The sequence below is a fragment of the Vanellus vanellus genome (assembly GCF_965231255.1).
Source record: "Vanellus vanellus genome assembly, chromosome: 3".
Lineage (NCBI taxonomy): Eukaryota > Metazoa > Chordata > Aves > Charadriiformes > Charadriidae > Vanellus > Vanellus vanellus.
The window spans coordinates 122,818,483-122,927,273 of NC_138907.1; the positions used below are offsets into that span (position 1 = coordinate 122,818,483).

The 108,791-nt window shown below is 45.5% G+C and overlaps 2 protein-coding genes across 2 annotated transcripts; one reads left to right on the forward strand and one right to left on the reverse strand.

The window, feature by feature from the left end:
- The first annotated feature begins 27,792 nt into the window (after window positions 1-27,792).
- ADGRF5 (adhesion G protein-coupled receptor F5) lies at window positions 27,793-84,189 on the forward strand. The gene is made up of 21 exons (XM_082480761.1): window positions 27,793-27,967; window positions 46,215-46,345; window positions 48,566-48,626; window positions 49,804-49,974; window positions 51,302-51,481; window positions 53,989-54,101; window positions 54,569-54,627; window positions 55,296-55,438; window positions 56,229-56,429; window positions 57,623-57,856; window positions 62,507-62,671; window positions 62,807-63,025; window positions 63,836-64,054; window positions 65,216-65,368; window positions 68,670-68,866; window positions 69,848-70,027; window positions 71,497-72,861; window positions 73,815-73,856; window positions 73,954-74,013; window positions 81,614-81,698; window positions 82,804-84,189. Exons 2-21 carry the CDS (start codon window positions 46,241-46,243, stop codon window positions 82,881-82,883), a joined length of 4,032 nt encoding a protein of 1,343 aa, XP_082336887.1. The 5' UTR covers window positions 27,793-27,967; window positions 46,215-46,240; the 3' UTR covers window positions 82,884-84,189.
- Window positions 84,190-92,327: 8,138 nt separating this feature from the next.
- On the reverse strand, window positions 92,328-106,660 carry MEP1A (meprin A subunit alpha; the record flags this gene model as incomplete). Its single annotated transcript, XM_082480762.1, has 14 exons — window positions 92,328-92,475; window positions 92,835-93,042; window positions 93,634-93,807; window positions 94,982-95,440; window positions 96,337-96,552; window positions 99,330-99,479; window positions 100,443-100,664; window positions 102,341-102,516; window positions 104,152-104,269; window positions 104,601-104,679; window positions 104,790-104,830; window positions 105,649-105,699; window positions 105,799-105,823; window positions 106,553-106,660. The coding sequence occupies 14 exons, from the start codon at window positions 106,658-106,660 to the stop codon at window positions 92,328-92,330; spliced, it is 2,175 nt and encodes a 724-aa protein (XP_082336888.1).
- Window positions 106,661-108,791: the final 2,131 nt, after the last annotated feature.

A 108,791-nucleotide genomic window follows, 5' to 3' on the forward strand; every position in this document is an offset into this window, starting at 1 on the left:
GCTGGGGGGATGTTTTCCTGCGTCCACCTCCAAGGTGATGCACTCCTGTACATGATCCCTGTGGATGAATAATGCCAACGGGCTTTGCTGCCACAGATGGCCATGCGGGGCTCGATCTGAGCCTGACATCCCGAGCCACAGGTGCTCTGGCCCATTTGAGACCCCTCTGGAGGAACCAAACTGGGACGGCATGCCAGATTTTAAATTAATACATGTGTATCTGTGGAAGAGTGATACAGCATCTGGCTTGCATCCTGAACTGGCGTTCAGCTTCACTGGTTTTGGCACACTTGCCCCAATGTACAGGAGCCACGGGGGACTCGCCCCTCCAGTTTGGGGTTTGGGTGTTTGAAGGGGTGAAAAATCTTCCCCTGAGGGCAGCAAACCTTTCCTTTGGGATTAACGCCTCTAATGCTTGCCCTGGGGACTGATGATGGTACATCAAAGGGCTACAAAGATGATCAGGGGACTGGAGCATCTTTCTTATGAGGAAAGGCTGAGGCACTTGGGTCTTTTTTCAGTGGTTCCCACTGACAGGACAAGAGGTAACGGGCACAAACTTGAATATAGGAAGTTCCATCTAAACATGAGCAGGATCTTCTTTCCTGTGAGGGTGGCAGAGCACTGGCACAGGCTGCCCAGAGAGGTGGGGGAGTCTCCCACTCTGGAGACATTCCAAACCCGCCTGGACGCTGTCCTGTGCAACTGCTGTAGGTGCCCCTGCTCTGGAAGGGGTGGGTTAGGCTGGATGATCTCCAGAGGTCCCTTCCAACCCCAACCATTCTGTGGTTCTGTGATGCCCCAGGGCTGGGCCTGAGTCCCCGTGCCAGGTCCCAGCTCCTTTCTCAAGTGTCACCCACTGAGGTCTCAGTATGAAGCCCACAGGACTGTATTTCAAACTCTATGTGTGTTTCCCAATCAGACTAATTGGATAGTCTCTTCAAAGAAACAAAGCTGCCATTACAGGGCAAACCTGTGCTCAGCGGGGATGGATGGACCCGGAGAAACTGCGTGACAGACAAGTCACCCGAAATAACCCCATTTGTCTGGAGTCCCAGCAGCTCCTGCAAAACGAGCTGCGAGATTAATACTGCGGCACCAATGCACGCTGACGCAGCACTGCTAATTATAGAGCTGAGGCTCAAGCAAGCTCCGCACAATTAGCATTTCTTGGATGAGGATGCAAGAGGTGTGAGTGCTGCTCGGTGGCCCCAAACCTCCTCCAGGCTGAAGGTGACAGCATGATGCCCACCAAGAGCTGCCCCACCACGGTGGTAGTCCCACAGTGAGCGGCACGGATTTACGCCCCGCTGCTCAGAGGGTGATGGTAGGGCTCACAGTCCAGCCTTTGCTATCGGAGCAATAAATTGCACGTGTTTTTTGGAGGCAGGCCAGGTGCTCCCCACTGGTAGCTCCAGCAGGAGGGAGGGAAGTGGCCGGAGTGGGACATTAAAGCTTGCAGTACCCGTTCTCTGCGTCATTCATTCTCATCGTTCCCCAAGTCTCTGTTTAAAAGCACAAGGTGTAATTTTCGGTGCTGAAATGTTGGCGTCTTACCACCGCCCACCTCTAAATATGCAGCCATTTCCTTCCAGAGGAGACATTTTTCTGAAGATAAAAAGAAATGCATATTTTGACCAGAGTAAGCAGTGATTTCCCTGTGCTTGCTGTTTTTTGGAGCCTTTGGCAAGCTGACGTTACCACACTGAAATCCTGTTTAACATAATCCTCACTGCAGCGTGCCATAGACCACCCATCCTCGAGCTCTGGGAAACCTTCATGACGGGCACCACTAAAGCACGTGAAATTTGTCATTATAGATCAGTGATGGTCCTTGTGCCCCAATATGTGATGCCCAACACTGCCATGACTGGTGCCAGCCTGGGCATCAATTTCAGGCTGGAGTTTGAGGAAATTATGTGGCCCTTTTTAGCAGGGCCTGTTGAGATAGGACAAGGGGTAATGGCTTTAAACTAAAAGAGGGTAGATTTAGACTAGATATAAGGAAGAAATTTTTTACAATGAAGGTGGTGAAACACTGGCACGTGTTGCCCAGAGAGGTGGTAGATGCCCCATCCCTGGAAACATTCCAGGTCAGGTTGGATGGGGCTCTGAGCAACCTGATCTAGTTGAAGATGTCCCTGTCCATTGCAGAGGGGTTGGACTAGATGGCCTTTAAAGGTCCCTTCCAATCCAAAACATTCTATGATTCTGTAATTTCTGATCAAAGGGTTGAGCAGGACTTGTAGGATCTCGTTGTGGGATGTAGGTGCTCAAGTCCCATGCCAAGGACCTGCACTTGCTATCAGCTGGGAAGTACCATCAAGCACCATGTGGCTCTCCTGGGACACGCGGTGCTTTAGAGGTCACCTGTCCCCATTGCCGCAGCGAGCAGGCTCTCCACCAGCCCCCAGCTTGCAGACCGGGGTCCTCACAGGGTTTTACTGGGTGTTTTGGATGAGCTCAGTGCCCAGCACATCTCTGCATCACATTCCACAACTGCGCAATTTTTCCACTCCTTCCACCCCAGCGGCTCTCAGCAGCGTTGGAGCTGGTTAATCAGTTTGGCTGAGGAGTTTGATATTTAACTCATTTCCGTGGCCAGGAGGAGGCAGGAGAGGTGACCCAACAAGGTCTCGCCCTATTTCAGCCAGGAAAATCACGTCCTGTTCTTTCGGCAGGAAAGAAACTTGGCCACAAACGCATTGAATCTTGTGCACTGGAGGCATCTGCTCCTCACCTGGACTGGTGTCACCTCTTCTGACCCCTTTTATGGTGGGCTAAAAACTGGCACAAACCCACCAGCACAGCATCATATTGATGCACGTAACTGCTCGGGCCGTTGCAATTTTAAAGGGTGGCCCACATGATGCTCATAACTTTAAAACAACCCTCCTTGTGCCTGGGATTGGGCTTGCTCCATCTCACCCCAGCAACGGTTTTGGGTTTGTGCCTGCCTGCGTGTGCGATTGCACATCCCCATCACAACTGGTTTCATGAATCTGAGCAAACGAGTACAAAAACATCGAGCCGTACCGATTTTATGTCACTGCCAGATTTTGCACTCAGCTTGGGTAGTGGGAACCAGGGAGGTAAAATACAGCTCATTTTGTTGATGTCAATGAGGTTTAAAATTCAAGACAAATTAATTGCATCTGTATTTTTTTGATCGGTGAAGGCAATTTTGTGAAGCATTTGTTAAAGATGCCACTTAAGGAGGCATTTCCTAACTGCAGAAGTTAATAACTTTAAAACTGCTACTCAGGCTCCCTGCAAATGGGGCTTTGTGCTGCAAATCTCTTTGAGACTCATAATTCAATCCTATTTAGAAGCAAATTTCTTAGATTTAGAGCAATGAATATTTAAATACTACCAGTTGAAACATTTTCAATTTTGAGATCATTTCAAAGCCAGGCGAGTTTATAGCGTTTGGCTACTCTGCAATCCTTCAGCGTCTGACTTGATCTGAACTGTAGCTGAATCTTAAGCAGCTTAAATAGCTATAAAGAGTTAGAGTAGTTTAAAGGGTTGGGGCAGTTTAAGCAGAATATCGTGTTTTCAGGGCTTTGGTTAAAGAAACGGGAGTTCACAGGCTGTCAAGCCGAGCAGCTCCAGATGAAGGACCTGACAAGCATCATTAGAAAAACTCTCTGAAGCACTCGGCGTGTTCTCTGCTTTCAAACCTTGTCGTCTGCTTTATTTTTTTCTAAGAAAAGAAAAATAAAAAGTAAAAGAAATGAGAAGCTCGAACATTCACACAAAATGCAGAATAAAGGCAAAACATTTGGGAAATCCTGTGAAGGTGGCTCTGCTCTGACAGTGGGCTTGTTGCCGCTCCCTGTATTTGACACTCATTTTTCTTCAGTACAAACCACTTCAAAACATGGTAACACTCTGAAAAGTGTCAACGGAAAAAAACACACGAGCTTTGCGGTGCTCATGTTTCGCCCCATGTCAGATAGGTGAAAATTGAAAATTGAAAGATGGAGCTCTTAAAAATTCTTTTGCGAGCCCAAGCCAGTTCTGCACAGGCATTTGGGCAGGATGATTATTTTGGATGGCAAAGAAGATAAGGGGAGAAGGAGGTCTTTTTTTTTTTTTTTTGGAAGATATACTTATGCCTGTCCTAGCCATAGTATACCATTATAATTTATTCCTCTTGACTAAAAGCCATGCGTATTCCAGTATAGTTGCTCCATCTGTGCTGTTCATGCTGGACTGTGCAAAAAACAATACAGGATTTATTGGCTACAAGAGGCAGCTGAGGCAGAGGGAAGGCTGCTTAGCTTGGTATAACGCAGATGGACGAAGGCGGGAGAGCTGTTTCCAGGTGTTTCTCCAACTGGACTGGCATAAGGAGAGCATCTGTGCTGGCACAAGCCACCCACGCCTGCGCTGCGAAAGCAAGATGACAAATAGTGCACCCGAGGTGAGCCTGCGACGCCTCTGCCCAGGGCCGCCTCTGCCGCAGCTTCTTACCATCCATCGCAGGGGTTATAAGAATGGGACAGGACTGCTGTACCGGGTCACCCCCCCGCATGTCCCTGTCACCCACTGTCCTCTCCCTGGAACTCACCAGAAGCAGATGTCTGGGAAAGGCGTAATAACAGGTAATGACATTTCCTCCACCAACCCTCCTGTCTCTGACCATTTGGGGGGATTGGACTAGATGATCTTTTGAGGTCCCTTCCAATCCCTAGCGTACTGTGATACTGTGATTTGTGGCTGGGCAGTGCCTGCAGCAGCGGGGGTCTCCACGTGCTGGGTGACCCCCCAGGGGTGTCTCTCCCGTCACCACCCAGGCTCCTCCGGAGAGAGCAGGACCAGCCTTTGCCACCCAAACCTTCCTTGCCACACTTAGTACCAAACACCTGCAGATTTGTCTCTTTTAAGCCTGGCAACCTCACCTGATGCCATTATTTAATTAATTTTAATTTTACTTTTCACTGGATGAAGCCGTGAAGAGCCTGTCCTCTCCCAATTTCATAAGCCTCACCGTGCTTCCCCTCCAGCCATCTCTTCTCAAAGACAAGAAGCCCTCACCTCACATTGCAGGAGCTGTTTGATCTTCCCCGTGTCCCTTCTCCGAACTTCTCTCTTGCTGTCCGTGGTGAGCTGTGATGCCAGACGAGGCAGGACCACATCCACACCAGGATTATACCCCGACAGCATTATTGCTGCAGAAGAAAGTGCCAGCCTTGACCAAATGTCCCTTTTGAGGCTATTTCCAGGGATTTCATCAGGGATGGGCTGTCTAGCATCGCCACAGTAGAATCCAGGCAATCCCTCAAGCAGAAAAATAGCTCAGGTGCCATATAATGAGATCTGACAGAAACATAGCAGTAAATGATTTAATTACCCACCTTATTTCAGGGATGGTGCCAGGATGGACACAGAAGTGCCGGGTCCCTCTAGCCTGACGGCAGCATCCTCCTGCAGCCCGGCAGCGAGCCTGGGGTGAGCCTCTGGCCTCCCATCTCACCATAAATACACTATAGAATTGAATTGTACTATACAGAGGGAGTATACTAATAGTATAGCTGGTATGTATGTATATATACACTGAAATATTCCGTACTGAGGCCCCCAGCAGTCTCATTTCTCCTTCAGTCACTTTTCTCAGCCATGTTTCCCATCTCCTCACCCCCAAACTGCTCCTATCTCCTTCCATCTTGTCTCCATACCCTCTTAAAACACTTTTTCTTCAGCTGGCAGCCAGCAATGTCTTCTCTGTCCATGAGTATGATATTCCCACCAGTTCTTACTTCTCCCATTCCTTTGGAGACACATGCAAAGGACCTGTTTTTTCAGAGCAGACACTCAGCATTTCCCAGGAACTGGGTCTCTTTGACATGTGGTGATGTATGTGTTGTCCTCAAGAGCATCCAGCCCTTGTTTTAAGACTGGCTGTCCTGGGACCCATTTCTCCATCACTTTGGGCACTGGGTTCGGGTTAGAGCAACGGGGTGCTCCAGTCTGGCAGGACTTTCTGCCCCCTTTGAAGCTGGCATGTGGCAGATCCCCTTCTTTCCTAAAGCACTTTGTAAAGGAATTGCTTGTATATCGTGTGGAAAAGGAGCATTATGTCGGCATTGATGGCATTAGGACTTTCCTGCAGGAATTCTGGCTTGTGAACCAGCTCCCGGGCCAAGCCACTGAAAAAATTCCCACCTGATGTAAAGCACCAGCCGATTTCATCATCCCAAAAGCTTTCCAGGAAGCTCCGAGTCAGGAGTTCGTGTTCCCCTTCTCTCACCCAGCCCATCGCCCTGACGTCCGCAGCAGCGGTCATGCTTGAAGCCCAGAGACGTCATCACAAAAACGGGCTGGAAAACACACGACTGGGGGGGGGGGGAGGAATTCCTTATCACGGGTATTTCTGCTGCGGTTTTGCAAGCAGATCACCTCCAGCTTAGCTGGAGCTCTCCCCAGCGTCTTTTTGAAGGGTTTTCGCCCTCTGGAGGCTAAAATTAGGAAAGCAAATGCAAGAGAAGAAAAAAGAAAAATGGCTCATATCCTACATTCGTGGAAATGCAGCCCCCGTGAGAATAAACCTGCAAAGAGCTGGTGGGCTTCAAAGTGCTTCTCCTGAAAAGCTGATCATGGGCAAGGACAACCCTTGCGTGGCATTGAAAGCCTCAGTGGGACCCAGAGGTGTTGAGCTCAGCCTCAGTCCTCCCATTCCTGCTGTGACAGCACCAAAAAATGTCCAGACAATGTTGAATCATCCTACCTTGACAATTCCAGATGAGACTTTCTGATCTTGCTCATTTTACAATTATTTTATTCCCCCCTTTTTTTTTTCTCCACCCATCTTTGTCATAAGTTGTGCATCATAAAGGACTACACAGAGGCTGAAATGCACATGACGTTTCTACATTTTCAAAATTAAACGTTTGGATAGCCTTTGAAATTCCTATAGTTTGTCCTCATCAGATGCAGCTCTGTACATTTGCCTGCAATTAGAACCAGGGGAGAAAAGCAGTAGTTTTTTTCCTTGATTAATAAATATTGGGGAGGAAAATGTGACACTGAAAGTGTAGGCTCAGGTTTGGTTTGCACAGGGCTTGGTCCAGCAGCATCTACATATCTGTTTGATTTTATTTCCCTGTGTATTGCTGTCATGACTCGGTCCCAGTTCCCTGGAGACCCTGATAACCTGTGAGGTCCTCCTGTTCTTCTGCATTTTTCTTGCCAGCCTCTAGTACATCCTCTGTCAAGTGAACACACAGCTCTGCCTCATAAGTCTCAGCAAGAACACCGAAAGTGCTGTGCATGGAGGCACGATGCCAAGAACATGCCCGATGAAGGCCGTTTTCCAGGCGTGGGTGATGTGATTCAGTGAGCTGGAGGCAGAGATGCAGAATATCCCCTCCCGACCGATGCTCCCACGCAGGACACCATGTGTTTTGTGTTTGTGCTCTTCCAGCCAGGCCAGGTCCTGCCAAACAACAGCTGGGAGCCAGATGTATGAAAGACCTGCAGGCACCCAGCTCCTGCTGGTGGCATAAACACCCACGGGTGCTGACACAGGTCAGGAGCCTATACAGGAATGATTCTCATAAACATCTTTGTGGACCTGGATCTTGTTTCCAAAACACAAAGTACATAACAGATGTGAGTGGCAGTAAAGAATTTCCATAGCCTCAGATTTCCATAGCCTCAGGAGCTTTCACCCTCTGCTTATTACACTTACTGTGCCTTCATCTGTAAGAAGGAGTTGCCCACCTATAACTACCTTAAGAGCTCAAAAATTTCCCATATTCTGCCAACATGTCACAGGTCTATATCACCACTCATGGTTGGAAAAGAAGAAGTGCAACTCCATGAAGCAGCCAAGTGCCCCATTTTTACCCTGTCCAGCTTCATACCCAATCTCGACAAGGTGCCCTTCTCCACCTCCGCAACTTTCAACACTTCTGCATGGGGTCAGCTGCATCCCACAGGGCTGCCAAAGGGAAAGGCACAAGCCTTTTCCAAGGGGAAAACCAGATATTGTGGGAAAACAAAGTCCAGACAGGAGAAGGATGATAAGGAAAACCTAGATGGGATTGGCCAGATTCTTGGTCCTTGACCCAGAGAAGTGACGAATGTTTACCCAGTGCCACCTGTCCAGTCCTATAGACTAGACTAGCTAAAGTACCCTTTAGCTTCTCTGTGGGTCCAATTTGACTTCCCATCCCTGAGCTTGTCAAGGTCCCTCTCTGCTGCCGGTACAGGGTCCACAGGTCACCCAGTCACCCTCAGGCTGCTCTGGGTCAATAGCTCATCAGCTGTCCAGGGCCACCACCAGCCACTATGGTTCCTCGGTGCCAACATCAGCAAGTCTGTGCAGGGCTCAGCTCAACTTTGCTGTTTCTTGGTCTGTCAGCACCTGAACCCCCAGCCCTGAGTTCAGCACACTGGATCTTCATACAGGACTTAAGGACATGTCTGTTTACCTCAGAGAGTGACACTTCCCATACTTGGATAGGTCTGAATTTGGGAAAAAGCCTTCTACAAAGCTAACCAAAAGGAAAAGAACTCAATTCACTAGCAGCTCCTTCTATCTCAATAAAAAAGGGAGACTGTTTCCTACTGTGTGCTCTTGGGGAACCATGTGCATTCCATAAGATTTCAGGGGAACTCACAGCCATTGTAGCAAGGTGGTGGTGACAAGTAGCTCCTCCGTAAGATCTCTTTTAGTATGGAAGCGACTATTTGGTGTGAGGAAGCATGCTACTTAGTTGTATTTGCTCTCAGCAATTCCCAGTACAAGAGCTGTGGGAAGACACATGGGGGTGTGAACCTGGAGGTGGAAGCAGGTTGCTCAGCCCTGATTCCCATTTTAGGGGGTTTGCAGGAGATTTTGACACGACAGCTCTCTGGGTGCGGCACTGGTCATAGCTGAGGGCTGAGAAGAGATTTCCCCCGTTTTTTCAGGGATGTTATGCAGTGTCAATGAACCAAGTTACATTTTAGCAAAAGATCTCACCAATTTTCATGCTCCTGGACATCTGACCAGATACCAGTCACCACACAGCAGGGGAACAAAGCTGGGACAGGAGACACTTGTCACAAAACCCTCAGCAGTTCCAGGTACCTGTAGAATAGGGAGCAGGACAACAGCCGTTAAACCTAACTGTCGCAATACCTGTGCAGCCCAGTGCCTCCTAACGTGAGCAATACCATCCCCAACCCCCGTAGGCAGTAAATTACTTCATAATTTAATACCGTGCTCTACAGCAGAGGTAAATACATTTTGGTGGAGGAGTGGAGGTAAATGCATTTCCGTGGTGGGGTACATCTGATGTGCACTGCTGTTATTAAGTCGAAGCAGAAGGCAGAAGGGCACTTTTGTAGCATGTGGTTAGAGGGGCACAGTCACAGGGATGTGATCATTACTGCAGATTTGGGGTCGGCTTTTCCAGTGCTTTATAGGGAAGGCGCCAGCGATGTTTTGAATTCTGTCTGCAGGGCTGAGATTTGTACAGCTGAACAAGTTTTAATGTGATGTTTTCCGAGGCAATAGACGTGGAAGCCCAAAGTGCCACGATTACAAAACTCCAGTCCAAGCAGAGGCACATTTTAAATAAGCAATAAAGATCCAAGAGCAAGTCAGTACCAAATAGCAATTCCACTGAAAGATCACAAAGCCATGACCAGGCACAACCCAATTTTTTATGCGTGTTAAAGTAATTGGAAACTCGCTTTGTACCTGTTCCTCATCTTATTAAAAGATCTACTGCTGCGAGGACACATGGAGTCATTTTTCATTGTTGCTAGCACTCTGCACAATTTCTTGGCTGGGTTTCCCAGTGTGCCAGTAAACAGTTACCTGCTTGTTTACTGGAAAAGCAAGGGTTTCAGACCTTCTTTAGAGATGATTTAATCCTTTTACACATCATTTTGCACTTGGATAAGCAGGTCAGCAACCAAAGCTTGAACTGACAGTAAGGTCTACCTTCCGCCTTGGCCAGCACTGGTATGCAGGAACAAGGAAACCAAGGAGTGCACACACATGGCTGAGTCTCTGCAGCTTTTGTGTGTTTCCTCATGCCTGATGTGCACATGCCATATTAGCAAAATGCGAAAATTTGACTCAGCTTTGCCTACGCTGAAGATGAGTCGGAGCCCTAGCAAGTAAACAAACCCATAAGTCATTCTCCAGCCGAGCTGCCAAGAGGGTCTTCAAATACCTGGGCAGAATTCAATGGGTGCCACGCTGCCAGGCTGCGTCCGTAGCCCACCGCTAATACGGAAAAATCATTGCAGTTGAGCTTTCCTTTGGTTCACCTCAGGGTACACGGAGAGCTAATCCTGCAGTCTAATTCTCAGCTGGCCTCAGCCGCAGGAGGAAGAAAGGGAAGGTCCTTTCAGAAAACGCAGCCCAACTTTGCCTTGCGCAGCCTGGGGTCACTCACGAGGCAGAATTGCACCATCTCACCGTGACCCCAACGAGCAGCCCCAGAGACACAGACGTGTCATGCGATGTCCAACACATTTCAGGAAGCAGCTGGTACTTCCACTTAGTCCCCAAAACCTACTTTTGCCATGCTCGCGCTAAGCACTGTGTTGTGCCTGGTGGAGTCATCACCTGCTGGGTAAGCATATAGGTATCTCTGATGTCAACAATTGCTTGTGAGTAACTCAAAACCGGGCAGCTCTTTGCTTGTGAGAGAACAAGAGGAATCAGGTCCATGTAAGAAGTGAAATCCAAAACTAGGAGGGTGAAATGATGCTTTTCCCCATTTCTAAGCTGGCTCTGAACCATCACCATCTTCTGGCTCAGTCCCTACCTGTCCGCTGTGAAAGCTGAGTGAAGGCAGCTGCCGTGGCCTCTGCTGGGGCATCATGGCTAACCTGGCTGCCGTCACTCCTTGGCTGGGAGCTGCAAGACTCAATACAGCTGAGCAAATGGGGTTTTTGGGGAATATTTTACCCATATCTGCCATCCTGCATAGCACCTGCACATCACACATGCGCTGTTTGCCCGGCTCGTGAATGGGGCATGTGTGGTACATAACACTGCTTGCAGCAAGAACAGGGACAGGAGGGAAAGAAAGGCAGAAATGCTGACAGTGAAGAAAATAAAAATATGAAAGAGACTATGACAGACAGGAGAAACAAAAGAGAACTTCTGTAGAAAGCTACAGCATAGCTCAGCAAGATGATGGCATGTCTCCCCCTGGGTTCATTAACCACTAATAGGATTTATGAGAAGAATTTGTCACACACTTAGGAGCATTGAGAAAAAATGAAAAAATAATCTGGAAAGAATCTTACACCCTATAAACATCTATCCTGTCTAATGAACACTTTATGCTTGTTAAGAATGGTGGAAGTAAAAGGAACCGAGTGGAAGTCAAGCAGGGTCCAGTTTGAGATGAACCCACTGAGGTGTGTCAGGACCTGAAGTCCTTGGCTCACATAGGTATTTAAAGCTGTATGAGGTGCCCTGAGCATCTGGCCTGGCTTCCAGCCACCACTCAGTGGCTGTTGATGTCCCACGTGTTGCACCTGGAGCCCATATCTATGTCTCCCATGCCCACGAGCACCTCAATGATGCTTGGGGACTTCAGTGATGCAAAACAGTGGAGCTTCCATGGGCAAAAAAGGTATGGGTGCTGCAAATTATGGGCCAGGCTCAAGGGAAAGAAAGGTCACATCCAGTTGCAGAGGGATACCTCAACCTGAATGGACCAAAATCTTCCACTGTAGAAGGGACAGTCCCAAATAGCTGCTGGGGTCCCGGGAGACGCTTGCCCTTGCTTGGAGAGAGAAACAGCAAGCAATGACCTACCTGAAAGAAACTGTGCTACCAAAGCCAGGACTGGGAACACTTAGGCGATTTCTCTTGTGTTCCTGACTCCCCCACAGAGCTGAGCTTCTCGAGGTCTGCTTCATTTCTTCTGGGTTTTAGGAGTCCTAAATGCAAACCAATAAGTGATGCCTGAGACATTTTCAACGCCCTGAGCAAAACCACCCGGATAATCCTTAGCTTTCAACACAAGGTGGCAGGCTGTCCCCAAGATGGGGAGCAGCCACGTTCTTTGAAGTGACCAGAAATGGCCTTTTTTCACCACAGAAAGGAAAATGTTGCTCATTTTTGTCACCTCTTAGAGGAGGGAGGAAGGGCACAAGGTTTCTGTAGGACTTGTGGTGACTTAGGGAGAGCTGTATGTGGTGAATGAAGACTTGGTGCTGTGAAAGGCTTCCTCTGAGCCTGAGCTCTTGTCCAAAACAACCTACCAGCTTGGGAGGAAGGTGACTGAGGAGTCCCTGCAGTCCAGTTGTGTTGACAGTGGGATGCTGCTATGGGTTCATCTCTCCTGCCTGGAAGTTAGGTACTGGCAGCACCCTCATCACATCCCCTTTAGTGGTTTGGCTACCAGGACTTGGGGCCGGACTGGAGATGGCGCAGCTGAGGGATGTTTCCCATCGTTTGGACCTGCCTTGCCCGTATGGACTTGTCTGGTGATGACCAGGCTGTGTTTAAGCCTGGTTACCTCACTAGGCCTGATCCTGACCCTGACCCCGACCTGTAGGCTGACTTTACATCTTGACCTTGGACCTGCCTCATCACCTCAGCTTGCCTGAGGACCTGAACTCCTGATAGATCCTAGCCACCACCACCTCTGGACATGCAGCAAACCTGCACCAGCCATTTTGATAGGGGAGAGATGAGAGCTAGGGAGTTGCCTTTGAAGGCCTCTGGCCAGCATAGATGTAGCCCTGGCCCAGACGCCCAGCATTACTCCAGGGGTTCACATCCCTATGGGTGTGGGGCACTGGGGGGAACATCTCCCTGCTCCCCACCATCCACTGATGGAGTAACGCAGCACCCACATTGAGCACAGATCTCCCTGTGGAGCAGAAGCTTCCCATGGCTCATGGGGCTCCTTGCCCTGAAGTTTATTCAGTGAGCAATTTAGATTATGTTGCAAAGAACGATTAAGCATGGTGGGACCGTGGAAAGAACAGTATAATCCACCGAGTCTCACATCTACAGTAGCTGCCAGCACTAGGTGACTGTCATGTTACCTTTGACACTGGTGTTGGAGCCTGAATACACGGCACTAATGGCTTGATGCTCTGCCTTCCCCTCGCCCAGCATCCCCAGTTCATTAAGCCAATTTGCATACAGCTATATATGAAGTCATTAAAAAGTGCTAAATGCAAGAGCGAAACTGGATGAAAGCTTCACCGGTGGGAACAATCAAAGGAAATCCCAGTGCTCGAGCTCCAGTTTGCTCAACAGAGGGGAATTCAATTAAGGGCTGATTTGATTTGTGCAGCTCAGAGAAAAGCCAGCTGACTGGGTGTTGGACATATTTTTGGCTCTGAATCAACCATAAATACCAAGGATTGTTTTAAGCAGACTGGAACAAACATGCTGGACCAAGCCCATCTCCGCCTGCCAGCTGGGGAGCTAGGGTGGGCAACAGAGGAGGCAGAATTGCCCCTCACCAATGGAGAGCTGATGTGTAACTGCTCACAGGGGTTGTCTTCTCCATGAATCCCTCTCTAGGAGGAGACCCTTCAGATTTCGGCTGTGCTGGATTTGTCCTTCCCTCCTGTGCAGCTTGCTCATGCCTCCCAGACACCGCATGCCACTACATCGTTAGTCCTCAGAGACCTGAACAGTTCATTGCACTAGAAATGCACCTTCTTATTTCAAGAGCTTTTGATCTTGCAATTGCCTCCCTGGGGACACCGAGATAAGGACAGTAACCAGTTATGATCAAGCGTTGCAGAAGTGATTAGGTATCCTGTGTTACTTATTATCTTCCTGTTATCGTTTTCTTTTCTTCCTTTGAAAAACTGCTGTTTGTTAAATCAACCGATTCATCCTTTGCCAATGCACCGGATGAACAGTGCCCAGTTTGGTTTCCTTCTTCCAGGTTTCTGTCTGGGAGGACTCAAGATGGGTGGTTTCTTGGTAATTCCCCACATCTAAGCCCACCTCTGGTGGGTACCTATTAAATCCTATGAACTGTTGACTAACCTACAGCCTGGAGGAACTCGCCCTCCCTGCGAGTGCACAGTTCCTGCTCACGTTGGGAGCAGAAAAGCTGTGCTGAGCTGCCTACAGACCCCCAGGAGCTGCATCCATGGAGCAGGATGAGGCCTGGAGGCACAGCCAGAGCTGCTGCTTGATCGCTGCAAATGGAGCAGCCCTGGGTAGCAGGGAGCAAGCACAACTCAAAAGACTAGTGCATACAAGATGTTCATTAATCCCCTTAATACTTCACGTGTGCCCAGGGAGTTAGAGGGTCCTTCTTGAAGGAAAATTCATTTGCATTACAAAGCAATCCCTTGGTTTGACAACACGGAGTGTTTTTTTATTTGTTAAGGGAGCAAAAGGGAATTTTGCTCCAAAAGGGAGCAATGAACTGATTTAAAAGGACTTGTCCTTCACATCTGAAGAAAGTCATTGGTGCTGTGCCTGTGGTCACATGAGAAGTGTCTATGCAAACCTCTTGCTGGTCTGCATAAAACAAGGACTTCTTGGTAGGACTGTGCAAAATTCCTGTCTAAATAAAATATTTAAGAGTGAAGGATACAAAATTTCTGCTGAAACCACTAAAACAGGAAAATTCCTATGGGTCAAGTGACCTAAAAAAGTCACTTGACTTTTTTTTCCTCTCGTCTATGTGACACATGAGGGCTTGAACAGAGCTGACCAGCTTTTCCCCTCACCATGTCCCCTCCTTGTCCCCTGCCCTGTGGCATCTCAAGTGCTCAACCAATTCCTCCATCTGCTGCTTCGCTTCATCCCGCTACGCTGGTTGCAAACCAGCCCAGCAAACATCCGCCAGGTATCCTGCCAGCTCGGTGCGCTGAATCAGCTGCCCCAGAAGGGCATCCCCCAGGAATCAGGGAAGGGGAGGAGGAAGGCAGCAAGAGCAGCCGTGCTCGCCTACAGCAGGGGCAAGCTGCTAGGACAGCTCGGCTACAGCACGGCATGTAGTCCTCCTGGAGCTTTTTGCCAGCTAAAAGTTATACTTAAAAATGGGGACCTGGGGTGCCAGAAGCACCCGGCAGTGATTGTGATATTGGGAAGGGTCCCCCAAAGACTTTTTGAATATTGCTGGTAGCTTGGTGCTCCATGTCTTAGTTCCCCCAGTTAGAAAGGATGCCAAAGGCTGGCTGGAGTTGCCTGGGCAAATTTTGAGTCTGGTACAAAACTCTCAGGATTTCTGTAGTAATTCTAACACAAAAGTGGACAGACAGTCTATGGCTAGCCAACAACAGCAAAAGCTAAACCTATCTCTTTCAACACTTGGCAAAGACTGCATTTAATACTAAGTAAATACTGCATTCTTGGAACCATTTCCCTTTAAAATGAGCAGGCTGGATGAAAGGCTTCCCCGGCTCTCCCAACCGCATAAAAAGGCAAGATTTATTTTCTTGCTCAGCTGAGCAATGCTGGTGGACAGCCATACCTCCTTCCTGCTTCTATCATGTCTGCTTATCAGAAAGTATCACCTGTTTACTCAAGTCAAGACAAACAGAGTTTGCTCATCTGAGGCCTCTTAGAGACATCCTACGAGCATCCTTTGTAGTCCCAACCGGACAACCTGCAACCGACAGCCCCATGAGCACACAGCTCAGGCTGGTCAGATTTGCCGGTGTTTTGAGTTAGATCAATGTGTGTTTTTGAGCAGAACCAATGCGAAAGCTGGGCTGTGCTCCACAGCGAGCATCTGACCAACTCTAAGCTTTGAAACAGAAGGAGAAAGCAACAGTTTCTCTTCTCAGAAAGCAGTGGCACCTGTTGCACCTGACCTTGATTTTTGGCCATGGGAATTGTGGCCATGTGTACACAGATCAGTGTTGTCCCATGAGAAGGACCTGGGTGTGCTGATTGACGAGAAGCTCAACATGAGCCAGCAGTGTGCGATCGCAGCCCAGAAGGCCAACCGTATCCTGGGCTGCATCAGAAGTGTGGCCAGCAGGGCGAGGGAGGTGATTCTGCCCCTCTACTCCACTCTCATGAGACCCCACCTGGAGTACTGCGTCCAGCTCTGGAGTCCCCAACAGAAGAAGGACATGGACCTGCTGGAGCGTGTTCAGAGGAGAGCCACGAGGATGATCTGAGGGCTGGAGCATCTCTCCTATGAGGAGAGGCTGAAAGAGATGCGGCTGTTCAGCCTGGAGAAGAGAAGGCTCCGGGGAGATCTTATTGCGGCCTTCCAGTCCGTAAAGGGGGCCTACAGGAGAGCTGGGGAAGGACTTTTTACTTGGGCATGTAGCGATAGGATGAGAGGGAATGGCTTCAAACTAGAAGAGGGCAGGTTCTGATTGAACATTAGGAAGAAGTTTTTCACTTTGAGGGTGGTGAGGCACTGGCACAGGTTGCCCAGAGAGGTTGTTGAGTCCCCATCCCTGGGGGTGTTTAAGGCCAGGCTGGACGTGGCCTTGGGCAACCTGGTCTGGTGGGAAGTGTCCCTGCCTATGGCAGGGGGGTTGGAACTCAATGATCTTCAGGGTCCTTTCCAACCTAAACCATTCTATGGCCCCTTGCAGCTGGACATGAATAAAAGGCTAAGCATGGGTTGGTAGCAGCATGCAGTCCTTGGCAGCACTAAAACCCACCAGCAGCGAGTCGCTCTGGACTGTGCTGGCTAGTGGGAGGACAAATGACGCATTTCCTTTGGGACGCATCCTTCAACAGACAACATCAGTGGAGAGAGGTCCCGCAGTGACCACAGCCCACCCCAGGAGTACAAGCCCCCTGCAATCAGTAGGGCCAGCGCCATGTGTTTAATTAAGTCTGTGCTCGAGGCACTTGCCCACACAGCTCCTGAGGTTGTGCCTACACACCAGCAGCCATCGTCATGTTTATCAGCAGCACCATGTCATGTTGTCCCCTGCCTGATGGTGCTGGGACCATGAAGATGGTGGATTTGGATGAGCCGGCAGTGTGCTGAGCCAACTACTGTATAGGCATTTGGGGGAAAGGAGAGAAAACAGGGGATGTGCTACATCCCTCCAACAATGTCCCCCTCCACTGGTCTCTTTCACCTGCTGCCAGAAGCACTGTCCCACCCCCTGGGAGACCCCTCTGAGGTGTGTCAGGTGACAACATGTGTCCCGCCACATTCCTTGCTAGGGTTAGGACAGGGCCAGTGCTTTCAAGTGTAGACTAGTCCCATGAAATTTATCTTGCCAGCTTCCCTTTCGCAACAGGAAGGATAGCGGGCAAACAATAATTGCAGGAAATGTACAATTGACCCAGGCAAAGGTAGAAGGTTTACTCTTGTGTGCAGATGGGAACAAGGAGAAAAGCCAGTGCTGAAACCCTGTGGGTCTTCCTAGACTTTTTTTTTTTTTATCTGAGAAACACTATTTTTCCACAAATGAAGTTTTGTGTAAATGTGTCTGACTCCACAAAACTGTGGATGAAACACTTGCAGGGTTATGTGTGCTAGAAGCCAGCCTGCTTTCTCACTGCCTGTGAGCCCTAGCCACCATCAGTGGTGCCTCCAGGAAAACTGCCCAGCAGAGCTCTCCCATGCTGAGGGTCCTGGGGTGTCTCTCTGTCTCCCCTGTTAGGGAGCCAAGGCAACTTACACACCTGGGATCCATCTCTTGGACGCCTGGGGTACTCAACAAGCCAGAAGAACTACTTCTGGGCTTGGTGGAAGGCTCTCAACACCTTGGCCCAGGGCAATTTTCTCCTAGCGCTCAAGTTCTGTAAAACTTGACTGTTCACTGATGTGGCTGACAGCTAGAAAAGATGAGAGAAAACATCAACACCCATGGATAAGCTTCTGTGTCAATCCCAATATCATTTACCAGATAATTGAAATTAAGCATTTTCTTTATTTCAAAATATTTTTTCCTATATTTCCTTCTCCTAGAGGCCCTATTAGAGATTCTTGTTCAAAGTCCAAGAGCAGGATATATATTTTACAGTATGTGATGAATTTCAGCTGGAGGGAAAGTCCAGCTTTCATCCACCTCTAATCTCAGTTATATCTTCAGCCTCCATTCCCCAGCCCCTCGGACAGACTGCACACTCCAAAAATTGGACTAGGGGAGAGTCTGCGATGCATCAACCCTTCTGTAAGGATCAGCATGTTCAGTGATTTGGGACTTGAAGAGGAACAGTCCCAGAGAAGGGGCTCCACCTGCCAGTCCACAGGTCTGGTCCTCCTTTCCAACCACCCTTGCAAAAGGAGGATTTACACTGGTGCTGATGAAATGATGTTGGCGCAAAAATGGTGTGAGAGGAAATTCAAGCTGAGTATTTGCTGTCCTTTCTGTTCAGCTGGGACCAGCGAGAAGGTCAAACCCGTGCCCAACATCAGCTGAGCTTGCTGGATGCACACCATAACCTAAGGTCAGGGTTTATTTTCATGTATACAGTCCACTGTTGATATTTCTTCTCCATTTTTGTGCTAACCATTAAGAAAGAGCCACCTTTGTGCTGCATTAATAAAAGGGCCAGGTGTGCTGGTTAATAAACAAACAAACTTTTTTAATCCACAAATGGCATTTTCAGGATGCATTAACCTGATAGTTTGGTATTGCCCTGTCCTGTGTTCCCCTTTCTCTCTTGAAGGATTTTGGGATGTGCAGCAAGAGTTTTCTCTGCAGATCTGTTCTATGGGTGATATGTCTGTACTGGGCCACAACACCACAGGCTTTCCAGAGATTTCTAGGGATGAGATCTGAAAGGCTATTGGGCGTAAACACGTTTGGAATAAATGATAAAATACACACGCAGCCCAAGATCTTTGGCGTGGCCAGGGACAGCATGTAATCCTCCCTATGTGGATGATGTCTGGACCTGGTCCAGGCCGAGCTCCTCAGGAAAGGACTCCCAGAAACCTGCAAAGCTGAACACGGATCAACCCAAATAAGTACTGGGCAGGCAGAGGTATCTACAGGCTTAGGCAATGGCTAATTGGGACTTTCAGAGTATTTAAGAGGGGTATTGATAATGGACACAGAATTTGGCGCCTGAAGTGGCAATTAAGTACTCACACCCATATGGGATCTTCGTTTTGTTTAGGGAGTATTCTACCTAGAAAAGCACAGGGACTTTCATAGAATCATAGAATCATTCAGAATCATAGAATGGTTTAGGTTGGAAAGGACCTTGAAGATCATCAAGTTCCAATCCCCCTGCCATAGGCAGGGACACCTCCCAATAGACCAGGTTGCCCAAGGCCACCTCCAGCCTGGCCTTGAACACCTCCAGGGATGGGGCCTCAACAACCTCTCTGGGCAACCTGTGCCAGTGCCTCACCACCCTCACAGTGAAAAACTTCTTCCTAATGTTCAATTTGAACCTGCCCTCTTCCACTTTAAAGCCATTCCCCCTCGTCCTATCACTACATGCCCCAGTAAAAAGCCCTTCCCCAGCTCTCCTGTAGGCCCCCTTTAGGGACTGGAAGGCCGCAATAAGATCTCCCTGGAGCCTTCTATCCAGCAAAAACTGCTGTTAGACAGAGCACCTCACACCCATACCTGTTTTACTTCAGAAATACCAATACGATGCCATCTCAGCACATCTAAGAGATATGAATGAGGCCATGCCACCATGCTTATCTCGCCCAAAGCCTTTCAGGTTCAGTTTGCAGTTGCTCAGCAACACCTGCATCAGCTCTGCATGGGTGGCAAACAAGCCAAGCTTAGCCTAAGGGACCAGACCAGTAGGACTGCATACCACAGAGGCATTTTTGGTGTTGGCAAATGGGAGAGCTCAGGGGCCAAATAAAAACCAAACTTTGATCTCATATCTGGGGAACTGAATTGTAAATCAAGGTTGTGTCTGGCACTTGACCCCTTTGGCATCTACCCCTTTAGTCTCTAACACTGAGGTGAGTCTTTTCCTTGTTAAGAGACTTCTTTTTTTGGCCGCTCAGATCTGTCTTCCTCTATTAGTCTGTCTCTTTTTTCAACTTTCTTTTCCAACACAGAAAACACAGCACACTGAAGCCATTAGCGCAACCAAGGCCCCCAACCAGGTGAAAAGCCTCTAAGTGAGGCTGCTGAGAGAAAGATCCCTTATCTAGCAAGGAACAAGAGACCTGATACTCAAATACCACTCCATTCTCCTGCATTTCACTCTTGCTTCAGCTGGATCTCAGCCCCAAGGCAACCAGTCCTCCTTGTGTGTAATGGCAAACCTGGACACCGAACCGAGGGCAGAGTATTATGGTAGGAGCAGATGTTCCTACCATGCCAAGTGAGGTATTGCCTCTTCGTGTTGAGTCTAGGCATCTTTGAGTTCTGTAAGATAACTGCATCTCTACTCACTGAAATACTCCCAGTAATCATCCCCTATGGATTCAGGTGTCTAAGGGCAAGTGTCATGGCACTGACAGGGTTTGCAAGCTCTTTCATGTCTGAGGTTTGCTTGCGTCTACCCAAGGTCAGGTCCGCAAGAGTGCAGCTGCGTAACCACGGATCAGACTGCTGGGAAGACCGCTAAGGTGTGAGAACAAGCTGGGAGACGTCTCACTGGAGACCCCACCTTGGCTCAGGAGCTACATTTAAGTTTTGGCCTTGGTCCTTGGCCAAGCCACGGTGTGTGTCTGTGTGGGCCCAGCCTTGTACCTTGCTAATCCCAACACTGATTTGCTGACGTGACCTTCTGGCTTCACCTTGGACCTGTACCTTTGCTATGTTTGGGGATGGGACTATGGCTGAACTTGGTCACTGTCACCAGACCTGCTCTGCTTTCCTTGTTCAGGTGCCACAGCACTGTACCCATCAGTGAGGGCTCGGCTTTGCCAGCCTTGCCACTGGCAAAGCTCCCAGCTTCTGCCATACAGAGCAGCCAGCTGCTTCTTCTCACTGACACTGCATCTCTCCTTCCCCTGTGGGTTAAGCATCCACCCAGGCAGTTGTAGGCCAAGTCCTAGGTTCCTCAGCAGGTGCATTTCCATTGGTTTTCCTGGGAATTTGTGACCCCTTGGAAACATACTATTGCAAGTCAACCAGCAGCTGTGCTGGAGACTTCCATGCCAATGGAAAGCACTTGAGCTTCAGAGTAATGTGTTATCCAGCATTTGGGATATCTGCTGGTGGTTCCAATCTGCAAAAGAATTCAGTTCCTTATGGCCCATCTGTCTTGAGTAAAAAGCAACTAATGGACTGATGAACATAACGGATCGGGCACAAAGCAGACACTTGGGGGAAGTTTAACCAACCACCACAAGAATGTGACAGTGCAAAACTTCTACCAGATGGTAGACGAGAGGGGGATGCTCGCGGGAGGGGTAGAGACAGCATTTGTCAGCATTCCCCTGATAAGCAACTAAGTTGTGCCAGATTCCTTCCACTCTACCAGGAAAACAAACTGCACCCTTCCTTAATGCTGTTATGGGGCAGAGTTTCCCCGTTTCACAAGGCCATAAGCAAACAAGAAAGTCTCTGTTAGAAGACAGGAACTCAGATGAACCACCTCTCCCCTTCCAGTAACACTGATAAAAAACTGCTTAAATGCTTCTCCACCGGAGCCAGGGTGCCTTTCTCCCCTGCTCTGGCTCCAGCCTCATCGCTGTGCCTCACACCCAGGACACTGGTCTGGGCTTCTCTCTCCAGAGTCCTTAGAGTGCAGGAACACTTGGGACTCTTCAGCAACCTTCCACCTGCTTAGCATAGAACTGTAAAAAATAAAGCTGTCTTATGAACCATAGAAGTAATTATTTTTTTCCCTATCTTTATTTCCAACACCTTCTACTGCAATATCATGGAGTCCCAGCATATTCCCTATAATACCTACCATAACACTACTCAAGGCACCACACCTGCCCTACACCCTACTGTAGTCCTTCTGTGTCCTCTCACGCCTCCGTTCCCAGGTCTCTCCTGTATTTCCAACAGACCTATCTGCTACCTCCCCATAGTGCCCCTGATTCATTTCTATTCTCTCCCTCCGTTCCTAATACCATCACTCCACTCGCATGTCTCCTGCCGGGTTCAGCCTGGCGGGTGGCCTGACAAAAGTCTTCCCTATAGTGTTGGCAACCACTTAACGGGTGTTTGACTAGCTGGACATCTTTTCCAGCTGCCGAGCAGCCAAACAAAACATACTTGTCCTTTAAGTATTTGTACTTTAGCCCAGCCTGTGACAGTAAACATGTAGGTATTTATTATCATTGAGATTACAAGAAATGGCAATATCTCCATCCTTCAGAGAAACTGTGCGAACAGTCTAAAAGGTGTCAGGGAAGGAATTAACAAACATTGCAATACACAAAGCATACTCATGGATAAAAAAATCCCTTCTTCAAATTAGTTTACTTCTGGAAATTCACACCGTGTTGTCTCTTTTTGGTGACATTAAAAGTGCCATGGATATCTGGCCAGGGTGCTTTTGTGGCAACATTGTCTTCTTTTCGACAGCAGAAAGAGTGCTTCTTGTCCCAGAGCAAAGAAGGACAGCAAAGAAGAATTTGATTTAATAAAAATAGGTCTGGGAGCTGAACCTATGGGTCAGAGGGAACATATGATGGTGAAGATATCTCATTCATGTCTGCAAAGGAGAAAAAGGATCAGATTCACACAGGAAAAGTGCCTCTCTCAGGGAATGGTGCCACACACAAAGGTTTCTGTATGGCCAAAAGTTTCTGTTTTGCCTAGTCATTTTCTATGCAAAAGAGGAAATGGCTTGCTGAATGAATGGGGGATATAGATATGTATACAGAGTCTTTGCAAACTGGAATTCGTAAATCCTTTTTGTATCTGCCTTTCTTTGGGCTTGATTACTTCTAGTCATCCATGTGGTGACTCCATAGCTCTCATGGAGAGATCTGACCTTTGCTGTCTCATGCCCTCTTGGAATTTGTAGTGAGCTGACGGACATTTAGGGCAGAATGCTGACTGGGAAGCAGCTGTATGACCAGAGTGCTCCTTACCAGTAACCCACATGATGCATAAACAGGTTCTGACCGGGTTGAAAGGTCTTTTTTCACTGGAAAGAATATGCAAATCCATGAGCTAAATACACAACCCACTGACACCTACTTCAGCCAGCGCACATTAAATGCGAATCAGTAGTGGTTGTACAGCCCATATTCTTTCGCCTTGGAGCCTCTCACAGATAGCTGATCCCTTCTTCACCTTCATAAGCAAGGAAAACACTTTGGAGGACCTGCCCAAGGTATTGTACTGTAATATCACATATGACATTTGCTGTCACCGCAAGGATTTTAAATCCACATGTTCCTAGGCAAGTTTATTATCCTAACGCCTATGTCCATAAAGTTTCCTCTCTCTTGTAAATAAATCGAGTACTAAGTAAATAGAGTACTAAGTGAAAGGAGCATGAGAACATGAGAAAAGGCAGGACACATATAGTCTATCTATCTCCCCGCTTTTGTGGCTGTCATGGGGACAAGATTAGAAGAAAAGCTCCTGGAGCTCTTTCTCTACACCCTTCCCTTTGCCCCAGAAGAAGAATACAATTTTTTGATCATAATCTAACAACACATCAACTTCCCCACCATGTTGGACTATATGCCACATTGACCAGACTTTCAAAAGAAAGGTCTTGGCCCTGAAAACACTCCCAGCTGGGTTCTTCGTGTGAGTGAGGTCACTCCCATGCCAAAATCGGTATACCACTGGAGCTTTAACTCTTCAAAAGCTCCCATTTGCACCCTGCCTAAATCCTGCAGATTCTGCTTGACTGCAGCTCCAGGACATATCCTCTTCCCTCCATCTTCATCTGGGTTCTGGCCATCTCACTGGTTTCACCACCCAGATGATGACAACATTCTTCCATCTCCTCCTGGTGGTGCCTACTCTTGCATACATCATGTCTAGCCTGAGCATTGTCCTAGCTTCTCCCTTTGATGTGCCAGGTCCAGGACCATTCCCTGTGTCCCTGTCCTGTCCCATCTGTGTATCTGCAGCTACTACTTGTCCTGATCTTCAGAGCAGGAGCTCTGGGTTTGTACACCTTCAACACAAAGGTATCCTCCTCACTGCTGGGCTTCTCTATGTTGTTACTTTTACTTCTGTTAATAACTTTTATGTGCAAATAATTGCAATAATAAGTGGGAATTCCACAGCACATTGTGTTGTATGGAGTCCTCAAACCCCATGTTATGTAGGATACAGCTTTGCAGAGCTCTGCACACCCAAATCCCTCAGGTGCACTTCTGTTTGGTAATACATCATTAAAAAGCATTTTCTTCATTGTCCATTGTAAGAAGGAAGGACAGGCAAAATAGGCCATTGCCTGGAGCCATCCATTTTAAACAGGGCCCAGCTAACCCAAAGAAAGCTGCTTGAAGTTTCAGAAAGGGATGGGTGGGTTGCGCTTTGTGGGTAGGGACTCAAAAATCCCTGGAGGAATTACTGCATGTTTTCTGCTAGGGGAAATCCAACAATCGCATGAACACAAAGGCTACCAGTTACAGGCGTTTTCCACTTCCTTTATTGGTTTTCACAAGAGCTCAATGAGTTCTCCATCATTTTGTAGAAGTTCCTACTTTGGCCTGTGTCTCTGCACTGGGATTTCCTATCCACTATGAAGGCCCAATGGCTGCCTATTGTCAATGCTGCTCTTAGCACATGAAGCTTTATATAACCCCAGACAAAACATGTTGTTAAAAGCGCAATCCATTAAAGCACCCAGATCCTTAATTTAATAATAAAAGATCTCCACTAAGTCTAAAGGCTGAAAGAGCAGGTCCCGTATTAGGGACGTCAAATAGCTGTATCTCTATGCTAAGCCCAATAATGAAGAAAAATGAAGCACCTCATGTAGGAAAGCAGCCAGCTGGGATATAAATGTGTCAAGTAGTAGTGAATCACATGGAAGTTTGCATGCATGGTTGATTTCTGGGGTTATTAAAAATGTGGACCTTTGGTTTTAAATTAAAGTTGTCCAGCTTCAGTTTCCCACATTTGCTCTTTCTGCGCTTTGCTCTAAAAGATTAAATAGCCAGTTAGCATTTTGTGCCTTCTCAACACAATCATTACACTGCACATTATTGTAGTCGTCATTCTGCTGTGATGAAATTCATACAAATGTGGTAATCAGCCTAAAAAAAACACATTATAAATGCAAGTCATGTAAACCTAAACCAAACCAATAAAGCTGGGCAATGGAAATGTTCAACTGAACTACTCCAAATACCCACATTAATTGATCTATCGCTCCAATGAATTCCTGGTGCTTCAGGGAAAAAAGTAATCTTCAGGGACATTATTCTTGCAGATAAGTAGTTTCAGTTGCCCACTGGCTGCAGTGAGATAGTCCAGGGCATGTCGCTCCTTTTGGTATAAAACCGTGCAGCCTTCAGCACTACCGTCAGTTCTAAATATATAACTCAAGTCAGATGTATAATGAGACATTTCATTACTTCCTTCCTTCTCAGCACATTAGAGCAAAGTGAGTTCAGGATTTGCTGTCTTCGGTACGAGCAAAGGTTAATTGTTCACTCTCCGCCAGGATCACCAGGACAACTGAAATATCCCTTTGCTGTCCATGTGCACATTCGAGAATTGCAACTCACTTGTGGCCATGACACTCCTTGATGAAAAGACAGGCTTGTGAGATACCTGCGATACTTTCCTTCTAGCAATCCCTGGCATTTAATGATTTATATTGGATACAGTTGTACTGAGATGCCCCAGCCACCTTCAGAGCCCCATAGTGCTCGATGCTGTGCAAACTGATTAAGCTTTGCCACGCAAAGACACAGCACAGGATATAGAAAAAAAGATGATAGGATGCTCCTGAGGTCCTGCAAGCCTTTCCTCATATACAAACCAGATTAATCCAAACCATGGCTTAGCTTGCATTTACTTATGCCTGCTTAAATACCAAGAGCTCAGGCTTTCCTTGTTCCCTTCAAAATGTGTATGTTCAGCCTAAGCACCAGTCTGCGCTCTGGCAAATTGAATTGTTGGTGGATAATGCTGTTCCTGAACCATGCCTGCCAGCTCTTATCTTGAAGTCCAAAGGACCATTCCATTTTGCATACCACAACGACACATTGATTTCAGCAAGGTCTTTCCACAAAGAGTACTGTTCATCTCACTGCACTGGAAATGCCAGCAATGTAGATGCCTGCTCCTGAGCTCGTCTCCAAGGCTCCCATTAGTCAACAGAGAGAATAAGCATCTCCAGTCTGAGCCAATTTAGATGCTTTCTTCTGAGCTCTTTTTGATATTTACTTAACCATCTCTCTCCAGCTGCCAGATGTGACAGTAAAATCTGCCCCAGGCTTTCTTGAAGATTTTAAACTTATCTCGTTATTGAACAGGAACAGTTCTGAAACCTTGGAAATTACCAGGGAGGTGGAAACCATCTTCCATCCACCTCCATACCCACCAACAAACCACAGTATAGATGGGAATAAAAGTCAGGAAAACAAGACTGAGCAATAAACATACAATGAGTGCTTTCTATATACTTTCAAAAATAATCACTCAGGTGCTCTATTTTAAATAAATAACCATTCTGTCACTCTAGTTGAAGTATCTCTACAGCATTTTCTTTCTTAGACCTCCTAAGCATCTTATTTTTCACATCCCAAACAGCACAAGGAGATAAATGGGAATAAAACCTCCAGCTCTAGCCAGACAAAAGGAAATGAAACTGAAAAGCCTGCTGAAATGAAGTAACTGCTGTTAGAAAGCGTGTCCAGAGGAGAGCCATGAGGATGATCCGAGGGCTGGAGCACCTCTCCTATGAGGAGAGGCTGAAAGAGATGCGGCTGTTCAGTCTGGAGAAGAGAAGGCTCCGGGGAGATCTTATTGCGGCCTCCCAGTCCCTAAAGGGGGCCTACAGGAGAGCTGGGGAAGGACTTTTTACTCGGACATGTAGTGATAGGACGAGGGGGAATGGCTTCAAACTAGAAGAGGGCAGGATCAGATTAAACATTAGGAAGAAGTTTTTCACTTTGAGGGTGGTGAGGCACTGGCACAGGTTGCCCAGAGAGGTTGTTGAGGCCCCATCCCTGGAGGTGTTCAAGGCCAGGTTGGATGGGGCTTTGAGCAACCTGGTCTATTGGGAGGTGTCCCTGCCTATGGCAGGGGGGGTGGAACTCAATGATCTTCAAGATCCCTTCCAACCTAAACCATTCTATGATTGCATGATTCTATGCTTCTGGACGCATGAGCCTGACCAGATTTCTTCTGGACCTTGACAGAGAGCCCTTGTGCCACAGCGGCATTGCTGGGGTATTGCCAAACACGAGTTCTATGTGGAAAGGCTCTCCTGTATTAAATTGCAGAGTATCTCAGCACCTCTTAGCATGAAAGGCACCGTAGCTGAAAGTCTGAGAAGCACCTATGCAACTTAGGCTCCAGATCACTGTCTATAGTGACAACTGAGGCTTTAAGAACAGTTTATCCTAGGAAAAAAAAAGTAATTTTATTTACTTCCACAACCCTGATGACCAAAAAAGTGTTTTCCTCATCTTGAAACTGCACTCTGTGTGCACCCCCACCCAAGTGTCGTTTACATCCACTTCGCCCCCAACAGCAGGAAATCACTTAGAAAATATTTCCCAGGTTCCTTCCTGGTCAGAGGTCATCTCTGTGTTTCAGACCAGCAGGAATCACCGTGTTCCCTGACATAACAAACGGAGAAGGAAGATCTGCCCTGCCCATCCAGCATAGCGCTTTCAGGCTTGGGTTTTTTAGCTGCGACTCCACCCCATGCTGGTGGAGAAGGGATGGGTTCCCATTGGTCGCAGGAAAGGGAGGTCACGGGGTTTGCTTGATTAAATCACCACAAGCCAAAAGGTTCTCTCTCTCTTGCTTACTGACAACTGCTCACAGGCTGTTTCATTTGTTCCAAAAAGAAAAGCAAAACAAAAAAATAAACCCCCTGAGCCCAACAACCAACAGCACGCACGGAAAAGCAGGTGTGTCTCCAGCTCTTGGGACGGCAAAGGGCAGAGACTGGGGCAGGAGTTGACACCTGGATGGGAAGTTTCCTTCCCAGCACGGGAGGACAAGTTTGGAAGAGACTCTGACACGACCAGCACTTGTCCTAGAGGTACGGATGATGCACGTGAAATGTAGCATTGGTCTTGTGCAGTTTAACAGTTCGGGGTGGGTGAAGGTGGCTTGAAGGAATTTTCAAGACCAGGTTCTGATATTGCGGTGCAAGCTTTGCATGACCTGTAAACCCGCTGCAGGTTTCTACTGGGAAAACTGCGATCGGTGCACGTTTCATTTTTGTGGTGATTAGCTGGCAGTTTTCTATAGGATGCTTTTGGCTTTTCAGGGTATTAGTATTAAGCCATGTAAGCTTCTGACAAAGTGCTACTCTCTGTTAGCTTGGCTAGAGGCTGTGTCTAATCTACTTTAAACTCGGGGCTGCAGAGGTAGAGAGGGATGTGCACAGAAATACTGTGCTAATCTGGACTGTATTTATTACCTCCTAAGGCATGGTACATAGTTTCAGAAAAAAAAAAAAAAAAAAAAACCAAAAAAAAAAAACAGATCAACCACAATAGCATTTCAATTTTTTCACTTTGTTTTATGCTTGCAGCGGTTGGGATTTGCAATGCAGATAAAAGGCACGATATTTTTGTCAGGTGTATAAAATGACGGCGTTTGTTTCTTTTAATAGCAGTCTCTCGCATCCCCCTTCAGTTCCGTATTAGGTGACCCTTGCTGACAGGGGAGAGGGACTTGGGGCACCCATGGCCACAAGATAAGACACTGCTGTGTACTGTCCCTGAGTGTCACATTTATCTTGTTTCCATTCTTTTCTACCTGTGTTTTGAGCTGCCCGTTTTATGGTGTCGTGCTGGAGTGCTGTTGGCAGTGCTCGGTGCCGGGGGGGATGCAGGGATACTTTCTGATGCTTTCGCCTACATTGGATGTCTGTAAGCCAAAAGTCCAGCTCCATCCAAACATCTCTGGTGCAGCAGTACCCACTGGTACTGACTGGGACTCAGAAAAAATACAGCTGTGGTGTGACCTTGTACAACCCTGTTTCTCTCTCCCCATCAGTGGGAAAGTGATGCTCACCTACATGCACGAGGAAATTTCAGATTTAGGGGAGAAAGGTGTAATTGTTTGAATGCTGTAACTCGCGCTTCCAGTGATAGTTTTATGGGAGGCAATGAGCTTGTAACAGGCGAGGGAATGACAAGGGAAAGGATGTTGGGAATTTGGAAGCCTGAGGCTCTGTTTCTCCTTGCTCCATCACTTGGTGCTGCATGGAGAAAATGGCATTTCTCAACCCATAGGTCTTCCCCTCACCCAGAAAGTTCCTCATCTCTTTCTTTCACTTAATCTGTCTTGCTATGTCTGGCAACATTGCAGAATGAAGTGACACATAAGAAAAATTCAGGGCAAACCTTTAACATCTGCATAGCAGTGACACTTGACTGAATTCAGTAATGGCTCGGCCAGCTCAGCAGGAACCTGGTGTATTTGGCTTTTGTCATTATTTAACTTCCCTAGATTCCTCTGAGTTTGCCTCCGGTGATCCAGGTTTAAAAAACAAACAAACAGAACATGCGTAGGCTTGGGGAAGATATCTTTGTCCTAATCTCCTTGATTATTTTTATTTTTTTAACACCTCTTAGACAGGCTTAATAAAGCAGTTTTCCGAAGTCTGAATTGGAGACGTGGGAAATTCCTCAAACTAGGCAGAGCTTCCTCTCATTGTTAAAACACAAAAGACCAGCGCAGCCTTTACTAGAGTTCCTTTTTTAACCCATTCACCTTGATCAAGAAAGCCTCCCTGCTGCTGCCACCGTTCATGGCTGTGATTCACGGTTTGCCAGAAGAAACAAGGGCTTACATTCGGCAAGCATGGATGTGAATTGCATCATCCATCAGGGCATCGTTAGTTGGGGCTATATTTGCACATTACAAAGCAAATCTACTTGCACTCGAAACTGAAATGATTTGCTGACGGAATTAATCATGCAATCATAGAACGGTTTAGGTTGGAAGGGACCTTGAAGATCATTGGATTCCAACCCCCCTGCCATGGGCAGGGACACCTCCCACTAGACCAGGTTGCTCAAAGCCCCATCCAACATGGCCTTGAACACCTCCAGGGATGGGGCATCCACAGCTTCTCTGGGCCTTCCTAGCCTGGTGTAAGAATCATGGCTTTTAAATACTAAGTGGGATAAACATACAATAAACCCAAACTCCTTTCAGAAGACCATTTTCCAGTTTTCCATGAAACAGTTTCTTAGGATTGTCATCTCAAAGAGGGGTCCAACTGCGATTTGTGAGCTGAGTCACTGTAGCTGCATGGTTATGCAGAGTTTTTTTCTCAAATGGTCTTGTGTGCTGCTCAGCATGCCTACGGGCAGTTACCACCCATCAGCTAATGTGATCCAGTCCCTGCTGTGTGTGGTAAGGAAGCAGCAGCTTGTCCCCCTTATCTGCACTCGGCAGCATCCTGCATGAGGACCGAGCCAGCACGGGGTGAGGGCAGAAACTGGGGGGCTGTGATGGTGGCCCTGCAGCGGGCTTGTATTAGGTGTGTGAGTGAGACGGAAGGCACAAGGTGGGTGTGGAGGACCAGGGAGCATGGGAAAGAACTGGGAAAGATGATTTGCAATGGCTTGTTTCTCTCTGATGGAGGAAGGATCCGCTGCACGTTTTCTGCAGGAAAAAGCAGTTCCTGCAGAGCAGCTAACTCACTGTGGCAGGTTGTCTAGTAATTACAGTACTATATTTGCATGTTATAATGCTGCACCAGTGGACTTTGTTATGGAATTTTTGACCATGTTTGCAGCCTATTCTAAGGGCTTTTATGCTTCCGGTGGTGGCCTGTAAGGGAGGTTTCGCTCTCACAACCATCCTATGACTTGGCATGGATGTTGTAACCTTAATCCATCATTTTTGCACCCAGCCCCTATCTTCCTTCCAAACTGCAGTTTATCCCTGTAGAAGCCTGTAATGATTCTGCCCCAACGCCCTCCCCCTCTCCATCATAACTCCCATCTGAGAGAGCCAAACAAGATGGTGTACTGGGTATAGCTGGGATGGAATTAACTCTCTTTATAACAGCCCATAAGGTGCTGTGTTTTGGATTTGTGGCTAAAACAGTGTTGATAACACACCAACGTTTTGGCCGTTGCTGAGCAGTGCTTGCACAAACATGAAGGCTTTCTCTATTTCCCACTCTGCCTCTCTAGTGTGTAGGCTGGGGGCCGGGAGGGGTTACAGCTGGGAAAGCTGACCGGAGTTCACAAAAGGGATATTTCAAACACTTTAGCGTCACGTTCAGCATTAAAAAACAGGGACAGGGGGCAGGGTTGTCTTCCAAGGTGGCCATTGCTTTGGGGACTTGCTGGACATTGGTCTGCCTGTGGGACGTAGTGCGTGACTGCCTCCACATCACTTCTTTCTTCTTTCCTCTTTCCTTATTAACCTGTACTTATCTCAACCCACTAGTTTTCACACTTTTACTCTTCCTATTCTCTCACCTGTCCCACTGGTGGGTGGGGAATAAGTGAGTGGCTGTGTGGGAGCTTAGCTTCAGGCCAAGGTCAACCCACCACTACAGGATATCTAGTGCATCTTTTAGCCACCTTCTAATGGATCACTTTTGAATAAGAAGGGTTTTCACAGCCCAGTGAAAAAAAAAAACCAAACCATTACCTCCCCTATGTCATCTCAATCAGCTGATTTACACAAAGTCATATTTGTTTTAGGAAGAAGTCAAAGGTCACCTAAAATTGACCACTCCGGGCATTGAAATTCTTCCTTCTGGCTGAAAGGGGAGCTGTGTCTATTTTGCCTTCTAGGTATTTCCACAGCTCTCGCTTTATCAGGCTGTTAGGGTGAGCACCTATGGGTTATTCCTGCCCCAGGTTCTCTCTAAACACCCTGTGAAGCAGAGACATCTAATACCATTTTTGGCAGCAGAACACAGAAGCACAGAGATAGCGAGTGTCTGCTTATGTGGTTGGCTGCTGTCGATCCAGGCTCTGCTTAAACCCACCTCAACAGGAGAGAAAATGCTGTGGCAGGCCAGGTTTGAGGATGCCTGTGAGTAGCAGAGCTGTATGTATTCCCCATTTAAATTTTAATACGAAACATTAATTTCCAAATGCCTTCCCCAAAACCATAATAGAGCTGTGATCTAGTATGTAATTTACTGTCCTCGGAAATTCCTCAAAACAGCAGAGCTTCCCCCAATTGTTCACGCACAGAGGAAAAGCTCTACTAGAGTTCCTGCTTCGGCTCGCTCCTGTGACCACAGGCTTGCCCCTCGACAACCATCAGGTGGAGTGTGTAAAACCCATCTTCATTCCAAAGCTGTCCCTACGTGCCTTATGACAGGCTGTTCGCAGCATGCCCCTTGCTCCTGAAACTGTTTTACTCTTCCTTCTTGAGGGAAAAATTCTTTAAATTACTGCATGGGTGTCCCTAAAATACGGGTTACGGGTCAATCGATGGTATGGCTGAGATCCCGGATGAGCCTGTGCATGCCTCAAGTGTCTCCGGCTGTAAAACAGGACTGATGGCACTTCCTTCCTTCCTCTCACTATCCGTCCTGTTTCAAGCCTACGGCTTAAAAAGTCCAATTGCTGTGAATAACCACTGGCCCTTATTTCAGTAAGGACACGCCCTGTCCAACCTGGCCTCGAACACCTCCAGGGATGAGGCATCCACAACTTCTCTGGGCTACCTGTGCCAGTGCCTCACCACCCTCAGAGTAAAACATTTATTCCTGGTTTCTACTCAAAGTCTCCCCTCTTTCAGTTTAGAATCATTACCCCTCATCCTATCACTACACTCTCTGATAAAGAGTCCCTCCCCAGCTTTCCTGTAGGCCCTCATTAAGTACTGGAAGGGGCTATAAGGTCTCCCCCGAGCCTTCTCCTTCTCCAGGCTGAACAACCCCAACTCTCTCAGCCTGTCCTTATGGGGGAAGTGTTCTGTGCTATTAATGAAAATCTGTCTCAAAAGCTGCCTGCTCTTTTCCTAATTGCCTTATTTCTGGACAGCCTTGCAGGGGTGACTCCAGCACTGTTTCAGCATCATAGTACCAAACTCGGCGAAGACTTAATCCATCTGACAGCACTTAAAGAAGGCTTCCCCTATGCCTAATGTAGGTGCAGATGCTTTTGAGGGTGTTGAAGCAGAGGAGATTCCTACTGAAGTAAAACTTAGATTGCAGTGAGCGGAGAGAAACACAAGTGCCTCTGAATATTTGCCAGAGAAGAGGTGGCACCAAAGTTAAGCACCAGCCTCATCCCATTAAGGGATGCAGAGGTGCTGAAGAATGTTCCTGATCTTGAAATGTGCATTTTACCTTAGGCCGTGCTAGGATTAGGAGAAACACGTGCAACAGCAACAGTGCAGCATGAGAGGCGGGAGTTGTTCCCTAACCCTGAGGCCATCCGTCAGGGCACAACTCACCTCCAGGTGCCTGAACTCTCCTTTTCCCTACAAAACAAGGCAGCCTAGGCTGTGCTGCTGACTGTTCTTTGAATCATTTCTGTGAATTTGGCATTGGCATTGGCTGAGACAGGGATCAAGCTAACTATTGACTAGGTCTTCTGGAAAAAACAGGGCAGAAAGAGACCTCAACAGGTCATCTATTCTGGCCCTACATCTTGTGGCAGGTGTTTGTTTAAGCTCCCTGAAGGCACCCTGTGGCCTGAGAAATACCACTCCTCTACCCAGCTTGGTGTTGGATCTCATGAGCAAAACTGCCATCAGGTGCAAGTTGTCTTTGCGTTGCCAAGCTTTTAATGCCATGTGAGCCCACTATGCACCATAGGGGTTCAAAACACTGGAACTAAATCTGAAGTGTGATGTTACTTTGAACCAGGCCAAGCATCTATCTGAAGTCTAATATTCCTTAAAGTCTTCTGAACATTAGTAAAACAAACTAGTCCCATCTGTGTTGATGATATTCTCTCTTGGTCTCACACCCCATGCCAATGATAAAGATGCAAGAGCTGTGATGATTTTGAAAACATTACAGACAAGTGTAGCCTTCAAAGAAGTTAAACACTATCACTAGTTAACATTTTTGAGTTATCCTGTGCGCTGGAAGACAAACCAGTAGAAAAATAGTAAGGCTGGAAGTGAGCTTAGTGGAACAAAATATAAACAAATATTTCTTCTCTCTGGCTTGATCATTACAGAAAGGAATTAGGAGATACGGACAACAGAGACCTACCTTCACTGATCTAGGGGATTTCCCTCCATTTATATGATTCTTTATGCAAAAGGTGGATGCTATTTTGTACTTCTAAATTTTTCTTGCTAGGTGTGACAGGCCAGGCCCTCAGGCAGGAAACTCCTGCTGTCCAGAGTGGGATCATACGAACTCCAAATGGCTGACACCTACACAACTTGCAGTAGCTTCCTATACAGCCAGCTGCAATTGCAGCAATAACAGGAAAAAAATCAAGAGGTTAATAAAATGAAACGAGCAGGAAGCGTGCAGTCATCAGACTTTCTAGTACTTCAGTCTATAGAAGTAACCCGTGGCTGGCCTGACTTAGGGACCTAATCCAAAACTCATTGAAGCCCATGGAAATTCCACTTCAACGGATGTTGTTAGACCTCGCTTTTCACTATATCAATATGGGAGTACATGGAGAGTTCCACCTTCCCTGTACTCACACAGTGCAGAGCTCCAAATCTCTCTCTTCGTTACTGCCAGGTGTGAGATAGGCCTGCCATTAATGACTGCAGATGCTCCAAAAAGGATGAGGAGAAGAAGGGAAAGTTCATAGCTACATCCCTTCTCCCATTCCCGCCATCAGAGGGGAGCAAATGTATGCTGGGGTGTGCTTTTGCGCAGCCTTTCAAAACATAAGGTACTCAGCTACGTGCGAAGAGTTGGAATAGCAGAGTGGAACTCATTGTTTTGTGTTTTCTTTTTTGTTTTTTTTTTTTCTTTGTTCCGTCTAAAAAACTCAAATGCAAAGGTCAAGTAGGAGCCTTTAGACGGAATTGTGAAAAACCTCCTAAGCAGAAGGGAGGAAGAAATGCCAGGAAGAGGGCAAGAATTGGTCAGAGCTTTCTTTTTCCAAGGATTTAAATGCCTTTTTCACTTCAGTTTCAGCTACTACTATTTTCAGCCTGGCTTATTAATGTGGCATGGAGAGCATTCATCCCTTCACTTGCGAGTGCCATGGCATCCGTTTGCACGCAACTAACTCACAAAAAGCAAAAATTGCCCTCCCGAAGCCTAAACCTCTGCTCCAGTCCTGCAGATCCCTCAGCACAGCAGCTAGCTCAGCCCCCTGCGCCATGCTAGGCTCAAAGCTGGAGTAACACAGTTCCTCAGACATCACCGAGAAAGTATCTCACAGCCTGTTTGTTGCCTGTTTGAATCCTTATCATCAAGCAGTTCGATTTGGAGTCCTTGACTAATTTGTGTTTATTTTATTTTTGTTCGCATTGAGATGTGTTATCTAAGGTCAGTGCAACTTCCCCTGCCCCCCCTTTCCCTTTTAGCCAACTCTCCCATGAAATATTGTTGTGCCTGGGTGTGTGTTTCTTAAAGTCATTGTGTGTTTTATGTCTGAAACAAACACTGTCTGATCATCCAACTTATTACGCACTACCCAAAGGTCATGTTTTATGCACAGAAGAGAAAGCTCTTCTGTTGTTTCTGAGGAAGAACTAACTGGACGGTCACTGAAAACAAGGGCTTTCGCCCCAGAGATCGAGCGTCTGAAAAAATGCTCAGTGGCTGTTTGAAAAGGATAAAACAGGGCTCAGCTGCTATAAGCTCCACAGGCAGCCACGGAGCTAAACTGTCCTGTGCCAGCCACCTATCTGCTCCCTTCACACCTTCTAATATTTAGCAGCTCCTGGTTCCTCTCTCCATGTGTCCTTCACCTCCACACACACCTCATGGCACCATATGCCTTTCATCCAAATGCCTAAAGGCAGGCAGAGCTATTTAAGCCACAGGAAAATGCTGGCATGGGGACAACTGAGCTTAATTAAGTTCAAAAAAAGATACGGCCCGATTGGAAAGATGCAGAGCAGAACAAGTGTCAAAGAGGCGGGATGACTGCTGTGCTAGAATGACATAGGACTCTTCAGCCTAGACAGCTGACAGGGAATGTAAAAGTGATGTATGCTGCTATGTGGCCATGGAGAAAATACACCATCCAATTTGATAATTAAGGACCAAAACAGACCCTAATGAGTGGCAGATTCAAAGCAAGCAAAGGAGATATAGGCCTCCTTGCTCCTGGATGTTGTGTATGTTTAACGCTTTCCTAAGTTTTGTTGTAGTTTTCTCTGATTACCAGCAGTGGAAAGAACATTCTGAAGATGTGCTGCTACAGGCTTGCTTTGCTTTTGTGAAACTCTTCCCTCGGGCCTCTGCTGTAGCCCATGTTGGACAAAAAGCAACTGGGCTGGAGGATCCTTGGATCCAACCAAGTGCAAATCTGCTTATGGCATTGAGCAACCACCACCCATTAGAAAGGTTGGACAATGGTCTCTCAGTGTGAACAAAGGAGAAAAAATGCACAATTAACTGCTTTTGCAATGAGACTTGACAAATCTCCTAAAGCAGAATGTAGGAGGCTGTCCACACGGGGTGGTCATAGTCTCAGTTGCCCCGGACGTGTCTTACAGCCCTAGGAGAGGGCCAAGAGCTGAGGGTGAGGACTAATATTCACCTTGCAAAGAACTGTGCTGGTTGAAGACGTTGCACCTGCAGAGTTGTTTGTTATCCTCTTCCCACTGATGTCAAAGGTGTGTTCATCTCTACTTCTGCACAAGAGAGGCCACATTCCCAGACACAGCATATAGAAAACTCAGTAGGAATAAAATACCTCTACATGGAGTGGCTATGTGAGGACGGACAACTCTGTATTTTAACAAATAAATGCTTGTTTCAACTTACACTTCTGCATTCATAATCCCTCACCAAAGAAGCCACTCCAGGTTGGGTGCTTCATTATTTCCCCCAATCAGTTATTTATAGTCATTGACATGATGCCCCGTGCCTTTCCTTTTCCAGGCTAAATGGTCCTAGCTCTGTCAGCCTCTCGTGGTATAACAGATGCTCCAGACCCTTAATCATCTTTATGGCCCTTTGCTGGACTCATTCCAGTATGTCTGTGTCTCTCTCATACTGGGGAGCCTGGGAACTGGACACTGTGTTTCAGACGCACCCAGAACCAGGAAATCTTCTCATCATTAACTTGGTATCAAATGAGAAATGTTGTCCCAAAGACTCTAGAAAGAAGAAATGCCTGGGCAGGTTAAGAGAGGTTACCGAACGTGTCTGCCTGTAAGAGAGAAGAAAGAGGAAATCTGGGAGTCAGACAGAAGGATAGGTGGAATAAGCCAGGTCCCGCTGAGTCAACAGAGATTACCTGAGCTGGGGAAACCAAGTCACAGGGCTGTGAGAGTCTTTAGAAGTAGTCTCGCCACCAGGCATGAGCTACCAAACCCTGCTGCAAGGGATAATACAGCATATCATCAATATATTACTTCTGGCTCTGGTACAACCCAGGCATCTCTGCATGATGCTACGCTGGAAAGGCCAGAGAAACCATGAGCTTTGTGGGCACCATCTCCTTGCCAAAGATGGAGGTATGTACTCTGAAGAAAAGTTAGTTCTCAGCAGGTCTTTCCTATCCCAACACAGTGAAATGCCTGTAAGTGCTGGTGAACTTTGTTACCTAGCACCATGAGAGAGGCAGGCCAGAGGTCTAGTGTTAGTATGGTGACTTCCCAAACAGGTCAACGGTACAGCTAGCCAGCAACCGGGACAGTGCTAATGTCTTGTCAAATGTGGCAGACACTTTCACACTTTCCTCCTTCTCTAAGTTAATGCTTAGCCAATAACTGTTGCAGTTAATGCTTATTCATGTCAGAATACCGTCACTGATCCAGCAGATTGCTGTTCTCCACTGATAAGCAGTATGTCCAACTGTGAACTGTTGTGGGAGGGGGAGGATGACATACTGTCCAGACTATGTTGAAGTGCTCCTGGAAAGTTCTGTCGGTTGCACTCAGAGCATTAGAACTGCTTGAAGGATGTGATAATTTGGCCATACAGCTGGGCAGTATTTTCTGTGCTCTCAATTATCTGGCTGAGTGGTTCCCATTCCAGCTACTGCCCCTTGCAAACATTAGGCTTGCAGAGTTATTTTTGCAGGAAGTCCTGCTTGGTCATGGTATGATTTCTGCCTGATCTGAAGATAGCTGGGACTAAATTATTTTAATTTTCCATGTAGACTATTTGAGTATGTAAAAAGGTCATCACCAGTTCATGGAAAGGCTTACAGAGGAATAGAGCAACTTAAAGTCATAGGTCAAGAAGAAAATGTATATGCTTTGTAAACAAGGATGGAAAATGTGAATTGATGTAGAAGAAGGTTTGAACCAGAGCCCTTCTCTGGAAATATCATTTCAGGAAGACCTTTGACAAGGCTGTAGATAGAGTTCAGCTCCTCTGTGCTTAAACCAGTGGGAATGTTGTGCTGGAGTGGTCCAGAAAGGAATGCTGGAACTTGTCTGAGGCGGGTACAGCAGAGTCCAAACACAGCTCTGAGTACGCAGATTGGTAGTCTTGCATGTCTTCTCTGAAGCTCTTTGAACTCATTCATTGCACAGAAACTGAAGCAGTGTAGAGAAACAGAAAGAGGTAATTGGAGGACGTCAATAAACAATCTACCTGGCGCCCCATTGACACAAACTCACATAGAGGCAGAGTCAAGGGCACTCTTCCATCTCAGCGATTTTATTGTCTGTTCTTAAAAACCTCCACTGAAGGGAACTTTGCAGCTGCCCTGAGTAGCCTAATTCAGGGCTTCTAAGCTTTGCAGTTATGCATTTTCCATAGTCACCAACATATTTATCTTTGCTTCAGGTTGTGTGATTTCACATCATCCTTCACATCATCACAGCTGTCTCTGTGAACATTTATGTCAGTCCTTTACCAAGTGAAAGACTGTTATTGTGTCCTTACCTGATTCTTGTCCTATCTAAACTGAACAACCATCAACCTGTTCACAAGGTCATGCTCAGCTCATGTCTTAGCATTCACGTTGCTCTCCTTTGGATGCTCTCCAGTACAGCGACATCCGGACACAGCACTCCAGCCAAGGCATCAACAGCATCAAGTAGAGCACTTTTGTAACATTCCAGGTCTGAAATTAAAAATCCATGTTAATAAACTTCGGAATGAGATCAGCCTTATTTTCAACATCGTCATGCTGAGTGGATTTAGGTAACATTTTGTTAGGACTCCCTGCAGGTTCTTTTCTGCAATACAGAGGTGGGCAAATCTATATAACGTCATGCGAGATAGATAATAAATGAAGCCCCAGGCATTGCCAGATTCACTTCAAAACCTTTTATCTCAAAGTAATCTGCCTATTAGTTCCTGTATGTTTGGGGTTCACTCTGTCCTTCCATTTCTAAAACACATGTCTCTGAGAGGCTGGCCATGCAAAATTTAGTCTCAAAAATAGTAAGAACAGCAAGTGGTGTAAGAACCTGCAGTGTTGCATCCAGCTCCTGAGAGGTTTTGCCATCTTTTTCTGAGTTTGGGATACACGTGGCAATGGGATTTGATTACACAAATTGCTGAGGTTAGATTCTAGAGATGAGACTGAAGTGTTGACATCCAGGACTGGAATGAAGATGGGTGAGTCAAGAGGGCTGTACCTTGTTAACATCATTTCTAAGTTGTTTCCACATTTACATTTGCTGTGAACAGTGTCTCTCAGGTTGCCCTATGTGGGAACATTACCCTGGTCTGTTTTGTTCATGCCAGATGAAATGTGTTCACAGGCTTTTGTAACGGCACATTTCCAATGAGTTACAGGATCAGCGTAGCTCTTGCCTTGTTTTGGATGAGTGCTCCTCGTTCAGAGCAGATATCCTCTAACACACCGTTTGCTGGTGTTCTTGAGCCTGTGATGGCTCTCTAAGTGCAGTCTCAAATGTTTAAACTAAAAGTGTTCTGGGGTTGAAACTTTATTATCCAGGAAGTTCACAGTTTCTGGTGACATGACAGTACATGACGAATGCATACAGGAAAAAACAGCAGAATGATCAGGACATCCCCCTGTGCTCACATACCAAGTTGATGACATACCTAATGCTCTGACATTGTGCAATTTTCATGTTCTCCTGAAAAATGAACCAAGATTTCTCATACTTTTAGGCTACAGGTTGATGATACAGTGTCTTAGGCAGAAACCCGCTTTTAAGGAACCCTCTCACCTTGCTGACATTCTCTCCCATTCCCCCACCTCAAGGTGAACAGAGTGCTCTTGTCTAAGGAGGTTGGCCAAGCAGTCCTGCTTTAGCTGCCAGAGCTTCATTCTGCTGAACATGGTACTCCTGAAATCTCATGGAGATCCTTTGTGCCATTTTTAAATACTTCTGTAGGCAGTGGACTGAGCAAGTCACCTCTCTGGTTTAACCTCTCTGCTACTGAAATCCTTCATGCAATCCAGGAAGCAGTTTTCTGTAAGTTTACCGTATGTTCCGAGAAATTCTTTGAACTGTTTGATCTGATCAGATTCAGATATTTGTCCAGCCATGTTCTACAGCCTGTGATTCACTCACCAATTTGACTGCTTTTGGTGCCATTGGTTAAAATTTTTGAAAAGCTATAGCAACAACAAAAAAAAGGAGGGGGGTGGGGTGGGGTGGAAGAGGTTTGAAATCAGATCAGTTTTCCAGCCATGGGCTGGCAATGTGAAAGGTGTGGATCCACCACAGGTAACTCAGTCTAAGCCAAGGCTGCCCGCCCTCCTCTTCACCCCATCCTCTGCGTTGGCACTGCTGCGTGTCTCAACCTGCAAGGAGACAGCCAAGGGAGCAACACTGCGTGAAAACAACGCAAGTGTTTCTGTAGGGATAGACTGTGGATTCATGCTGATCTGCTTGCCAGAGCAGAAAAGAAGAGGTCCTCCTTCTCCTTACTCTCCTGCCTGTCCTGCCCAGCTCTGGTCCTTCCCTCTTCCCTGCTTGGGGCCACAAATCTGCTCCTCTCCTTGCTCTGGCCCTGGCACTCACTGGGCTCTTCTCTGCACTGATTAAACTCGCTCAGATGAAAGCAAGCTAGATGCCTTGTTGCTGGTTTAGTTTTCTGCAGGGACAGTGAGTTAAATTGGCTCAGAGAGGGGTCTGGAAAGCACCAGCACAAGGCCAGCAGTGAAACCTGACTGCAGAGAGAGAGGTGGTTGCATTTAGCGCTGTAGATGTAGCCTCAGTTTTCTGCTTGTTCAGATTCCTGAACCAGCTTGGGTGGGCAATAAACCAGACCGATGCCACTGCAACAGTGGGGATAAGATCGAAGGGCAACGAGGGCCTCAATCATGCCAATTAATCACATTGAAACTGCTTCAGAACGACAGGCTGAGGGCTGACTCACCTCGTCGTGGGGAGCAGGGGGTGGCCAGGTTTGCCGAAGAGGGAGTAGGAGTCGGCTGTATTGCTGCCAAGGACACTGCCCCCTCAAGTTGGATCATGGAAGAGACGTTTACAGTCACATACTGCGATATCCTCAGTATCCTTAGTAAATGCTGGCACCTGCAAAGGCTGCAGGGCAAACTTGTGAAACACACGTTTTGCTTTCCATGACTCAGACCCAGCAAGAGGCAAAATGCTGTGACGTGTCTTGGGGCTGTTTGTTAGAAATGGAGCAACCAGCACACGCACCACAGACGGTTGATAGAGGATTGAAGACCTGGTCCAAGCTCACTGTGACACACTGTGACTGCTACTACTCTAGACCAAGGGCACAACCTAAGCTATGCCCAATGCTGCCGTGGCAGCCATCCCTCCTCTTCCTCCCAAAACAGCCAATGTCAACTGGCAACATGGCCCTATTGTAGCTGTTGGACCAGCCCCAACATCACAGCCCCTTAATTTGAGAAGTAGTGTCTAAGTGGGAAAAGCATGTCACTATATCAGGCACCTTATTGACTTTTTTGCTTCCGTTTTCCTTCTGCGGTGTGACAATGAGTGACATTTACAGCTTGGCTCAGTTTTCTACCTTGGAGATGTGTACCCTTTTGGGACGCCCTCGTGTGTCCCACCTGGCCTTCAGCTCCTGCACAGTGGCCATGGAGATCCTGAGGCACATCTGCCTACCCCATGAGGCTATCGCCTCCCCATGAACTTTTTATGAGAAGCCAGGATCTCCACAGGGACCATTTCCAGTCTTTGAGGGACCAGGAGCTCTTTCCATAGACCTGTCTGCTGAATTAATGACTGTTTAAAAAATCCCCCACAACATCAGTTTAATCCCAGGCTTTTCCACAGAAATTGCACGAGCCCAGTGAGTCACTGCCTCACAGACATTGCTGTGGAAACAAACTCCATTGATAAACTGGCTGTGGTTGAACACTATAGAGACAAAGGCCCCAGTGTTATCTGGACAGATGTCCTCTGTTTGTGCAGTGGGTTCCTGGCTCCAGATTTTGTTCAAAGTAGAAACATACATAAAACATCAGAGTTTCCCCTGGTTTCTGGGAATTTCCTGCTCTTCCCCACCTTCCACCGTGGCCATCAGAGCCACAGGTCTGCATCTCTGTGCAGCTTCTCCGAGGGCACCATCGCCAGCTCCAGCCCACAGCGAGCATGCTGCCAGCTCAGGTGGAAAAACTTCAGGGTTTTTCTCCCCTGTTATCTAAATCAAAGCCCATAAACATTTTGCCATAGCTTCAAAACATGATTTTACTGGTTTCAGTCCTCAACACCCTCTTTTGTTAGAACAAAGCAGGTGAGTAACAGCAGCGGAACAAGTTAGTCCACTTGATAAAGTAATCTGCAGATAAGACGCTGAAGGACTTGGATCAGTGCAGGGGGAAATGACCAGTACTACCTGATGAATGGTATCAGGAAATATCTCCTCGTGAAATGCTTTGTGGGTTTTCTGCAGTGGCATCTCTGGTCAGCCTCACACTTGAAAATTGAGTGCAGGCTCTAGAGGCAACCTGTTTTCTGGGCAGTTATAACATGTTCAGTTAATTATACAAGTTCTCACGTCTTGGTTTCCCTTTGAGAGAGCAGCCTGGGCTGTAGTAGAAAGCAGAGGATGTTTAAGATGGATCTAATTAGAAGATCACAGAATCACGGAGTTTCAGAGTTGGAAGGGACCTCTAGAGACCATCTAGTCCCACTCCCCCGCTAAAGCAGGATTGCCCAGAGCACATCACTCAGGGCTGCATCCAGGCGGGTCTTGAAAATCTCCAGAGAAGGGGACTCCACAACCTCCCTGGGCAGCCTGTGCCAGTGCTCTGTCACCCTCACCATAAAGAAGTGTTTCCGTGTATTTGAACGGAACTTCCTATGTTCTAACTTGTGCCCATTGCCCCTCGTCCTGTCACTGGGAACCACTGAAAAGAGCCTGGCTCCATCCTCCTTCAGCCCACCCTTTAGATACTTGTACGCCATAATAAGGTCTCCCCTCAGCCTTCTCTTCTCCAGGCTAAAGAGTCCCAGCTCTCTCAGCCTTTCCTCATAAGGCAGATGCTCCAATCCCTTAATCATCTTAGTTGCCCTTCGCTGGACTCGCTCCAGCAGTCCCTCTTGAACTGGGGAGCCCAAAACTGGACACAGTATTCCAGTTGTGGCCTCCCCAGTGCAGAGTAGAGGGGGAGAATGACCTCCCTCGACCTACTGGCCACACTCTTCCCTATGCAGCCCAGGATTCCATTGGCCTTTTTGGCAACAAGGGCACATTGCTGGGTCATGGATAATTTACTGTCTAGATCTTCTCTTTGAATCACCTGAGAAGGTAAACCTTATTATATCTCCAGGTGTCTTCTTTCTTTTCTAAAACATAGGAGACGGCAACTCTTTTGTTGGGTGGATTTGCAAGAGAGGGTGCAATTATTTTGCAATATTTATGGAAAAGAGAAACTTACAGAAAAGGAAAAAAGAAGGTCATGTAAATCACCTATGTCCTGTGTTAAAGTGAGACTTTGCTATTTACCTCTAGGAATTTCTAGAGTTAATTTGAAACAACATTTTTCAGCCTGAATGCTGTGGAAAAGAGATTTTGTAGCAAACCTGGGCTTCCATAGCTCTCTGGGGCTTTATATATCAAAGATACTTATTGCCTCCTGGGAGAGTTTGTATGAGAAATGATGAATATGCCACATATCTCCCATTTTACCAGCTGAAGGTAGATAGATACTTGAGAAATTGCTCACTGAAAAATTTACAGCAATTCTTTTTTAAATGAAAGATTAAATGACAAGGGGAACAGCCACGTTACTCGAGAACAACATTAATATTTTTCCCCATTTGCTATTTAATATTACTTTGCTAGTGTTCTGATTTTCTAGATATTAGTGTGGGATTTTTGGACTTCTAACTAGCCATTAAAGCCTGAGTAGCAGCATGGGCCTCGTTTGCATGAGCTGTCCTCTATATGTTTTCTTATGTATATATTAACAGAGCATTTGGTTTCAACTACACGGTTGCACAAAGGGTGTATTTGAAAATAGAGGCTTACCCACAGCATTTGAATATGGATTCTACTTCGTGACCAGTGTGAAAGATACGTGCAAAACTGTAGCAGATGCTGTTTAACCTCATCATAAACTTTGTTTAATGACCTTTTTTCCTTTCTATTATCTGTTTTGTCATCTTTTTATCAATGAAATAGGAGTTCTTTGTACAGATTAAGCATTATATCCTGTGCTGTGAGCATATGATGCAAATGCAAAACTATCAGAAATCTATTAATAAGTCATGTCACTATCTCAAGGACTTGTGTCACATCTTATAACTTGGCAGTATTTCTGTCTTGATCCATTTTGATCCATCATGGTCTTGGGATCAGCCAGATCCATGGAAGCCTTGAGGTGTTCACAAGTGGATGATGTCTTCAAAACAGCAAAATAGTCTCTTCTGTAGAATGCTGGATATACTGATGGACATGCTTCAGAAACTGAGGAGATACTTCTTTCTTCTTGCTTCTCCTCCCCCCTCCCCCAAATCTACCAGACATTTATCCATTGGATTAAAAAAGCCTGTAACAGTCTTTTTCAAAATGGATTTTGGGGTGTGGTGAGAAGATATTCTGAATCAGTGAGATGTCATGCTTTCTAGCTATTCCTGTGTAGAAGCATAAGAGCAGCTATACTGGGTCAGCTCAAATGTCTAGATGCACAGTTTTCTGGTTTGGTGTTTTTTTTCCTCTGTTACCCTAGAATATCTTAAAATTCCAGACCTGTTGGACTAGAATATTCTACGCAATAGAATTTCTTCTATTCTGTTCTTCTAAGAGTTGGGGCTGTTCAGCCTGGAGGAGACTCCGGGGAGATCTCATTGCGGACTTCCAGTCCCTAAAGGGGGCCTACAGGAGAGCTGGGGAAGGACTTTTTACTCAGGCATGTAGCGATAGGACGAGGGGGAATGGCTTTAAACTGGAAGAGAGCAGGTTCAGACTGAACATTAGGAAGAAGTTTTTCACTTTGAGGGTGGTGAGGCACTGGCACAGGTTGCCCAGAGAGGTTGTTGAGGCCCCATCCCTGGAGGTGTTCAAGGCCAGGCTGGATGTGGCCTTGGGCAACCTGGTCTGGTGGGAGGTGTCCCTGCCCATGGCAGGGGGGTTGGAACTCGATGATCTTCAAGGTCCTTTCCAACCTAAACCATTCTATGATTCTATGATTATATTCCGATGTGTCGTGTTCTTGTGTTCTAGGTTATGTACTTGTTAACATCTGTGCAATTAATGAAGATACATACTAAAACCTCAAAATTACAAGTTGTTTTTTTTTTTTTTTTTCCAGAGGATATCCCTCTTCATTGTTTCCCTTGTTAGCCAAGGGGTAACAAACATAGAGAAATCTCCAGCTGAGCCCTCTCCAGAGCAGGACATGGCTGGTGGCAGAGCTCTCTCTGCTGCAACAGGGCAGGCCCTCACTTACAGCAACACTTCTAACTATTCCCTCATGTTCCAGCTCTGCATTTGCCAAGTACCCCTGTAAGGAATATTTGAAGATCGAAAGTCAACTTTTCTCATGGCAGATGAATTTCTTGTACCTCCCTTGTCCCTGCTGGGAATCTGCTTGGGACACCGCTTTCTCCAACCCATTCCTTTCTCCCTCCTTTTTGAGTAGGTACCACTGACGTGAAAAAAAAGGAGATATGAGGGAAACAGTCTGGCGACAGTAGCAGAGGGATATTTACAAACCTTGTTCCATGCTTTGTCTTGGATGGAGTGAACGGGCAGAGTGTGCTGAAAAAGTCTGCACACACTGTTTTTGTAGAATGTGCTGGTATTTCCTACTTTGTGAGTCAGCTGAAAATTCCCTCATCCTTTTGCTTCTTTTTCCTCTCAGGCTGTACAGCAAGGTCACTGGGCAAAATGCCGTCCACGATTACTGCAGGTCTCCACTGCCTATTTCTACTGATCACAGCATGTTGCCAGACATCACAGGAGTCAAACTTTGCTCCATTCATCCAATACGTAGTGAGTATCCTTTCCCAGATCCATTGGTTTTCATTTTGCTTGTAAGCACCCAGCTGCGGATGTTCTCCTTTACATCCATAAAACCAGTCAGTATAAGATCAGGTGGGGAAACTGAACCCAGAGTCTCCTCGGTGTGTAAAAGAGGTGGAGAAATCCAGGAACTGGGCTCTTCTTGCTTCCCAGTCTTAAAGCCTTTGCAGAAAGAACTGAGCAAAACTTCTGGTTTCTCGTTAGTGTTAGTTTGCAAGGGATTTAAATTGCTGTGCCTGGAGCTAAGCCTCGGTTACAGTTATGTGGGCACTGTTCCTGGATGGGATTTGCCCATCCTATGAGAGAGAGAAACCAAATAAGTCAACAAAAGCAGCTCAGACACGGAGGTGCTTACAGGTAGGCGACAGGAGTCTCACCACTGTCTTGACCACAGGCTGTGAGTACACATGAGCAAAACGTCTCTCCTGGGTGACTTGTGTTTAGATGTTGCACTCGGACTCAGACTTTACTTCCATTTCCCACTTTTTTAATAACACTTACATACCTTTTTTGCTTCATCAGTAGCGTGAATTATAGAAATCTGTTTTGTGCTTCATCCTGTGTATGGGTTTGGTAACAGACAGCTTCTGCACAAATAGTCCCTAACTTGAAACGACAAAAGAGGAACAGACAAACAAAGGGACTTTGCTAGGAAGTTAATGTAGTCTGGTAAAGAAAACTAGTCTACAAATCTACCAACTCTTGGTCTATCACGATTATTATTAGACCAGAAAATACTTCTTTTGTTTTCTATATTATGAAGCCTCTCAAGCCCAAGCAGATTCTAACATCTGTATTCATCCCCTAGCACCACAGGGGCCTTAGTTCCGATGGACTAACCAGAACACAATGTGCTCTTTTGAGCAGGTTGAAAAAAGACAAGGGGAGGTTAAGAGTGGGAACTCCTTAAGCTGTTTCTACCACCATCCCCTGTCCTGGCAAACCAATATATAACTGGTTCCAGCAGCCCCGTCTGCCCTTTGGCAGTTGTCTCATAGTGACAGAGTATCTTGTTTGCTCTGTTTTTTTTTTTTAAACTGTCTCTAATGCAGCACTTAGGCATTTTTAAGAAAAGAGTAACTGTTTTTGAGCACCATTGATACACAGTTGATCCTGCAAAAAGGAGTTATCACTTAATGGTGTGAAATATGTGCAGTATTTAATGGCATAGCAGTACCCTGTGGTTGTTTGGGAGAATAATTAAAAAAGAAAACCGTTGAGACCAAACGCGGGGGAAGAAGTGGATCATAGTGGGCTTTCTGGAACTTTTGCATCTAACTAAGGTGAAAGGTAGTACCCCCAGCAGTGCAAAAATGCCAATGCACCTTGGGTTCTTCACTGCCAGCGCAGCTGCCATACGAAGCCCAGCTCTAATCACACACCAGATGGTTCCTTTATGTAAAGAGATGACTTAAGAGTTGCCAAGCTATTCACCCTTTCTGTAAATAAAGATTTCAGTAGGACTCAAGAAACTGGCAAAGCCGCAAATTTCCTGCCTGCATCTTTGCTTGTTCCTTAGCCTTTCTCACTAACTGCGGTGCCAATGTATTTTTAGGGCATGATTAAAAAAATAAGACGGTCTGCATGTGTTTGGCTGCACTCTGCATGAACCCAGTCATACTGAAATTGTGCCACCGTTGCCCTGGTCAAATGTGTGCTACTGATAGCCCACAAAGTAGCTGAGCTGACACCTGAGCTGGAGCCAAGACATTTCAATCGCCTTTCTGCTCCTGCTCAGGCTGGCTTGGCTGCTGCAGAGCTGGAAGCTCCGAGCCAAGAGGGGAGCAAAGGGTGCTGCGAGTCCACTTTGTGGATTCGAAGGCTGAGCGGCCAAGTCGCCCAAGCAGTTCGCAAGGCTGGCCCGGGTCCGAGGGCGCTGCATCAGCCCCGTAGCTGGGTCACAGCTCAGACACAGAACTGCCGCTAAGCTGAGACAACTGCCTCGCAGAGATATGCGAACAGACACCTGCAAATTCAGTACCTCGCTCAGCTGGTGTTTCACATTTCCTTGCTTGGAAGACATAAATATTCTATTTAAAAAGGAAAAGGGGGGTGGGGAGGGGCAAAGATTGGTGGAGGGAAAAAAAATATCTATGCCATTATTTTCTTCACTGATCCTTTCATGCCAACAACAGCAGCTAAAGCGTCACTTTGGGTTTTTTCACAGTTTCACTGTCTTTTTTTTCACAGATTGACACGGCGCTAGGAGAGGAAAGCTTCCAGTCAGAGATGCAAAGGCAGAAGCGAAACAGTACGTACACGAATGTATGGTAACAGAGCAGGTTTCTAGTAAGCCAAGGGTGAAATCACCACTGGGAACAGCATCTCTTGAGGTATTGAACTGTGATCATCAAGGGGGAGTAGCTGTTGTGGTTTAACCCCAGCCAGCGGCTAACCACCACCCAGCCGCTTGCTTGCTCCCCCCCAGTGATGCGGGACAGAATCAGAAGGGTAGATGTGAGAAAACTCGTGGGTTGAGATAACGACAGTTTAATTGGGAAAGCAAAACAAGGAATTTGTTCACTGGTTCCCATCGGCAGGCCAGTGTTCATCCCTCTCCAGGAAAGCAGGGCTCCATCACCTGTAGCAGTTGCTTGGGAAGACAAATGCCACAACTCTGAACGTCCTCCCCTTCCTTCTTGCCCAAGCTTTTATTGCTGAGTGTGACGTCATATGGTGTGGAAGTCAAGCTCCAGGTCACATGGTGTGTGACATCATATTGGTCAGTTGGGATCAGCTGTCCTGGCTGTGTCCCTTTCCAGCTTCTTGTGCAGCCCCAGCCTACCTACTGGGAGGAGAGAGTGGGAAAAAGACAAAGCCTTGATGCTGTGTAAGCACTGTTCAGCAATAACTAAAACATTGTGTTATCAATACTGCTTTCATCGCAAATCCAAAACATAGCCCCATACAAGCTACTATGAAGAAATTTACCTCTGCCCCAGACAAAGCCAGTACGGTAGTAAAGGCACAAACAAAAGAGGTGGAAACTTCTCTCTGGTGAGAGACTGACATGTAGGAGCACAGTGTCTATGCAAGATGAAATACATGGTGTAGAAAAACCCCCGAGCCTCTTAGCAGGACAGGGGCCAAAAGATTATCCTGTCTGGCTTCAGGCACTGGTTGACAACCCATCCACTTGCTGAGTCAAAGGAGAGAAAGGATGAGACAGCTTTTCTCTGTATATGTTACGCCATTTATATCAGCTTCCTATTGCTCTGAGACCAGGGACATCTGGCTTTTGTCAGACAAGCAGCAGATAAAGCACGTGCACAACATCTGCTGAGTAGGAATCAAGAAGATTTCCTAAGCAGAAAGTGACACTTAGCTACTGTTAAACAGTAACACAGCCCAAATGCCGAAATGGAAGCCACGCATTTATGATTCACCCTCACACACAGCTTTGCAGTCTCATGCTTTTTCTCTTTCAGTGCTTGTTTTTGACCTTCCCCCTATGGAGTACACCGTTGACATTGAAGTAAGCCTTATGGATTCATCTTTCCTGGAGCCAATGAAAGAGTATTTCAAAAACCTTAATCTTCCGGTTTTAACAAATATTTCAAATGCAGAAATGAGAATTTCAAACATCAGTGTCACAACAGGTGGGTTGGTTATTTATTTTTATATTCTGGGTGACATGCTTTTTTTTGCCAGTATTTGATCTCTCTCAGTTTTACCATCCATCCCGCTTAGAAATCAGCAGAACTGAACTGGTCTCTGCTGCCTACTGCAAGACTCAACAAGACTGAAGCTGTAGCACACAACAGCACGTTTTGTTATCTGCATCCCACCACTCCTCTGTGTATAATGTTGGCATTAGGAATAGCTCTGAATGCTTTTCTTTTCCTAAGGAAGGGACAGAGCCAGAGGAAGCCTGAGCCAAAGGATTTTGCTCCAGTTTTACTAACAAGCACCCTGAGTTACTTTCAAGTTTCAGGAAGCTGTGACAGCAGTTATCAGACTGTTTACTTCCCTCCACTTGGATTTGGAATGTAAATGGCTGTAAGAGGCTGTACTCTGACCCTGACAGAGACAGGCTGCGTGAGATGCAGTCTTTTCCTGATTTAACTCACCGAAACGTATTCTTACAGGGCAAGATGTCAGACAGGTTTTATTACCCGAGTTGTGGTTTTGCAACATCACATCCAAGTAACTAATACTGCGGAGGATATAGAAACACACCGAGCATTTACAACAGTGGAGGAGGAGATTTGGTACCTTCTTATCGCTGGCCCATAAAGCAGTGAAAGGAAATGTTCATCTGTTCTCAAAACAACATGCAAATGGATCTTTTAAAGGCCTTCAGGGTCGCATGCAATGTGTGAAAATCACTTTGTTAACATCTTACTTTGTCAAGGGCATATTAAGAGCAGAAAAACTTACCATGAAGTGTTTTGGGTTTTTTTTTATTAGTGAGAATGTATGTCTTCAAAGCAGTTTGTGATAATATCACCTTCTCTCGTGCAGTGTCTGTCAGGATGCGGTCAGCCTAACACAGCACCTCACTAGCCACCGGGACTTTGAATGACCATTACATGCTCTTACAATCTTTAAAAGCCTCTATGTTTGCTTTCAGCCTAGACAATATAGAAAGATCCATTCTGAAAACTATCACAGGACCCTGGCCAATATGCCACGTAAATTTTTAGGATCAGGCTTCGCATTTCCATTCAGTTACTTTGAAGTAATTGATCACACTTATTCCTGTACCAGTCCGGTTCCTATTTCTGGTTAGTCATTTATGATTAATATAGTAAGATTTGCAAGGTGTCAGACCATCGTGTTTGCATCGTTCAAGTGAATTCACAAGGAGGGCAACATTTAATTGAGATCACTGACATAAAGGTACAGCAGGGTAAATACATATCATGCAATACGTTATGTCCCGTTTACCATTCTCATAGTATTTCTCTGTCTGTCTGGCACTAGTCTGTATGCCTAGTGGTGAGAACACCAGCTGTTGTTCTTGCGAAAATGGATATGCCTGGCCAAGCGAGGTGTGCAGTGACTTGATAATCTGCCCTTCTGCCAGCCTAGCACCCAGCCTGTCCTGCAGCTACACGAGGGGAATGCCTTTTGACAAGCCTTACTGTAAGCCTGAGATTGAAGGTAAGGAGAAAGTGCTAAACTTCGTCATTGTACAACTCATATACTGGTTAGAAGACGGAACAGTGTTAAAGGTGTGATAAAGCAGCACGTCAGGACTGAGCTGGCTAACACATTGCCTGTGAATATAGAAAGTCTGTAGAGATGGTCTAGAGCTCTTCTCTTGGTGATGTGGGTCCACCTTGACCCAAGTACTTGCAGATATTTAGCGCCATGCTGGAGCCCCAGCTCCTGGAATCACTGATAAATCTCTTTGAGACTTTCAGCTTTTGCTAAGCAAAGAAAGTTTTGTCTCATCATATTTTCAACAGAGGAACTTACAAATGTGACCAAAGTGTGACATAGTGCTCAAGAGAAGAGAAGGAACAGAAAACCCCAGCATGTATCTTTTGTTTGGTTTTATTTCATGACTCTTGTGACAAAGTGCCTATGAGTCAGGAACCTGACTGATGACTGGAAACGTAGGCTTGGCAGCACTGGGGTGTAGCACTACCTGTTGTCTCTGCAATCCAAGACAAACCCCCATGAGGCTCTACCTCTGATTTGTGACGGAGCAACATGCAGAGATACCCAGAGGCAGCCCAAGAGCTGGAAGCAGAGATGTCAGCATGCCCGTTTTAATCACCTCTGCTTGGAGGCAATGCTTTTCTCACAGGACAGTGCCATATCAACACTGCTATACTATTTCCAGGACTAGAGCTTGTATCTCTCCCATATGGAAGTCCCACACCTCTTAGAAGTCCAGGGCCTTGGGTACAATGCTCCTCCACTGCATGTTATGGACATGTCCTTAAATGGACCCAGCTTAGAAAATTCCAGTATCTCTCTAAGCATTTTATATTCTTTTGTGGTCATTGATGAGTCTTCATTCAGAATATTACCCTCCCAAAGTCATTGAGGATTTTTCCATTCACTTTGGTGAAACATAGGTGGAGATTCATCCTGTGTAACTTTCACTATGTAAAAGTTAAGTATCTGATCAAAGTTATTCATCCAAACTCTCTACAACTGGAGCAACGTAGCAATTTAACCATTGTAGGAAAGCTGTCTATCACCTTTTGAAGGTGTCCCCAGCTTCGCATCAACTGGACTGGAGTCTAGGTATCTAGCAGATGCCAGGCATCTAAATTAGTTACAGAAAATTAGGACAATCCCAACTTTCCTATTATGCAGATGAATCTTGACAAGTTGTAAGATTTTGGGTTAGGATTAGGGTGGCATCACCAAGGGCAAATTGTGCCTGACTACTCTAGTGGTCTTATAGGATGGAGTGACTGCATCAGTAGACAAGGGAAGAGCTACAGCTATCATCTACCTAGATTTCTGTAAGGCCTTTGATACAATCCCCCATAACATTCTTGCTGCTAAATTGGAGAGATATGGGTTTGACAGATGGACTATTAGATAGATAAAGAACTGATTGGATGGCTACATCCAGAGTTATAGTCAATGGCTCAAATGCCCAAGTGGAAGCCAGTAACAAATGATGTCCTTAAGGATCTGTACTATTTAATATCTTCATCAATGACATATAGACAGTGGAATTGAGCACACCCTCAGCAAGTTTGCAGATGACACCAAGCTGAATGGTGCAGTTGATTCACTAGATGGAAGGGATGTCATCCAGAGGGACCACTTGAGGAGTGGGACTGTGTGAATCTCATTAATTTCAACGAGGCCAAGTGCAAGGTCCTGCACCTGGGTCAGGGCAATCCTCAATATCAATACAGGCTGGGAGGTGAAGTGATTGACAGCAGCCCTGTCCAGAGGACTTGGAAATACTGACAGATGAAAACTGGACATGACGCAACAATGTGCATTCACAGCCTAGAAAGCCAACTGTATCCTGGGCTGCATAACAAAAAGCATGGCCAGCAGGTCAAGGGAGGTGATTCTGCCCCTCTACTCTTCTCTGGTGAGACCCCACCTGGAGTACTGAGTCCAGCTCTGGAGTCCTCAGCACAAGAACGACACGGACCTGTTGGAGCAGGTCCAGAGGAGGGCCACAAAGATGATCAGAGGGCTGGAGCACCTCTCCTATGAGCACAGACTAAGAGAGTTGGGGCTGTTCAGTCTGGAGAAGACAAGGCTCTGAGGGAACTTTATTGCGGCCTTTCAGTACTTAAAGGAGGCTTATAAGAAAGACAGAGAAAGACTTTTTTACCAGAGTCTGTAGAGACAGGACAAGGCGCAACAGTTTTAAACTGAAAGAGGGGAGATTTGGATTAGACATAAGGAAGAAATTCTTTACTGTGAGGGTAGTGAGAGACTGGCACAGGTTGCCCAGAGAAGTTGTGGATGCTCCATCATTGGAAGTGTTCAAGGTCAGGTTGGATGTCCCTGCCCATGGCAGAGGGGTTGGACTGGATGCTCTTTAAATGTCCTTTCCAACCCAAACCATTACATGATTCTATGATTCTACAATTAACTTAGAAGAAAAAGCTAAGAAACCAGTTCGTAAGCATTGCTTTTGATTATTTTTACATTTATTTTTATGTTTTTCCTTACAGATTCACGTATTGTAATGGATATGTCAGTCAGACTTGACACAGACTTTCTGGATGATCTCAGTAATTCTTCTTCTGAACTATACAAAAAATACAAAGCTGACCTTGAAACAGCGGTAATGATTTTATTTTTCCAGCTCTGAAGATAGAAAGCCCTCTAAGAAATATGGTATTTGCCCTAAGTGTCTGGGGAAATAGGGTAAACTGTCAGTCTCTGTAGGGAGCTGTGAAATACACAGCAGTGGTAGCTGCAAAGTGGGCCAAAGCTGATCTCCATTGAAAGGGAATGGCAATATTCCCATTCATTTTAATATGCTGGCTGACAGGGAAGTGTTTAGGAATCTTTTGCATCAAAAGCATGAAAGAAAATTGCATTATTGGTCTCAGCTTAAATCCACATGAGAACGCATAGAATGAAACCATCAACACAAATTTATCCCATGACAGTGGGGAGAGCACCAGCCCCATTCTGTCAGCTATGCTACATGCCCTTATATCAGTGCTGAATTGAGAGTTTCCTATCTTAAGCACACTAGAGTAATATACAGAGGACTTACATTATGTACTATGTCTCTATTTACAGTTTAATGCTAGCTACAGATGTTTACCGGGCTTTGTATCGGCAACAGTAACTGGTTTCAGGTAAGTAAACAAATTCACTTTTTCCTGGAAGACACAAATCTTTCTGTCCGGTCTCAAGGAGACACAGGTCAGCAAAAACTGCATTCCCTCTGCCTAGAACCCACGCCCAGCATATACATACTGAATAACAGCATAATAGCTGCAAAGGAAAGCCCAACTATTAGCATGGAAAGAGGACTGCGGGCAAAATTCACTACTGTGCAAAAGTCCATGAAACAATCATTCTCCATCTGGATCCAAGCCTTTTGTGGGAAAGACTGAATTCCACCCAAAAGGGGAAAAGGATGCGAGTAAACCTAACGTCATCTCCCAGGTCATCAGGAAGATGAATTAGTACATTGACTGTGGACGCAACATTGTGTCTGGATAAAAGAGACATTGCTTAAGTCCACACACATTTAAATGCAGCTGTATTTTAGGTTTTCTAAGGGAAGTTTACTAGAAATAGACAGCAGATGAAGGAGATGTCACATGAAGGTGATCTTACTTAGGGAAGAGCTGTAGCACAGCCTTTTTTACCAGAGCAAGTCAAGTCACAACAGAAGCCTTCACAGGTGAGCCCTGTGAAGCCTTCTGAGCCATACAAGATGGGTGATCACAACGTTAAAATCCACTAGTGTGCAAGGATATTTAATTCCAGTGCTTCTCTTGTTCTTGTATCTGTTTAGGTCTGGAAGTGTTGTTGTGAACTACGAAGTAAAAGCAGGAGCAGCAAACTTCGATCAGATAGCAAGTTCCAACAGAATGGTACCACAATTTCTAAATCCATTGTACCAGCTAAACCAATCTACCTTCACAACAAAAATAGCTAGTAAGTTTAAGGCTTTCTCATTATTTTCCTTCAACCTTTACTTTAGTATTTCTAGCCTGAACCATGTAGCTGCTTTATACTGTTGATTATTTGGTACCGGGCCTTCAAAAAACATTTATTTCTCTGGCTGGTTCATTTCATCCTGTGCCATCAAAGCTTAGAACTTACATGAGATGTCCATGCATGCAGTACCTCCCACAGAAAACCAAATCCTTCCGGCTGCTCCACTGACCCCTGATGATGCAGTCTCTCCATGGGACAGAGATTAAATACCCTTGAGTTCACCTCCAGAACTGAGACAGTTCTTAGCATTATAGGCTGCCAGCACTTCCCACTTCTTCAAACAAAACCATAAACCTCTTGCAGTTTACACGAGAACAGGTTCCCTCTGGCTTCCTTGGCATATTTTCCGAGCTGCTGCTGGACAGTGTGTCACAATTCGGTTGCCTGATCAAGTGCCCCAGAGGTGATGTACTCTGAGCACTGGACTGTCTGTCTCAGAGGATTACTTTAACCTGGTTGGTTCTCCTCCCAGTTTATCTAATTAGAAAGCAGAGGTAGTGCTAATATTTCTGGCGCTCTGCATAAAACCTTCTGGGATCTTTGGTGGACAGAGATGGTAGAATATGTTACGGGAAAATTGCATAGCTTTTGTCAGAGGTGGTGCACTGCAACTGATGCTGAGTGCGTATTAATTGCGAAGCACCTGGGATTCCCATGAGATGAAAGGCACCATATAGACATGAGCTGAAATTACAATAATGCAGAACGTTCCTCTTTGTCTTCCCAGATCAGACAAACTTCACTGTGAGCCCTGACGACATTTTTGAAGGAGATACAGTAAGACTGATTTGTGAGATAAATTCAACATCTGAGAATGTGACCTGGTATCACTTAGGTCAGATCATCTCAACAAACTCCCTACATTTCGTGGACGGCAAAACCTCAGTGTCGACTCTTGAAGTTGCCAACGTAACGATGAAGGATTCTGGTATGATTTTCTATTGTTAAATCAGCAGATGTAAATCTCTACTGTGGCTAGTTCTATAAAAAGCAGAGAGGAGTGCAGTGACTGCATTTTCCTAGAGTAAATGTGAAAAATACACTGACCCCCATAGTTTTCCTGTTTGATTTGGGTTTTTTTTCGTTCAATGAACTACATACTGACTGTCATTGCCAGTAAGATGTGAACTGACTGAAGTGACTACACAGGCCAGGGTATTCTCAGTGCCAGGCTTCACTGCCATATCACAGGAGACTGCAGTGACTACATGACCGTGAGGCCTTCCCACCCTTTTGGTGTCATAACTTGAGGCTGTGGTTGAATTTGTCCTTGACGTCCCTTGCCCCCTTTGCAAACATAACCTACCTAATCAGAGCTGAGAGTTACAGTTTTTTGTGTGTTCATGTTTAGGGCTTATTAAAAGTCAGAAACAGGTAAATTGGTGGCATTTTGCTGGGAGGAGTTATCAGGGGAGTTATCATGTATTATCAGAGCTTTGACTCAAGCCCACACTCAGTTCCTCTCTTGGGACCATGAATTTTACATTCAACTTCAAAAAGGGTAGCCTGTGACAAGGTGTTTGGGCACGTTTATGGGAGGCAGGAGTTGTGGGTCTTTGGCCTAAGGGTGCCCTGAACCTTGGTGTCTCCACTCCAATGAAAGTGGCCTACCCACTTGGCAATCCTAACGGGGAAGGGGAACCCCACTTACCTGAAATATGAGGTAAGTTTGGAGCTCTGATTACCAGTTTCAAAAGGAAGCTTGGCTGCATCCAGGGGACAAGTGCCTGAGAAAGTGGTTGACAAATACTCCACTGTCTTTGGCAATACATTCTCAGCAGCGTATGTGCCTACACTCAGAGTGCCATCTCTTGTGGAGTCCACCCTGAGCACCTCTCTCTCACCCATTCCCTGTAGGAACCTTTTGCACAGTCAGTCTACATTCTTACCATGACTTATTGCTGCCGCCTGAACTATGGGCAACACACAGCTCTCCAACACACCAACTCAGACAGATTTTAAGTATGAGGGTATATTTTGATTAACAAGTATCAAAGCCGCTGCAGAGCAGGGAGATGTGAAAACTAGGTGTGGAAGTAGCTCCCAGCTCCTAACTCCACATGTAGAGGAAAAAACAGTAAAATATGTTCTCAATGCTAAGATATTACCTATGCTTTACAGGTTCCTATACGTGCAGTTTCACAAAGAGCAATCAGTTTCACACGCTGATATACAATGCCACGAAAACAGTAGCAGTCTCTCCGCTATACATCACTCCAAACGTAGACAACATCAGTGTTATATGCAACAGTCCTGAAATGCAGACAAACGGACTTCTGCTATCCTGTTGTATTGACAAATACTTACCATCACTCACTGGTGACTGGAAAGTAAATGGAGCAATCAATATTACAGGTAAGATTAACAAAAGATTGTCTTTCACCTGCTAGGTTTGTTTGTTCTTCAAAGATCTCCTCCTAATTGGCTCCCCCAAAGGCCAAGTCCTAGGATGAATACAGGGTATGCTCTAAAGGGGGGTGTGGGGTGGGAAGGGCGATGGATGGACAGTGTGGTACAGACTCCATACATGTTGTGCAGGTGCCAGTGAGATTCTGGGCACCTCCATCCACTGTGCAGACATTGATGCTTAAAACTGTGCCATCCTGGATGGAAACAGCTGCCTGGACCAGCATCATACCAACGTTTTCCATAAAGCTTATTTCTGCATTCTCTAGGATGAGCAAGGATGCTCTCTAGAGCAAGGATGAGTGTATTAGTTTCTACTGCTACCTCCAGAATCAGCCCTGGGGTACGAAAACCTTCTGTGTACCACATACCGAGATTTGGCAACCGAGAGAGGCAGGTGGTACACACTGAAACAGCTGCAGCATAGCTAAATACTGACTGCACAGTTTCCCTCTCCACCTGTATTTGTGATACATCACATGCCAGTTGAGTCAGTGGCATTCCACAAGGCTTTACTTCTAATATGAATACAAAGAGTTAATAAAGCACCAACTAAAAGTGTTCTAAAGACTTACAAAATAACGTCAACAGAAAGCTCATAAATGTCTATGAACCATAGTCATAAACAGCCTATTTCCCTCTTAATATTTTAAGGGTATGGATGAGCTGTTTATTGTTAACCATTTGTTATTAATGAAATTGAGCAGAAAGCAAGACAGCAAAATGAAAGAAAAACTTCAAAGCTCATGTGCGCAGTCATTTCCTCAGGGGGCAGGTACGGGTATGCAGTGGTGGCTGCAGAGAGAGGGGTGATCCTGCCCTACTGTAATGAGCTGCTTTGGCCTTGATTCCCTGTGGCTGAGCTTTCATAGAATCATAGAATCATAGAATCATAGAATGGTTTAGGTTGGAAAGGACCTTGAAGATCATCGAGTTCCAACCCCCCTGCCATAGGCAGGGACACCTCCCACTAGACCAGGTTGCCCAAGGCCACGTCCAGCCTGGCCTTGAACACCTCCAGGGATGGGGCCTCAACAACCTCTCTGGGCAACCTGTGCCAGTGCCTCACCACCCTCAAAGTGAAAACTTCTTCCTAATGTTCAATCAGAACCTGCCCTCTTCCAGTTTAAAGCCATTCCCCCTCGTCCTATCGCTACATGCCCGAGTAAAAAGTCCTTCCCCAGCTCTCCTGTAGGCCCCCTTTAGGGACTGGAAGGCCACAATAAGATCTCCCCGGAGCCTTCTTTTCTGCAGGCTCAACAGTCCCAACTCTCTCAGCCTCTCCTCATAGGAGAGATGCTCCAGCCCTCGGATCATCCTCGTGGCTCTCCTCTGGACACGCTCCAGCAGGTCCATGTCCTTCTTCTGTTGTGGACTCCAGAGATGGATGCAGTACTCCAGGTGGGGTCTCACGAGAGTGGAGTAGAGGGGCAGAATCACCTCCCTCGCCCTGCTGGCCACACTTCTTCTGATGCAGCCCAGGATACGATTGGCCTTCTGGGCTGCAATCACACATTTCTGGCTCATGTTGAGCTTCTCATCAATCAGCACCCCCAGGTCCTTCTCCTCAGGGCTGCTCTCCAGCCATTCCTCCCCCAGCCTGTATTTGTGCTTGGGATTGCCCCGACCCAGATGTAGGACCTTGCACTTTGCCTTGTTGAACTGCATGAGTTTGGCTTGGGCCCACCTCTGCATCCTGTCCAGGTCCCTCTGGATGGCATCCCTCCCCTCCAGCATGTCTACCTTGCCAAACAGCTTGGTATCATCGGCAAACTTGCTGAGGGTGCACTCGACCTCACTGTCCATGTCTCTGACAAAGATGTTGAAGAGTACAGGGCCCAGTACTGACCCCTGAGGAACGCCACTCGTCACTGCTCTCCACTTGGACATCGAGCCGTTGACCGCAACTTTTGAGTGCGACCGTCCAGCCAGTTCTTTATCCACAGAGTGGTCCATTTGTTGAATCCATGTCTCTTCAACTTAGAGACCAGGATATTGTGTGGCACTGTGTCAAACACTTTGCACAAGTCCAAGTAGATGACATCAGTTGATCTTTCAATATCCACTGCTGCTCTAACCCCTTCATAGAAGGCCACCAAATTTGTCAGGCATGACCTGCCCTTGGTGAAGCCGTGCTGGCTGTCACCAATCACCTCCTTGTTTTCTATGTGCCTCAGCAGAGTTTCCAGGAGGATCTGCTGCATGATCTTGCCAGGCACAGAGGTGAGACTGACTGGTCTGTAGTTCCCTGGGTCTTCCTTATTTCCCTATTTGAAAATTGGGGTTATGTTTCCCCTTTTCCAGTCGGCAGGAACCTCACCACACCTCCACGACTTCTCAAATATGATGGCTAGTGGCTTAGCGACTTCATCTGCCAGTTCCCCCAGGATCCGCGGATGTATCTCATTAGGTCCCATGGACTTGTGCACCTTCAGGTTCCTCAGGTGGTCTCGCACTTGATCTTCACCTACAGTGTGCGGTTCTCCATTTTCCCTATCCTCACCTTCGCATTCTGTGTCCTGGGCAGTGCAGCTGCGGTCCTTGCCAGTGAAGACTGAGGCAAAAAAGTCATTGCGTACCTCAGCTCTGTCTTTGTCCCGGGTAACCAGTTCTTGTGTTTCCTTCCGGAGAGGCGCCACATTTTCCCTAGTCTTTCTTTTCTCGCTGACATACTTAAAGAAGGATTTTTGTTTATTTTGATGTCCCTGGCCAGATTTAGTTCTATCTGGGCTTTAGCTTGTCTAACACGATCCCTGGCTGCTTGAACGATTCCTCTGTATACTTCCCAGGCTACCCACTCCTGTTTCCACTCCCTATAGGCCTCCTTTTTCCTTTTGGTCATGTCCAGGAGCTCCTTGTTCATCCATGCAGGCCTCCTGGCTTTTCTGCCTGCCTTCCTCTTTGTAGGGATGCGTTGCTCCTGAGTTTGGAGGAGGTGGTCTTTAAATATTAACCAACATTCTTGGACCCGTCTTCCCTCCAGTGCTTCATCCCATGGCACCATACCAAGCAGGATCTTCTGCTCCTTTCCCCAGGAAAGCTCTGCTGTCATGCCAAATGCACTTCCAGCTACAGACTAGGACAGCTTTAGTGGGGTTTTCCCCTTATAGCTATACAAGCACTTTATAGCTAAAACAACACGTTTAAAGTTGAATGGCTGTCTCCAAATGTTTATTTCAAACTGAGACAACATTAATATCTACAGTATTTACTCCTGTTTTACTTATCTTACTCATCCTAAGTTTTGGAGATAATGAGGTTAAACTAAACCAGAATATTCTACATTTTGACTTATCCTGAGGTATCCAAGCAAAGTTGTTCTCAGACTGGTTTTGGCGGTAGGTGCTCAGCACTGTGCTGAGAGCCACCTTCAGGAAGACCACTGTGAGTGTTGCCTGAGTCAAAGATGTGAATGAACTTCAGCAATGACAAGTTAAAAGTGCCATCCTGTCAAAGGTTACATACAAACTCACAAGGTTTTCCTTAGCTGAAGTGATTGCTTGTGGGTTGCAGAGCCCAGCTGTGTTTGGACATCCATTGTTGTGATCAGCGGCACAGAGTCTAGTTGGAGGCCTGTAACCAGTGGTGTCCCCCAGGGGTCAATACTCGGTCCTATTTTGTTTAATATATTCATTAATGACCTGGATGAGGGGACAGAGTGTATCCTCAGCAAGTTTGCTGATGATACCAAACTGGGTGGGGTGGCTGACACCCCAGAGGGCTGTGCTGCCATCCAGCGTGACCTGGACAGGCTGGAGAGCTGGGCAGAGAAGAACCTAATGAGGTTCAACAAAACCAAGTGCAAGGTCCTGCACCTGGGGAGGAAGAATGCTAGGCACCAGTACAGGTTAGGGGCTTACCTGCTGGGAGATAGCTTGGAGGAGAAGGATCTGGGGGTTGTGGTAGACAGTAAATTATCCATGGCCCAGCAATGTGCCCTTGTCGCCAAAAAGGCCAATGGAATCCTGGGCTGCATAGGGAAGAGTGTGGCCAGTAGGTCGAGGGAGGTCATTCTCCCCCTCTACTCGGCACTGGTGAGGCCACAACTGGAATACTGTGTCCAGTTTTGGGCTCCCCAGTTCAAGAGGGACAGGGAACTGCTGGAGCGAGTCCAGCGAAGGGCAACTAAGATGATTAAGGGCTTGGAGCACCTCCCTTATGAGGAAAGGCTGAGAGAGCTGGGACTCTTTAGCCTGGAGAAGAGAAGGCTGAGGGGAGACCTGATTATGGCATACAAGTATCTAAAGGGTGGGTTGAAGAAGGATGGAGCCAGGCTCTTTTCATTGGTTCCAAGTGACAGGACGAGGGGCAATGGGCACAAGTTAGAACACAGGAAGTTCCGTTCAAATACACGGAAACAGTTCTTTACGGTTCGGGTGACAGAGCACTGGAACAGGCTGCCCAGGGAGGTTGTGGAGTCCCCTTCCCTGGAGATTTTCAAGACCCGCCTGGATGCAGTCCTGAGAAATGTGCTCTAGGCAATCCTGCTTTAGCAGGAGAGTTGGACTAGATGATCTCTAGAGGTCCCTTCCAACTCTGATAATTCTGTGATTCTGTGATTCTGTGATAGCCCTTCAAGGAATGTTTATTTCTCTCTAGGCGTCTCCAGTTTCAGTGAAAACTGCACTGAATACAAGATCAACATCAGTGAATCACTGTGCCCACCTGAGAATTCAGGTACAGTGATGACATATACATGTGAGCTGTGGACTGGACACGGTGCCAGGCGCAGTCAAAACATCAGAGTGATGTACCTCTGGGCAGGTAAGAGTCAGGTAACACCTAACAGACCATTAGCTCTTTAATGCCTAGATGACCTCTGCGGTACGTGTCATTTGCAAGGAAATTATTATAACAAGTGACTCTCAATAATATAATATTTATCTTGTGTTGCCTCAGCTCAGGTAACAATATCTCCAAGTGTAGAGTCATTGTTTTTCAAGGAATGTGAATACAATCTAACGTGTAAAAGTGATGTGGGCAAGTATGACAATGTCAGTTGGAAAATCCAGTCTGGAAATAACACAAAACCAGAAGACTGTGTGATGCGCATCACAAGTAACAACCTTACAGCCACATCAGTGCTCAGACTGAAAACTACCACACAGGACTGCAGTGGTGAGTGGACCTGGTTTGTATTGGCAATCATAGAATTATTGAGGTTGGAAGAGACCTTTAAGATCATCAAGTCCAACCATTAACCTAACCTGACAAAACCACTTCTAAACCATGTCCCCAAGTACCACATCTATCCTTTTTTTAAATACCTCCACGGATGGCAAATCCACCACCTCCCTGGGCAGCCTATTCCAATGTTTAATAACCCTTTCAGTGAAAAAATGTTTCCTAATATCCAATCTAAACCTCCCATGGCATAACTTGAACCCATTTCCTCTCATCCTATCACTTGTCACCAGGGAGAAGAGGTCAGCCTCCACCTCTCTACACTCTCCTTTCAGGTACTTGTAGAGAGTGATAAGGTCTCCCCTCAGCCTCCTCTTCTCCAGGCTGAACAACCCCAGTTCCCTCAGCCGCTCCTCATAAGACTTGTGCCCCAGACCCCTCACCAGCTTCATAGCCCTTCCCTGGACACGCTCCAGCACCTCAATGTCCTTCTTGTAGTGAGGGGCCCAAAACTGAACACAGTACTCAAGGTGGGGCCTCACCAGTGCCGAGTACAGGGGGATGATATAAAGGCAATGAAATCTCTGTACCAGATCACTACAACATCCCTAGCCCTGCAAATCACTCTGAAGCCTGGCCACAGTAAATAAATAAATAAAATAGTTAAAATTATAACTGCTGGAGGACAGGAAGACATGATGGTGTCAAAAACACTGTACTTGGTCAGTATTAGAGCTCGTGACCATGAAAAGCAAAGGGGCACTTCTGTTGACTGAGACATAGCTTTTGTGTCACTTCTTTCAGGCAATTACATCTGCACATTCTCCCAGAAGCACTTGGAGAGTTCTGCCAATGTGACAATTAAGATTGTTTCCTTGCCTCCAAGGCATAAAATCATGATAGACCCCATTGAAACATCTATAGTATGCCGAGAGCCACAAGCCCTTCACTGCTGCATAAACGCTACCACCATGGAAAACTACACTGTCCGATTCGTGGTTCAAGAAAAAGAATTTCCTGCTGGTAAGGAAAAATAAACTTGCATAGTTGCACTATGTGTCACAACCCAGTCCCTGGCTGTTTGGCGTTTGTTTTTTTTTTTCAGTTAGGTCTATGTAACCAATTCATATTTACTGATGACAACCTGCAAGTACTCCTGAGAGTGTGAAAAATGTCCAGGTTTCCATGCCTGAACAGCATGGCTGAGATTAATAGAAGAGCAACTGTAGTGATAAACACATAATAGGTAAATTCAATGTTTGGTTTGCCTTGCCAGGCAGTGAGAAGTGAGCACCCTCATCACTGTTCAGATTAGAAATTGCTGAACTCCATTTATTTGCTTTTATCTTCCACTCTGACCCTTTTTTGAACTTAGTATCGAGGAAATATTACTTAAGAAGATGATGCGCCAATTAATGAAAAATGTAGAATAACACATTAAGAATGCAACTCGAAGAACTAGTTTCTTCAAGGATACAGGTAACATAGCTTTAACAGCACAAAAGCCCAACCTTCTATGTCTTCAAATTTAGGGCAGCTCTGCAGCTTCCCTGGCATGTCTTTGTATACTAAATGTTTTCAAGTGGGTTACAAAACAGTTAATTTGAAAAAAAAAAAAAAAATCAAAGAAGGGCCACCTAAACTAACTCACAAAACATCCAGGAGTGCAAAAACAGGCTGAAGTGTAAAGCAGGTAGAGACTGAGGGGTCCTTCGGTTGCTAAGACAAATCCCAAGATCTTCCTGGAGGAGGTTGCAGTCAGGAACCCTTAGGCTGAAAAGCAATGGGAGCGTGGTACAGATCCTCAGTTCAAAAGAACCATATAAGAACAGCAAAAAAGTATCCTAGCCTAAATGAAACACCTGTGGTAGAAGCAGAAGCAGGAAAAGTATTCTCCAAAATGGTTTCTAAAGCAAATTTTGGTTCCTGAACAATAAAAGAGGGTTTGGGCAGGATTTGCTCACATACCAGTAATTGAAAATGTACTGCTCATGCAGCAGCAGCCAGAAGATTCATTAAGTGGGTAGTAAGAGACAGAGAACAGCATACAGAATGGAAGTTTTTCCACAAAGCAAGTTTTTTTTTCTTCTTTCCACAGAAAAGAAAGTTTTGCAGAAGCTTCTTGCCGTCTGCCAGCTGATTGACCCCAAATCTGTGTTAACCTATCTTAATCCTTCCATACAGGGAAAAGGCAAAAAGGAAATTTGTTGTGCTACACGTACAATTACACAGAAACAGAATGCAATAAAGAGAAAAAGGTCACGTCGTATTGCAAGTTTATTAGCTGCCTTGGACAGGAAGTCATGAGTGAAAATATAACACTGAAACTGATACCTGGTAAGAAAAAACTTACTATTTAAAGCTGTTAAATAGGAAATCCCAGTATCTTCCTGAAATCAAATGCCACAAATTTATCACCGGTGGCACCTAACAGGAGCAGTTTTTGTTAGCCGAGAATTTTTGTCTCCTTTTCTGACAGGAAATTTTGAAATGTAGAAGAAAATATCATTTTTGCTGCAATTTAAAAAAAAAATATGTATTTGACAGAGGCCTCAGTGTGTTCCCAAGCAGTTCTAGTTCAGTCATATTCTGTCCCTGCTTCCTTCTGGTGCAGCCTGCAACAACCAGCTTTGCCTCCTGTGTTGACTTGTGGTCACGCATCTTCCAGCTTGTACCAACAATTTAGCAAGGACAAAAGACTGGGGTGGCTCAGGAGGAAGTCACCTATCTCAGGATGTCAGCCTGTGGGAGAGCATATCCACTTTAAACATGAGAATGGCAACCTCCACGAGGTGTTGCAGAGACCTGGGCAGACCCAGGGTCCAGTCAGCTCTGCAGGAGACGCTGGGTGATCAGAATTCAACATTGCTAAAGCCAATTTTGATGTTTAGTTCTGACCAGAGTTTGGATATTTCAGCTTCCTATTCTAAATTGGAAAGAAAGAAATGTCAGACATCCCCACAATGCAGAAATTTTCTTTTTCCCACAGTAGTGGTGCCTACTGTTCATGGAATCACGGAATCACGGAGTTTCAGAGTTGGAAGGGACCTCTAAAGATCATCTAGTCCCACTCCCCTGCCAAAGCAGGATTGCCCAGAGCACATTCCTCAGGACTGCATCCAGGCGGGTCTTGAAAATCTCCAGAGAAGGGGACTCCACAACCTCCCTGGGCAGCCTGTGCCAGTGCTCTGTCACCCGAACCGTAAAGAAGTGTTTCCGTGTATTTGAACGGAACTTCCTATGTTCTAACTTGTGCCCATTGCCCCTCGTCCTGTCACTGGGAACCATTGAAAAGAGCCTGGCTCCATCCTCCTTCAGCCCACCCTTTAGATACTTGTACGCCATAATAAGGTCTCCCCTCAGCCTTCTCTTCTCCAGGCTAAAGAGTCCCAGCTCTCTCAGCCTTTCCTCATAAGGGAGATGCTCCAATCCCTTAATCATCTTAGCTGCCCTTCGCTGGACTCGCTCCAGCAGTTCCCTGTCCCTCTTGAAGTGGGGAGCCCAAAACTGGACACAGTATTCCAGTTGTGGCCTCCCCAGTGCAGAGTAGAGGGGGAGAATGACCTCCCTCGACCTACTGGCCACACTCTTCCCTATGCAGCCCAAGACTCCATTGGCCTTTTTGGGAACAAGGGCACGTTGCTGGCTTATGGATAATTTACTGTCTGCTAGGACCCCCAGATCCTTCTCCTCAGAGCTACTTTCCAGCAGGTCCGCCCCTAACCTATACTGGTGCTTTGCATTCTTCCTCCCCAGGTGCAGGACCTTGCACCTGCTTTTGTTGAACCTCATTAGGTTGTTCTCTGCCCAGCTCTCCAGCCTGTCCAGGTCACGCTGGATGGCAGCACGGCCCTCTGGGGTACCCAGTTTGGTATCATCAGCAAACTTGCTGAGGATACACTCTGTCCTCTCATCCAGGTCATTAATGAATATATTAAACAAAATTGGACCAAGTATTGACCCCTGGGGGACACCACTGGTTACAGGCCTCCAACTAGACTCTGTGCTGCTGATCACAACCCTCTGAGTTCTGTCCCGCAACCAACTCTCAATCCACCTCGCTGTCACCTCATCTAGCCCATACTTCCTCAGCTTCCTAATGAGGATGTCATGGGAGACAGTGTCAAAAGCCTTGCTAATGTCAAGGTAGATGACATCTACAACTCTCCTCTCATCCAGCCAACCAGTTATAACATCATAGAAAGCTATCAGAGTGGTCAAGCATGATTTACCCTTGGTAAATCCATGTTGACCACTTCCAATAACTTCCTGTTCCTCGACGTGTTTGGAGATGATATCCAGTGTTGAATCACTGTATCTGGCCAGATTTCACCCTCTTAGGCAATAAATATGCAGACACTTCATTTCCTTTAATTAGCAGGTACTTACTGATATGACTAACCCGATTAAAGCCAATTAGCAAGACCTACTGTTCATCAAAAAGGTGCTGAGGCCTCACTATCAAGGTTTTATTGGATTTCCTATTAGTGCTCCAGCAGCACTGTTTCCCTTAGCAGAATAAACTTTGTGTGAATTACTGTTCACATAGTGGTCAATATAATCCCGCTCCACCCCTATCTAACCCTGTAATCTAACAGACAAATCCTAAAACTTTGGGTATTGGTTTGTTGATTTGATTCAGCACTCAAAAACAAGGGGCTTTATTCCGTTTCCTTTTTAATTTCATGGTGTGACGAAATGGGAAAAAGGACTTCACTGTGAGGTTCAATTAATAATTTATTTGGACTTCACTCACAGGTCCAATACGTCACTATTGCAAGTTCTAGGTGTACAATGACGATTATACTATTGCGGTTTAAAAGAAATTAGTGGGATACACTATTGCAAGCTACAAATGATCCCAAGTAACAACACAAACCACAAACATGCTAGATATTAATATCTTAAACGAGTGCACCATTCACAAACTTAATAGCATGCTATATACCGTACGTATGTTTCTTAGTCACTTACCCTCTCTCAGGTAAGGTCGCTCAATCCCTGGGAAGTTACCCTGTACAGAGTCCTGGATGGGGGGGGGGGGGGGCGGATCTCCTACAGGCCAGCTGTATCGTCGGAGGATTCCCCATTTTCCTCCCCAAACCCTGCGGTTTATATTTAGGGTGCAGGATTATGCCTGAGTGGCTTACACTATCTGGGATATTTACCTCTGGTGGTGTGATAGCTAAGTCTCTGTTGCCAATTTGTGATGTCTAGTGCTCAAAGTCACGGGAATAGTGGTGGGATGGGACTCAGGGCATTTTGTTTGTCAAGGGCCATTTGGTTTCTGTTCTCATATGCAATCTTGAGATAACCGCTGCCTGAGCTGTTTTGCAGCTCCCCCCAAGTTATCTCTGCATAGACAAGGCAAGGCGGAGATGAAGCTGAGTCGGATGACAACTCCCTGCATCTCACCTATTGTGCTCGGAAACTGATTTGGCTGGGTGCTCCCATACACATGGTTCCAAAAAATTGGGAATGCAAGACATATACAGCCTGAAAGGTCACAATTAATGAAGAGAGCGAGTTGAAATCCTGACTAATTTAAAGACCTCTGAACTTTGGGAGGTCACAGGTTTGATGGGGTAAATTATTCATCTCCCTGCTTCTTAGTTTTCTTATCTTTTTCTCAATACAGATTCAAAAGTTTCCTGTAGAGACAGCAAAGGCATTGGAATAGAAGGGAGCACATTAATAAAGCCATGCTGTGACTCAAATAACACAGATGATTGTGTCCAAGGCAATAAAATTTACAAGTGCTCCAACAATTCATGGAGGATTAAAAGCAATAACTGCCTGTCTGTAGCAATAAACAACCTGCTGGATCGTGCCGAGGTAACATTTATGACTTTTCTGGAGGTTCAGGGTGGGGGTGGTAGGAGACAGTGACAATTTTTGTCGGGTGTTTTTTTGTTTAATGTAATCTAAAATATATGAAGCATTCAAAAATTAATTATTTAATTAAAACTGTCTTTAGAAGATATAAAGAATGATTGGCTATATCTACACAAGTCAGTAAAAGAGGCTAGGTCCCTTTCCGTGGCCCAGAGGCCACGTGGCACCACATGGCTAACATCCCTACACCTGAACGCTCGCTCTCCCCCAGACAAGGTGACCTTATTCATAGCATCCAGTGGGAGCAGTGGCTGTCCTGGGGTGTTCCCTGAACCATGCTCAGGCATTGCCTTAGTGTACGCTAGGAGGCATAAGCCCAAACCATGCTACAGAGTACACCAACAACAATGCAGTAGGGACAGCCCTGGGTCACTGCCCAAGCTCAGACCCAGGCCCTGTTTAGCACGCCCCCCCCTCAGTCGCTACACTTCACAGACAGGTGCTGGGCCTCAGTTTTCAGCCTAGGTATCCTATCGTAGCGCTCTTCATTTCTACAAACCATCCAGAGTCACCCTTCTCTCAGTGAAGTTAGATGAGAACAATTATCTTTCTTTCATCAAATACTTGCTATATTTATTTTAGTAAATTAGGCACAGCAGGGTCCCAGGCAGAGGTATAGCTACTTAATTACGTATTTTCTTAACTCGCTAGATTGCTCCCTCATATAGTTTGGGCCCAGGTCAACTATTTTCTCCCCCAAAAATTTCCAGGGGCAGTCTACAAGTTAGCACAGATGAGATACCATTCTCAACAGGCGGTTAGGATACCCTGTTCTGGAGGGCCAGAGAGTTGAACACTACCAGCATGTCTTGAATGACCCTGGCTCTGTTTATTTTACTACTATGGGGGTAGTCAATATGAAGGAGGATCAAGCTCCAGGCAAATTGCACACATATGACGTATTGTTATCTTCTGCTCCAGTCCTTGGTCCTCAGTCCTGACAGAAGAGAAAAACTACCTGGATACCTTGCAGATCTTAAGGAAAAGTCAAGAATGGAGCAAGACACAATAAACAGTTCTGCTGCAAACCTAGGCGCAATGGTTAAAATCCTGGAGATGGTCTCCTCTATCCCAGCAGATGCAGAAGCGCTCGTTATTGAAGTAAGGTTTTATTTTAAGTCTTATCTATACCTATTATACCCTTTGGCCCCATTTGTCATAGAGAATGACATTCTCCCTGAAGAAAATCCACAGTTAGTTAGGGTCAGGAGCAGGAAAGTATTAGCAGGACCCATGCTATGATTCTATGAAAGTATTAAGGGAATGAGATTAAATGACAGCAAAGATGAAATAACAGCAAAGATACAAAAGAGTTTATGAAAAGTCAAAATGATGAAGACAGGGAGCCTATGCATGAAAAAGAGACTGCTGTATGCTTAGCAACTAGAAATCTTTTAGGGACGCATAAATGTCTCTAACGTTCTAAGTTAGAGTAAAGGACAAGGAATGATGGATGAAAAATTATACACCTGGCCACAATGTGCACTCGCAGCCTGGAAAGCCAACTGTATCCTGGGCTGCATAACAAAAAGCATGGCCAGCAGGTCAAGGGAGGTGATTCTCCCATGCACTCTGCTTTTGTAAGACCCCACCTGGAGTACTGAGTCCAGCTCTGGAGTCCTCAGCACAAGAACGACACAGACCTGTTGGAGCAGGTCCAGAGGAGGGCCACAAAGATGATCAGAGGGCTGGAGCACCTCTCCTATGAGCACAGGCTAAGAGAGTTGGGGCTGTTCAGTCTGGAGAAGACAAGGCTCTGAGGGAACTTTATTGCGGCCTTTCAGTACTTAAAGGAGGCTTATAAGAAAGACAAGAGAAAGACTTTTTTACCAGAGCATGTAGTGACAGGACAAGGCGCAACAGTTTTAAACTGAAAGAGGGTAGATTTAGATTGGACGTAAAGAAGAAATTCTTTACTGTGAGGGTAGTGAGAGACTGGCACAGGTTGCCCAGAGAAGTTGTGGATGCTCCATCATTGGAAGTGTTCCAGTCCAACCCCATGGCAGAGGGGTTGGACTGGATGATTTTTAAAGTTTGAAACTATTCTGTGATTCTGTGATTCAATGTGTAAGAGCAGAAATAGAAAAAAGATTTGAAATAAGGATAGGGATTGAGCAAGGAAAATCAATTAGATGTTAAAACAAGTGAATGGCAAAACATATCTTAGAAATAGTTGTAAACTGATTGTGAGGTACAGAGAAAAAACACTGCTTTTCTGAGCAAAAATTACAATGAGACTTGATGTTTTATAGCTGGAGAACACTACATGAGAGAGAGCAAGAAATCAAAGATAACACAAAGGCTGAGAAAGAAGGGAAAGAAGGCTGGAGAACAAAAAATACCAAGTAATATGTTAAAACAAAAGCTGTGCAACTCCACTTTTGGAAACCTTAACTTGAAAATAGAGCAAGCAGAGGGTTAACGACTGAAGGTTTCACATGGATTGAGCAAAATAAGAACATCCTGGGCTTTTATAAACAGTAATTCTAGGACGACATAGAAATTTCCATCAGAAACAACAATTATTTGTATCGGATTTCAGTAACAGCATTATTCTGTTGTTGTTCCAGGATTTCCTTTCCATAGTAGACATTGCTGCTGAGTCCAGAACTGAGACTTGGGAAGACCTGAATAAAAGCAATGGACCCAAAAGTTCTTCATTGCTGAATTCGGTAGAAAATTTTACCCTGAACCTCCAACCAGTTAATAATATCATTCCTTCTGTCAAAGCAAAAACGCTTCAGCTACAAGGTATGGTCACAGAAAGTAGCAGCACAAATTATAATAAGATCTTCCGCAGTGCAGAAAACCTCACAGTTAATGTGTTCATTGTTTCAACTGAAAATTCAACTGGAACCCAGAATTTAACCATTGTCAGTGTGATGTACTCAAGACTTGGACATATTTTGCCCAAGCATGGGACCCAGTATGTGAACGGCTTACTGTTAACAACAACTGTAAGAAGCAACAGAAGCCAGAAGTTTGATATTAACATGACCTTTGCAAAGCAAAACTTATCTCTAAAGAAACCCCAGTGTGTCTTTTGGAACTTCAAACTCAACGAATCGGGGGGCGGCTGGGATACTCAGGGTTGTACATTCACAGAGGAAGAAGATTATGTCAATTGCTCCTGCAATCACTTGACATCATTCTCCATTCTGATGTCACCTGATATACACTCCCAGGTAATCTCTGAAGATTATATTACCTACATTTGCCTGGCCATCTCAATCTTGAGTTTGGTGACCTGCATTATAGTTGAATCCTTAGTCTGGAAATACGTGACAAACAACACAACCTCCTATATGCGCCATGTCTGTATACTCAACATAGCTACATCACTCCTGATTGCTGACACTTTGTTCATTGTCACTGCCTCCGTCAGAGACCAAAACCAACAGATGAGCAGAGAAGTCTGTCTCACGGCCACGTTCTTCATCCATTTATTCTACCTTTGTGTCTTTTTCTGGATGCTCAGCCTGGGCCTCATTCTTTTCTACAGACTGGTCTTCATCTTGCATAACACAAGCAAGACCACTCAGAAAGTGGTGGCATTCTCTCTGGGATATGGGTGCCCCTTTGTCATTGCAGTCATCACCATTGCTGTCACACTGCCAAAGAACAATTACACCAGAAGTGATGTCTGCTGGCTCAAGTGGGAGGACAGCAAAGCTCTCTTGGCTTTCATCATACCTGCACTGATCATTGTGGTCATGAATTTGTTCATCACTGCAGTTGTTATAATAAAGATACTGAGGCCAAATATTGGGGATAGATCAAACAGGCAGGAGAGGAACTCTTTGTTTCAAATTGGCAAAAGTGTGGCCATCTTGACATCACTGCTAGGCCTCACTTGGGCATTTGGCTTTGTCACCATCATCAAAAACAGCCATCGAGCTTTCCACGTCCTCTTTGCTCTGCTCAATGCTTTGCAGGTGAGTTACACATATGTATGGTTTTATTTCCTCTGTGACCATATCAACAGTGACATTCTGGCAGCGCTCTGCTTGGAGGGGGAATAAAAACAGCTTGGGAAAGCTCAGGGTGGCTTTACACATCCTTATTCTCAAAGGGCACTTGGGAAACCAGTTCTAGGAATTCAGCTGTATTTCACATTCTCAGCTGCCTTAACAGAGCTGCATTATACATAAAGCTGACGTAAAGATAACGTCCAACTTTGCCAGTAGCTTTGGGAAGGACTTCATTCCTGAAGATCAGGAAAATAGCCCTATTATGTTCAGGCCAGCAAGCTTCAGCATGTCTGGTCTCATTTACAGTGCATCTGGAGGCATCATATTATGCTCTTGTGGGTTCAAGTCATGGGAGAATATAAACAACATGAAAGTCACCAAGACCAGCTAAGTAGTTCTAATAATGAAGAGGAGAACTAAGCAAAATACACATGATTGAGAGCTTCCAGTTAGTATGGTTTTTACAACAACATATCTAGGTGGCCAGTAGGATCCCAATACAACGGGGTTTCTTAAGGACACAATAGTTATGTATACTCTGTCTCTTAAGAATGGCCTCAAAATTGCATGCTTTAGACCAAACTGTCTTGCCTTTTATATTGTGAGCCTGCTAGTTTATCTGGGGAGCATAAGCAGGGCATGTCTTCCATACATAAAGGTCCCTTCTTCCAAATACATTTAGTGCTAGCAAACCATCTGTGTCACTTTTGCAGACCAGATATGCACACAGTTTAAGCAGACCAGGCCTGGAGAACACCTACCACATCAGCAGTCCATTAGGAAAGACACAGTTAGAAAAATGGCCTCTATCAGAGAGTTCAGAGTTTAAATAGTCAACACAGACAATGTTTGAGATAACGATGAGGTACTGCAATTAAAAGGTTGGTGTCATCCAACTGCATGTAATTGTCTTCTAGGGATTATTCATTTTGGTGTTTGGGACCCTCTGGGACAAGAAGGTAAGAATTCAAACTATTTCTTATATTATGTGAAAATACTGTTGGAATTTGAATGTAATTGCTGTATTTACGGATATTTTTTTTTTTTAACAAATAGATACAAGAAGCCCTGATGAAGAGGAATTCAATGTCCAAATGGAGTTCACAGCAAACAAAGGTTAGAACCTTGACCTAAGAATGTATTTCAGAGTTACTGCTGAATAGTCTAACATTTTCCAAGTGTCTTAAGTCAAATGCACTTCTGAATTATTTATTAGAACTAGTCAGAGAAGGAGAAGACATGAACAACATAAATATGAATATACCCCCTTTTTCAAAGTTTATTATTTCACCTATAATTGTTAAAAAATGAGGAGGAGGTTGGCAGATATTTGCTCCAAATTCCACAAGAAACAAACTACAAAATATAACTGTAAATTTAAGCTAGAAAAAAAAATTTCAGTGGCACCATTAGTTATTCACAATCTAAGAGAAATGCAAAGGGAACTTCTTGGGGAAGATGCCCATCAGCTATGAGCTGGAAAGGATGGAGATATTGCAACTTGAACTCCTGAGACAAGCGGACAGGTTAGCCTGCTCTTTAAGCTGGGAACAGAGAATGGGAGGAAGTATGAATCTTTCATCAAAATGTGTCTCTGTGCAGCAAAGACTCAGATTTCAATGAGCAAAAGATAGAATATAAATGAATGTTGTTCTGGAACCAAGTGGCCTGGACACACACCTAGAAGAGAAGAGCCTTGAGTCCCATACCCAGCAATTCCTGCATTTAACCCAAAATATTCAGTGCCTAAAAAAAAAAAAAAAATGTTGCAAACAGGGACTGGATCCTTAAGGAAGATCCTGGAAAGCTTCTTTTCCTTCTGCAGAGACTTTCTCTGTTCCAATGACACTTGCACTCATCTTTGCATGGAAGCACAGCTTGAATGGGCATCTGGAAATGCCTCTGCTCAGGATAGGCATTCACACTGAAGGGGAAACCAGTTCCACTACCACCTTTAAAAGAAAAAATAAAGTTTGCACAGTGCCTCAGGAAAATGACTACTGAGAAATACAATTAAGAGAGAAACACAGGCAGTGTTCCTGTGGAACAGAGATGTCACGGAATCATGGAACAGCTGAGGTTGGAAAGAACCTCCAGAGATCATCTATTCCAAACTTATGGCTCAAAGTAAGGTAAACTAGAGCAGGTTGCTTAGGATGTTGTCCCATCAAGTTTTCAGTGTCTCTAAAGCTGAAGAATCCACTTTGGACTCTGGACAAAAAGCTGTGGTGTTTTGCTGCCCTCACCATAAAAAAACCCAGAGGTTTTCTTATGGTTAAATGGAATTTCTTCCATTTTAATTTGTGCTCCAGAGATCAAGACTCAAGTGAAAAATACTCAGTGGCTGTTTGAAAAGGGTAAAACAGGGCTCAAATGCTGTAAGCTACTGGGCAGCCATGGACCTAAATTATCTTGTGCCAGCCACTCCCTTCACACCTTCTAATCTCTAGCAGCTCCAGGTTCCTTTCTCCATGCATCCTTCACCTCCACACACCTCAAGGCACCATAGGCCTTTCATCCAAGCAATAGGATGAGGGGGAATGGCTTTAAACTGGAAGAGGGCAGATTAATTCAGATTAAACATTAGGAAGAAGTTTTTCACTTTGAGGGTGGTAAGGCACTGGCACAGGTTGCCCAGAGAGGTTCTTGAGCCCCATCCCTGGAGGTGTTCAAGGCCAAGCTGGATGTGGCCTTGGGCAACCTGGTCTAGTGGAAGGTGTCCCTGCCTATGGCAGGGGGGCTGGAACTCAATGATCTTCAAGGTCCTTCCAGCATAAAACATTCTATGATTCTATGATTCCCCCTCGGCCTATCACTACATGCCCGAGTAAAAAGTCCTTCCCCAGCTCTCCTGTAGGCCCCCTTTAGGGACTGGGAGGCTGCAATAAGATCTCCTCGGAGCCTTCTCTTCTCCAGGCTGAACAGCCCCAACTCATTCAGCCTATCCTCATGAGAGGTGCTCCAGCCCTCAGATCATCCTTATGGCTCTCCTCTGAACACACTCCAGCAGGTCCATGTCCTTCTTCTGTTGTGGACTCCAAAGATGGATGCAGTACTCCAGGTGGGGTCTCACGAGAGTGGAGTAGAGGGGCAGAATCACCTCCCTCGCCCTGCTGGCCACACTTCTTCTGATGCAGCCCAGGATACGATTGGCCTTCTGGGCTGCAATCGCACACTGCTGGCTCATGTTGAGCTTCTCGTCAATCAGCACCCCCAGGTCCTTCTCCTCAGGGCTGCTCTCCAGACATTCCCCGCCCACCCTGTATTTGTGCTTGGGATTGCCCCGACCCAGATGTAGGACCTTGCACTTGACCTTGTTGAACTGCATGAGGTTGGCTTGGGCCCACCTCTGCATCCTGTCCAGGTCCCTCTGGATGGCAACCCTCCCCTCCAGCGTGTTTACCTTGCCAAACAGTTTGGTATCATCGGCAAACTTGCTGATGGCGCACTCGACCCCACTGTCCATGTCTCTGACAAAGATGTTGAAGAGTACAGGTCCCAGTACTGACCCCTGAGGAACGCCACTCGTCACTGCTCTCCACTTGGACATCAGGCCATTGACCACAATTTTTGAGTGCGACCGTCCAGCCAGTTCTTTATCCACAGAGTGGTCCATTTGTTGAATCCATGTCTCTTCAACTTAGAGACCAGGATATTGTGTGGCACTGTGTCAAACACTTTGCACATGTCCAAGTAGATGACATCAGTTGATCTTTCAATATCCACTGCTGCTCTAACCCCTTCATAGAAGGCCACCAAATTTGTCAGGCATGACCTGCCCTTGGTGAAGCTGTGCTGGCTGTCACCAATCACCTCCTTGTTTTCTATGTGCCTCAGCAGAGTTTCCAGGAGGATCTGCTGCATGATCTTGCCAGGCACAGAGGTGAGACTGACTGGTCTGTAGTTCCCTGGGTCTTCCTTATTTCCCTATTTGAAAATCGGGGTTATGTTTCCCCTTTTCCAGTCGGCAGGAACCTCACCATACTTCCACAACTTCTCAAATATGATGGCTAGTGGCTTAGCGACTTCATCTGCCATTTCCCCCAGGATCCGCGGATGTATCTCATCAGGTCCCATGGACTTGTGCACCTTCAGGTTCCTCAGGTGGTCTCACACTTGATCTTCACTTACAGTGTGCGGTTCTCCATTTTCCCTATCCTCACCTTCGCATTCTGTGTCCTGGGCAGTGCAGCTGCGGTCCTTGCCAGTGAAGACTGAGGCAAAAACGTCATTGCATACCTCAGCTCTGTCTTTGTCCCGGGTAACCAGTTCTTGTGTTTCCTTCCAGAGAGGCGCCACATTTTCCCTAGTCTTTCTTTTCTCGCTGACATACTTAAAGAAGGATTTTTTGTTTATTTTGATGTCCCTGGCCAGATTTAGTTCTATCTGGGCTTTAGCTTGTCTAACACGATCCCTGGGTGCTTGAACGATTCCTCTGTATACTTCCCAGGCTACCCACTCCTGTTTCCACTCCCTATAGGCCTCCTTTTTCCTTTTGGTCATGTCCAGGAGCTCCTTGTTCATCCATGCAGGCCTCCTGGCTTTTCTGCCTGCCTTCCTCTTTGTAGGGATGCGTTGCTCCTGAGTTTGGAGGAGGTGGTCCTTAAATATTAACCAACATTCTTGGACCCGTCTTCCCTCCAGTGCTTCATCCCATGGCACCATACCAAGCAGATTCTTCAAGAGGCCAAAGTCAGCTCTCCCAAAGTCAAGGGTGGTCAGCCTGCTGCGCACCTTCCTCACTGCCTTGAGGATCTTGAACTTGACTGTTTCATGGTCACTACAGCCCAGGCTACCCTAGAGTTTGGCACTGTCTACCAGCCCCTCCTTGTTGGTAAGATCAAGGTCCAGCATAGCTCCTCTCCTCGTTGGCTCCTCAACCACTTGGAGAAGGAAGTTGTCCTCAATGCAATCCAAGAACCTCCTGGATTGCCTATGCCTGGCTGTGTTACCCTTCCAACAGATGTCAGGGTGGTTGAAGTCACCCATGAGAATCAGGGTCTGTGAACATGATGCTGCCCCTATCTGTCTATAGAGGGCTTCATCCGCTCGGTCTTCTTGGTCGGGTGGCCTGTAGCAGACTCCCACTGTAATGTCTCCTGCTCCCAATTTCCCTTTAATCCTGACCCATAGGCTCTCAGTTGGCTCTTTATCCATCTTTAAGCTGAGGTCCATGCATTCCAGCTGCTCGTTAACATATAAGGCAACACTGCCTCCTCGTTTCCCTTTCCTATATCTCCTGAAAGGCCTCTAGCCTTCCATGCCAACACTCCAGTCATAGGAGTCATCCCACCAAGTTTCTGTGATGCCAGTGAGATCGTAGCCTTGGAGGTGAGCACACATCTCTAGCTCCTCCTGTTTGTTCCCCATGCTCTGTGCATTTGCATAGAGGCACTTCAGCCATGTCTTCATTGAGGCTGACTTGGCTGGAGCAGCTATAATTACTTTGCACTGCTCTCCAGGAGGTATTCCTTTGCCGTGTATTAATGGTGCCTCCCCATTGGCTCCTGTTGGTCCGGGAGCTCCTGGCTCGTCTACGTAAGACTTTGAGCATGCTGCAGCATAGCCAGCATGTTTTGGAGCAAATGGCTGCAGGCCCTCACCAGCACCCCATTCCTCTTTCCTTGGTACAGCATCCCTTGGCTGGTTGCAGGCAAACCTGGTAATTCCCCTTTCCCCCGTCAAATCTAGTTTAAAGCCCTGTTAATGAGCCCTGCTAATTTGGGGGCAAAACCCCTTCTCCCCCTTTGAGTGAGCCAACCCCCGTCTGCTGCCAGCAGGCCTGGTGCCGCATAGGCCATTCAGTTGTTGAAAAACCCAAAATTGTGGCGCTGACACCAGCCACGGAGCCACGTATTAACGGACTGAGCTCGTCTGTTCCTTTCAGTGTCATTGCCTGCAACAGGAAGTAGGGACAAAAAATAACCTCTGCTCCAGATCCCCGTAGTAATTGTCCCAAGGCCCTGATGTCTCTTTTAATCATCCTTGCACTCCAGTCTGCACATTTGTCACCCCCCACATGGAACAGGAGCAGTGGGTAGTAGTCCGAGGGCTGCACCAGGCTGGGGAGTCTCTTTGTGATGTCCCTGACCCGTGCCCCAGGCAGGCAGCAGACTTCCCTGAGAGTGGGGTCTGCCCTACATATCGGGCCCTCTGTCCCCCTCAGAGCTGAGTCACCCACGACTATAGCCCTCCTTTTCTTCCTTGCAGAGGTGGTCTTAATGCGGTGAGTGGGCCTTCCCGGTCCTGGCGGCTCCTGTGATGTATGAGGACTGTCAGCCTCATTGTCCTTAGGCTGTTCTGCCATGCACTGGGCCTCATACCCGTTGTACAGCAGTACGAGGGGAGGGGAGGCGGGCAAGGAGGGGGCTCGCTTGCTGCCCCTACCACAGACTTGTCTCCATTCACCATTTTCTGGCAGGCCACTGCCTTCCATTCCTTCAGGCCTACAGGGCAAGGAGAAGATATCCCTGTGGTCTTTTTTTATTTCTGGTGTCTGGCCTGGACTCTCTTTCAAGGAGCTCAAGGCCTGGCACCGCCAGTCTATTTCTTTCTCACTCTCCCTGATACTCCTTAGTTGCTCAGCTTCGTCCCTGAGCTCTGCCACCAGGCTCAGCAGCTCGTCCACTTGCTCACACCTCACACAGCCGTTATTACCGCTACCACTTGCGCGCTGGGCGAGGCTGCGGCACTCCCTGCAGCCTGAGGCCTGGGTGCCTGTGTGTTTCCGAGGGAGCGCTGTCTTTGTTGCTGCGTCTACTCTGGCAGGTGCTGAGGACATGGCTTTCCAGCAGGTGGAGACCATGTCTGATCTTCTCTTACCAGGTGAACCCACCTCTGGAACTGGCAGCACCCTCAGCACCCTTCCTGAGTGCCCTTCTGTGCAAAGGGCCGCGCAAACTGCCACGCCACGCCCTGTTTGCCCGCCCTGTTTGCCCGCTCTGTGTGCGGCACTTCCCTTGGGCTGCCCCTTATGGGAGTGGGGGAGCTGCCGTCGCAGTGGGTCCCGTCCCTTCACGTTAGCTGCCCTCGCTCAAGCTGACAGAGCCCTGTGGGTCCCTGTGCTGCCTTGGCTCTTCCCTGGCTCAAAAAAGCTCAGAAAAAAAGCATGTCCTGGTGGGGGGGATTGTTCCTCCCCAGGGCCAGGAGGCCTTCACATTTCCCTTTGCTGAACTTCATAAGATTCCTGTCACCCCATTTCTCCAGCCAGTTGAGGTCACTCTGAATGACAGCAGACTCATCTGATCGATCAGCCACTCACAGTTTTGTATCATCTGTAGACTTGGTGAGGGTGCACTTTTCCCATCATGTGTATCATTAATGAAGATGTTAAACCAGTACTGGACCCAGTAGTGACCTCTGCGCGTGTCTCCTCCAGCAATGTGCTGAAGGCCTGCCAGGAGGCAGCCTGTGATGATCCAGGCAGAGCAGCACTGTAAGTTTTAAGTGCTCCAATCATCTGACACATTCAGATCTTGTGTCAGAATGAGACAGGAAAGATGCAGTTTCCGCCTCGTGTTTCTTCATTTAAGATCCCCAGACTCGTCTACCTGGATTTTTTTTTTAACTGGTACTCCAAGTATTCCAGAGTTTTCTGCAGGAGGATGACTCCTGGGAATCGAGGTCTGGGAACATTTCTTAATGTAATTTTAAAGCATAATTCATTCTTTCTGGCTTGAAAATGACATCTGCTCAATGTGGTGCTATTCTGACTGTGGGAAAAACTCTGTTTTCCCTGGAAACTGGAAGGAAGGCAGGAATAAGTGATACAACTATCATTAAGTATGTCAGTTTCTTCATTCCCTCCTCTACTGACACATCCAGCAAAGTAGAGAAAACAAGTTGTTAAGTTTTGGACCCCAATTCTGAATTCCTTTTCAGACAGAATCTCGTGGGCCAGACACTTCCAACTCTAGTTGACACTGTGGAAGCTGCCCCAGACAGTGGCAACTGGCATATTTCTGCAGTTCAGCTGATAAGGAATAAATAAAGCAAGAGCATAGTCTTTCATCAAACTGTTTAGATATGATTCATTTACCTTCTTCCTCTACCACCTTATGATACAGGTGACAATGCACAGAATTGCCTAATTTCCCCCACCATGGTATAACCTAATGAACAGAGAGAGACTGAGCAGAAAAAGATGTGTTTTCCATGCCTTTTTTTAACACATCTTTTGGAGGAATCCCATTAAACTCTCAAACCGTTCCAGAACTGTAAAGGAAACTTCATTTCACCATCAAAAAGTTTCTTTCTCCCCATCTAAACTGTAGAGTTGTGTTCTAATGCCCTCTAGTGTGTTAAATTAAATTTGCGTCTGATTATCTCAGGCTATTGGCCTTCAACGACCATCCCTAAGCATACAAGTCTTAGATTTCTCACTGCCTTAATGGATATACTCCCTCATATAAGGGACCAGAACTCTGTACTGTCTGATATGGCAGACTTGGGAGCCTAAGCCATGTTCCCTGGCCAGCAGTTAGAGGTAGGCTGTTTGTGTCCCGTAGTATCTTACAAAGTTTATATCACCTCCTTCATTGGCATCATAAACATGCAAATGGGTGGACTTGATGCCTCGCAAACATCTAATTTGTCCCTCTGGGTATTGCCTGCTTGTACTACTGAAAAACATTTTATTGTAACCATTTTCCCCCCCTCAATGTGGCTACAAGGGAAATTCTAGGCTTTTGACAAAAAGCTATTTTCTCTTTTACAGTCGTCCTCCCTGATCCTGGTGACGCCAATGCTCGCTATGAGCTATCCATTTTCAAGAACCTTTAACAACTTATGCGGGAAAACAGGTATGTGACAATAGATCTTTCCTACTGAAACACAAAGTTTTGCCTGCGTTCTCACTCTCCGGGTCTGCCTACCCTGATATCTATCCATTCATCTATAGATGAACTACAAAGGAACTGTAAAAAGTCATTGGAATCACTGGCATCATTGCTCATGACTGTAGCATAATGCTAGCAGGTGATTGTCAACACTAAACCAAGTATTGGATGGTGGCATGTTTCACCAGTTCTAAAACCCGTGAACTGAGATTTGTTTTGAGCTTAATAATGTCATGACACAGTGCTCGTCAGTTCATTTACTGTTCATATACTCCTCACCACCTTGGAGTTGTATCTCTTCAAAAGTTCTCTCACAGTCATTTTATGGATGTCACCATTTCAGTTATGGTTTTATTTTGCAAGAAGCATTGCTGAAAATATGAGTTAATTAATTCCTAAATGTGCAATCTTTGCATCCAACTGCTGCTCAAAGGAGATGGTGACATTTAGTCAAAGTGGGATATAAAGGAGTTTAATGTGGGCAAGCAACTGCTTTTTAAAAGTCTGTTTATTAGTCAGATAAGGGAACAAGAAGTTGGTCTCAGACTGTGCAACAGTAAGTTTACATCAGCACACCAGCCAGATGCAGTGAGTGAGACCACCCAGAAGAATGACACTTGCCCACAACTGCTGAGTTGATGCTTCTGCCCATGCTGCTGCCACCTGAAACTCCCACATTATTAGCACTCTCTTCCACACTCTGCTCTTGGGCTCTGTGCACCTGGGTCTTAGTTTAGAGCCTCGTGGTCACATGAGGGAGGGAGCTGGGATTCGTCCCAAAAGCATGTGTTCTAGATGCGTCCCCATGCATCTAAGGAAATCAACTGAGTCCTTCCATTGTGTAAATGACCACCCTATGGCATGATCATCAGTTCAAGCTGATATACCCTGGCTGTGCCACCAAACACATTGACTGGTGTGATTGCTGGTATTGCTGTAATCCAGCTAGTATCAGGGCTGCAGACCAAGTCAAAGCCACCTGGGTCATGAGGACAGGTCTAACTGTCCTTATTTTGCAGTGCCAACATGTCCCATGCTATGTGTCTAATCACTATGCTTTGTTTTGCAGGAAAATACAGAGTATCATCTTCAGAGCCATCCAGCTCTTCCTCTGAAAACACTTCCAAGTCATATTCTTTGCTTAACTGAGGCACTGCAAATGCTAAATCATGTAACTCTGAAAGGACCTCTGCCCTTTCCAAGATACATACAAAAAAGCACCTGTGAGTCATCAGGAAGTGGGCTGCTTCACTTTGACTAAACTGTGCCTTGGTGCATTCTTCTGGAATAATCATTTCTGGTTAACGTGTAAGGCAGGGAAGCTTTGAGAAGTGGAATTTTACGGAGGGTGCCAATCCCAAGAGAGATGACAAGATATTTCAAACTTGGAAGGATTTGAAGGCCTTCAAGTGCTGGAAAAGACATTGGGAGTGAAGAATTCTCAGCCTTTAAGAGGGTGCTTAGCACTATGCAGTACTGAGCCGTGAATTGCAGTGCTATACACAGCTGTTTTCCAGTGGTTTTAGTATCCTCGCTATCAACTCTCTGAATGATTCCAAAGGCCTGTGTACATACACAAGTACCTCGTAGCTTCTCTCCTGCCTTCCTATTAGAGTCTGGAAAGGTCATAGGGTATAGTGCTCTCCACTTTCTATTTAAGATTTTCTGGAACCAAAGATTCACAGCTGAGAAGGTCCATTTCAGATCTTCACTTTTTACTTAGATAAAATGAAGACCGTGATGATTCCTGCGTGGTCTTCTTTCAGATGGAATGTACTGAAAGCTCCATGTGGCACTTTTTTGAAGAAAATGAAGCTTTATATCCTTAACTATACTTGTCCTTCCCTTGATATGTAATGTGGTAAGACAGAGATGATTGCTGCCCTCCACCACAAGTGGACTGCATGTAGTAATGCATAGTGGTGTTGAGTATGCAAAGACTCTTCTGTTTAAAGTCTGTATGTTTGGGTCTCCTCTCAGAGGAGACTCACACTTGGAGGGTTCAGAGAGTCAACTCTGCAGTGAATATACACCGCCATGTGCCAGGCAGGATGAAAGGTTTTATATAAATTATTGCTCTAATACTACATTTGTGGAATCAGTTATTTCCAAGCCTGTATACTTTTAAAGGCAGGACTCCTGTCTTAAGCAGAGGGCTATGAGAGAGCCTGCAAAGTATTTACAGCGCACACAAACCTTTCAAAACTTAACGTAAAATATGAGAGATGGAATTGTGAAACATTATATTTGAGGTCAATATCAAACATTGCTGTCAGGTAGTACAGCCCCATTTGGTTGCTGGGAAATCAGGTCTACGTTTACCAGTGGTGAACCTGTTCCTGGGACTTTAGGATGAACCAGGATGGGAAACTGTTGCCTACAGTTACAGGCATGTGTGATGGTTTGGTATGGGCAGGTGCCGATGACTGAAGACAATAAACAAGCATCAACCAAATGTATTATTTATATGGAAAGCAATTTCTGTTTGCTTGGAGGTGTAGATATAGTACTAAAACTAGAACACAGAGATTAAGAAATATTTGAAAATCCAGGATGTCTTTGAACTGCATGGCCAGTGGAAACTTGAAAATCAGACCTTCACACATTATTCCAACCAAAATTTGCCTTTGGACAGCCAGAGTCTAACCCCCTCTGGAATTAGCTTGTGCAGTATTGACCTGCTGCAGAACCATCCACTCCAAGTTAGAATAGACTTCACGTAAGCTGTAAAGTATGAGTTCTTGTAGACAACACAGTCCCACCACATCTTATCTCTGCAAACATTCACCTCTCAGGTTTCACCACACCTCCCAGTTTAGTTAAGCGTGAGTCTCAGCTGTATGTGAATGAGAAATCAAGATGTGATGCAGAGCTGTCTGGCACTGAAGGGACATCTTTGGGTGGATCTACAAAGGCAAGGTCCTCACCAGTGTTACAAAAGCCATGACAGTTCACGAAACACAAGCAGCTAAGAAATTAACTGTGGCAGTCTTAAAGACTTGGGGCGAAGGCTTCACTTGCATTTATACACACATCAAGATAAAAGGGAGAGAAGAAAAGGTGGAAGGGAGTACTGAATGGAAGAAGAATGGCAAACACATGGTGGCAAACACATGGCAGCAGCCACCCTGTACCCCTCCTACCCACTCTCAGCAGCAGGAACCAGGTCCTTGCCACACGCAAGGTAGGCAGTGGGCTCACCAACAGCTTGCTCTCCTCAAGAGACTGGAATTTTGGGCAGCTGGATATTTTTTGGTAGCTGGCCCAATTCTTCCCATTGTCCCGATTAGAGCACTTTCACCCTCCATCCTGAAGTGAGAGCCGCCACGGGGCTTGTCTCCTCATGATTGCTGTCACTCATGTACCTCCCCCTGTTTAACTGCAAGGCACTAAGTTAAAGCACATTGCAACAAAAACCTACCAGGTCCACCTAATCTGTGGAAAGGGTGGGATCTCTCCCTTACTCACCTTTTATAGCATTGGATAAAGGACAGTCAGTGCCTTGGCATCTTCCTCTGATTTATTCAGTCTCAGGAAAAATAGTAAAGGAGGGGATTGCGACATGCAGGTCTCTCAAGCCCAAGCTCACACTCCTTGCTTGAAGTGTTTGTATTATGACAGTTGTTGAACAACTCCTACATGTGCTTCAAGCCCAGATTTCACCTTTCCTTCCTTAAAGACTTTGGGAACCTTCAATATGAACAATGTGAAGAGCCCAGGACCATTTTATCCACACTATAGTGGCCAGTGAAAATCAATGTGCCCCAGAAATAGGATTTGCAGGTGCGGAGTTCTGATACCTTTTCTTTGGACCATGAAACCAGTTATGCATTGTGATCTCTGATGTTTTCATGGCTCAGCAGTCTGGCCAGCATGTTTACTTCTTACACTGCCCCAGGAAATGTGTTCAGTAAACAGCTGCATTTTGGAAAAGTCAAGTTAGGCAAGAATAAAAAGTTGGCCCCCCTGGCCCATATAAAAAGTGGCCAGTATGTAAGGTGTGACCAACTGCATGCTACCTTGTAGCACCTGAGACCTCAGTTGGATTTGTTAATCCCATGAGCAGAAGAAATTAGGTTACTTTCTTACAGGCTTGTGTCTTGTACCCACCACTTCTTCCCTTTCCAATCATCTGAGTTTCCACGGTCTTCCTCACATACCCAGTCCTCACACATCTCTGCCCCCCAAGATTAGGGCCTCTCTAAACCTCCACCCCCATACACACAGTGCTTTCTGCTGATGTAATCTTCTTCACCCACCCTGTCACCAGCAGCTGGTCAGAAACTGGATGTGCCTTGGGGAGGGCAGAGCCACAGAGGTGATGAAGGTCTGGCTGGGGCTTTCCAGGGACTGAGATGGTCATGTTCTGCCCATCTCTCTCTTGGTGGCAGTTCTAACCAGCTCTACCAACCATTAAGAACTGAACTCACAATGAGAACTTCTCTGAGGTCCTCAACAGCTGACAGGATTCAATGCTGTTGAGAAGACATGGGGCTGACAGGCAGATTCACACACGAACCATGTCATTTCATAGAATCATGGAATACCGGGTTGAAAGTGATCTCAAGGATCATCTGGTCCAACCATTCTTGGCAAAAGCACGGTCTAGACAAGATGGCCCAGCACCCTGTCCAGCTGAACCTTAAAAGTGTCCAGTGATGGGGAATCCACCACTTCTCTGGGGAGGTTATTTCAATGGCTGATTGTTCTCATTGTGAATAATTTTCATCTTGTGTCTGATCGGAATCTCCTCAGGGGTAACTTGTACCTATCACCCCTTGTCTTTTCCATGTGACTCCTTGTAAAAAGGGAGTCTCCGTCTTCTTTGCAGCCACCCTGTAAATACTGGAACGTGGTGATAAGGTCTCCCCTAAGACTTCTTTTCTCAAAGCTGAACAAACCCAATTCTCTCAGCCTTTCCTCATGTGACAGGCTTCCTAGTCCTTTGGTCATCTTGGTGGCCCTTTTCTGGACCGTCTCCAGCCTGGCCACATCTTTTTTGTATAGTGGGGACCAAAACTAAGCTTTTTCCTTGGTATAAGTAGTGCTAATCCTCCCGCAGCCTCTTCTTGGATCAATCCTCCCCTTTTCCCCCTTCTTTGCAGGACAACGAATGGTGCATATCTCAGCACGTCAGATTTTTTATTGGGTGGAAAGGAAGCTTTCCCCTCCAACCCACCCCAACATCCCGGCAGTGCTGCTGAGCCCTCCGGCTGGGCTGCGTGTAACCCTGGCCCTGGGCTAATGCCCCCCTTCGCTAATTAAACTGGGTAGTGAAAGTCAGCCCCTAGCCCCAAGGGAGGGGGATCGAGCAGGGAAAGAAGACCTGCAGGTGAAAAGCAGGGTTGGCACCGTGGTCGTCGCACCTCTGCTCGCCTGCCGCCTTCGCCCTGCCCGTGGGCTGAGTGTGCCACATCAGCTGTATCCTTCGCTTTTACCCTGGCTTTCTAACAGGAAAACGCTCGAGAATTGTGTGGTCTGGGTGTGCCTCTGCCCGCCTGTCAGGCCCTTGAGAAGGGAGTGTGCATCGCATGGGGTGACACTGCTTCTTGCAGGCATTGTCCCATGTGCCGCAGGCTGGCCCGGGCCGCTGTCTCCCTTCCCTGGGTGGCAGTGCCCCTACCACGGCTGTAAATAAACCAGCATGTGGGCCAAATGAGACCTTGCAGGATTTTTGCCACTGGCTGCCCGGCAGGAGCAATCACTCCAAGCAGTGCTCGCAGGAGAGGGTCCTGGTTGCCCCTGGTCCGGCACTGCTGTGAGCATTGCCCAAATCATTTAGCCTATGCTGTCCCCAAGGCCAGGTGAGTCAGGGTGGCAAAGGAGGAGTCTGTCCCAGCTCTCCCTGGAGCAGTGATGGCCAGCCAGCCCTGCACTGACAGCCCCTGTCCAACTGCGGGTCTGCAGCTGTGTCTTGTTAACAGCAAAGAAAATATGTGTCTGTGAGAACTATCTAGTTTCAGTCCCAGCCTTGGATGAGGGACCAACAACACACAACCGGCCCACTGTGATGCTCTGAAGTGTTAGAAAGAGGCTCCGTTTCTTTCACTGGCAGAAGATGCGGCAGTGGGGTGGGGAGCAGAGCTTTGTGGGGTTGTTTGCGGGCACCTGAGCCATTTTGGTGAAGTCTGAAATGCCCCAGCAATCCCGGCAGAAGTCTTTACCTTTTTACCCCAGGGAGACTGAGCTGCAGATCCTGTTTTGCCCTGGCTGAGTAAGTGAAAGAGGCAGGTTCACACGCTTGAATGATGCCATCGCTGATTAGAAAACCCACAAGAGACAGAACAGGCACCTTGCTTGAGAATAACTGCTGTGACAGCTCTTCCCAGGGGATGTCCTAAGCTTGGGGTTGGGAGCTGGCAAAGCTACACTTGCTTCTCTGCTCAGGCAGTTTGAGCTGGGCCTTTCACCTCTCCCCTGTAGCCAAGAGCTACAAGCAATGCTGACAACATCTGGTAGCTCCAAAGGATCTTCTGTAGGTTACACGGATCTTCTGCAGAAGCTAAGAGGGTGTGGTGTCTGCCTTCCCTATGATCCAGGTCTCCAATCTCTTACCTTGGACCACTGTTGCTTCCAGTTCAATGCTGTGAGTTGAAATAAGTGGGTAAGACAAGCAAGGTAGCAGCTGCAAACACATGCCAAGGTTGCAGGTCCATAACCCAGCTCCACCCATACAGGCCTGGGGCACACAAGCAAGAGTGATGTTCTGCACTGAAAGCCTGAAAGGGATTTGTCATCCCACAGTGGAATTCCCACTTCTCATGCAAGTGGTGCAAGTTAAGCAAAGGACAATTGGAAAAGTTCTTTGCTTTTAGGAAAATGAATGACCTAAATGCAAGTTTGAATAGGAAACAAAGACCTACACACACTTTGGCCACAAGCAAAAATCACCAATACTTCAGCTACTGTTTGTATTTGCACAAAGCAAATTTTCTCCTTCAAACAACACTTCAGTTTAAAAAAAATCTGCTCTACAGTTTCCAAAAAACCCTTCCTTAGAGAAATTCCAGATGTCCAGGTTGGAAGGGACCCTAGATGATCTTTAAGGTCCCTTCCAACCTAAACCATTATATGATTCTGTGTCAGGTCAGGCTTATCATAGTCCTTCTCCTGAAGGGTCAGATTTAGGGAGCCTTCCTAGAACTGACCTGATATTCAGAGGTACAGATCAAACAAGGTCTCAGGCTAGAAGCTACACTTAGTCAATGCTTCTGGGCAACTTCAGTACAGGTCTATTTAAAGAGCCTAAATATAGATTTTAAGAACCTTAGAAACTCATGCTTTTGATATTCTGCTCCAATGACTGTGGCAAAGCTGCCTTTATTAGACATGATGCTTAAGAGGGCAAAGAGAGGCTGTCAGCTACATCCTACAGTGACTGAACACAGAAAGTATCTGAGTTACTTGCAGTGCAGACACACAGGAGAGAGAAACTATCTAAAACTACAGTGCTTAGCAGCTGACTCTTCTTCAGCTTGTAGCTCATGGGCTGAGTCCAGCATTTTCACTCGGGAAACAACTGACACCGCGATGATTACTTTTATTTGAACTCCAGGAGTTCCAGAAAACTGCACTTCACCTGTGGCCGTGGCACCTTTCATCCATTCCCGTGCTGCTTTCCTGCATCAACTCAGAAGCAGAAGCTGAAGATAGGGACCACAAGCCTACATTACAAATGGCTGAGTTAACTCGGCCAGGAAGCCAACACAGGAAAGACCAAGCTGCTCTCTGAGGCTGTCCTACTTTTTGTGAGATGATTTTCCCCAACAGCAGTGAAACAAGCAGTTGGCCCAGCAAAAATTCTTGTTGATTTTGCTGCTCTATCCAGAGCTTTATCCAACATTGATTGTGTCATGTCTTGTCCATAATAACCTTCCTATTTGCTAGTAAGTAACCGAGTGTCCATTTGCAAGCAGCAGCGACTGCCCAACAGAGAAATCCTGTAACCTGGAGATGTAGGCTCCTAGGGTGATGCTGAGCTGCAAAGTTCCTGGAAAACATCTACGATACTAAGACAAACAATGTTTAGGGGATATTTGGAGCACTTGCTGCAGATAATAGAGCATCCCAGTGTACCCAGTACAAAGCCCAGTAGATAGTAAAACAAAGAACTTTCAGTGGGAACCAAGGAAGACAAAGGAAGAGAGCAGACTGAATAGGTTCTTTTGGGCTTCTCCTTTTGAGCACGTTTTGAGAAGATTGACACAGTTAATCTTCAGATCCCAAGGAAAATGAATTGGTGCACAGTTTCCCCGAAAAGATACTGGAATGCCTGTAGAGGGTGACTGCAGCTACCCTCTTGAGGTGTTTTTTCTGCACTGGTGAGATGCTCTGAACTCTGTTACTCTCAGCATGAGGAGCTAGCGGGGGTAGGGTCTAGCTGAGGGGCAGATGGGATGCGTTCCTCTCCCAGTGCAAAGGCTTAGGCAAAGGCATCATGCAAAGTGGCAGGGTCAGACCCTGTCATCTTTCCCAACCATCATGTTCAGAGCCAGGCTCTGAAGATACGGGAAAGGAGGTCAAAACCAGCTTCCTGATGTGGGGTGAAGAAATCCCTGGACCCAGCCACTAGCAGCCCTGGCGAGTCCAACAGCCTCATTCCAGAAGGCCCCAGACCCAGCAGGACGTGAAGCAGTTATCAGCAGATCCCAGCAAGGCCCTGAAAGGGACAGGACATGTCCCAGACATGCACTGGACAGGGGGTTCCTCTTTCCTGGAGGAGAGCAGCTCCATCCCCTTCTCTTAGGGCTGAGGACAGACTTTTATTCCCAGCTTTCAGTAGGAAGCCAGAGCATCATGCAGGGCCCAATGTCACCTGCTAGGACATCCTCTGTGACTGCACACCATCACAAGTTCTCCTGTCAGAGCAGAGTCAGCATGTGGTTTGGCAAGGGATGAAGACATGGACTCTGTCTATGCAAGTAAAATGAACAGTGTTAGAGCCTACACATGTTTTTGGAGTGAGTGGTGACAGCTTGCAGTTTTATTCTTGGTGTCCCTTTACTCTAGGGACACCAAAATGATATGCAGGATATGACTTAACTAGGACTTGCCTGGATCCTCTCTGTCTCACACATTAACTAGAAAGATACACCCTGCAATTTTATTCAGTTTTATGGATCCCTTGTCTTTCATTTTATAACCCTATGGCATTTATGAACTTGCCAACTCGGGTGGGGGAGTCCTTTGACCCAAGGTGAAGTCCCCTAATCCAGAAGGTAATCGGATCTGTAACTATCTTTCACCTGCGGTGAGGTCCAGCCAGATAGTCAGCCATGTTGCAGGAAAAGCTGATACAAGTGTTTGTTTTGATTTTATTCCAAATGCAGAGAATAAGAGAGACTGAGTATTAACTTCTTGATAATGTATTAATTAAATACACCATGATTTGGATGGTTTGTCTGTCCTTACAGGACTGGTGTGAGCACCAGGATGAATTCAAGTGTAAAAACAGGCAGAAATCAGCTCCCAGCATGACAGTTCATTTTCCCTTGGCTGCCATCCCTTGTGACACGTATGTGATAAATACAAGGGTAGCTTCACCCTCTGCAATTATTTACTGTTTACATTCTGAACTCTTTCTGATATGCAGACAACAATAAACTGCTTTCAGAGGTAACCTGCAACACAAACTTTCAAGGGTGGAAACTGTTAGAGCCCTTGAAAGCAGAGACCTTGGGACATCCTAGATCTGTTAGTTTCTGCCATCTGCAATAAGGTGTTAACACCTTATCCAGCACCCACCAGTATCCCAGACCCAGTCTTCATCTTCCTACACTCTCACCCATTTCCCTGACTTGTGATTTCCAAAGGGATATGAATTTAATGGTAACAATTGCTACAGATCCAATCCTATGGTAACTTGATCTGCTCTGATTTCATCCACTGCCTGTTGAAATCAAGGGAGCTTTATAGATGTTTAAAAGAACTTTCGATTATGCCCAGAGAATAGATTTGCACTTGAATATTTGAAAACCTTATGTGGTGAGGTCTCGTAGAAAGACAACTAACTTTAATATGAAATTATTTCCCTGCTAAATAATTGGCGAAAAATGTATAGTAGTAGTTTACTATGAATTCTATGTAATAGCTACTCAGCTTTTATAAACCATCACAACTCCATGGCAAATAAGCGTTGATGTACTGAGTTACATACCTATGGACATCTACCCTTTAGATTTCTTGAGTAATTTCTATAGGAACATTTCTAGAATCTTAATATATGAGCTTCTATGTGTCTTTTTCCAGTGTTTTGAGAGGTTCTACCTGTTATTCAATCTAAGTTTGAACTGTGGTTGAGATTAAATGTATGGACTTCCAGCACTACCGCTTGCTATTGGATGAAGAAATGAAACATTCAAAGAATACACAAGACAGGCAGGGTATGAACTTACATTAAGCAGCAGTTCTATGGATTGTTCTTTAACTGCCAAGTCCTACAGAGTAAACAGATTGCTGCCGAGATGTTGATAGAGCATTTCATTCATATGCTGACTGGTCTTCCACAAACTGTATTCATCATTTTTCACTGAAAACTGATGTCTTATGAAATACGGAAAAATACCAGGCTGAGATTTATCCCCCTGCAGTTCTTTATCTTCTAGCCATCATGGAAATGAGGACAATGGTTAAGACGAGGGCTCCAGCAATTCCACCAACTGTCATTCCCAGGATGTTCCCATGGACCTGCCTTGACTGACACCTCTCACCCGTAAAGAAGAAGGCTTGTCCTGATGGGCACCTGGAAAAATAAAGTACAGATTCACATGGATCAGGAGTTTTGTCCTGCCCTATAGGCCCACCTCAAGGTCCTCACACTCACAGTCTTGGATGGGCAGTTCCCATTAGTGGGGTTCACATCACAATATCCCCACCTTATTTGGAGGCTATTTACATCCCCTGGAAGCACCACAGAATGTTGTTTCTTTGTGTCCCCTACTGCTGCTAGTAGAAACCAGTCATTGCAATGAAGCGTTTGGTTCCTCCTGTTCCTTGAAGACCTAGTAGCTCAGACCTCTGAGGTCTGTAGCTCTGAATACTTATCTGCATCGTTTGGCTCAGAAAAAAAGTCAAGGCAAGCAGGGAAGAGGTCTGTGATACCTGCAGCTTGCTCTCCCTTTCACATTCACACAGACTCCATCATTCTGGCAAGGGTTTGGGTCACACGGGTCTTGAAGATAAGGCAACCAGTCTTGAACGGGCTCCATATCCCGGGCTGCTCTCTTCTGCCTTTCAAGAATGAGGCCTTCCATGAAAGCAGGTTGTTCAGGTTCAACAGGGACTTCAGTGTTATTGAGGTGACTTATATCTTTTTAAAAATAAGAGAGAGGAGAAAGACATCAGGTAACAGTGGGTGATGCTATATGTAGTATTCTGCACACCAGGGGCTGACCGGGTGCTTTGTGGACTGCAGGGTGCCCCTTGTCCATTTGCCCTTTACAGAGCTTTTGCTGTACCACAGCGAGTTCTGCATATTTGAAGCACAAGATAGAAAATAATACTGAAATTATGGTAACTAGTTAGGTAAATCTGTGGTATTCTGTACTTTGAAAAACTATGCCAAGTGTGGCTGTTCTGTTTGAAAATAAACACAACGGGGGTGGCCTTTTAGTATGTTCAATGCTTAGAAATGGATGTAGCTACTGGTGAGGGTGCTTAGAGGTGTCTCTGAAGTTAACCTTCGGTAAACTGTTGCCATTTAGATTCCTCTGAACTCACAATCACTTTAGCCAACATCACTCACCTGAAACTAAGACAGAGAAATGGTTTTAAAAGTTGATCCCCATTAGAAGACAAGATGACTCAGAGACAGGAGGCGATAGTTACTTGAATTCATATAAAGAGATATGAAGGACCACCCATTTCTTTTTGTAAGGAGAGTCAGGAAGAGCGTCTTTACCATTAAATTCTGCAAAAATAATCAGATCATCATTTTTCAGGAAGCTTCTCCGTCTCATCTGGCTGTGGGATATGAAGTTAGTCCAACCCCAGTCTACAGTTCTATAGCAATTGCACGAAGCATCAAATTTTCCAGCAACTGATGGTTTCTCCCATATTAAGGATCCGTTAGCACCTGCAAAGAGAATATGAGTGACAAATAACAACCCCAAAGTTCTGCAGCTGGAAGTATGACATGACTTTTTTGTGCATTACAGTGTTAAATGGGATTTATGCTGTAAAATCAAGTTCACAGCTGATATGCCCAAACAATTCACATAGGACTGACAAATTATGGGTGCCAGCAGATCCTTGGATACGGTCTGCATGAGGACTCTTAGTCTATGTGAGGGCATTGAAAATCCTCTACCACTGAGGATGAATCAAATGCAAGTTAACTCCATGTTGTCACCAGCTAAGTGCTCCCTCCTGCATAAGGACACTTCCCCATCAGTTTTAAGTACCTATGGTTTAGAGTCTAGCAGATTTTGTTCATTGCTATGGTTCTGTTAAACCTATTCATACCTAAAGTTTAAAACCTCCTACTGAAAAAGCATGTACTAAATTTCCACTGGAAAAAGTGAAGAGGGATGGAGATTCACCTCTAGTATGTTATTCTGTACCAAACTCAATATTGTCCTGTTGTCCTTATTTCTTTGAATTAACACATCCGTGAGGAATCTTAGGGGTGGATGCGGAACTATGGTGCCACATGCTATATAAACCTGGAGTTAAAAGGTAGCCCCTGTCTGAAAGAGTTGATAATCTGCAGTCTACACACAGCTGAGCAAGACAGGCTTCATATGCTGCAGCCTGATCTCACAGGTGGTTTCAGGTATTTTTTTCTTAAATACAGCTACCATGTGAACCCTGTGCATTCAGACCATGTACGTTCAAGTTAACAAAGCCTCCAAAATGCAGTTTTATCTTAAGTTATTGTTGGTTTAGTAATGGAATACAGCACCCTGCTGGCATTACACCATCCTATCGTGATATGTCACCTATCATAATGGGCAAACCACAGGTAGAAGAGGAATTGCCAGCTCTTAGGACAACTCTGTATTTAGAGTCAAACTCAGGGATTATGCCAGGGATTGTTCATAATGATACCAACCTTCTACGCATGACTTTTCACACTTGATGATCTTTCACAGGAACTCTGAGTCATACACAGGAAAGTCATAGACATGAAAGCATTCCAAATTGGGAAATGCAACCAAAGTTGCCCAAGTCTGAGTCCTACACTCAGTCCTCTGACTCGAATTCCCTGGCTTTCCTTTTCATCATTCCTCCAGGCATTCACCGCTTACCTGAGCTAACATGGTCTTTCCTTGTGGTGAAGCTTTTGCTCGAGGACATCCTCTTCAAGACATCAGGGTCCTGGTCCAGCACTGTGAGTATAGCTTGGCGGTTCAACGCTGGCCACTCCAGAACACCATCGTTCTCTCCACTGCACAAGTGAAAGCTAATGCGAGTGTAGCCACTGACTCTGGAGTGGGGATACAAACTTATGCCAAAACCATAACCCTCAGGACTATAAAACCGAGGGCTTTGAATAACATCATTTGGTGTGTTTTCGAGGATTTGGCTGAAATTCCGAATGACCCACACAGCTGTGGGACAGGGGGTCTCGGTCAGTGTGACATCATCGATAGCAATCCCACCAGATGAAGAGCTGGGGTTGCCCTTTAGTCCTTGGAAGAGGTAACGAAACTTCTTCTGAGCATTGAGGGTTACATGGCCAATTTTCCAGTTATAGTCATTATCCGCTTCGGTAAAAAGAAAGCAAAGCATTGCCATCAGCATGATTAGTGATACTATGAAACATCTTATTCCTAGACATCCATTCCAGCTGCGTTTTGAGACAACTGAACCTCTCAGAGAGTCCTGAAGGCTAGACATCTTAAGCTGATATTGTGATTATAATATACTCACATTTCCTTATCATTCCAAATGCTTTGGACAGTTTGTATTAGGAACTCTTCACACATTATGAGTGTTCCCTTTATGCCAGAGACTGTCAGACTAAGGGCCAAGACACAACAAGTGGATGGGAGTAAATGACCCAACGTATTAGAATTCACTGTTGCTGCCGCTTTTCCAGGGACTTGTCCTTCCCTGCAAACTCCTGCAGCTTGATACAGGCCGGTTATCACAGGTCTTGGGTTTTGGCAACATAAACGCATAGTGCCACCGTGACTGAATTTGTCCTATTTAGCAAAATCACCCAAAGTGGGAGCTCAGTTCACATTTCCAAAACTACATATGTTTTCATATTTCCAACCATACAAAAATCAGGCTGAGACTCTTATTGACTGCAGATGAGCACAGGTATTTACACCTGAACAGCTGACTGTTAAATCATGTAACAACCACAACTAGTGAATTGATCTCCAGCAGAGGTTGGGGTCCCTCTCAATCACTGAGTGTAACGTAATGCTATTAGGAACATTATGACTTCTGCTGTGGAGCCCCTAAATTACCTTATTACAACCCGCAGTTTTACTGCTAAATGCCCTCATGTGATACCAAAATCCTTAGCTGGATCACAAGATATTTTAGTAGCTTCCAGAAAATCTTTAGATTTCCGAGCCAATCCACTGCATTTGTGGACTCAGCAAGACAACTTTTCCTCCGCTAATATTCTATATATAACCCATATTACCTTGAAAGGTTTGAATTTTCCTCATCTTGCGAACATTTCCAGCGCCATCATCCTCTTTAAGCCAGATGATCAGCTTGTCAGAAAGGCTTCCTGTCATCTTATAGAAGAACTGGAGACACTGCTGAGTTCTCTTTGGGTACAGGATTCGAGACTCGAGGATTGCCACCTCATCTGCCTTGCCAGAGCTGGTGCTGAAGTACATGAAATAGCCAGCACCTGTGAAGAAAATGTAGAGTGTCACTGTCTCTTTCCAGATTTCCTGGTAGCTGCAAGGTGTGAATTTATCATTAGTGTTATCAGTTGAAATGTTAAATTTGGTAGGCATAAGTGTAGTACTTAACGTGAATAGTAGAGGAAATGGTATGTGATAACTACCCAGGACAGACCAGGATAAGAACAGGACTAGTAGTTTAGCACATATATAGAACTCATTGCTAACAGCTTACGTCAATTTTGCATTAGTTGGTCTAGTTGGAAGCTGAATGCCTCAGGAATGTCAGAGATATGAGCCAGAGAATTCAGTGCTGACTGCAAGTAACTAGTAGGCACATTTTTTTTCCTTGATTTGTACTGAAGATAATCTAAAGATGAGATCTGAGAGATCTTATGCTATATTACCTTGTAAAGAGTAAGGTAATTTCTTATCAGTAATAAAGATAATAAAAAGGGGTTGGACACAGAACTAGCACTCTCCTGACTTTGAACAGGAAGGACCTGTTTTTTTACAGTTTGACCGAAGACTTTTCAAAATTCAGCTTCTCGGTTTGGGGAAAGTATTTAAGAATTCCTGCCCCTCTAGTTAATTTCCCACTAACACTTTCTGAAGTGTTCTCTATTTTAGATTTTAAATGTCTACTTTTATGCTTATATTTACAAGGGATTCACCATTTGCACATGTATCTTATTTTGGTATCACATGGGCTTATCTGTATTGCATTGCTCTAGTTATTTATTATAGTCTGTGTTTAAGTTTACAAGTGAAATTCTTTTAGCTATTGTGTGAAAGCTTTCTCTGTTGGGCCTGGTTCCTTGGACTCTTGTCCAAGCTAACATCTGGGGCATCACCAGTTAAACCTGTAGCTGCATAAACACAGTACAACCTCCTGGTGGGTGGAGCTCTTTATCGTGTTCGCTCTAACCGTATCAGGGGAATATTCTCCATTACCTATGCTTTGAACTCATACCCATAGAAACTTTGCCCCAGATACTTAATAGCTTTACACACATATATGACACTTCACCATAAGTTAAATTTACATTAAATTTAAGTATGTTAAATATAAGTATGATCATTGTTGTTCCAAGAGGGAAACAGGGCTGCGAGCCTTATTCAGGTGTCTAACTTCATTACTGAGCTTATTGTGGTATTAAAACCCCGGATGATCTAGGCTCTACATCCTTTTTGATAAGAAAGACAAATAATGGCAACATTAAGCATCTGTGGCAGCTAGGATATGCCTTAGCAGACTTCAGCATGGGGATATAGGGATCAAATCCAGAGCCAGGCTGCCAGCTCCTCTCTAAGCTTTAGGCTGTACTTTCCCTCTTCCAGTTTAGCCAGTAATAAGTCAAAAAACAAAGAAGTCAGATTGTTTGGGCAAAATACAATCCATCTGTGTTAGAAACCTAAAATTAACCCCCACTTGAGGTGGTTGCAGAAGCAGTTCTCCAAAAATGTCCAAATTCCTAATGGAGTCAATGACCCTTTGAAGGTCTCCAAAAGCAGAGGCACTCCCTTCTCATGCAATTCATCTAGGCACTCAGGAGATCCTCCAAGGCACCTAACCTTCTCAGAGAGCGTCAATACTTATGTTGCATCAAGTCAGTAAATGCCAAAGCATAATTGCAAGTTAAGTGCTTACTTCAGAGAGATTGGATTTTACCCAATAATCTCAAACTCAGCTGAATTCTTTTTCGGTTACAATTATATGACATGGAGGAAAAAAAAAAAAGGGAGAGGAAGAATGAAAAAAGTCAGATGAGGGTTAGAAGCACATACTTATAAAAGCTGTCAGATGGTTTTATTGAGTTATATTGAATTCTTGACCCGATTGACAAGTTCCAGCATTACAAGAGGTTGAGGATCTGTTCTTTCTAGTGGGTGGGTCACATAAGGGGAATAGTCTACTCTGCAGCAAGTCAATTTTTTCCTTTGTCAAAGAGTGACAAAGCACAACTGAATGTGCTGTAGGCAACTTTTTTTTTTTTTTAAGTCTGTAGTAGCTTTTTCTGTCTAAATAATGACAAATCAGGCCCTTGCTCTTCAGAACTGCCTGTTGGGATTCAATCCTTATTCTGACCTGCAAGCTAGCACACTGTGACTGGGGCTGACTCCACCCGTTTTGAGATTTTTCTTCCTCTGAAAAATGGCACAATTACCATGTGAAAAAGAAAATTGTCCCTAAACTCCTATCATAAAATACTTTGCAACTTTCTTCTACCTCCAGAACCAGGACTGCTCAAGCTTGACTTATCATTTGCTTTGCAAACCCAACATTTATGAGTGGCTAGGAGTGATGTTTCATTCTTATCGTGGGGTAACATAACTCTTACTCAGACTTTGGAAGCTGCAGTAAATCCTTTTCCAGGTTATATTTCAAAAGCCTCTAGTTAAGATTGTTCTTTGTCCCCTTTTATCTTGCTCGTGTGGAGAACATTCCACTGTGTTGAAAAAGCTTAACGAGAGCACAAGTGCAACCATAAACTCACACCCACAGGGCCAAGACACGTGAAAAGAAAAAGGGCTTTTTGCTTAACCAAAACCATTGCAACTTGGATGTTTGCTCGGTAGTGTCTTAAATATGGTCATTTAATCCTGTGTTTTCAAAGTAGCCCGTTCTGGGTTCTCTCAAGGGTTGACTGCAATGGCAAGTTCAGAGAAGTTGTTAAAGACACTGTATTTTAAGCACACAGACCAGTAGGGACATGCACAAGGGACCATTACCCCAGCTAACCCCATTTCCATAGGAAAGTGTTCTGTTACTTCATTTTACCTCTACAGCGCCCAGAAAGTGTGTGGTCTTCCTGCCCTGTAGCACTGCCCTGTTGATGGACCCAGTCTAGATCATCTCTGGTGCCCTGAATCATGCCGCAGATATTTTCAAACTCAAAAGAACACTGGTCCAAAAAGGTGTGAGTTGAAGCTGAAAAAAAAAAAAAGCACACATGTTTACCTCCATAATAGTATTTCATTAAAACTTCTCTCTAATTTTGGGCGCTTTTGTTTACACTAGTACAGACATCATGTAGAGCAGACAACCCACAGCAGATGTGAGCCCAAAGACTCAAAAGGGGAAATATTTGATTCCTGGAGGGATTCCCTGCATAAAGATAGCAACATTTGACCACTTTTCATAAGGTTAACAAACTGTCACATGGTAGCTAAAACACAGCGACTGATGGTGGCTGCTTTTGTGCCTGCTTGTAAGCCTTGGAGAGACAGGTCACTTTATGAACAGTGACAGTGGTGCATTTAACCATTCCTTGGCTGGAGGTTATTGTTCTTCATGGCTCACTTGTCTGCTTGATGAGCGTGAGCACTGCTCTTCTGCTTCAAGCAAAGTCCACCCAACTACCTCAGGCTGGTTCAGCTGAGTTTGCCTGCAAGTTGATGCTTCTGTTGACAGATCCATGGGCGCAATAACTCCTTGCTAACAATCACACATGGTGATAACATCTTGTGGTGAGCCAGCTTAGCAACCACCTAGACAGTGTTGGACTCTAGACTTAGCCAATCTCAAGTGCAAAACAATCTAATTAAGACCAAAAGAGGAAATAGTCCAGTTGCATTCACCTCACAAAAGCACGATGAAGCTGTCCATACACCAGCAGAACACAACCACATGTCTGAACCCCCGGGAGCAACGTGGAGGAAAAGATGTGAATGGATGGAATTTCATTGACTAACTGAACTTTTACACAGGTAATGACAATTGGCAGAGCCAAAGAGAGGGATGAGGAAGGAATAAACAGTTTGGGTCTCTACACCACAGGTCCTCTCATACTTCCTCAAGAGCACCTGAGGAGAGTTTTTGTGGCTTTAGAGACATAAGCCAGGCTTAAGTATTAACAAAGAAACAGTTTGCCATGGTTAAATTATGACTTACTGCAGTTATACATGCGATTGAGCCTTTCCAAGTCAATGGCACTGAGGTCTAGACGTTGCCCAATTATGTTATCAAATTCTGGTATCTTCGCTGTGATTGTGGGTATACTTTCATTTTTGTTAAATGAAAATGGTTCATAGTGCATCAACGATTCGTAGTCATAGGGGGTGTTCAGATCAGTGATGAAGCTGTCATCATACTTCAGGAAATTGTGCTCTTTGTCTGGTAAAAGAACAGAAAAGTGCTTGATTTTCAGAGAAACTGGAAAGGAAATGGCTTTAGCACAGCCACTTGGAAACAGTTTTCTGAGGCAGAATTGATATACCTGAAAGCAATTACTTTGCAGTAAAATATGGAAATTTAGCAAGATGTTTTTATGAAGTCATTTGGGCAACAAAGCAGTGTCTTTAGATTGCAGTTTTGCACCCTCTTATGTGACTTCAGTAAGTTCAAAATCAAATATCAATGGGCTGTAAAGAATAGGATATACAATCATAGGATGGTTTGGGTTGGAAGGGACCTTAAAGACCATCTAGTTCTACCCCACTGCCATGGGCAGGGACACCTTCCACTAGATCAGGTTGCTCAAAGCCCCATCCAGCCTGGCTTTGAACACCTCCAGGGATGGGGCAGACACAGCTTCTCTGGGCAACCTGGGCTAGTGCCTCACCACCCTCACAGTAAAGAATTTCTTCCTGATATCTAATCCAAATGTCCTCTCTTCCAGTTTGAAGCCATTACCCCTCATTCTATCAGGTCAGATTAAATGGTCTAACAGTAAGGATCCTGAAGGACTGAACTTACGGATTAATGTACTTGGTTACAGAGCCTGTGAATATTGATGCAAACAGAACACAGGCATGCGTAATGATGCTAGCTTTTAAGATCATTACCAGGTAAAGGGTATGTTTTTAAAAGAAATAAACCATACAGCAAGGTGGCAATTTCCTTGGGCTGTCTTGTGTGTTTTTTTCTGAAGTCTAATAGGCTTATTAGCTTTTCTGTCAATAGCAACGTGAATTAGGGATCTCTTCTCTTACTAGCCAGCTACCTGCATTGCAGTTTATGAAAATGCATTATGGCAAAAACTGCTACCGCGCTATTAAATTGGGGTTGCAGATCATTAATGTGGGAAGAGATGCACACAGGCACACACACACAGAGCACAATCTTATCAGCCTTATTTCCCTTTAGAGGAGCAGACATCTTTGAAATGGCTTCAGCAGAAGTTTTCTGCTTAATGAATTTGCCTAAGTGGAAAATGAGATTTTATAGTATGGATAGAAACCTACAGAATATAGGAATTGACTGTCATGATATCAGGCCAGCCCCAGGACTCCATTCAGAATAGTGTCACACTAAAGTCCATTATCTGTCATTTTTTTGGTGTTCCCAATTTTTGGCTACTGAATACACCACAGGTAAGTTGAGAGGATTCAATGATATATTTTTTTTTGGAGGGGGGGGAAAGAATGCGTGGAAAACTGGCACTGCTTTGCCGAGCTTTTCTGTACCTCTGCACATCACAGAGCTCACAACAGTGCATTTTAAATACGTTGTAAGACTTCTTGCTTTGGAGGTGGCTAGTTACAGTGCACAGCAAAAAGGGGCCCAAAAGTCAGAGTCTAGATACTGACATCATCATCCCTTCATCATCATGATTCAAGATAAGACCAAGTTAGTAATAAGCTGGATTGTTTTTAGCGCTGTTCCTGGTCTTTGACTGGAGAAGTTGTATCAAAATCCTGCTACATCTACAGATTGATTTACAGTGGTCTCAGGTGTGGCACAGCATTTCAAAAATCATATCTTTAAGAAGGTCTTAAAGTCCAGGAGGGAAAATAAGATACTGATGAATCCGCACTTTTACAAAATCTGACTTGAAGGTCAAAACCTACCTTTAATAATTTCGTCCCACCAGATTGTCACATAGTCATCCCGGTCCATCCTTGACTGCTCATGGTAAAACCCTAAAGCATGCAGGATCTCATGTTCCACAATTGCTCTGTAGTCACACCCTACCCCAATAGAGAGGTTCTGTCCAGTCTGCAGGTCCCCCACCATGGACCAACACCTGAGAAAGAGAGACATCTTACTGTCTATTGAGTTTTCTTCTCTGTATTTAAGCTCTCAGTCTGCTTGCTGGATTTAAAGTAATATCAAAAAAGATTTAAATATAAAAGTAGTAACATAATCATTATTTAGATGCTCTCCAGATGCCTCAATACTCTACAGATACTCTACTTTGAAAGCAGACTAAGCCTCAAAAACATACTCACTATCACTTGCATAGGGACAGCATTTTACCCTCTAGACAAGCTCACCCCTGATTTTTGAGATCCACAGAAGTTTAGTCCTGTATCAGCTGTCGTTTTTGCCAAGAAACACAGTACATACAACACAATACATGCAACATAATACATACATAGAAACAGTAGACTCATCAAGACAGACTGAGCTTTTTTTTTTTGCAATCACTTGGGCTAAAGAAGAGATCTAGGAGGATTTACAATAGCGGCATTTGGTCCTTTTTAACAGCAACTGTGCAACGCATTGGCCATGGGCGTGAAATTACATTTTTCTGTGAGGGCCCAGCAGCCCCTCGCCCGTGACTCAGCAGAAGCTAATCGTGACTGAGGAGGAGAGGAGCTCCTCAGCTAATTCACTGGGAACTTCTTAGGGTAGCCCAAGGGTGATGTGAGAGGCAACTGCACTGGACTGCAGCTTTGTTTGCACATCACAAAGCAGTGTCAGGCACAGCTTGTTGAAGGAGCTCTGAACACACTAATGTGAGTACCGAAAACAGAGAGCTTGAGCCTACGGGTCTCTTGAATAGCTGCTACCAGGGAGTGTCCAGTACCAGGCCCTTCAGCACCAACTTGTCAAAAATCATGGTACTTGCAGTCTTGTAGGAGAAGGTAAGAGAAGTGACATATTACCCTAGGAAGAGCTGAGGGCAGAAACATCAGTGCCTATAGGCCTTTATGAAGTTCTGGAAGAACAAAATATGTTCACAGCTGATATAGTGAGAAGATTTTTGTGCTTTTCTAGATGTTTTTTCAAAACAAGTTTAGAAATAGGAAATAAAATAAATCTTTACAGTTCCTGAAAACCTGAATCTCTGAGTATCTTTCAGATTATGAGACAATTTTTCACTAAAGAAGAGCCACATTAAAACAATAGCAATATTACAATAAACTGGCTTTCCACAGCCTTTTTTTTTTTTTTTTGACCTGTATTCCAAAGATTTCAGAGCCTAACTTCTGGCATTTCACAACCTTGGTAAGTTAAAAGGATGTACATGGAGGTTGTTTCACCCACCACTGAAATGGAAAACAACCCTAGGTCGGAAAGTGGAAGCAGTTGATCAAAATCCAAAGATGCTGGGGTTCACCTCATCGAAGAGTAACCACCCAAACATCAGATGCCCATTCCACGTTCATCATCTAAATACCTTCTGCAGTCAGCAGAGGGAGGCAGCTGCTTGCAAGCTTTTTGCCTAAGAAAGGAAGATGCACTGCTTTCTCAGTGGCTTCTTTTTCTCTGCTGACAACAAACTTAAACTAAACTTTTAGGCTCCTGCAGTCAAATGGAATGAATTCCCAGCTGATTGGGGGTTGAACTAGATGATCTCCAGAGGTCCCTTCCAACCCTGACTCTTCTGTGATTCTACACAGCAAAACTGAACATAAATTGATATAAACCTTACCCGCTTTCTTTTCTAAAGAATATGTAGGTTCTCTCTCCTTCATATGGCTTAAAATCAATGCAAGACTTAAGACGGAACATTTCAAATGCCTGCAGAATTACTCCTTTGGCATTCAGATCTGGAAAACATGAATCAGGAAAACACCTTTAACACATTGCAGATGATTCACTCCAGAGAGGTAAGGTACACGCACAGATACACTCATCGGACCAAAAGAAAAACGATTGAAAAGAAAAATGATTGAAAAGAAAAATGACTCAATTTGATGAAATTGTGTTTTGTTGTGATAGGTGTAGAAGAAAAAAATGTGGTTTTGATATAAAGGAGCTGCCAAATTATTAGTAAATTTTAATGAGAGAACCAGTTTTGAAAAAGGCAAATTTTTTATCACAGTGACTCCAGTGCAAATAAGGTTGGGAGCTAAAATCTGTGTAAAGTATTTGCATTACCTAGGTCATCACCCAGAATATAGGGAATGGGGAACTTCCATCTGTAGGTCTCATTTCTTAGGGCATTTCGCTGATTTTTCTGAAAAGGGAATTAAGAGCTGGTGACGCATCTGCTGTGGTGAGATGGGCTGATTTGTACCAAAAATACAATTAGGTCAAGTGGTAGATATGAAGTTTTTAATTACTTACAGGGAGCAAGATATCACCCTGAAAAAGGTCCAGTCCAGCAGCTGAAAAGTAATTTAATGGAAGATAATGTAAATGAAATATCAAGTATCAAACGTATTTCACCTCATAAACCATATTGAGCCTACTTATATGAGGTCAGTGTTCTTGGACATTTACAGAAAATAAAGAAGCACCAGCCTCTTTACACTGAAATATAAGGACAGGCCTAAAAGTAACAGTATTTTCTAGTCAATATTTACTACTCAGCAATGTCTGCGTTTTTGGTGGCAGAAATCTGGTGGCCACCGTTATCCATGTCTAGTTTGATAACACAGCCACACAGTGAGATGGTGCTCTAGAGAATATAGTAATATTGAGTAAAACACAGTGGACCATCAAAGGATATATGGAAAATTGCATTACAGGAAATAAAAAAAAAAAAAAAAAGAGGAAGGCAGTACAGTGTGTTATGTCTTTTCCATTTGATTTCCTTACCCCACATAGAAAGAAGCTCAATAAACATCTAAGCTATTTTCCACTTTGTAAAACTTTATAAAAGTCATATAGAGATTTGGGGGGGAATGATGGTGGGACTCCAGAGCCTTTCCAATTGATATAGCGTATTATCACCTTAACACTGTGGGTCTGTCCAAAATTCAGAAGTGACAACATCTGCATCCCTTGTTTACATAGAGTTACAGTCCTAGGACAGATTCATGTGGCAGATAGAAGAAGGTAATTCAGAGCTCGCTTAATTATATTTCCCTCATTACCATGAACTACCTGACCATCACACACCCACATCTTTTTTACAATACTGAAAACTCAGCATTTTGCTCACAATTTTTCAGGCCTTATGAGAATTGAGGCATGAACTCACCTAAGTTTATGTCTGGAATGTCCTTGATTATCTCACCAGCATCAGCATCTGCTGCAAGAGAGAGACAAAACATTATGTGTTCAGGTGTGGTGGCGCCCAGCAAGCAGAGGAAAATGCTTCACAGCTCAAAACAGCTCACAGAGCACTTACCAGCTTCACCAGAGAGGTGCCCAACCTGAAAGAGAATAAAATACAACCAATATAAGGTATGAGACATCTCTGGACTGAAAGGAGCTTGTAGAAATTAGGTTTCTACTTACAGAGACTGGGGTACCATAAACACAACATAATAGAAGCGCTAGGCAGAGTGGGAAGATGTTGGAGCACATTTTTGCCATGGAAAAAGAAACTGATCCCTCTCACCTCTTGCAATATATAGGGCGTACTGCTGAGCTTTCCACAGAACATCAGCCAACCAGCTTCGGACTTTCCACCTTTGTAACTTTATTATAACAGCAATATTTTCCTCCTAAATGGCACATGATGGCATTGTTGTTATCAATTACCTAAGTCCACTTTGAGGAATGTTACAGAGAGGAATGTGATAAATTCATGTCTTCAGTGCAGCTGGTGAAAGACCCACCCAGACTTTGTGTAAGAAGATCTCAATCTGGCCCAAAGTTGCTGACTCCTTCCACTGTGCTTGTTGTCTGTCAGCATTACAATCACGACTACACAGGAGGAAAGCTTAAGGAGAACTATTCTGGGTTTATAGCACTCCAGTGACATTAGAGTTTGGCCCAGTGTTGTTTTCAATTACTAATTAACATCATATTGTAAAGATTAGAGATAAAAGAAATATGAGTATGAATGCCCCAACAGTGTTTTCCCACAGCTGATCCCACCCCAGGACTGATGCCCCAGTGCACAACATGGCACTCTGCCTCCAGAGGTGGTCATGTACATCAGTAGATCCTTGGCCTTCCAGCTTGAGGCTTCTTTCTTTTCTGGTGGGTTTCAGAGATGACAAACTCTTGTCCTGCACTTTGTTGTCTTCTTTCTCTGGGGACATGGGTCAGGGATGGCATGTGGGCTAACTGAGCCAAGGCTCCCGAAAGTTCTAGGTCTCCCACAGGACCTGCATAGTACCTACTATCACCTTGCAAATGTCCCGTGTGCCCTGGAGTGTCTCAGTGCCTGAAGCTTAGGCAATTGAATCCTGATCTCTCATTTCACATCTGAAATTACAAGTGATGAAGGTAAGGATGTCCACCTCTATGTTCAGCAATTAGGTAGGAAAAGGCTTGTGCCAGACACCACCACCCACAAAGGGCTTGAGTAGGAAGAGAAGAAAAAGTGCTCTGGAGGTGCTTCACACACTGCTTTCCAGCAGTGTCAGCAGGACACGCTGGACTTTAGTGTGAAGAAGCCTTAAATGCAAGTAGGCTTTGAGTAGGAAATGTACCCGTGTACAGTGACTACCCATCCTAGAAAGGTGTCAGTCCTTCAACCTAAGCAACATATTTTCCTCCAAACAGGTCAAAGTAGGAAACTATTTGTATGAGATCACATTGCATAGATCTTTTCTTTTTTTGAGAAGAAGGGTCCCAGTGGACTGATCTTTCACCTAGTGTACATAGGTCTTCTTCAGCACTTGCTTTTATGAACTATTATTTCAAAGAATGCTGATACCTAAGCAAAACAGGACACACTACGAGTAAAAGAGACGCATACCTCAAGATACCTTGCGACAAGAGATACCAAGAGAAGCATCTCAAGGTGCCCCTGCTCATTAAGGGGGGTTGGACTAGATGACCTTTTGAGGTCCCTTCCAACCCAAGCCACTCTATGATGCTATGACACATCATGTGAAGGCTGTTTTCACAGGCGAGCAAAGGCGGTCAAAATACAGCACAAAGGCCATGAAATGAATTGCAGAGGTCTATCAGTGGATGTAAGAAAGGAACAAAAAAATGAAGCAAAATCAGAGTAGCCTGGAAAACACTTGGGTTTTAGTCCCCTTAACTTAAAAATTACCCGAGAATGTCAAAGGATAAGTCGTTCTGTAGGCATATATTTGAGTTTGTAGAGGACAATGGTTATGCAGCCACCTCATGTTATACACTAATGCAATTTAATATATTCATTTAGCATCTTGCACAATGTATGCATCCCCAAATGCATCCTGTACTCTGTTAGTGTGGCAAGGTTTTGGTAGCAGGGACGCTACCAGGGTGGCTTCTGTGAGAAGATGCCAGAAGTTTCCCCCATGGTTGGCAGAGCCTGTTTCAGCCGATTCTGAGATGGACCTGCTGCCGGCCAAAGCTGAGCCTGTCAGCGACATTAGTAACACCTCTGTGATAATATATTTAAGAAAGGGGAAAAACTGCTGTGGAACAGCAGCCGGAGAAAGGAGTGAGCATATGTGAAAGCAACAACTCTGCACACTCCCAGGTCAGTGAAGAAGGAGGGGGAGGAAGTGCTCCAGGAGCCAGAGCAGAGATTGCCCTGCAGCCCATGGTGAAGACCGTGTGAGTGAGGCTGTCCCTCTGCAGCCCATGGAGGTTAACAGTGGAGCAGACATCCACCTGCAGCCCATGGAGGACCCCACGCCGGAGCAGGTGGATGTGCCCTAAAGGAAGTTGTGAACCCATGGAGAGCCCACTCTGGAGCAGGCTCCTGGCAGGGCCTATGGCCTCATGGAGAGAAGCCCACACTGGAGCAGGTCTTCTAGGAGGACCTGTGACCCCATGGGGTCCAAGCTACACTGGAGCAATTGTTCCTGAAGGACTGCACCAGTGATAAGACCCACAGTGGGGTTATTAATTAAGAACTGCAGCCCGTGAGAAGGACGCACACTGAGAAATTCATGAAGGACTGTCTCCCATGAGTGGGACCCCACGCTGGAGCGGGGCAAGACAGTGAGGAGGAAGGAGCAGCAGAGACAATGCATAATGAACTGACCACAAACCCCACACCTTGTCCCCCTGCGCTGCTCAGGAGGAGGAGGTAGAGAAGTCAGGAGTGAAGTTAGCCTGGGAAAAAGGGATGGGGGGGGCAAAAGGTGTTTTTATGTTTGTTTTTATTTCTCATTATCCTAGTCTGTTTGAATGGCGACAAATTAATTTCCCTAAGATGAGGCTGTTTTGCCTAGGACAGTAACTGGTAAGTGATCTCCCTGTCCTGATCATGATCGACGAGCT

What these genes read in the sequence shown, in the direction of transcription:
- ADGRF5 (XM_082480761.1), top strand. Translation starts at nt 46,241, where the DNA reads ATGCCGTCCACGATTACTGCAGGTCTCCACTGCCTATTTCTACTGATC. An exon ending in CGTAACGATGAAGGATTCTG is followed by an intron (nt 56,430 to 57,622) that starts GTATGATTTTCT and finishes TATGCTTTACAG; the next exon opens with GTTCCTATACGTGCAGTTTC. An exon ending in AACACTGAAACTGATACCTG is followed by an intron (nt 65,369 to 68,669) that starts GTAAGAAAAAAC and finishes TTCTCAATACAG; the next exon opens with ATTCAAAAGTTTCCTGTAGA.